The following is a 144,179-nucleotide window of genomic DNA, read 5'->3' on the forward strand; positions in this document are numbered from 1 at the left end:
AAATCACATTACCAAATTTCTGTACACAGATAAAGCTAAAGGACTATTGATATTATGTCACTAATTCTGCCTTTTGTAATAGATGAGGTTAATACAGCTGTTCAGTGTCAAAAAATATTTTCAAAATCCCATAAGTACTGTGTGTGTGTGTGTGTGTGTGTGTGTGTGTGTGTGTGTGTGTGTATATGAGTGTAGTGATGGTGGTTAAACTGAGAGAATTAGTATTCCTGAGCTATATTCTCAATTTTTTTCTTTTTGTTTTTCTTTATTTTGAAACAGGATCTTACAAAGATGCTTTGTTGTGTGCCCACAATTTTTAAGTACATATCAAGATCAAATATGCCTGACACAAAGGCAAAACTTACCTCCTTTAGAAGCCATGATTCATCATTATTTTTAAGTAGTGACATTTTTAAGTAGTGACATTTATTCAAAAAGGGGAGGGGGGTTACACACATATGTGGCTCATGTCAGCAATCTTAATAATTTGGGAGACTTAAGCAGAAGAATCACAATTTCAGATTCAGCCTAAACGATATGAGAGGGCCCTAAGAAACTAAGCAAGACTTTGTGTGAAAACTAAAAATAAAATAAAATACAATTTAAAAAGCCTGATGATATAGGGGTTTAGGAGAACTACCCTGGGTTAAGTATTCATTCCTCTCCCCTTAAAAAAAGAAAAGAAAGAATAAAAAAAAAGAAAAACAAAATTTTTACATCTGATGAACTTTTTATTCAATGGGGATAATATGTTTGAGAAAAAAAACATCTAAAGCTAATAGCAAGGATTTAAAATAAACTTGGGAAATTGCTGAAAATTGAATTGAAAAATCAAGAACAAGCAATATTTTAAAAATTTCTTATCAGGAGAAATTTGAAAACAGCCATATTTCATTTCAGTCATGATGAAAATGCAGGATGCTATGGAAACTGCAACAAAAGGACTGTATCTGTATCACAAAAGTTTTGTAAATGGAGAATATGAAACACTACATTTAAAAAGTGAGGGTGAGACAACATTAAGGCCATATGTGTAATCTAAAATAAATAATATACTAAATCTCCACTATATGAATTTTATCTGAGAGTATGTCTACAAAACAACACAATACTCCATACATAAAGCAAAGGATTTGTGATAGTCTCAAATTAAAAATGATTTCACATCTGTGGCTGTTGTGCAGGGGCTTATATCAAAAAAGCAAGGTTTGGGGCTCAAGCAGTTGAATGAAGATGTGAGGAACTTTTGGGATGGTAGGCATGCTACTTTTGAAGGCAGCAATAGCCCATAACCAAACTCTAGCTTCTATCCCTCAGCCCCCCAAATTATTAAATAGAACGTTTTTTTTTTTTTTTTTTTTTTTTTTTTTTTTATGCAGGTCAGACAAAGAAGGCATATCAACAACATTTTACTGATGTAAGAGCATGCTCACAAACAAATGTTTTTGACCTTGAGTACATAGATTGAATATGAGTGTTTATGACCTTGGTTACTTGCTAAAAATACAGCCCTCTGGAAGCCTGGCCAGGTACTAACATACTTGGTCTTTTTTTGTCCTTAAATGCCTCATGGCATTGAGCATTTTACAACTTCTACTGTAAGGAGCAATGCTAACCTCTCCATTCTTAAGGTGCAACACAGAACGCTGTTTATCTCTAATTCTTACAGACAAAAAATAATAATCTTGCTCTCTTGCCACCTGGGTAAATTATTTTTAAAAGTCCACCAGTTCTGCTTAACAGGTAAAATGGGGTAAACTTGGATACCTGGGCTGGCCATGCCAGTTGTTCACTGGAGCCATTGGCTGCTGTTGTTTCATTTTATGCATCATCCATTGACTGGACTTGAAGGCCTTTATCCTTCTTCTTCTCCCCAGACTCAATCATCACAATGGAGAAGGTTGATGGGTATTTTCAAAATACAGAGATCCTACTCTACTGGATATACTTTGGATTCCTATACTTCTTGATTATTTTGCAATTTCTCATTCTGGTAGTCTCTCCTACACTTGCATCAGTTTTTGCTTTCAGATCTATAGAAACCATTCATCCCATGACCACAGCAGCTGCACATGACTCATTTGACTACTTCTCCAAATCATCTATGCCATTGCTGCCACTTTTTTCTTTGGCCAGGGGCTGGAGCCTGGGCTTCAGCAATTCATTGATAGTTCAACTTCCAAGGTTCATGTTTCCACACAGTGCAGTCCAAATCCTTATTTCTGTTTACAAGGAACTAATCCCATTATGTCACAGCTCTCCACAGGAGTTCACTGTAATTGGAATGAGGCAACAAAGTGTTGTATGCTTCTTCGTGTCCATAGTTGCCACTACTCCCCTAAAAATCTCCATTAATCTATCAGGACTGAGATATCTCTCACCTGCAAATATCCTAAAGACTATGCGAGTTGCTGTGTGGGAGTTGAGACCCAGGATGTAAAATTTTGGTCTCTAGCAATTGAGAGATGTGAGGAAGAGTTGGCAGTGTAGTCATGCTTATGCAGAGGTAACAATAGCTCCCAGGTAGCCCAGAGCATCCAGCCCTCAGAATCCTGCATCATTCCATAGGCCCTTTCATATATAGGCCAGAAAACAAAGGTGCATGATCAATATTTTATATAGTGAAGACATGCTCAGAAAAAAATGTTTATGACAATTAATGTATACACTTAATCAAGGTATTCATTACTTAAATAAATGATAATAATACTTATAATAATCATCATCATAATAATAACAATAACCTTTTGGAAGCATCAACAACAGAGTAGCTATAGCCATGTTTGGCCTTTCCAATGATCCACTCATATAGATTTCATCATCAAAATATCTACACACCTGAAGTCTTCTGCAATGGTCTATTAGCAAGGAGGTAAGAGCTCTGCATCCACAGGCTTCAAAAAATATGCTGTATTGTGATATGACTAGAACACAATCCCCCTGTCTAGGATTACTAAAAGCCATCTCCAGATGGTATCTAAACAAGCTCATCATTCTTGCAACTTATCATTGATCAACTGCTGTGTGGCTGCATCTAAAGATATCATATGTATTGAAGTCATACTGATATTATTATATGGCAGAAACCCATTCCTGTGCTTCTGATAACAAACCAACTGCTATGTGATTTTGCAACACAACTTTTTGTATTTGATATTTTTCTTGATTAACTAGAGTTAGAGCCTGCTTTAAAAGATTTAAGGTTTGGTTGTGTACTCTGTATCTTATTCACCAAGGTTACATAAAAATAAAGAAAATAACTCATCCTCATGAGTTTAAAATTTTATTTATCATATAGTCTTCTCTTTAGCTATAAGCACACCATAATTTTCCATAGGCTGTATGGTTTGAACCTAGTATCCTAATAATGCCAGAAGAAAAACCAGAAGTTCAAACATATTGAGTAACATTTTCAAATTAAATCAAGTTTAGGCAGTAAATAATTGTCTGGATAAAATGGAGATCAACAGACTGTTGACTAATAATAGATAATGTTACCTTCAGTATACATTGAAATATGGGTTTCAATATTTAAACCTTAGGAATTAAGCCAGAATTAATAAAGGGGTGATTATAACAGCTGCTTCTCTGCTTATCATTTCAATTTTGCCTATTCATAAACCAGGAAACAAGAGCCAATATTGTAATGTATGTCTGCAATTTCAGTGACTTAAGAGGCTGAGGAAGAAGGATTTTAAGTTCAAGGCTAGACTCAGCAACTCAGTGGGGCCTTAAGGATCTTAGTAAGAACTTGGCTTGTCTTTAAAAACAAATGGGCTGGACATGTGATTTATGATAAAGTGTTCTGAGTCCAGTCCTTGGTACAAAAAAATATTCTGCTTTATAGTGCCACTATCTAACTTCTAAGATAATAATGAAAGATTGATAATTCATGTAGTCTAGAGGATGTGAGTTGTGGCTTTGGGGTCACAGAGAATTGATCCTGAATTCCAGTAAAGTTGCTTAATATTCAGGAGACCTTTCAAATATTCTTTCACACTGAACAGCTATGTAAACCTCATCCATTACAAAAAACAGAATGATACCGAGTGTCAACATATTAGCAATTCTTTAGCCCTATCTGTATACATAAAGTTGACAATGTGTTTTTACTCCTCTTGTAGCCAAAGTGCAGAGTATATTTCCCAAATTTTGGATCTGAGCTCTTATTTTTTGTGAGTGACTTATGTAAATCTGTGACTATGAAAGTGTATTAGTCAGGAAACACTTTGAATACTTTGTTTTTACTTTCATAACACTGTCACCTCCATGAGAATGAGCCCACCTTAATTTATTTGATTCTGAGAAGAAGGGTGGTTTTTTTGGCAACCATATCTCCCTCTGAAGTTCAGTAACCTTACCAAATATCACCTAATGCAGTAAAAAGATCCCATATGAACCCAGGCTTAATTGATGATAAGCCCACACTTGAGACAATAATTTTTATATGGTTTCTTCTTATTTAGTGATAGATATCTACTTCACTAAACATGGGCTGAATGCCAGGATTCAATCACATGTGGAACAGAAGTTATGTGAAAAACATAATGTGCCTTATAGGTACTGGTTAAATTTTTATTAATTTAAATTTAAACTTTAATCTCTTGACAGGCTTTATTGAATTATATGGAAATATGTATAGACTTCTATTCCTTTAATGTTTGATGATATTCTCAGAGTACCCCATACTAATGAAGAAAATTGAAATAACAACCCTGCATTAGGCTAAAGACAAAACTGCAAAATAATTTTTTTTAAATGTCTAGACTCTAGTTTCTGGGTTACTGATGATCTGATTACCTAGAGTCTTCTCTCCAGGTATATCAACCTCTTTTGGTTAAAGTATGCTATCTAAAATGAAAATGGACCCGTGCCCAGAATCCTGTGAGAAACAGTTTCCACTTTTGTACACTTCTGAGTTGTAGATGGCTTCTCTCTCAAAGTGCAGAGTCTCTCCTATTCTTTGGCCCTGAGAGAATGTTGTTTGGTATGTTTATTCCATAACCTATGACACAGAACTGAGTTGTCCATTTTTTTCACCTTGCTGAGGTCAGGGTATTTATGAATCTCAAACATAGAATATAGCTGTGGTGAACATAGATATCCCTGAGACGTCAAGAGTGAATTTTAGGATGAAGCTTGAAAAATACATTTATTTATTAGTCAATTTATATTTTCAAAAATAATAATATTTTGGATATAGTGGTTTAAATTATTAAATTGATTTAAGCTGTCCTTAATTTTTATTATGAATACTAGAAATTTTTAAATTATACTAATGCATTATATTGTTTTTCCCTCTGGGAAAATATTAATGCCTTAGGACATTGCTTAGAAGTTTAAAATAAAATTTGCTTTCTCATAAGACCAGACAGCACAAAAGTTAAATGAAATTTTAAAGTAATTTTGATAAAATTTTTATTCATAAAAATATATATTTTGGGTGTGTGGGAGATCTTGCCTCTTGGTTTTATCTTCCCCATTGGGTTTCTCCCCACTGAAATTAAGTTTTCATCACATGAGAAGAACATCATATAGTCTTTTACCTTTCCCCCTCTCACTAAGGTGTGTCTGTAGAGTTTAAGAGTGGTGAGGATAATACAAATGATGAGAAGTGATGAGATATCATTCCAAGTCCTCATCAGCCTCCCCAGCTCAAGTGCATTTTTCATTGAGCTGGCTGAACATCTGTTCATTTGCTCTACTCTTTATACTAAATTTTGCAGCTTTTTTACCCTTTTTTCAATCCTTGTTAGTTACCACCAGATTTTTCCATGACATCATTTACTCTAGGGCCAGAAACATCTGGTCTGGTGGTCTGCACCTTGGTCTTCTCACCCTTCCCTCTTATTAGGTGAGGACAACCTGCCAGAGGCCTCACTCTGTTTATGGTGAGGGGAAGTGATTTGTTTATGTCTGAAGGCAATACTTCAGGGCTTCTTTAGGCATGCCTGGTGGGACTGCATGTTTCAAACTGAAGTTTTTAAAATGGAGTTTTTTTTAGGCCAGGCCTAAGGCCATCCTCACAATAGTGTAGTTAATTTGTCCAAAATTAAGGTGTTTTTTATTTGTTTGTTTGTTTCTTTAATGTATTTGTCCTCAAGTGAATTTTTTTTCATTTTTCTTCTTTTTTTTTTGTACCAGGTATTTAACTCAGGGACACTGAGATACATCCCCAGTCCTTTTTTTGTATTTATTTAGAGAGAGGGTCTCAGTTATTTGCTTAGTGCCTTGTTTTTGCTGATGGTTGCTTTGAACTCATGATACTCATGTATAATTCTTCTGTGCCACAGGGGTTATGGCCTGTGCCACCAAGTTTGCTTTCAACTGAGTTTTTAAATATGTAAAACCACTTTATTAAAGTGACATTTAGAAGCATTCCTAATATTCAAGCAAACTCCTTAGACCTGGTATGGCAGGAAATAAAAGTGGAACTGGACTTTAATTTAAATAACAAGAAAGTTGAATTGCAAGGGCTTAATTAGAACACAGATAATTAGAAGGTTACAGGCCATAGCACTCTTGTACTTGTTTAAAATAATTTTTTTCTTAGTTGTGGATGAACAAAATATATTATTATTATTATTATTATTATTATTATTATTATTATTATTATTATTATTATTATTATGGGTCCAGTATCAAACAGACTGCCTCATGCATACTATCCAAGTACTCTACTACTGAGCAACAACCCTAAATCCTTACCTGGTATTTTTTTAAATATTTATTTATATTTAATTTTTTTATATGGGGCACTGAGAATTAAGCTCACGGCCTCATATATGCTAGGCAAGCACTGTACCACTGAGCCACACCTTCAGCTCTTTCCTGGTACTTTTTAAGTACCTGTTTTACATAAATTTTAATTAGTAGCTTTAACCCTTTTCCAATATCTGTTTGGATTAAATCAATAACCTAGAAATCAGTGAAGCAAAGTCTAGTTTTATCTCAAACTCTGATTTTACTTCCTCTTTCTTCCCCAGACCAGACACCTTATCACAGTGTCTGAATTAAGATTCTCCCTTGAATAATTTACTGTATGTTGTCCACATTCCTAACTCCAAAATTTACGTATTCCTTAATTTTGGAAAAGTCTTATAGAATTTTTCCGGAGGTACCAAAATTTCTTGGAGTACTCAGAAAAATCTGTATCTGAGTCTTGCCTTTTAGGGAGCAGTTTGAATTATAAGTATGCAGCCTTTAAGGCAATTAGATGGATGATCTGCAGCTGGAAGAAACCTTTTCATCAATACCTTGCATCTAAAAGGCACTTCATTTGATTCCTTTTATTAGATACTGTGAATAAACCTACAATAAAACATGGAAGTGAAGTAATATCTTTAACAAAAGTGTTCCAATTTCTTTAGATATTTATCCAGAATTATAATTACTGGGTTATAGGGCATTTTTTAAACCAAGAATTGTTATTGTTATTTATTTTTACTTATTTAGGCACTTTACCACTGTGTTATATCCCTATTTTTTTTTTAATAAGACAGGATATCACTGAGTCACTTAAGCCATTGCCAAGTTTCTGAGGCTGGTCTTGCCTTTAAGTTCCTCCTGTTTCATCCTCCCAAGCCACTGAGAGTACAGACATTCACAATGATACCCTGCTTCAAAAAAAATTATTATTAGTGGATTATATGGCATTTTTATTTTGAGCTCTTAAGAACAATTATAGGGGCTGGGAATGTGGCTCAAGCGGTAGTGCACTTGCCTGGCATTCGTGTGGCACTGGGTTTTATCCTCAGCACCACGTACAAATAAAGATGTTGTGTCTGCCGAAAACTAAAATGAATAAATAAATATTAAATTCTCTCTCTCTCTCTCTCTCTCTCTCTCTCTCTCTTTAAAAAAAGAACTGTAAGGGTCCCGCGAAACGTCAGAGAAAGAGACCACCAAGTGACCACTCATGCAATTGGCAGAAGGGGGATTTATTGAACCAGCATGCTGGGGCTCCGTGCCCACTCAAGAAGGGAAAGCAGCCCAGAGCCCCGAGCAGGGGCTGAGCACTGCTTAAGTACACTTTTTGGGGAGGGCGGAGGGCCTTGTATACATCAGAACAAATCATCATGAGGCGCGGGAAAATTGAACAACAACTCCTAAACATGATTAGTTCATTCATTGGTGGGAACAGGTCAGGATGGAGTGATAGGTCATTCCTAAGGAGGGGGTTACATTTTACCTGATTGGTCCAGGCCCTGCAATGCCAACGTGCAACCACACAGAGCCCTTATTAAACAACCAAATAGTCAGGGGAAATATTTACTGGGCAGTTCCAAGCATTGTCTTAACAGCTACAGAAATTTCAGGGTTTGCAGGTAGCATAGAAACCTAACAATACCTAATCCTTTACATTTTAACTCAGACCTTGCAGCTTAGAAACTTTACAACACCCGGTCTTTTACCCTTTAACTTTTACACTTTAACTTCAATTTCTTTTACCCTTACAGAACCATGAAATTTTTTTCAAAAGTATCTTTATTAACTTTATATTGTAACCAAAATTTTTATCTATGCATATAGACCTATACTCTGGAGTCCCTACTATCTTTCAGATATTTGTTTTGTTTGGTGTGGTTTGGTGCTAGGAATTGAACTCCATGGGTGCTTACCACTGAGTTATGTCTCCAGTCCTTTTTTTTTTTTTTTTTTTGAGACAGGTGATATATCACTAATATCTCAATAAGTTGCTTATAGCCTTTCTATGTTGTTAAGGCTGTCCTTCAAATCACAATCCTCCTGACTTGCCTCTCCAGCCTCTAGTATATTTGCCACCACACCTAGCTCTTTTAGATTATTATAATAACCTTTTCAACAACACCACCCAGGCTACAGAAAATCTCTTTGACTGATGCATTTTATCCCTGAGGAAAGTTCATATGAAGTAGCCAATGTAGGACTATTCTGTAAAGATTTGTTGGAATTAACAGGGATCATTGTTTTTTAAGCTCCTTTCTGAACATCTGTTTGGTATCATAGTTCATAAAAGTGGTGGGAAAAGGATGTAAATTCATTTGTTTGAAATCTACAGAGATTTACATTAGCTCAATCACCTTTTGTTCTAGAGTTTGGAACTTCAGGACATAGTAAGGTAAATAAAATATGTTAAAGTTGAGATATTCAGTACACACATTGACACACACATCCACACACACACACACACACACACACACACACACACATACACAAACTTTCTAGGAGCAATTGGTAGTTCTGGCATTATTACTAGTGTATCCAGGACATAGTAACATAAACCAAATATGTTAAATGTGAAACATTCAATACACACATACACACACCCACAAAAAAAAAAAAAGCCTTTTTCTAGGAGGAATTGGTAGTTCTGGCCTTATTACTAGTGTATCAGTGTTGGGCAGGATTCAGAAAGTGCTAAAATCTCACTCAGGCTTAGAATAGTTTACTGGAGTCCTCCCTATTTCACCTATAATACAAGCTAGAGTGAACTTCATCTGTCAGCAACAGCAATTGGGAAAATATGCTGGCAGATTTTTTTTTTTTGAGATAAATTGACAGCTTTGATATTTGGGTATTTTTGTGTCTTGGTCACAGCTGATGAAACACTTGTGAAAACTTTTATGGCTCCTAGATATCACCATTTTTTTTGTATCATTTCTTTCATATTTCCTTCTTTTTTTTTTTTCTTTTTTGTGGTGCTAGAGATTGAACCCAGGGCCTTGTGCATACAAGGCAAGCACTCTAAAAACTGAGCAACATCCTCAGCCCCTCTCTCACATTTCTGTTCACTAGAGGTGATGATGGTAATTGGGAATTTTGTCCCAAATGTTGTACATTACTTAAGACCGGACTAATATCCAGTGTATCTAAATCTCTCTACTCATTCATGATTTTGCCAAAGAGATACTCACAGTAGTTTTTTTTCCTTAAATGTATCTATAGATGGAGGGAGAGTGTCTCATTTAATATTCTGCTTTATTTTCAACATCATTCCCTCTTAATATTTGCTTTTTATAGTGTTGCTAAGTTTGGAACTGACTATCTTGCACATTCTGCACACACACTCTAACAGTGAACTTTGCCTCTATGTCCCAATTCTAACTTTAGGTTGGATAGATTCATTCATTCATATCTAATGTTATTTTTCATATGGTCCATTTTACATATGCCTTTCTATTGCTCTTAACAATACTATTGATCTACATATGGTTTCAGATTTGTTTTATATTATGATATATTGGTCTGTATTATTGCAATATAGTTTCATAATATACATTAAATGTGTCTCATAACAATAACTATATTATTATTTTTTTTTATTAAAGGTTTTGGGGTATTTTACATATATTTTATTTCTAAGATAATTTTTTGGTCCCTTCTTTCCTTTCTTTTATTTGGTACTTGGAATTAAACTCAGGGGAATTGAGCCACAGCCCCAAACATATTTTGTATGACATTTAGACACGGTATCTCACTGAATTGCTTAGGGCCTCACTTTTGATGATGCTGGCTTTGAGCTCACAATACACCTCCCAAGGTACTGGGATTACAATTGTGCACCAACAGGTCCAGCTCTCTCCTTGTATTTAAAGAAAAACACGCTAAAATTTTGATAGGAAAATATTATATATTAAATTGAGTTAAAATAATTGTCTTTGTAATGATTAGTTTTATTTACACACATTCTATTTTATGTGATTTTGTACATTTTTATTTTGTTTGTGATAAGTTCCACATATTTTCCTTGAAATCCATTATACATGTGATGTATTGAACAGACGTAACTTCAGGATAATACTTATGTGGTATTTTGTACTCTAATTAAACCAAAAATCTTTCTGGGCTCCAGAACCATTTTTTCTCAAACTTTATTATTTTTATTTTTCTGAATCACCTCCTGTTTCCTCCTAGGCCGCACATTTCTACTGTATTGACAAGTATAGCTCTAGTCTTATGCTATCACATACTTGTACACTGTCGTTGTACACACATACTATAATTTCTACAGGTCTAAGCAGCTTGGTGAGAAATATATATATATATATATATATATATATATATATATATATATATATATATATAGTTTTCATGATGAAATAACAGCAATTTCTACTCCATTTTTAGTTCATGATAATTTGTTCTGTGTCCTCATCAATACATTGTATTCTTTTTCTTGTTTTTGTTTCTTACTGGAAATTTAAATCAGGGGCACACAGAGACTGGGTCACACATAGTTGCTTAGGGCCTTGCTATGATTCTGAGGCTGGCTTTAAACTCAGGATTATCTTGCCTTAGCCTCACAATCCATTGGGATTAGAGGTGTGTGTCATGGAACCTGGTTCTATTTTATTTTTATATTGAAATATATATTACTTCTGAAAATAATTTATTCTTGATATTAAGAAAGCATAGAATACCATTTTCCCCCACAAATAACTCCCCCTTTTTTTGGAAAAGATGTCAATTTTTTTGGAAAAGATGTCAATAGTGCTAGGTGTATAATTTATTAATGTCTAAATGGCAAGTTTATTATTATTATTAGTATTATTATTATGCTATGTATTAGTTACAAAACTTTATCTCTTCATATTATTATAAGGTATATACTCTTTTCTATAACTTTATAGCATATATCAGTGTGTATCAAAATGACCTTTTGGGGGTTGGGAGGTGAGGGGAGGGATCATGGGCTTAAAAATGATGGTGGAATATGATGTATATTGTTATATAAAGTATATGTATGAAGAAGTGAATTCATGTAAATATAATTTGTATAAAACCAGAGAAATGAAAAATTGTGCTGTATATGTGTAATAAGAATTTTAATGCATTCTGTTATCATATATAATTAAAAATATTTAAAAATTAAAGATAAATGATGGCATTATGTTCTTTGTACTTTATGAAGTACAAAATGTATCCTGAACATTTGGTAATACATAAACCTAGATGTAGGTATTTATAGTGTTGTCAGAAAAATTAAATAAATACTGTAGAGTTCATTTTTTGCAATGTATACTCATAATTATATGAGATGCATTTTGTACATATACATGTATACTACCATTATATATAATTAAAAATGATTACTACATCTCACATTAACTACATTTATTTCAAATTAATTTGTCTTTTGAAGGCACTGATATATGACACTCCTTGATATGTACACTTGTTGTGTCCTCAAATTTGTCAATTTTATGTATTATGTTCTTTCCTTTATTCTCCTTTTTATAGAATTTATTTTTCCAAATTATTGAGATTAATAAATTTTAAACAATTCAGTATAACAGTGCAGTCTGTAGATTTTCTTTTTTAACCTAAGACAAAATACATCCCAATTTTAATAGGCTTATTGTTATGTAAATGACTTTTAAAAAGCTGTATATATAACACCCTTACCTGACCTTACTCTGGACTATTGATATCTGGGTGGAGGGGATCTCAAAATGATCCATGGAAAAGGCAGAACAGGGATGGATCAAGATGTGACCTTGGTGGATACTGAGTATGTAGTAGTGAGTATTCATGAAAAAGTATTGGTGGAATAGGTACGGGTAGAGAAAAAAGTGCTGTGAAGGAAAGAGAGAAAGAATGACCAGCTCAAGAGTTCAGATTTAAAAAGTCTAATGGTGGATCAATGGTAGTATGAGGGTAAAGGGTAGTTTCTTTGGAGGCAGAAATAAGGTAGAAGGGAAAGAAAAAGGTAACTCTGGCACAGTCCCCAAGAGAAAGAGTCAAATGAACACTACTCTCTCTCTCTCTCTCTCTCTCTCTCTCTCTCTCTCTCTATATATATATATATATATATATATATATATATATATATATATATATATATATATATAACTTCTATAACATTAGATTAAAGTCAGCCAGCCTCAGCAATTTAGTGAGGCTCTATGAAAATCAGTGAAACCCTTTTTCTTTATAGAATATTTTATTAAAGGCTGAGAGTGTTTCTTAGTAAAAAAGCATATCTGATTTCAATTTGTCATATGAGAGAGAGAGAGAGAGAGAGAGAGAGAGAGAGAGAGAGAGAGAGAGATCTTGCAAAAATTAAAAAAAGTAATCAGTGACACTGTTAGTTGCCGCAGTCTGGCTGGGCACAAAATCACGAGCCACTCACAGCTTTGTAGATTCAAACAGCAATTCTTTATTCCTGAACTGTCACCAGCACTCTACACGCAGGTTCTGGGGAAAAAGCACTTCCACTGGGCTCTGCATCCCAAAATACTCTCTGAATCCCGCGAGAACTCAAAGGGAACTCAAGGAGTGGGTGGGGCCTGAGGCAGCAGGATACGCCCTAGTCCCAGCAGGGTCCTCCTTAAACCTGGAACTGCCCTAAACCCAAGGAGCAGGCGCCTGAGGCAGCAGGATACTCCCTATTCCCAGCAGGTTACACCCTAAACCTGGACCCACCCTAATCCAGCAGGATTCTCCCTAAACCCGGATCCATCCTTGTCCTTGAGCAGGGTCACCTTACTCAAACATACATGCAATGTTACTGCAAATGACCTGGGTCCAAGGCAAGCCCATTTCCACAATGGAGAGTCCTCTGTCTAAGCAACATGGGGTAAGCTGACAAGGAAATTGCCATGAGTCATTCTTACTTTGCTATGGGTCTCAGCAGTTAGTGTCAAGGATTAAATAATTTAAACGTAATAGTGAGCTAGTTGGAAAACTCATCTAGGTTATTAACTACTGCTTGGGAAGTTAGTCTACTCTCCAAAATATAAAAGTTAGAGAGAAATTCTTTATTAAAGTGTATATAAGAAAAAAGAGGAGTTTTGACACAGCTTTTAGATGACCCAGACTGGGTCAACTTTAGCAGGTGATTAGGGTTCTGCAAAGATGATAAATCCTTGAGTTATTTGGAATAATGTGATTTTATCTAGTCTTCATAAATGAAGATTGAGGTCTAATATAAATCAGGCTTGGTAAAGGAAAAACATTTCAATGAAAAGTAAATGTATGAATAAACACATAAAACAATATTTAACCAAAAGTCAACCTTCAGAATATTTATGCAATTATGTAATGACCAGTAATGTAAAAACAATGACAACTAAAGAAAAAGTGAATTAATAAAAAACAAAAAAATAATGTAATGAATGAATTAATTAATGAATAGCTAACAAGTGCAAAGATGTAATGTGACTGGAATTGTCAAAGTCAGCTTGTAGCCATGAAAAAGTGTAAAGGTACATAGAAATGGTGTTTTACTGCTTACTGAGACATACCCTATGAACTATAAATTCCACTCCTAGGTGGGAAGAGTTGAACACAGAATCCATTCACCTGGCTCTCTCACTTGGGAACTGTGCAAAAAATTACGTTTTTCTTTCCCTCAAATTTTATTGCTGCTTCCAAGAACACTACCCTCTATATTCACGCTATCATTGTAGACTTGTAGCATGTGAACCCCTCTATTGTTCAAGTTTTTCTTCTTTTTTTCATTGCTCTTTTTCTTCCTACCCCCATATCATCCACCAATACTTATTTTATATAGCAAAATCTACATACTCAACAATCACCAGTCTTATATCTTACTATATCCATTTCCTACCTTGTGCATGACTACTTTGAGATCCCCTCCATGAAAACATCAATAGTCGAAAGTGATCAGAATGGGGGTAAAAATTGCAGAATAGTAAATGTCAGTTACACAACAAGAAAGCTATAAAAAGTGGGCTTCATTTAAAGTTGAAAATAAAAAGAAAATCTTTACACTTCACTAGTTAAAATAAAGGATCAAAAATTTATGAGTCTCAATTATTTGAATTATACTTGTGAGTCACGTTTTTGGGGGAAGGGATATAAGAACATTGCTGAAGAGTTTAAAGTTCAAACTGTTTTTTTTTTATGAGACAAAGAATAGAAAAATTAAAAAATATATTAAAGTAATTGTGATATCATTTTCATAAAAATATATATACATATTTATTCACAAATTGCTTTAACCTTATAAACAGTTATAAGTGTCAATACATTTCTCGCTGGGCGAGGTCCTATTATTGGAAGAAAACTTTGCCTTAAAATAACCCCATACAGAGGCATTTAATGCAATTAACAGGCCTTAAATAATAATAATAATAATAATAATAATAATAATAATAATAATAATAATAATAATAAGTGAGGTGGGGAGGATTTCAGGTTGTGAAGCATACCTGTAATATAAGTTACTTGAAAAGACATCACAGGAGAATTTTATACATTTTCTGAAGACATATATGTATATATTATTTATTTATTTATTTATTTTTTTGAGAGAGAGAGAGAGAATTTTTTTAATATTTATTTTTTATTTATCGGCAGACACAACATCTTTGTTTGTATGTGGTGCTGAGGATCGAACCCGGGCCGCATGCATGCCAGGCGAGCGCGCTACTGCTTGAGCCACATCCCCAGCCCCTGTATATATTATTTATAAAAAGTGTTTATGAGTACTGTAGTGAGGGTGCACAAGTCCAACACAAATTTTTTTTTTCTTGAATTTTTTTTTTGTTGTAGATGGACACAGTATCATTAGTAGTTTCTTTGTTGGCTTTTTTAAATATTTAGTTTTAGTTTTTGGTGGACACAACTTCTTTGTTTGTATGTGGTGCTGAGGATCGAACCTGGGCTGCCCGCATGCCAGGGGAGTGTGCTACAGCTTGAGCCACATCCCCCTCTTGGGTGGCTTTTTAATACAGTGGTTCGAGTTCAACCAAGTACCTCATGCATGCTAGGGATGTTCTCTACAACTGATCCATAAACCTAGTCCCCAAAGTCCGTTGCTTAATGTATATTTTTGGTGGGAGTGTATGTGTGTAGTGCAGGGGATTGAATCCATGGCCTTATATAAGCAAAACAAGCACTTTACTGACTAAGCTATATTCTCAGCCCTGATCTGTAGTTGGTTAACAATGACAATGGAGCAGCCTGTCATTGAGACATTGATTCTGTGCCCACTTGGCTCAGATTGGAGGCAGTGCCTGAAGCCTTGACCAATCAGTCACTTAGGTGAGAACTGTCCAATCCTCATGCAGCCAGTGATGAGGGGGAGGGATTCCACAATCTTCTGTTCCCTTGGTGTCTGGAACCTGCCATTTTAAAAATCTTTTTGTAGGCTTCTGTTCTGTATCCGGAGCCCAGGTGTCTGTGCTATGCAGAATCTGAAAACAAACCACAGGGAGAACGCTGAGAACCCTGAGAGCCAGGAAACAGTAAGTGTGCCTTGTTATCTTGAGACTGTGTAGAAAGGGGGCTTAAAGCTGACAGGAGTGGCAATGGTGGAAACTGGCAGTCCTGGATAGCGACTCCTCCTGGTCCTCTCCAGAGTCTTGTGGCCAGAGGGTCTCTCTGTGGTAGCTTAGCCTTCACCTCCCTCTGACTAGTCTAGTGAGGCTTAGATCAGCAGTTGAAAACCTGGGCATTTTATTCCATAATTGTATGGTGTTTTCAGCTTCTTTCTAAAGCCCTTTGTGGGCTTCCATGTGCCATGAGTCCAGCATGTCTCCGGATTTCATAGTGAAGACTGAGATAATTACCAGGAGAGAACTACAAATCCATTTATTGTATTCATGCATGAGAGAGGCTGTTAATTTTAGGGCTTGTTACTCATGAGGGTTTGTTTGCTTGTTTTATTATTATTATTATTATTATTATTATTATCATGTGTATGTTGTTTTCTTTTTGGTACCATAAATTCAACCCATAGGTGTTCATCAACAGATTCACATTCCCACCCCTTTTTAAATATTTTTATTTAGAGACAGGGTCCCTTTGAATTTCTTAGGGCCTCACAAGTTTGATGATGCTGGCTTTTAACTCATTCTCTTCATGAGTCCTGAGATTTTTAAATGTAGCAGAAGCAGTATCTCAAATCCAAAACCAAAATCTGAAATCCAAAACTTCAGTTTAGCTCTCCATAGGTCTTAGAATAAACCCCTAGTTTTCTAGCTCTCTGTTCACATATCCAAAACTAGGGTTCTCTGTTCACAGAAAATAAGTATAAAATAGAATAGATAGTATAATGACCATGTAATGTAGATAATGGGCCTCACTCAAACACACCTGGTGGCTAACCTAAAGATGTTAATGAGCACAATTAAGGCCTATTTCAAATGTAAAAGACCTTGAAGCCCACTTGTGGGAACACCTTCAACAAAGTCCTTTGTCCCAGGGGTGATTCCTGATTGAATTTGAAGAAAAAAAGATGGGTCATAGAAAGAATGAAAGTGAACCCATATAGTAGTCAGGATGCCTTTTCCAAAGCCTATTCTAAATGCATTATGCTTCCTGTTCTGCCCAAAACCATTAGTAAACTTCTAAGATGGCACACAATAATGAGTTGTTTTTTTTTTTTTTTTTTTTTTTTTTCTGGTATCATTCCTCATACTACCTGGTGGGCGTTCTATTTCTTCTTGCTTAAATAGATTTTTTTTTTCTTCAAAATTTATGAGACAAACACCCTTATTCAATTTGCAAACTGAGAAATTTTGGTTAATGTCAAAACTCCACTTTCAGCATTATTAATCATTTTCCCATGTTTTATTTCAAATGTATGCATCATTTATAATGTTTTTCTTCAAGAACTGGAGGGCATTTTTAAAAGATTTTAATTTTTTTTTAAAGAGAGAGAGAGAGAGAGAGAGAGAGAGAGAGAAGAGAAGAGAAGAGAAGAGAAGAGAGAGAATTTTAATATTTATTTTTCAGTTTTTGGTGGACACAACATCATTGTTTGTATGTGGTGCTGAGGATTGAACCTGGGCCACACGCATGCCAGGTGAGTGCACTACCGCTTGAGCCATATCCCCAGCCCTAAAAGATTTTAATTTATCATTCTGAGATTTTCATGTGAGAAGAAAGCAGAATAAAAGTAGGTGACATTAAAAATAATGAATCTCTCCTAAATGAGGTTTATGTGTCCCAATTAAGGATTTTTTTTAAAAAAAATATTTATTTATTTTAGTTTTCGGCGGATACAACGTCTTTGTTTGTATGTGGTGCTGAGGATCGAACCCGGGCCGCACGCATGGCAGGCAAGCGCGCTACCGCTTGAGCCACATCCCCAGCCCCCAATTAAGGATTTTTAAAAACTGTAATGGGTCATCAATTGAGGGTTTATTTATTTATTAATTTGTTTGTTTATTTATTTATGGTCAGGCAATATGGGGTTGTGGCTCAGTGGTAGAGCACTCACCTAGCACGTGCAAGGTCTTGGGTTCGATTCTCAGCACCACATAAAAATAAGTAAATAAAAAATAAATAAATAAATAACCCACACAAACATTCCAAATATTTCAGGAAACTCTTTTATTCTGGTGTGGCAGGAAAAAATAAAAGTGGGACTAACTTGAATTTAAATTACATGAAATTTCAATCTCTCTCTCTCTCTCTCTCTCTCTCTCTCTCTCTCTCTCTCTCTCTACTGCGGATTGACCCCAGGGCCTCATGCTTAGAAGGCAAGCACTCTACAAGCTGAGCTATTTACTCAGCCCCATTTTTTTGGGGGGGGAGACTGGGGATTGAAGTCAGGGGCACTCTACCACTGAGCCACATCCATACCCTTATTTTGTATTTTACTTAGAGACAGGGTTTCACTGAGTTGCTTAGTGCCTCACCATTGATGAGACTGGTTTTGAATTCATGATCCTTATGTCTCAGTCTTGTAAACAGCTGATATTACAGGCATGCACCACCATGCCTGGCCAACTTCAATCTTTTTTTTTAAAGAGAGAGTGTGTGTGTGAGAGAGAGAGAGGGAGAAAGAGTTTTTTTTTAATTTAATATTTATTTTTCAGTTTTGGGCGGACACATCATCTTTGTTTGTATGTGGTGCTGAGGATCGAACCTGGGCTGCACGCATGCCAGGCGAGCCCACAACCGCTTGAGCCACATCCCCAGCCCCAAACAACTTCAATCTTAAGGGCTAAATTACACTCAGTTTAGATCAAAGTCCATATCAATATCTTGGAGATATATATATATATATATATATATATATATATATATATATATATATATATATAATGTTGTTGATAGACCTTATATTCCAGTGCCTCACATGTGCCAGAGAAGTGAGCTCCACTGAGCCCCAGCCCCAGCCCCCTGGTACATTTTTCATGGGGGATATTGGAGATTGAACTCACGAACACTTGACTACTAAGACAAATCCCCAGGATTTTTTTTTCTTTACTTTATTTAGAGACAGGATCTCACTGTGTTTCTTAGCACCTCGCTTCTGCTAAGGCTGGCTTTGAAATTTTGATATTTCTTCCTCAGCGTCTTCAGCAACTCGGATTACAGGCGTGCACTAACACACCCAGCACCTGGTACATTTTTAATACCTGTTTTATGTAGATGTTAACCAGTAGCCTTAACTTTTTTTCTAATATATATTTGATTTGAATCCATAACCCAGAAATCAGTGAAACAGAATCTATTTTTTTTATCTGCAACTCTGCTTTTGGTTATGTCAGTGTCTGAGTTAAGATTCCCCATTAAAGAATTTACTATGTGTTGTGTTCTCATTCTGACTTCCCATATGACCTAGTTCTGAGTTTTAGAATATCTGAAACAAGGTTCCCAGAGATTCCAAATTTTTTGGAGTATTTAGAAAACACCACTCTCTGAGTCTTGTCTTCTAGGGACCAGTTTGGATTTTAAGTGTGTAGCTTCTGAAGGGATGGACTAATTGGATGCTTTGCAAGTGGAAGGCATTTTCTGATATACTTTCTATCTAAAAGGTACTTTATTTGTTTCCTTTTATTAGATACTGTGAATAAAAGTACAATAAAAAATAGATGTGTGGCAATATATTTAGCAAAAGGATTCCAATTTTTTTACATATATACCCAAAGTTATTATGACTGGATTGTATGGCATTTTTTTACCGACAATTATTATTATTATTTTTATTTATTTAAATACTGGAGATTAACCCCAGGGCAATTTACCAGTGTGCTACATACCCAGTCTCCAACACTTTTATTTATTTATTTATTTTTGAGAGGGTGTTTTACTGAGTTTCTTAGGACCTTGCCAAGTTCTTCAAACTGGTCTTTAACTTGAGAATAAAGCCATAGTTTTCTACCTCTTTTTCTCCTAAGCCACTGGGAGTACAGGCATGTACGATTTTGCACTGCTACCCCAAATTATTACTAGTGGATTATGTGGCATTTTTATTTGGGGCTTTTAAAGAACCTTAACACTTTTATAAAAAAATATATTTATTAAATTTATATTGTCACCAAAATTTTACATATTTTTGTACCCTTGAATCCCTATTAATTATGAGATATTGGCTTGGTTTTGTATGGTTTGGATGCTGGGTATTGAACTCAGAGTTGCATACCACTGAGACACATCCACATTCTTTTTTATGTTATATTTTGAGACAGGCTCTCATTAAGTTGATTGTAGCCTTACTATGTTACTGAGGCTGTCTTTGTACTAACAATTCTGTGTCATTTCCCATAGCTTCTAGAATTTCAGGCATATGCCACCACACATGACAATTTTAGATTTTTATACTAGCCATTCCAACAGCACTGCATAGGCTGAATAAAATCTATTTGATTAATGCATTGAATCCCTGAGGCAAGTTTATGTGAAGTCGCCAGTGTAGGAGTGTTGTGTAAAGATTAGCAAGGATTGTGGAATGTGATAGACATTATTATCTAAAGTACATATATGGGGCTGGGGATGTGGCTCAAGTGGTAGTGCACTTGCCTGGCATGCGTGCAGCCGGGGTTCTATCCTCAGCACCACATACAAACAAAAATGTTGTGTCCGCAGAACACTAAAAAATAAAAATAATAAAAATCTCTCTCTCTCTCTGTCTCTCTCTCTCTCTCTAAAAAAATAAAGTACATATATGAAGACAGGAATTGATGTGAACACACTTTATATACAAACAGAGGTATGAAAAATTGTTCTATATGTGTAATAAGAATTGCGATGCAATCCATTGTCATGTATTTAAAAAATAAAACAATAAAAAAATCTTTATATGTATTGCTGAGAATCCAACTCAGTGCTTTGCACATTCTAGCAAAGTAGTCTACAACTAAGACACAACTCCATCCCATGTACCCAGCTTTTTATACTCTCTCTGTAGTAATCAGAAACAACTTTAAAATTAAAATTGCATTTATATCACTTTTCCTAGTACAGTAATGTATTACTAACTAAAATTATTCTTAGTATTTAAAAAAATAATCTAATGGATGACTGTTATTTTTTCCAGGGATTATTTTATCACTTCTTTAGGGCTTGGTGAAGGGTCTTTTTTTTCAGAATATAGATTCCTTCTATTATCAAATGGGTCCATGCTAACTGTGTTGAAAATAGTGATTCTAAAACTTCACACAATGCACACATTTCCAAGAGTATAGGGGAAAGGGAAGGACAATATTCACAACCAAGAAACCATTTCCCATGGAAGCACAGTATCAGTGTCCAACCTGGAGTGTAATCTAGATCTTTCAGTGGTAAGGTTGTTTAAGAACCACAACCATAGGTTTTTGGGATCCTCTAAAGTACACTGAATGGCTTTAAATCACTTATTCTTCTTCAAAATAAAATTTCTGCTACCTACTTAAAAAATAAAGCACTATGAATGAGAAAGGTGAATGAGACTTAAGTTCTTTGGAGTTACTGAGGTTGACGTTTAATTATAGTTTATAAATAGTCAAATAAGAAGTGCCTTTGAGTTGTCTCAACTTTTCCAACACATGATATAGAATACTTAGATGAACTGACATGAAATAATGAAAATGCATTTCAGGGAAGTGATATCACAGAAATTTTCAGGGTAGAATCTTGGAAATGTGGGAAAAATATATTAATATATATATGCTTTTCTATAGAAAAAAATAAGTGATAAGTACATGAGTATGAGGGTAAATTCAGTGTGCCTCATGCATTGTAGGTTGAAGGTAATGATAAAGTAGTAACTGAGGAGATCCAGAACTCTATAATCCTGGGAGACATTAATAGCAATTTAGAAAAAGAATATATAGTCAAATCCCTTTAGATTTGCCTATGTCCTCTGTTCCTCTTACGAATTTGATTCTGTCAAATGAGATTATGTGGGTATGGTTCTCTCTGAATTTATGTTTTGTTTTGTTTTGTTTTGTTTTGTTTTGTTTTTAGGATTATGTCAGCTATGTCATGTAAAGCCCTGTCTTAAACTCACTTTGGGGGCTCTTTTACTTCCTGTTCTGGACTGCAGAGCAGAGACTCACCTCACTCATTCTGTGCAATGAATTGACTTTTGTCAATCTTTGCAAACAATGGTTGGAAGAACAAGCATATTGGAGGGTCTTTCATATCCTATAATATAGTTGTCATATCCTGTGAGTTAAAGGGTAGTTACTTGCTATTTTAGAAACATCTTCCCTATTAGAAGGGCTTATCTATATATTTTTTTGTTTTGGAAGCCCCATAAACATAGAAGAGAAGCATTTATGGTTACAAACAAAGGAATGCCTGAAGCCATTAGATATGAGAAAATACAAAAAAATAAAATCTTCTCTTAGAGCTTTTAGAGGTAAAAAGTTTATTTCTGTTTTGTGTAAAATAACTAAAATTTCTCTTTGGTCTGACAATCTTTTGATGTTTTAAACTTGCTTGTAATTTCTACCTGTGTTTTGAATTCACCTATGCCTGGCTATCCCTTACCAGATAACAACCCTCTCTAAAACCTTACTGGTCTGGTGCCTCATAAATTCTGGCTCCTGCTGACCAAATAACAATTCTCTCTAAATCTCAGTGGCAACTTATAAATTCTAATGTCTGGAGCTGAATTTATTTTCCACCTTGAAATGTTAGCCACGTAGGTCCTTAACCTGCTATTTGCCTTTGTATTATGATTGTCAAAATCTTGTTAGCTGTAAGTACCTTAGACACCCACCTCCTTTGTAACTTTTTGTGCTGTAGAAACGTTTTCCTGATGATCAGGGGGATGATCTCTAGTATGGAATCTTGTAAGAGACAGTCCTGGCCAGCTTTTGTGTACACAATACAATCTTGATTTAATTTGATTTAAAATTTGAGTTGGTGGTCTTTTGTGTTTTGGTTTAACATTAACCTTTTTTTTTAATATTTATTTTTTATTATCGGCAAACACAGCATCTTTGTTTGTATGTGGTGCTGAGGATCGAACCCGGGCCACACGCATGCCAGGCGAGCGCACTACCGCTTGAGCCACATCCCCAGCCCACATTAACCTTTTTTTTAAATGTCATTGTAAATAAAACCAAAGAACACAACAAAACTCCTGTAAATGAGCCAGGTGCATAAAAATAGTCATTCTTTACTGAAAGCACAGTATTCATTATAGAAATGATATAAACTTAAAAATTAATTAAAAGATATCTCAAATATCAAGTGAGTTTAAGAGTTAGAAATTTTTTTTCTTTCATAATATAGGTAGTAAAATAGGACAAAAGAGAAAATGTGAAGCATAAATATATTAAGTAATATGCAAAAAAATCACCAAAATATTTATTACAAAAAAATCATATCTACAGAAATGGTTCAAAAGAAGCAGTCTTTTTGTCAGGAATAAACATTTGGACAGGAATGGAAGTTTTGATTCTCTTTTTAAGTAGTTTTACTCCTAGTGAATAATCTTTACACTATTTCTTCATGTTTCTGGTTGGAATTAATTATAATTCATATATCTGCAAAAAAGGTACTGAATGCAGAAAAATATTATTGCTCATGTTTAAATCACCTCCATTATTTGATCTTTCCCTTTTTAAACCAAAAATCTGCATAAAACCATCTCTTAATAAATATCTCTATCTCTGTATATTAGCAGCAACTGAGTTATAAAAATTGCTATGATAACTTGTCTCTTAATGTACTTCAAGACTATGAATTTGCTACTTAGCACTTAGGTATAAGTCTCTATGATGTTCTCTAGTTATTTATGTCACTCTGCCAAGTTTTATACCAAGCTCTTAGTATGTGCCTTAATTACTCTGTGTAGCAATGTAGGATTTATGTCTTATTTGTGACACTTTGTTCCCAGAACTGTGTCTAAAGGGATATTGTAAAAATGATTATTTAGGAAAAAAATCTATCTAATATTATATTTTATTTTATATTTATTTATATATTTATGTATACATATTTTTATTATTTAGAAACACCCTTTGGTCTGAAACTACAGTGATACTAGTGTATTTTAGCTTGAATTGGTTGTGAGAATCAAACTAACAAGACTTTTATGTGTGTTGGTTGGTGATTTCTGCAACCTCAGGAACCTAGTGAATAATAGCAGAAATAAATAAGTAACTCTTTAGTTTGATGCAAAACCACCAAACCCGATGAAGTTTTGCTTCTGCTTCCTATTTTGATTATCAGAAACATACCTTTAAATTTACATGGAACTCTTTTGGAATTCTGTTCTGTTAGTTCTTCTAAAAACATCAATGAAACTGAAAAATAATGCAGGAAAGATAAATAATTAATTTCAAACAATTCATTTCTTAAAATAAATAATTTTTTTCAAATTACCAAAAATTCTGAAAAGTTAGAAAATTTAAAAGCTTTAGAAATATCCTAATGCAATTTCTCTTTTGCTTAGAACAGTAGACTATATCTCCAACTCATTCTTCTCTAGAATTGGACTGTGCGCAAATATGAAAAAAAATGTGCTAAGAAGCCCCAAATGGCTTATAAGTTTTAAAATCCTGAAAGGAGTTCAAATCTGCCATTTTTCTACTTTACAAAATACAAAATCTTAAATTTGTGTACTTAACAAACATTTGCAGAAGTGTAATTCAAAATGACCTAAAAAAATGAAAAATATCATTGAAGGACTGACCCACTGAACATGAGGGACTTATGATATTGAATCCTTTATATTAAATGTCTTTTTATCATTGTCAAAATTTTCCATGTTTATATTATCAATATATTAATCAAAATTTTTATGCATTTAATAACAAATATCTAATTTCCTATTTTATTCAGTCTTTTAAAAAATTAGTAGTAATTAATATTAATAATTTAATTCTCATACTTGTGAAAGTATGAAACATATACTTTAAAAGCTATGGCTATAGCAAGTGAAAAATCCAGCCTAATTTCCTTTTAAGATTGGGAGCCATCTCATCACAAAGGCATGAAAAGTTAATTTCTGCTTCATTATAAATTACTGTGATTTGCTTGAAATGCCTACCGGTGCCTTGAACTCACCCATGTCTGGTTTTCCCTGATGAGATAACAATCCTCCCTGAAACTTTAGTGATGACTCATAAATTCTGGCTTTCACTGAACAAATAAAAAAAACTCTCTGAAACTTTAGTGGTGGATCATAAATTCTGATGTTTTGATCTAAATTTACTCCCTAAGTGCTAAACCATTTAGACCATTAACCTACTACGTGTCTTTGTATTATGCTTGTGAAAATCCTCTTATTCGTGTAAGTTCTCAAGTCACCCCCCTTTTGTAACTTTTTGTGCTATAAAACTACAGTCCTAGAGACTGTTATGCTCAAATGCGGGACCACCAAAAGACCACTAGAGACCAATATCAATGTAAGCACCAAAGAGGTGTTTATTCCAAGCTAGCTCAGTCCTCCAGGCACACAGAAATTGGTGGCTTAGAGGCCCTGAGCCTGGGGTTTGCAGCAGTTTTATAACTCTTTGGGGAAGGCAGGAACCCCATATACATCATAGCATCTCTTAGCAAATCACCACACACCTTGGGAAAATCATAAACAACTCTAAAACATGATTAGCACATTCACTGGTGGGAACAAGTTGGGTAACCATGATTGGTTAGTACAAGATGGGGATTCATTTGAACAGATTGGTTTAGGCCATGAGGGGATTATATGCTGAACTATATGGTTTCCCAAAATTTTATCAATCACCATAAACTACTGGAAGTTACATTTGGAATCCCAGGAATTTTCCCAGTCTCATGCTGATTGGTGGCTGCTAGGGGGTTGCTATGGATCCCCACTTAGCCTGACTGAGTCTGGGACACCAGGCACAGCAGATCTCTCCTGTTATTTGTAGATAAACAACTCAGCAGGTTGGGTATGAGCCTAGGAGTGCTCTGTGTGTCTTTCCAAGGACAAGAGTCATGCCCCCTTCCTTGGACAGTCTTTGCTCTGAGGTAGAGGCTGGTTTCTCACCTTGTACCTTATGTTTTTTTTTTTTTAATGTATTTTTTTAGATGTAGCTGGACACAATACCTTTATTTCACTTATTTATTTTTATGTGGTACTGAGGATTGAACCCAGGGTCTTGCACATGCGAGGTGAGCACTCTACTGCTGAGCCACAAGCCCAGCCCCTTATGTGTTGTTTTTGTGGGGCATTTTTACTTTAGGGGTTTTCTTCCCAGTTCAAAGTTCAATCTGTAACCTAAAAAGAACAGAGATCAAAAAATAAATAAATAAAATTCGATAATTATTGTCAGTATTTTATATTAATTACTTAATAATATACAAGCATATATAATCCATAAACTGAAATGACTTTGTATGTAAGTTTAAATGAAAATGTTCTGTTGGTTGGGTTAGTTCCCACTAATGGGAAAACAACCTTGCCTCAAAATAATAGCAGCCTTAGACTCTGGGGTACTTTTCTCAGTTTAAAACAAAACAAACAAACAAACAAAAAAAAAAAAAAACAGCACTCAACGACCTGAGATTCTAGCCCTTATTCATGCCTGGATTGGATAATATTCCCTGTCACTCAAAAAAGGGCTCACTTCTCTCAAATTCAATGTTCATGATCTGAAGCCCCTTCCAATCAAAAGCATTTTGTGGGAACTGTCCAATCATGTGTCATCAGGGAGGAGGAGGGTGGACTTTCACTTCTTATCTCCTGAGTCCTCCATTTTTGCCATCTGTAGTCTCATACTTCAGAGTCACAGGTTGTTCTGCTGTGCAGGTACTGAGGATCCCAAGTAGCCCTACTCCTGAGAACCAGGAAATGGTGAGTGTGCATTGGCCTAGCAAGAGAGGCTGGGGGAGGAAGATTATTGGAACCTCAATACTGGCTGTGTTGAAAACAGGAGCTAGCACATTGGGACTCTGGGCAGTCTCTGGAGTCTGTAGGCTTTACTCCTCCACTTGGCCACTATGTCCTCAGTCCTACTGGCCAACCAGGTGGGGAACATGTCAGTGGCAGAGACTCTTTGCTGCCTTCCTTATGCTCAAAGGGCATCCTCAGAATCTGCATAAAATACCATGAGGTAGGAGTGTTCCTGCAGCCCAGTGTCTTACCAGATGCTGGAGATTGACAGGTGGAATAATTATCAAAATCAAATCTCCAAGGTCCATTTTCCTGCAGGAAAGGAGCTGTCATTTTTGGGTACCTAAATTCCTTTTTAGCTAGCTAATTTTCATTTTGACATTCTTTTATTTTTACTTTCTTCATTATTATTATTTTGTTAAAGTTAGGTGAACTCAGGGATACTGTACTACTTAGCCATATCCTTGGTAGTGGAGCCAGATTTACAGATAGGTAGTTAGTGTAGTTAGGTAAATTAGGTCTAATATCCAGTAAAATCAAGAATAAACACCATATTGAGGATGGAGTCCAGGATAGGGGGAACTGAAAATGTCCCCAAGGCCCTGAGCCCATCCCAAGAAAATTTTAATGAAGCAGCTCACCACAAACTTGGAGATGCTAATCCAAAAGCCTTTCCTGCCCAGATTACTCCTTCAGCCCACCTGTCCTCCACACTTTGGGCCTTCCCACCTACATTCCAACACTGCAAGAAAACAGAACAAAGGACAGCAATGTGACAGGAATGCAGGATAGCTGAAGGAAGACCTTAGGTATAAGAAAGCTAAAAAGAACTTAGTTTAAAAAAAAATCCCTTTCATGGATTCTACATCTTGGGTCCCCTTTTTCTTCTGGGGAGAAGTCCTTTCTACTGTCCTTTAAAAAATGTTCTACTTTCCACTCTAAACTTGCCTTGGCACACTTCTCTGATGTTATACTTCAGCATTGGGGAAGCAAGGACTCTTCACCAGTAAACAGCCCTAACAAACAGGTTTAAATTTATTTTGAGGAAGGTCCTAGTAAGTTTCTGAGATTATTTTTGTTATGTTTTGATTTATCTACAATTTGCTATTGCAATAAACCATAGTGTTTTTACATACATATGTATTCATATGGGAATCTTATTTATGATTCTTTATTATTGTAATATTATATTTTCACAATATATATGAATAGTAGGCCATGATAAGTTCTTTTTTTGCTCTTATAATTGAAAAGATTTTTGGCTAAAGTTACATATAACTTTGTAGATGAATTTTAAAAATTTATGCTTTGGTTTCTTACTTCATTTAAAGTAAAGCTTGATGATTTTTTATTACATTTTTTTAAATTTTTTATTGTTGGTTGTACTTTATTACATTATTGTTGTATTTAATAGTCAGGTTTATTTTGACATAACCATAAAACATGAAATATAATTTGCTCCCCTTCAATATCCAGTAGTTCCCCTTTCCCTATTCTCCAAGTTTCTTCTATCGTATATTTATTTATAGTTTTTTAAATTATTGCTTTATAGAATACACATAAAAGTAGACTTCACTGTGATATATTCATATTTGTGCATAGCAGTTTTGGTGAGATATATTGTCGGTAAATTTGGGGGAAATGATAACCTTTGTAATGATGAGTTTTATTATTTACATGGGATGTATAATTCAGTCTTTTATGTGCTTTTTGTGACTTTTATTTTCTCATAAGTTCTACATATTTTGTTTCTAAAAATGTACATATGTGAAATACCACTTGCATAAGGCACCTATGTAAAATTTATACATAGTGTTTTATGCTCTTTTTAACTGGATATATTATGAAATGTGACTGGCCCCAGTGACCATTTTTCCTACAGATTATTATTTATCTCTTCCAAGATGTATATTGTATTGAGCCATGCCCTTGGGCTTCAAGTGTTTGGATGAGTACCATTGCATACTTACATGTTATCATGATCACATATGCTCTAATTTCAGTAAGTCTCTGTGATGCGGAGTATCATGTATATTCAATAGCAACATAGTTTCCACAGATAGATACTAATTTAAACTCATTTTGAGTTAATGATTATTAATTTGTTTTAAATGTTCATCAATATTACTTAATTTTTCCCATGATGGGTTTTTATTTTATGTTTCTTAAATTTCTAAATATTTTGAATTTTTATAGTTAATAAACATATCTCATGTATAAATTTGAAGTTCAGACTTTTGACTTTTATATATTTTTGGCTTAAAAGATGAGAAAAGGATCCAAAAATGCAGCTAGAGATTGATTTAAAAAAAAAAAAAAGGTTTAAATTATTTTTTAAAATTGACTTTTTTCTTTACTCATCATTTATTTTACGTTTCTTGTATGATTGCAAGGGTAGGTTATTTAAAGTGGATTCTAGGGCTTATGTTTGTTAATTACTACAGGAAAAATAAATAAGAAATTTCTCTACACTATGGCTGCAGGAAAATGAATAAATTTCTTTAAAATCATATGTTAATAAAATTGTTAAACGACATACTTACTAAACATCCACTCCTTAAAAAAATTTTTTTCTGTAATATTTTTGGCAGTGAATCATGAATTCTGTTATCTGGATTTTGGGATTTAATATAAAATCATATGGAATAAAATTTGTCCAATCCTAGAAATATTCATACATAATTTGTTGTTTACTTAATGACATGTTGTGGAGATAGCAACTAATGAACATATTTATTTTTAGAAATAGTTACTTTTTTTTTGCTTTTCAGTTCCTAATAAGCCTTTTAGATTTATTTCCTTCCTGAGTCACTCAGGGCCACTGATGTGTTTTTTTTTGTTTGTTTGTTTGTTTGTTTTGTTTTTTTATTTTGTAATCTCCAGGCATTTACGCTTCTAAGAAATCTGTCTTGTGAGCTCTGTTTCTGAAGAGTTTCTTAACATGAAAGAAAAAAAAGTCTTTATGTTGCCCCTGAAATGTATTCTCAATGCACTCTCTTCAAAATGGAGAGGAAATAATATTTCCCCAGACTGCCATCCCTGTGTCAGGAGGTAACAATACATTGATGGTCTTTGAAGAAATTTCATACAGTTCTGTCTCTGGGTAGTTTTCTGTGGGCTTCTGAATTGCCATTTAATATCCAGATACCCATGTTTTTTCATATGTACTATGGGAATAATTTTAGAGGGAACAGATGAATAATGGTCTTCATGAGGCTATGAATACCTGTATGTTCTGTAGTGCACAGCTGACAAAGCCCCTGGAATACACTGTGCAGATTCTATTTGGTTAACCATTATCTGCCACTCACATGAATTTTCTTTCAAAAGCTTGTAATAATCTTTTCACTTTAGGCATCCATGTCATCCACATTCCCAATTATAAAAGTTTGAATCTTTCTTTTCTGAATTCCACGTTCCATTTCTCTTGTGGTTCAATGTGGTACAAATAACTATATTTTTTTTCTTTCTTTTGCACTGTGTTTCTAATAAAAATGTTCTCTGCTCCAAACCTATATTTCCCATGTCCAGCTATGTTTAGAAAATGACATAGATAATTTATTTGATAATTTATAAAGGAGAGTTGAATAATTCTTGCTCATGTTTCCCCTCCTTAGAAACTGAACCAGAACTGTTCTTGGTCCTGAAAAGGGAGGACCATAACCAATCATATATATTAAAAAAATGTTACTTGATTGTATATTCTCTTCTAAGAACTCTCTGTTCAGATCTTTGGCCCATTTCTTGATTGGGTTATTATTATTATTATTATCATCATCATCATCATCATCATCATAAACATCACTATTATTATTATTATTATTTGTTTAGTTTTTTTTTTTTTTTTTGAGTTCTTTATGTACCCTAGAGATTGGTGGTCTATCTGATGTGTGCGGGGTAAAATATTCCTCCTAAAATGTAGGCTCTGTCTTCACCTCACAGATTGTTTCTTTTGCTGAGAATAAACTTTTTAGTTTGATTCTATCCCATTTATTGATTATTTGTTTTAATTCTTGTGCTTTCAGTGTCTTATTAAAGAAATTGGGGCCTAATCCCACATGATGAAGATTAGAGCCTGTATTTTATTCCATTGGACACAGAGTATCTGGTTTAATTCCAAGATCTTGATACACTTGGAGTTGAGTTTTGTGCATGGTGAGAGACAGTGGTTTGTTGAAGAGGTTATCTTTTGTCCAGTGCATGTTTTGACACCTTTGTCTAATATATAATAATTATAATTTTGTAAGTTAGTCTCTGTGACCTCCATTCTGTACCATTCGTCTGCAGTCTGTTTTTTTTTTTTTTTTTTTCAAATGCAATGCTGTTTTTGTTACCATTGTTCTGTAGTATGGTTTAAGGTCTGGTATAGTGATGCCACCTGCTTCACTCTTTCTGCTAAGGATTACTTTAGCTATTCTTGATCTCTTATTATTCCACATAAATTTCATGGTTGTTTTTTCTATTTCTATGAGGAATGCCATTAGGATTTTGATCAGAATTGCAGTAAATCTTTATAGTGTTTTGGGAGCATTTTTATTTTGATAATATTAATTGTGCCTATTGATGAGCACAGTAGATCTTTTCATCTTCTAAGGTGTTTTTTTGATTCTGTTCTTTAGGTTTCTGTAGTTTTCCTTGTATAGACCCTTCATGTCTTTCATTAAGTTGATTCCCAAATATCTTTTATTTGATGTTATTGTAAATGTGGTAGTTTTCTTCATTTCTTTCTCAGAAGAGTTTTCACTGATATACAGAAATGCCTTTGATTTATGGGTGTTGATTTTATATCTTGCTACTTTGCTAAATTTATTTACTAGTTCTATAAGTTTTCTGGTGGAGTTTTTTGAGTCTTCTAGGTATATAATCATATCTGCCATTTGAAGGTAAATGGATAACATTGGAGAAGATAATGCTAAGTGATGTTATCCAATTCCAAAAAAAAAAAAAAAAGCCAAATATAAGGAGGCTGACTCATAATGGGGTAGGGAGGGGGATCATGAGAGAAATAGATGGATTCTCAACAAAGAAGAGGGGTGGGAGGAAAACAAAGGGGGCAGGGGATTAGCAAGAATGGTGGAATGTGATAGAGACCATCATCAAAAGTACATGCACAAATACACAAATCTGTATCACCATACTTTATATACAATGAGAGATATGAAAAATTGTGTTCTATACATGAAATAAGAATTGTAATGCTTCTGTTGTCATTTCTTTAAAAAACTCGATAGAAATATGAAAAAAATTGTTCATAAATTATATACATTAAATATGATATATATATATATATATATATATATATATATATATATACGCATATATGTTTATATATAAATCTAGGGAAAGGCAAGTCTCTTTCCTGAATTTTTAAAAATCAATTAATTTATTAATTTGTTCTAACTTGCTAATAGAGCAGAATGCATTTCACTTTGTAGCACACAAATGGAACACAAGATTTTATTTCTCTTGTTGTTCAGAAAGTATAGTTACAAAACCCATGTAACTCTACTTTGGGTACAACAAGATTTTCATCTCATTCCACCATCTTACCTACCTCTATAACATCTCCCATCACCTCCCTCCCCTTTGTCTTATTCAAAGTTTCTTCATTTCTTCCATGCTACCTTCCACTTCCCTCATTGTGGATCACCATCCACTTAGCAGAGAAAACATTATTGTCTTTGGTTTAGGAGGATTGAATTACTTGCCTTAACATGATATTCTCTAACTCCATGCATTTACTTCCCAATTCCATAATTTTATTTTCTTTTAATGCTCAGTAATATTCCACTGTGTAAATAGACCATATTTTTTTATCCATTCATCTAGGGAAGAACATATAGATTGGTTCTATAGTTTACCTATTGTGAATTGTTTTGCTCTGAACATTGATGTGGATATGCCTCTGTATTATGCTGTTTTTAGCTCTTGTTTTTAGCTTGTTGTTGGTCTGAGGAGTGGGATAGCTGGTTAAATTTTGGTTTCTTTCCAAGTTTTCTACGTAATCTCCTTATTCTTTTCCAGATTGGTGTCACCAATTTAGAGTCCTACCAACAGTGTAACAGTGGGCCTTTTTCCTCATATCCTCACCAACATATATTTTTGCTTGTATTTTTAATAATTGCAATTCTGATTGGAATAAGATTACATTTTGGAGTAGTTTTGATTTGCAATTCTTTAATTACTAGAGATGTTGAACACTTTTTTATTTATTGATTGATTGTTTATATTCTAATAAGTGTGTCTCTTCAGTTCCTTAGCCCATTTCATTTAAGGATTTGGAAATTTGTTTTCTGTTATTAAGTTTTTTAACTTCTTTATATATCCTGGAAATTAGGTTTGTATTTGATGTGCATGAGGTAAAAATTTGCTCCTATTCTCTGGTATCACTTTTTGCCTCACTGAGTGTTTCCTTTGCTGAGAAGAATCTTTTCAGTTTGAATTCATCTCATCTAGTGATTCTTTTTTCTATTTCTTGTGCTTTAGTACTATTCTTAAAGAAGCAAAATTTCAAATCCCCTACTTGGGATTACAGGTGTATGACCTTATGATAGCAACACAATTCATCTTCATTTCAAGCCCACTTTCTTAAGGGGCTTTCATCCTAGGAAGAAAAAGAAAATGTTATAGACAGGCCACTAGGTCAAAGGCCATGACATAAAATAAGGAATATACCATTAATCAATTTAAATAATATACTCAAAACTTTGGATCTGTGGAAATATATATATATATATATATATATATATATATATATATATATATATATATATATATATTGTGTGTAATAATAATAAAAATATATATATATTATTATTATTATTATTACACACATACACACACACACACACACACACACACACCATACACTTTCTGGTTAAATCTCCTTGCCCTCACTCAGGGCAGTTTCTCTCTAGTTTTTTATATGTCAAAAGAAATATTGGTAAAAAAAAATGTATCTTTCACCTGTAGCATAAAAGAAGTGATCATGTCCTTCATCTTCCTGAACTTAGGACAAGCATAACTCTCAAATATGGTTCTGTGAACTGAGATTTTCTGGAATCTTGACATAGTTTTGAGGGTGCTGTTCCAAAAATACATATACTTTATTAGTAATATTTTAAATTCACAATGGTAATTTTCACATAGTGGAAATTATGGGTTATACTATAAAATTCAATTTTTACTATTTTTATATGAATTCTAAAAAATAATTATCTTTCCACCTCATATAATTTTAATGTTCACTCTGTTTCCATACAAGAGAAGTTAACTGAAATTTTACAAGATTTTCACTGTATTATTTCCATCAATAAATAATATATTTACATATATAATCTTCAAATTCAAAAGGCCTCATATGCAAGTTTAAATGCAAATGCTTGTCTGGGTTGGCTGGATTTTAATTCTCCAAGGATACCTTGCCTTAATTTCACTGCAGCCTGAGGATCTGGATTTCAATTCCCAGAGCCTCAAAAGAAAAATAAATAAACAAATAAATGTACAGACAAGACCCTACAATTGGACATCATTTATTTCTGGATTTGAGGTTATCTCCTGACTCTCAAAAAAACTCACTAGGCTCAGATTGAGCACATGAAGACATAAGTTGTGTCTAATCGGGACCCCTTATATAAGCATTGTCAAATGTACACATATTCAGTAAAGAGAAGCAAGTTGTGACCATCTGGTGTGAAGTCTGCCAGAGTGGGTATCCATTTCTAGGCTTCCTCACTTATGTTCAGTGAACCTTATTTTTTCTCCTGTATATGTACTTTGTGATTTATAGAGAGGACATGTGGTTCCTAAAAATACAGTAAATGATGAGTGTGCAGTGAAATCCTGAGACTGGATGGTGAGTCTGGTTGAAACTGGCTGCACTCACTATGGTGGGAACTGGCTATGGTTGGCTAGAATCCCTGGTGTAATCTTTAGTTTCTGCAATCCTGTGTCTTCTCCTGAGAAAGGTCAGCCATGAATTTCCACTGGCCAGTCAACTGGACCATATATTAACAGTAGACACTGGAAGTTCTATAGTATCCTATAGAATATCTTCAGCCCCTACCTTAAATTCTATGTGAGAACATTTGTGGCAATATTTCCGAATCTTCTCAGATTGTGTTGTGGATTCTGGAGTGAGGAGATCATCCCAATCACAACTCCATGTATTTTTTCTTCTAGGAGTGGGGTGAGATACTCTATAGATATCTCAGTTTTTCTTTCTTCCTGAATTCATTCTCCTTTTTTTTGGAGATTGTGGTATTGTGGATTGAGCCAGAGGTACTGTACCACTTAGCTACATACCTGGTAATTTTAATTTTTTTTTTATCTTCAAACAGTTGCTGAGTGTGATTTTAAATTTATGCTCCAGTATTTTGAGTTGTATTTATACATAAAATTTTAGCTTCCTGTTCAATGACAACTTCTCACTTTCCCAGTATTATCAGTTACTTTTTTGCAGTATTATCAGTTACTTTACCCATATTACATTTCAAATGAACATGGTATTTTCAATTGTTATACCAAAAACTGGATGAGATTTTAAAGTATTTTTTTCTCTCTGGATGCAATGATTCATGCATATTAATTCCAGAGACTCAAGTGGCTAAGTCAGTAAGATTGCAATTTCCAGGTAAACATCAGGAACTTAGGTATACTAATTAGACAATTAGAAAAACCTGTCTCAAAATTTGAAAACATGGCTGGGTATGTAGCCCAGAATTAACATGCTGCTGTTTCAAATCCCCAGTACCATAGAAAAATATCAAAAGCAAAATTTTTTGTTGTTGTTTATGAGCATTTTACATGATTGAAAAGTAAAGAAGAATCACTTTATCTTGGAAAAATCATGTGTTTCTATTCTTCCTTTGTGTCTCCAAAGGCAGACAACCTGTCAGAGTGTCTTTATGCTCAGATTTCCTTTTGTGGAATGTATATGAGAGCATTCTCATTCCCTACTCTGGTATTCTCCTGGAACTGTGTTTCAGAACTATGTAATATGAGGATCCCTCAGCTGGCACATCTAATGCCTCTCATAAGTCCAGACCAGTACTTGGGGCTTTTCTTGTTCAAGAGCAATATAAATGTAGAGAGCTTAGTTTCTCAAATAAATAACTGAGAGAACTCTCAACTTCCATTTTTAAAAAATGTCTTCACTAATTTTATAGTCTAACACAGTGTGTCTTTCTTCCATATTCATATAATTGAAGTACTACTTACTATTCCACATTTTGAGAGTAGCCATTCTAACAGCTGTGCTCATACAGAAGATCATATAGTTGGATGGTGCACTAAAATTCTGATGCAAGCTTTTAAGATTCCAGGGTGCCTTATGCTCACTGGAAAAAAAAAAATGATGTGCACCTATTTTAGAAATAAAGAGGGATCTGTGATTGTAACCATTTTTTCTTCACTAATATTCGAGATTTTATACCATTACAATGCTTTCACACCAATGTGAGAACACTCCTTTTTGATCTAGGTACATTTGCACCTGCACAGTTACTTACCAGTGCTTTCAATGTTTGAGGTTTCAGATGTAGTCCATTGAATGGAAAAAGTTATTATCGGGACAAATTACTTACAGAAAGAATTGGTTAGGTCTGGTGTTATTGTAAAGTGAGCTGGGTGAGAGAGATCAGGAAGTGCTAAACTGCCACTTTGGCTTTCAGTGGTGGTCTGTATTTCCCTGTTAATTTTTTGGTGCTGTCTAGATAAAAGTTCAACTGTCAGCAACAGCTATTTGCATTTTTAGAGAATGTTGGCAAATCCCCTCTAAGGAATTAAGGGATTACCTTAAGATTTAGCATCTCTTCCACTCTGGCCTAATGGAATAAAGCCCATAGATCTTGCATGGCCATAGAAAACCACTTATTTTTCCCCCCTGGAGTAAATACTCATGTATATCTTATTCCTTCCTTTGTGTGTACAGATAAATTAGCATTTAAACTACAGGCAATTTAGAGTTAAATAATATATTTCAAACACAAATCAATCTTCGTTTATTTATATTAACACTGGATTTGGGCATTTTGTTCCAGAAATTTTGCATATTGCTCAAATCAGAAAAATCTTCAAGTGCATTCTACTTATCTCCTCTTGGTCGATATTTTTTTTTTTCAGTTTTCCAATTTGTGTGCCTCTAATTCCTTTACAGTTTTTAGAAGGACTCAAAACAGGAGTATATATTTATTTGGTGTAATCCATAAATGGAGGTAGGCTTATATTCTGCTTTTATTTATTTTTATTTTATTTTTTAAAATTATCTCTCTTTATATCTGCTCTTTGGTGGATGCTTGTGTATAATTCCAGTGTCACACACAAGCTGCACACAAGTCGCTTTTGTAATCTATGCCTTTTTTTCTAACATATACCTTGAGGTTGGATTGTAGCATTCATTAACATTAAATATTTTATTGATATGTTTTGATTTATATACTTATAATAATTAACAATAAAAAGATATTTGCATACATATGAACTGCTCTATGTAGTTTTCTGTATTGTGATTTTTTTATCTTAAAATTACTACACTGTTGTAATATTATAACATGCATTAGTGTCAGGTAATGATCACTAGTACATTTGTTCTTACATGTTAGAGAGTACTTGTCTAATTTTATATACATTCATCTTTCCAGGAAAATTTTAGAAGTTTTTGCTTTGATTTCTTCTTTCACAAAAAGCAAAGAATGGTAAAATTATGACCAGTTATTATTAAAGGGTACCTTGGGAAAAATGATCATTTTTATTATAGTTCTATCCTTTGTAAATATGTTGAATATTTGAGTCTTTTATGTTCTTTTCTGTATTTTTATTTTCTCATACTGCATACTCCTTTCATAAACATACTTGCATATGAAATGTAACATTCATTTGACATCAGCATAAAGCATACATGGTATTTTATAGTATTTGTCAAACTGGATATAATACATCAACGAAAATTCTAGCTCATAGAATTTACATTTTAAAAAATTTAATAATTATTTCTTCCTCTTTAGCCATGCCCCTTGGTTTCAACTCTGGAAGAATGTGGATATATTCTCATGAACAGTTGCTGTAATTTTAGTCTCTGTTTCCTCTGTGGGTGTATCATACACATATGATTACAAAACAGTTTCTACAAATGGATAATAAAAGCTTAAATTATTATTTTCTTTTTTGTGAATGCATTTATTCCACATATTCATCAATACTATTTAATTCATTTATATGATGTGATTTTATTCAATGTTACCTAACTTCTAAAGGTTTTGAGTTTTTATGATTATTGAAAAGTTAGATATATCCTTTTTAAAGTGACTCTTCAAGAATTTTATTTTATGCATTCTGTTGTATTTCTTCTTCTTATAAGTGTTTGATTATATGTGAGGAAATTAGGGTTTATTTTTAACTTGTCAGTTTTGCAGCTTTTAATGTAATCATTTGATGAATAGATTTTTTTGTATTAATATTTTGTAATTCATAAGTTTAAGTCTATTATATTGTATAATTTTGAAAAAAAAAAACTATTTTTTTTTCTTTTGTGAAATTAGGGATTCAACCAAAGGGTCTTAATGCTGAGCATATTCTCAGCTCTGTTTTAAATTTTATTTCCAGATGGGGTTTGCTCAATTTCTTCAGTTGGCCTTAAATTTTGAACTTCATGCCTTAGACTCCAGAATAGTAGATATATCAGGTGTGCACCACCATATGAACCCTACATTTTGTATGTAAACTTTTGAGCTTTGTACTTTCTTGTATATTTCAGTATTATTTATTAATAACTTATATTCAGCATTTAATGTGTCAAAATATGTTGTTATGTTTTATGAGTGAAGGGATAAAATAGCATTTTATTATTGCACTCTTTTCCCAATATCCTGGCATGTTTTAAGAGTTTTGTTGTTGATGTTTTCTGTAGTTCCACCATTTATTTTATTATGAGGTTTACCCTGATTGATTTTACTTCATAACATCAATCATGTGGCATCATGGTATTTTGGTCAGCAGTAGACTTTATGTACAACCATGGATCTAGCAAATATCTTAGCCATGTACTAGTCTGTACCATCTAGATTCTGTCATTACACTCAGAGTATGGGAAAATTGCAGAAGATTCTTAGGATAAATTTTCCAGAGTGTATTTCCATAAAGTGAGAAATCATTATATATGCCTATATTTGCAATTATATACTGTATTATTGATATAATTTTTATTCATTGAATTTTCAAATTTGCTAGTGCTTTTTTAATTGTATCTGCTTTAAAAAAAATTGTACTGAAGATTGAACCCAGGGGTGCTTAACAATAAAGCCACATCCTCAGTCCTTTTTTTATATTTTATTTAGAGACAGAGTATTACTGAGTTGCTAAGTGCCTCACTAAGTTGCTCAATACAATATATATAAGACAATATTATATATAATATTGTCTTAGAATTTATGATCTTTTTTTCTTATCCTCCTCAGTCACTGGAACTACAGTTGTCCATCACTAGACTGGGCTCATTTGCTTTTTAAAAGCACCAACATTGATACTGGTATCTCTGTGTTATGTTTATCTTTAATAGCTTCTAATTTTGCTCTTTTGCTTAAGACTTTCTTTACTTTTAGTTTTTGAATTTTACTTTTTATTGGGATGTATGATTTGATAATAAATTCTAGTCATTTTATGGCTTAATAATTTTTTGTGTATGTTTTATTTTCACCTCAGGTACAGATGAATTCCAATTTTTCCAGCTGTATGGAGGTCTAAGTGAAACATAATAAACTGTATGGACATTGTTAAAGAAATGGAACCACAATTTTACCCAGTTTTTTACGGCACTGTATATGCCCAAAGGACATAAAATCAGCATACTACATTGACACAGCCACATTAATATTTATAGCAGCACAATTCACAATAGCTAAGCTATAAAACCAACCATTCAATGATGAATGGGTCCATTCAATGATGACAGGATAAAAAATGTTGCTTATGTACACAATAAACTATGAATCGGCCATAAAGAAGAATGACTTTATGACATTTGCCAGGAAATGGATGAATCTGGAGATTTTATGCTAAGTAAAACAAACCATTCCTTTAAAACCAAATATTAAAAGTTATTGCTGATATGTGAAATCTAAATCTTATAAAGTGGGGAAGGGTAAGAAAATAAGATCAGTAGATTGCACAATGGTAAACAAAAATAAATAAGTAAATAAGTAAGTAAATAAATAAATAAATAAAAGGGACAAGGATAGAAATATAAAATATATATATCTGTAAGTGAATCCTACCATTGTAGCCACCAACAAGAACAGGATTTTAATTAGGATAAGATATATCCCATGCTTGCATAATACCATAAAAATCAATTTACTGTCAGGTAGAACTAGAAAGAACCAATAAAATAAAAAAAAAAAAAAACAAATTATATTTGTTTGAAGAGCTATATGTATATTCTATTATAAATATCATACAATATACACATCGATCAAAGTTTATAATTTTGTATGTTAAAAATGTTAAATTTATAAAAAGAAAATTCAAACAGGATTGTCGTTGCTATTTTTTATATTAATAACATACATAAAAACCATAAAATGTTTGAACTTAAATAAACTATTAAATATTTCCATTAAGTGCTCTGCCTACCTTGTTGCATTACAAAATTTCTCTTACTAGAGATCTCACTACACATTCAGAATAGCCAGCACTATCAGAGAAATAACATATAAGATTCTACACATTAGTAAATTTCTGATTAGTGGTTGTACAATTAAAATTTGAAAATTCCCTTTCTTAATTACCATGATTTTCTCATCTGAAAAATATGTATAATTTAGATCAAGAAATAAAAAATTACAAAATATATATTTTTGTGATAATGCCTGAGTTTTATATTGTGTTTCATAAATGTGGAGTATGTACACTTTTTTGAACTTAAATCACTTTTTCTGCAGAAGTAGATAATAGTATAATTGTGTTCCAAAACACTACCTACATGATAGTCTACTAACTCTAATTTCAACTGCATTTACATTACAGACTGTGCAAATATTCCTGTAGTCAATGTGTTATTTATTTACCTATTCTTATTTTAGGAACTGTTAACATTTATGGATATAGCCATTGATTTTACTGAAGAGGAGTGGGAATGTCTTCAGCCTGCTCAGAAAAATTTATATAGAGATGTGATGCTAGAAAACTATAGAAACTTGGCTTTCCTGGGTAAGTTTAACTTCCCTTTAAAATTATTAATTACTAATTATTATTTAATTTACTTCTCTTGCAGAGTATCTTCTGGGAACTTCTCTATAAAAATGAGTTTCAGATTTGTGTTTAAAAAAAGGGCAATTTTAGTACAGATATTTTACTCTCTCTCTCTCTCTCTCTCTCTCTCTCTCTCTCTCTCCATATATATATATATATATATATATATATATATATATATATATATATATATATATCTTTATATAATTTTACTCTTTAATCTGTCTCTTTATTTGTGTGTTACACATCCTTCACTTTAGATAAGTAGTACCTAGTATAATAACTATTGTAGACTACACATAGCAGCGGACACAGTTGAGTCATTCAAATGTCAAGAAGAAAACCAAACTAATAAATGTTGAAAGAGTAGTTACCCAGCAGAAGAAATTTTCAGAAGCTTAGGTTTATTTATTTTGATTGTAATCATTGAACACATACTGCCCTATATTTATCACATTTTCAAATTCCTTGTTGTTCTCTGTTTTCTTCTTTAGTGATGTCCCAGTTTATTCAGATTAACCATCAAAACTTAACTTTTGTTGTGAGGGCCAGCATGATCTGTTTCAAATCTTCTTGTGAGGAAACCTTTAAAGGAGCAAACAGAAGAGAGAAACACACACACACAGTGAAAAGGAAAAAAAGAAAAAAAAATCTGGCCACCCGTCTTAACAGCTGCACATATAATCCCCCAGAATTACATAGCTTCTGATACCATGACTACATTCTAACCCAGTGTTTCTTTAACCCCATGTGCTAGCTAACCAAGATTAGGGACAATTAATACAAATATAGAACCCCTTCTCCCTAAGGACATTACCACAGAAACTAGATAGTGCACCTGTAGAGTTGTCTTAATATCTTCAGGGAGAAACTGCTGGGCATTACAATTGTGGGACTCAGGGTGCCAGTTACAATTTCCCCCACACTTTCCTGTCTATTCCAAGATCAGAATACCTAATACTTCCCCTATTTTTAAGGCCTTTTGAATAAATAATATTACTTATCTCCTTAATGCTGGTGGGGGCAAAAAAATAGGACATGCATAGACAACAGCAAGTTCTAACATCAGTAAACATCCACCTATGAATATTTTTGACCCAGATGAAATTGAGTAAACATGAAGTTAACCATTTCAACAAGTCCAAAATCCATCATCTTGTTGAACCCTATTAATGATATCTTTAAGGTAATCTAAGTTTTTTGAAATAAAATTACTATTATAACTTAAATTGAAGGAACACGTGGTATTAAACTTCTGATATCCTTTATGATGTAACAATAACAGACAATCAATTGCAGCATAATTTTCAAGTATGGCTTGACAATGTTGTTTTTGTTCTTCATTAAGCCTATTTACATCCATGGAGGCATGACTAGTACTGTTTATGATAGCATAGGCGAGTTTCATAGTAGTTTTATAAGCCCATAGAGCTAGTCCAGGTAAACTCAGCAAGGAGAATGTCAAAACGTTAAATTCTGCCTTAGAGAGAAGCTTCACTGAATCATCACAGTTTTTATCAAGAGGAATAGATCTTTTATGAATAAATTGCACAGGATTTTGACCTATTAAATACTATGTGGATGGTAAAGACACATTATTCTGCTAAGACAACAATGAATACCATAAGATATTTTTCCAGGTGTATAACAATTTTATGCAAGTGAGTCAAGATATTGTAATGGGTTCTTGAAGTCCAGGATCTGGCAGTACTGAATTTCCCAGAGCTGGGGTACAAGACCAAAGCATTTACAGAGTTTTCTGTGAGTTTCGCAATCAAAGCAGTAACAAAGTTATCTAGAGTACATTCTACCCCATTTTAGCCAACACCTGTTGAGCTGAGGCTGTTAATGGTTTTATATCTCAACAAGTAACTAGAATTTAAGTAACTTGGGGTCCTCTTTTAATGTTTCTCTTCTTTTGAGGATGAACTCTTATCTTCCAGGGTTAAATGAAACTTAGAAATCAGCTTGTGAAGACACCGATGTACATTTGTAATTGCTATTTTTCAAGCATGAAGCTAGATTCCAAACAGGACATGTTAGCATTAGTATAGCAGTCTATGCTTTTCCCCCACGTGAGCAAAGCCATAGGAGCTTCTCATGCTGGTCAGGTGGAACCTCATATATTACATAATTTTATTGGTAATGGCTGTTTGAGAATAAAATATCTATTCAATGCAGATGACCAATTTTGAGTATTAACTTTATGTTGTATATTGAGTACATTAACTGTAAATAAAACAATATTTAATGCATATTAATATAATAGAGGCTAGATCTTTGTTTCTGTTTTAAAAGGCAAGTATTAAGATACAATTTGTGCACTCAACAAAAGCTCATCCAAACAATTATGAGAAATTTCATGATTTAAAACTATATCTCACTGATTAAAAATTGTGCAAAAGGATGAGATGTAAAGGCTGGAGCATTATCCATATTTAAACAAATAGGGACTCTAGGAGCAGATCATGCTTGGTTTCTTTCCATGCTCTCTGATGGAACTTACTTCACGTTTTCTATTGTAGATTCAATTCTGTTATTAAATTTTTTCTTTTGTTTTGTGTTTTGCAATAATGCATTAGTAATCATAAATATTTTGAAGTGAATAAATCATTATACTTCTACTTTGTAATTTTTAAATATTTTTTTTTAATTTTGATTAGTGATTTAATTTCTGGATCATTGTTTTTTATTGTGGCATGCTTGGATTCTTTTCACACTTCATTATATATATATATATATATATATATATATATATATATATATATATATATATATATATCCCACTTCTCTTTATATATCCTATAGATTTTTAATTTTTACAGAATTTTACAAGTTGTTTAGACTTGTCTTAAACTTGGTACTGCTTGATAAGCCTCTACCATATTTGTTGAATTTTGGATTTGCACACTAGGAATGCTCCTCTAATTTTTTCTTAAAAAAATATTCACTTAAACATTGTGCCCATTGATGTTAATATTTTTCAATTTCATTATCTAAACTTTTTTAAATAGTTATTTAGTGTTCTTTGAGTAATTCAAAACTGTCAGTATCCTAATGTTAAATTCTTAATGTTTTATTTTTGTTTTTTTGTCACTTGGATTTAGCCATGCTTCTCTTTGTTTATATTTGCTGTGCTATTTTTTATTTGTTCATTAAAAGAGCCATCAGTAGATTATATACTCCATTGTTGGGAAAAAAGTATAAAAACTTTTAAATAAATAAAAATAGGCAACAACAGTGCTGCAACCTTGTAATATTTGCTAATTAGGAGGGCATGCAAAAGTACGTCTTGTTTGAGAGAAGTCACAGATATTTAGAAACAGCATGGCTCAAACAATTTTAAAAAGACTTGTGTTGTAGTTCGTGATATAGAATTTTTGGGGTAATCTCAAGCATTACACATGAAACATTAAAAGTTGGATGACGTAAAGATCCAGAATTGCCAGTACTAAATATGTATCCATGAACAATTAAATCAGAAAATTGAAGAGATACCTCTGCTTTTGTGTTTAGTGCCAAAATTTTTCTCAGTACTAAAGCTAGGGACTCAATGTGTGTGCCCATCAATGTCAAATGTTTAAAAATATGTACTTATATACTATTATTATTTAGTTATAAAATATTTTGTCTCTTAAAGTGTTATAAGAAATATATGCAGGACTTTGAATTAAGTGAAAGTTGGCATGCAGATATTAAGTTGTAGGAACATTTGATTCACATGTGGAAGTCAGAAATTTAGTGAGCAAAATTTTGTCACCAGGCACTGTGTTTTGTGTAGGGTTGATATTATAGTAAAAGTCTCCATATTTTTATCTTATTGAGCATAATAGGGTCAAGGGTTTTATTTTACCACATAGTGAGTGTATTATGTTCTTCATAAATACTAGTAGAAGGAATACAATACGTTGTAAGAACAAAATTGATAATTATATGAAATAATGATTGTTAATTCATTCTATTTAGTCATTTTACCTTGTATATATAGTATAAATTGCCATGATATATTTATAAATAAACAAAGTTGTATTTGTCAATAAAGGAAATTCTCATATCACACGAATGTAAAAATATAAAAATCAATTTATTATACTTGATTGTCATGTGTTGAATTCATCCAAATATTATGGCTACAGGCTATGCAAGGTTTTTATAGTCTTTTAAAATGTTTTTACAAAAAATTTTATAGACATATGTGTATATTTCTTAGTAATTTTTTTGCTCATATTTCTTTTTAAGAGTCCATTGCCTCTTTACACTTGTTGCATATTTATGGTATTATCACTCAAAATCTACTAGTTATTTTCATGTCTCTATGTCATGGTAGACAAAAATCATTTTTTGGACACACTTTGAAAAACCCAGAAATGTTTGTATATGTTTTACATTTCTCTTATTCTACTGACAGTGAAGGTAGCTGGTAGGTATATCCTAAAAACCCAATACTATCTTGTGAAGGACAAAAGGGTGTTAAAGATACTTTTCTACACTTTATTATATTACTCTTCTTAATGATGTACTCCTCTTGGGTACTGTGGTCTCTACAAGAATTTGAATAATATTCTCAAGGTAATTTTTTCTGTACATTTTTATTGAACTAATATATTTTTTGGATTTATGGTGACTTTGGACTTACTAATCTGCTATACCCCTGATGTACTTATTTTACCTTAATTTCATGTCATGTATGCAAAATATATTTATCCCAGTCTAATAGGTATTATTATTTATTAATTTTTGTTTATTTCAGCCATGACTCCTAATCATATCCAAGAATATTCACCAGAAAAGGGCCTAAAACATATATTACATGAAGCGATAAGTGCAAAATATGAAAGTTGTGATCTTGACTATTTACCACACAAGAAAATATGGAAAACTACAAGTGAGAGTGAACAACAGAAATCATATAAAAAATCAGGCCTTTTTCATCACCAGAGAATTTATACTGGAGAGAAGCCCTATGAATATAAAGAATGTTGCAAAGATTTTAGTAAAAAAAATGGTCTTATTTGCTACAGAAGAACTCACACTGGAGAGAAGCCCTACAAATGCAAAGAATGTGGCAAAGCTTTTGGTAAAAAATCAAACCTTATTCGCCACATCAGAACTCACACTGGAGAGAAACCCTACAAATGTAAAGACTGTGGCAAAGCTTTTGGTCAAAAATCACACCTTATTTGCCACATCAGAACTCACACTGGAGAGAAGCCCTACAAATGTAAAGATTGTGGCAAAGCTTATGGTCGAAAATCAAACCTTATTTACCACATCAGAACTCACACTGGAGAGAAGCCCTACAAATGTAAAGATTGTGGCAAAACTTTTGTTCAAAAATCACACCTTATATACCACAGCAGAACTCACACTGGAGAGAAGCCCTACAAATGTAAAGATTGTGGCAAAGCTTTTGTTCAAAAATCAGACCTTATTTACCACAGCAGAACTCACACTGGAGAGAAGCCCTACAAATGTAAAGATTGTGGCAAAGCTTTTGGTAAAAAATCAGACCTTATTTACCACAGCAGAACTCACACTGGAGAGAAGCCCTACAAATGTAAAGATTGTGGCAAAGCTTTTGGTAAAAAATCATACCTTATTCGCCACAGCAGAACTCACACTGGAGAGAAGCCCTACAAATGTAAAGATTGTGGCAAAGCTTTTGTTCAAAAATCAGACCTTATTTACCACAGCAGAACTCACACTGGAGAGAAGCCCTACAAATGTAAAGAATGTGGAAAAGCTTTTGGTAAAAAATCACACCTTATTCGCCACAGCACAACTCACACTGGAGAGAAGCCCTACAAATGTAAAGATTGTGGCAAAGCTTTTGGTCAAAAATCAGACCTTATTCGCCACAGCACAACTCACACTGGAGAGAAACCCTACAAATGTAAAGACTGTGGCAAAGCTTTTGGTCAAAAATCGCACCTTATTTGCCACATCAGAACTCACACTGGAGAGAAGCCCTACAAATGTAAAGATTGTGGCAAAGCTTATGGTCGAAAATCAAACCTTATTTACCACATCAGAACTCACACTGGAGAGAAGCCCTACAAATGTAAAGATTGTGGCAAAACTTTTGTTCAAAAATCACACCTTATATACCACAGCAGAACTCACACTGGAGAGAAGCCCTACAAATGTAAAGAATGTGGCAAAGCTTTTGGTGAAAAATCAAAACTTATTTGCCACAGAAAAACTCACACTGGAGAGAAGCTCTACAAATGTACAGAATGTTGCAAAGATTTTGGTCACAAATCACACCTTATTTGCCCCAGCAGAACTCACACTGGAGATAAGCTCTACAAATGTAAAGAATGTGGCAAAGCTTTTGGTCAAAAATCACAGGTTATTTACCACAGAAGTACTCACATTGGAGAGAAGCCCTACAAATGTACAGAATGTGGCAAGGCTTTTGGTGACACATCAAACCTTATTCGCCACAGAAGAAATCACAGTAGCGAGATGCCCTACAAATGTAAACAATGTTGCAAAGCTTTTGGTCAAAAAATAGACCTTCTTCACCACAGCAGAACTCACTGGAGAGAAGCCCTACAAATGTAAAGAATGTGGCAACGCTTTTACTCAAAAACCAGGCTTTATTTGCCACAGTAGAACTCACACTAGAGAGAAGCCTTACAAATGTAAAGAATGTGGGAAAGCGTTCAGTCAAAAATCACACGTTATTTTCCACAACAGAACTCACACTTGGGAGAAGCCTCACAAATGCAAAGTATGTGACAAAGTTTTTACTCAAATATTACACCTTATGTGCCACAGAAGAATTTACACTGGAGAGAATCCTTACAAATATAAGGAATGTGGCAAAGCTTTTATCAATAAAACAGGCCTTATTCACCACAACAGAACTCACACTGGAGAATAGCCATACAAAAGTGAATAATGTGGAAAAGCATTTAATAAAAAATAAAACTTTATTCACCACAGCAGAAGACATCCTGGTGAATATGAAATGTGAATAAAGAAATAATACTTTTAAAGAAAGACTATACCTTGGGGCTGGGTTTGTGGTTCCATGGTAGAGTGCTAGCCTTAAATGTTTGAGATCCTGGGTTCGATCCTCAGCACCACATAAAAATAAATAAGTGAAATAAAGGTATTGTGTCCAACTACAACTTAAAAATAAACACTTAAAAAAAAGAAAGACTAAACCTTATTAACAACAGAATTTATACAGAAAAGAACCCCTACAAATTGAAACAATGCAGCAAAGCTTTTAAAAGAAATCAATTATTTTCACCATTAGGCTACTTATTCTGGAAAGAATACATCTAAATGTAGACAATGTAGAAACATTTTAAATTATATATCATATATTACTAGACATCAGAGAAAACACACTGGAGAGAAGCTCTACAAATGAGACCGTTGTACCATTACTCTAAGAAAGGGACAACATTTAATCCTCACCACAATAACCATAGCGTAGAGAAAAGTTTGTAATGTGAAAATTGACAATGTGACAATGCCTATAAAATTTATTCAGCAATACTCAGCACCTTTGGATATATACTGGTTAGAGAAAATACAAATGGAAAAAAAAATGTAGCTACATGTTTCTTAAACACTGCTTACTTTTGGAGAATTCATTGTGCCCAGAAACTCTTAAAAAGATAAATAATATTTCCAAAATGTATTTAAATTTTAAATTCATTGAACATCTGAAAACTCATACTAGTAGTGAACACTGAACAGATTTTATACAAAATGTATGCCTTATATAACAATGAAACATAATAACTTTACTATACTCTCACATTTATTATCTATATATTACACCTTGATGTATATGAGGATCAGTAAAATACAGAACTCATTTAAGTTTAGAAAACAAGTAGTTGTCTTTAAATTTTGCTTAAATTTATTAAGCATTATCAAGTTATTTTGTAGAAATATCAGTCATAAATGTCATATGCATAGTGAAGAAACCTCATCTTTGAAAGAATATAATTGTTTTTCTAAATCAAAATTACTATTTTCACTTTTGAATAGTGAGAAAAGAATTATATGAAATCTATTTTTTGATGTTTAACACTCAAGTGTAATATTTTAAACTTTATTTTTTTTTTGTATTTCAGTTTAAGTTTAGGTATTTTTATACACTGAGCCACATTCCTAAGCCCTCTCTCCACTTTTTCAAATTTTGAGACTGTCTTGCTAAGTTTCTTGAAACCACACTAAGTTGTTGAGGCTGAATTTAAATTTCTGAAAATACTCAGCTTCCCAATTTGCTTGGATTACAAGCATGGACCATCATGCCAGGTTTACAGTGCATTTTTTAACCTATATTTAACTTATGTATGCAATATGTCTTTAAATCTGAATATTTGTTTATGTGTTAACTCTCATGTATTGCATCCTGTTGTTAAATGACAGACATCATAGTGTTCCACTTGACTAAATGTTCTATGTAACAGTAAAACATACTGTTGAGTGAACAATACTCTAGCATCTGTTAATACTTTTACACATTTTAATCAAACAATGTGGAATACAATTTGCATAAGTTAGATCATTATCTTTTTTCTGTTTGTATTTATGGTGAAATTAAGAGTTATAAGAAGGATGTAGATATAGGAAAGTAAGCCCCAGATTTTCATATCTTGATTTATAAATTTTAAAATTTTAACTTTTTAACATTTCCTAGTGATTTTAATAGACTGAATTTCCACAAACTTAAAGGTAGCTCTTACATGAAAGAAGAGCTTTGTCTTTCTTGTGTGCATAATGGCCTTCTAGACTTCATCCTCATTGGAGACATTTCATTTTTCATGGAATGAGGTCAATGATCAGTGTTTTCATGTACATTAGTAAATTCTGACATCCTTGTTATTCTATAGGTAGTGTTATTTCAAGGCAGGAATTAGAGAAATGGATGTGGAGTCAAGGTTGAGTGAGGCCTTATACTTATGACAAAATAATCAATGAGCTATGTTTTATAGTCTCATTTTCTGAGGACCAAGTAGTAAGAGGTAAACTGAGAATGTTGTATGTAAAGATTAAGTTTCTTATCATAAAATGTTGGCTTTTCAAGTACAATAGTGTAAAAACTTATTATACACAGAATCCATACAAAAATCATATTGAATATCATTCACAATTTTATTAACATTACATATAATTCATGAAGAACTGAGTTTACAGCAACATATGCCTAAGAACAAGATCTGGGGACATTGTGCACTCTCCAATATAGACATATTTATACTAATTTAATTATACATTAAACTTCATTAAATGAGAAGTAAAATCAATTGGATCAACACACAACAATATATAAATAAAAACTTGTAAAGACTTAAGCAAGAGACCAATAGTGGATGAAGTGTGGTTTCCAAATGCGAGGGCAAAAATGGACATATAATCAGTTAAAGGTAATTGAAGAATGATAAGTTACCCACTTTGAGCTACAACAGCATTTGAATGAAAAAGAGTCACAAAGTAAGCAAAGATAATTCACTTCCATTTGTATGCTTTGTAATATTTTCTAAAAGTATTCTGCATATTTTATTGCAGTAAAATTGGGAAACAATCCAGAAAGTTAAAAAAGACAAGTATTCCTCCTCTGATTTTAAAAGCAAGAAAAGGAATAGAGAGAAATTTATTGAGTTAGAAAAATTTACTAGTTAGAGTTAAAAAAAAAAGAACTGAGATTACCAGAGTCTAAGTATAATGTATTTCAGCCATCCCTGGCTGCACAGGGCATTTTTGCTTAACAAAGAATCTGTTCACGTATGTACGCTTAAAGAACATTGCTGTTTTCAGTCAGTCTTTTTCATTAATAACAATGATGTACCTTTCAACAGTTTCCATCCACAAAAATACACAATTTCAGAAATTTTCTCTTTCATCCTCTGTATATTCTGCCACAGTATTCACCAGGAGAAGATAATATAAACCTTTTGGCAGTCCCATCAAGGCATTTACTTCTATTAATTTTAAGGCCAAACATATACTGCATAGAAAAGTATGATACATGGAACAACATAATTTTACTTAGTAAAAATAATTTTTTTCATGAAAAATATATCCCAACTCCTTTGTCTTGGGATTACATTAGAAAAATATGAGGTAATTATACTGGGTATTATGACCTTAGGCTATGAGCCTTATTAAAATTACCTTAAAATACAAAATAATATTAATGTTTACTTTTGAATATAGTTTTTATATTTCAAATATTCAAAATCCACAGCAATCAATGACACAAAAACATGAGAAAAACAACTGCAGTTTGATGTCTCATCATGAAATTTCAATACCTGCTGTAGATTGCCTGTGGCTTCCACTTTTAATTTAAACAAATAATCTTTCCATACAACTTGGGTGAAGTGGAGGACAAAATTTCCTGCATTGTTTTCCTGGGCAAGCCATCATACTTGAAACAACTGAACCCCAAATCAAAATATGTTTACTCTATATTCCAATTATATCAGTTCTTAACTCATCTAGCATAAAACAAATCCACTTTCTTCTGGTTGAATATCTTGAGCTCAAATATATGGAACCTGGGAGGTAAAAGAAGTATGGCATAAATAATGAGGTCTTTTTTTTGCATAAGGCAAATTGCACTTTTTGTATTTGATTTTTCTGCCTGTGAAGATCTACATTTCTCTTCCTACAATGGTATTATAATTGATGGTGACTTGTGTGATTACAGGAGGCGTAAAATGCAGCTACATGTGTTTGAGTCCTTTCACTGGTAAGAAAAAAAATACTATAATTTGTACTCTAGTAGGAGACTCAAAATGGTGCTGGACAAACCTATTTTTTAATCTGCCTCTTTATTCATGGTTTTCTAATGGTTTTGATCTAGTCAGTTCAGACTATTTCTGAATAATGGGTGTCATCAAGATGTAAATTCCCTCTATAATCATTAGCAATGAGACAATTCTTCCCATTAAAAATAAAAACATTCTCAAATAGTCTTTGCTATATTCTAAGTTACCACTCTTGCTTTTGCTTTACTAAACAAAACAAATTCCACATTTTTAAGTCCAAAAGTAAATGGCAATACATTAACCTAAGCACCAAGAGGCATATAAGAAATACAAGATATCACCTTTGAAATATAAAAACAAATAAGAATCAGAAATGCTAAGCCATTACCATCTAAACTACACCAGAGCTTTTAAAATGTAATCTTAGATGTTCTACTCACTCTCATAGTAAGATGCCTTAGACACAAAGATATTGAATCACTCACTAAAGGTCACTCAGTGGATGAATAATAGTTTTTATTCTAAAGCTTTTACCGAATTTTTTGATAATACATTGCAAAGTCTCACCTGTCTTCTTTAGAAATAAGACACAGAGGTTGTTTTAGTCTGTTTTATAATGTTATAGAAAAATACCAGAAGCAGGTCAATGTATAAAAAGAGATATAAATGCATAAAAATATTTTCTGAGAGGCTGGAGTTGTGGCTCAGTGGTAGAGTGCTCACCTGTCACATGAAAGAAGCTGGGTTCAATTCTCAGCACCACATAAAAATGAATAAATAAATAAAAGAAAGGTATTGTGTCCAACTACAACTTATAAATAAATAAAAATATAGTTTTGAGTACATAGTTCTGAAGATTTAAGTGCACTGTATTAGAATCTTCTCAGCTCCTCTGACAGCTCCTTCACCTGCATTACACATGAGGTGGCACTATGGTGAGGGCTCATTTGAGAGGTAGAGAGAACATAATGAGACAGGAAGTCAGAGAAATTCAGAAAAAAGACTTGCTCTTTTATAACAACTGGCTTTAATAAGAACTATGTTATGCCCCATGAAAGTTACATTAACCCTCTCCAAGAACATCTCCCCCAATGATCTAACCACAATTTACTAGATCTCACTTCTTAAACATTCCACTGTTTTCCAACTCTCTCCCTTTGAAACTAAGTTCCAAACACATGAGCTTTTGGGGGACATACTCAAATTACAATGAAAGTAATATGAGAGAGACAATGGTAAAAATGAGACATAGAATCCCATTTCTTAGTAGTTATAAAGATTCTAGATACAACAATAAAATGCTTTACAGTATAGAAATTATTTTAGGTTGATTTTTTATTTTAAAGACAATAGGAAATTTAATTAAATTACTTTTTGAAGAATGAATGAATTTGAATGTGACAAGACTAATGGGCTAGTTATATTAAAATAAGGGAAAAGTCTGTGCAAAAACTCAATGAATGTTTAGTAAACCATGCTTTGGTATAAAAACAGAATGCTGGGCTTTCTGATTATGCTATATCAAGCCAAAAGTTTACTGGCTAAAATCTGGTGGCCCTCAAAACCAGATAAAAGATGCAGTGGACATCAATCTCAAGAGCTTCCTACTTAAAATATCTGCTTCCAAATACTACATGATTCATAGTAATTCTCAGGAATATTATATTTCTTTCAATTTCAATTTTTAGCTTTCTATATAGTTACCGCACCATCTCATGGCCATATCAATATTTTCTTGAACTTCTTCATAGATTAATCTATACACTATCTCAGATATGTTTGTTTCTAGATTGTCAGGGATCCCTTCTAGTGAATTCTGAGATGTGTGAGAGGTTGAACAAGCATAGAAATATGCTTATGAAAAATAAGCCATGTTGTAGGTGGGAAGTAAAAGGAGAAAAGAAGCAAAAGTCCTCATCTAAACTTGTATGTGATGATAGTACACAAGGTTATTCCAATGATGTCTGGTTTGAGGTAGGGAAGCAACTTTTCTTATACATTATGACACAAAGTTCATCAAATATGATTGTTTCAGACTTTTAGAGAACACCTAAATTTTTCTTAGTAATTTCTACATTGAAAAACTACTGTTACCTTTAAACAAAATTATCCATTGCAATAAATCTGAAATAGTTCTTTAATATTGTGAAACAGAAAATTGATGGCATTATTCACTGAATGCTAATATTTTCCAATAACACCTCACACCACAATTTATGTACCTTATATAGATTAACACCTATAGGGGTTCTTAACACAATGGATAGATAATTAATGTAAAGAGTGAAATGAGACTCGGAAACAACTAATTATAGTAAAAATTATTATTACCTTATTTCAAATACTAGTGCACCCTTTTGCTTTTGTTTTCCCAAAAGTTAATTTTTTTAACCTTTGATATGATATTTCACTTTATTTAAATAACATAATAAATAGTACTGTTTTTTATATGTACTCTCTGATGCATCTCAAATATATTTGCATACCCCAAGACCTTAGCAGATTTCTATACACATTATTCACTAGAGAAGCAGTAGTTACTTCTGAAATCTATATTGCTTTTTTCAAATGAGGTCTTGCAGTTTTTTAAAAAAATATATCTGAAATAATTATAATGAACTTATTTCTAATTAGCGTATAGTAAGTGCCTGATAAATATTTGTGAAAAAGAATGAAGAAATAATAAGAGCATTTATATAATCTGTACAATATGGTATGTGGTATTTCATGATTTTAGCTACAACTTATTGAATATTATAACAATCTTACTATGTAAGTAAGATGTGGGTATAATGAACCAATAATAAATAAAAATTTCATGCTGCATTGTTAGTAATTCACCAAAATTTTTTTTCAAAAACAGACACTCTGATGTGTGTTTTTTGTCAACTATTATATTATGAATGAATGAAGCTCAATAAATGAATAATTCGAACTACATACTTGCTTAGGGTGCCTGTCATTCATTGTTAAAAAAAAAAAAAAAAAAAAAAAAAAAAAAAAAAAAAACCTTTAGCTATATAAAATTTTAATACTGTATATACCATTGTGATATAATGGAATTTTGATAAAATGTACATTAATAATGCTGAAGTCTTTCATTGAGTCTTATATCAGTTTATGAAATAAACTTACTATGTGTGATTTCCTCAATTCTAAGTGTCTTATGTTTTAAGAAACTGTATGGACAATGCAAATTAAAGTTAACATACTAATATCAAGAGCAGAAGCACCACAGGAAAGATGAAAACAAAGAATTGGGAGATTTCACCATTATAGATGTAATTTTCTCAACATCTTTTCAATGTACCTAACCCACTATTGATACCAAAATTAATGAGCAAACTCTTCTCATGATGATTGTGCATGATGCTATTATATAAAATGAAAAGAAGCAAGTGTGTCAGAGATGCATTTTACAACATTAGTTGAAAATACAATTGATTGATCAGTATCTCACTGTGTTTTACCCCAGAAGAAACCTTCTCAGTGTTCAAGATAAATGGGTAAAAATAAAAAAAAATCAAGTAAAATTTATGTTAAAGAATAACAACTATTTTTTTTCATGAGGAAAATGTTAATGTCTTTTTGAAACAACATGTCAAGAAACTGTGCCCTATCACTTAAAGGAAAGCAACAATTCTGGTAAATTTCTTCATTTTATTCTTTGAATATGCCAAGTAATCTTTAGCAAACTTCCACATATATTGTTTAATTTCACAGGTGTAAATTATATCTGGTTTTCTTGAAATTGCTACTTATTTAATATAAATTTGTTGAGAAATTATCTCTGCATGTGCTGATAGTGAAATATAGTGAGGAATGGAAGTCATTTAAAGCTCTATAAATTGAAATCCCAGAATGGTGGGAGGAAACTGTATATAATCATGAGAAACATATTGAGTACTATGAATTTCTTTCAGATATTTATTTCCCGTAGTATCCACTTTTCACATAAACAAGTGCTTTTAAATGAAGCTGACTATTAAATATCATAGAAAAGGCCATCAGAGAAATCAGAAGAAGAAATTTAAAAGAGAAACAATCAAATCATAAACATCTGGTTGAAACAAGAACTGGCCAAATGTTGGATCTTAGCTTTTGACTTTACTAAATTTTCTCCTATCTTTTTTTTTGATGATGACTAAGAGGAAGGTACTTCTATTAAAACATTTACCAGAACAATTTATAGCAATTTGTTTTTTCTAAAACACGGATAAAATTGACTTGCTAACTCAGGATAGAATCTAATGAGTAAATCTTGTTATGGTAAAAAAAAAAAAGTATAACTACTCAACATGAATATTTGCCTTTTCAAAAAAATATTAGGGTCAAAACCAATTTAGTAAGATAGTATTGAATATTTTATATCAAAGAAAAGGCAAAAATATTTAAAATAATTTTGATTATTAGATGCATGTAAAAAAAAAAAGTAGTGTACAGGCCTGATGTGGTGGTACACACCTGTAATCCCAAATATCATAGAGGCTGAGGCAGAAGGATCACAACTTCAAGACCAGCCTTGGTAACTAAGTGAGACCAGGTCTCAAAATAAAATATCAAATAATTTTTTATATATATGAGTGATAAAGCACCCCAAGTTCAATCCCCAGTGCCATATAAAACAGTAGTTTCCAAAATTTACACCCAAATCAGCAGCCTACACTCTATCTGCAACTATGTAAAGTTTTAAAAGGAAACTAAATTTAGCCATACCTACTACTAGTTGTCTGATTATATTGATCATAATATTGAAACATAAATAGAAGACCCTACACAATGTTTTAGGTGTTCCCATTATTTTTTCTAATTGCAATGAGAGAGGGAGGAAAACCAATTTAACTTATGGGGCCACTTCTTTTTCTTCAGGCCTAATTAATCAAATATTAAAAGGATTTAGCGTTTAACTGATTATCATTTATGGTATGTATTCTGGGATTTCTTGCTTAATTTACATTGGACACTTTATTATTTCTGAGTATCAGCATCTGTACAGGCCACCACACCCCACTCTATTTTTTAATACTTTCAAGTCCCTGTGTTCATGCTTCCTCATTTAGTTATTCTCTTTAAAAAATAATTATGTGTTGCATTCTTTGTTTACAGAAAATTTATGAAGGTTAAAACCCCATAAGCATTTTCACAAGATACTTTTCATCACAAAACACACACCAAAAGTAAGAATGATTTCTTTCTCGAATTTATTAGTCTTTCTGACATCCAATATCAGGGCATGAATGCTGCTCATGGAGGGATGTCCTTACCATCAAGAACAATCAGTACTACTTTCTTCTTTCCCATTAAATTTTACAAAAAGTGCACATTTTACTGTGTTTCATATACAGAACTTGGCTTTCCATTATTTGTGTTTAGTGCGTTTTTACTTTCTTTTTTCATCACTTTGTTTTTCCTGTATTTTCTAATATTCATTTTTTTATGGTGAGAAAAATAGACCACTAGAATCTTCTAACTTTTGCTACATTCAATCACTTGACTACTTACTAGCTAATATTTCTATTAAAGCATCATTTTAAAGGTAGGACTGAGGTATGCTAAAAAACTATTTTCAAGGTCTACTGCAGAATAAGCATAACTTTCTTGAGCTCTGCAGTTGGAGCCACTGTTTCTGTCCACATACTCTGCTCTCTTTTTTAAAATTTTTTCTTCTATATTGAGTAACTTTCTTTGAAATGAGGCATGGAAAATAGCTTTTTGGATTTTTATTATTTATGAAAATCTATTTTTATTTATCATTGATGGACAATCTGCTTCATTTTAGAATACCAGATTGAATACTATTTTTCCTTTAACTCTTGTGCTTATTCTGTATTTATCATCTATAATCCATCATTAAGGATAAATTCTTGGGTTTTATTCTTGCTTTCTTGAAGCTGACCATGGTTTTTCATTTCAGGATATTTTCTTTGTTTTAAGCATAGCTACTTGAGAAAATCTGGAGATATATTTAGCATATTTAAAATTTATTTACTTGATTATTGTATTCAATCAAAACGGAATATTTCCAGACCTAATTTTCTTTTCAGTATGTACATGTAGGAAAATGGATAAAATACGGAAAATAATATATCTGTTTTTCAGACCAAAAACAGGCATAGCAGGTGAGTGAAACCATAAGCAATAAGTGCAGACTGGTTAGGCGAACTATAACTTTATTTTAAAAATGAATCTTAATAAGCGCAGTTTGATAAAATGCTGTTAAAACTTATGGGTAAAGGGAAGTAAAAATAATCAATGTATACCACTGTAAGAAATAATTGAGGTCTGGCACCTAAGAACAGACTGTGGGGGAAACTTCATGTTATAATAGGAAAGAATCCCCCACTTTCCCTTCACCCTCTCACCCACGTAACCTCACCAGAAACCACCAAGATGTCCAGAACAAAATGTTTCAAGTTCAATAGTCACAATCTTTCCAAATACAAAAAGCAGTTACAATTCAACTGAACAAAGAAGCTAATGTGCAAAGTTAAGGGGATCTGAGACATCATATAAAAAGTTAGGTTAAAGATAATTCTGTTTCTGTTTTTTTTGTTTGTTTGTTTGTTTTTTTTTGGTGTGTGTGTGTTTTGTTTTGTTCCAAGGGTGTGACTATTCCTTAGTCACCTGAACTCAGAAAAGAAACTGTTATTTTGATGAAGTGTTAGTGGGTGACCCACATTAAAATCAGACAAATATTAAAAAAAATTTTAAAACCCTATTAATCTGCTTGAATCAAATGTATGAAATATGATATGTCAAGAGCTTTGTAATGTTTTGAACAACTAATAATAAAAAAATAAAAATAAAAAAATAAATAAAAAAGCCTAATTACCTAAAAAAAAATGTTGCTACTTTCTCCCTCTACATTTTACTTTTTAAAGTATCTTTTTTAAAAAAAATTCATTTTAGTTTTAGGTGGACACAATATCTTTATTTATTTTTACATGGTGCTGAGAATCAAACCCTGTGTGTCATGCATACTAGGCAAGCATGCTACTACTTGAGCCATATCCCCAGCCCTAAAGTATCTTTTTTTTAAGTTTTGATTTTTATTTTTTGTCCTGAAAAATAGACAGTAAAATAGCTTCTGGAAAAATTTACAACCAACTGTATGAGGGTCTGGGAAGCTGAGAGGCTGAAGCAGGGCTGGGAAGAGCAGACTTGAAGTCTGACTAAGGAGCAGACTTCCCTTAGTCACTGGAGGCCAATTATAACAAAAAAGAGACAAAAATCAATAAGTGTTTGTAAACCAGGAAATGACACAGATTATCAAGTTAGTGTCAGTTATAAAAATTTATATAATCATGAAAATAGAGAAATCATGAACAAGATTAGAAAAATAATAGATGTAAATTTTATTTTTAGAATTTTATTGGTGATACATAAAAATAAAGATTTTAAATGGAAGGCAGAGAGGTACGCAAGTCATGTAGTACTTCACAAATCTTACTTCAGTTACAAAAGCATAATCAATTGATAACTTCTACTTATTTTACTCTCTATCTTCCTTGGCATTTCACCTGAGGTCACACTTGTAGAGTGTGACCAATAACTAAGCAAATAACTAACCAAGAAGATAGTCCCTGAAGTTACACTCTTTCTCAGAAAACCCCAATCAATTTCAGAGCAAAGGTGTGATACAACACCTATTCATTTCCTTCTTTGGGAAAAGGTCCCTTTTGTGAATCAGATAGAAGAGGAAATTGGCCAACCTCTATCAAAATATTACTAGAAATAAATATGAGTTATCTTCATTTAGAAGTAAAGTGAAATAAAATAACACCATTGTACAGTATCTTTCAGGATTACCCTTGAAAAATTAAAAAAAAAATGAAAAAAAAAACTCTTTTTAAAGAGCATAATACTTGGCAGCACACTTCATCCTTAATTTCACGTGGAAAAAGAAGTTACCTCAGGTAAGAAGGTACATAAAATAATAAGAAGAAATAAAGACTTGGTCAAGGGTTTAGAAGGAACTTTGAAAACTATAAAATTTGGGGGGTACAGTAATAAGTATGGATCTCTGAGAGAGACAATGCAGTGTAAATATCATGGGATTTCATGCTATCACATACCAAAGCACATACATCATGGACATTGTACAAGACAACCAAGTTGACAACTGGACTTGGCTAGTTGTTTTTATCCAGTCTCTGATGCTGCACAAGATGAATGAGGACTGAGTAAAATAGTGGTTTCCAGTCACTGTATTTTATCTATCAAATGCTTCTTCCAAATATCTAGCCATCTAGGAGGAGAGATCTATCTCTAGATTCCTGTTAAAGCATCACTCTTTTCATCATTTTCTCATAATAAATTAACAAGTGGACGTCTTTTAACCCAGAAATAATTTTAACCAGGAAAACCCAAACATTTTTTTTTTAATTTTGCTTTTTCAGACAATAAATGCTAAGCAAGTACCACTAATAAAGTGTCAATACATCATGCCTAAAATCGAATCAGATCACACTTAACAAAAATAAAGATATTACTATTGGTCTATGACCATGGTATCCATTGTATTATCATCTAAAAATAGAAACAGAAAGCTGCTGGCCTGGTAGAATTCTGGAACAGGTGATGATGTTGCTAACACTTCTTAAATTTCACATCATTATATCAGGTTGTGCTACCAAGAGACACAATATATAGATCCAGGAACCAGAGTGTCAAAGTTTAAGAGTCTTAACTCACCATCACTCCTATTAATGCACTTGGCAATCATATTTTCTTACATCATGCCTCTGCATCCTCCACTTTTAGAAATCCTAATTATTAAGAGGACCCTTTACCAACAGGATGTTTAACAATATTCCAACTAAAATTTAAACTGCACCTGAGGACTCTAAATTCTATGTACTAAGAAAACAGAAAGCAAGAGGAGAAATTACAATCCTAGCTAGGTCAATTCACTCTCCTCACCAGAAGGACATTGATTCCATGTTGCAATGCTAAGCAAGTACCACTAATAAAGTGCCAATACATCATGCCTAAAATTGAATCAGACCACACTTAACAAAAATAAAAATATTACTATTGGTCTATGACCATGGTATCCACTCTATCCAAATATAAAAATCTATTGTATATTTGAAGATAAAAATCAGATGATTCAATTTGAAAACAGATGATCCAATTCTCTACTTTTTAGTATTAACTTTCCATACATGAATTGTAAAAGGATCAGTGAAGTAGTTGTGTCTTGAGAAAATTATAGTGAGGAGCCTCAAATGATTTGGGGATGAGTATAGAGACCAAAAGAAGTATGTTTAGTGGATCTAAATTGAACAGAGGAAGAGACATAAGATGACTATTAATTTGACATTCAGTCTACACAGCTGTCAAATCTGTAATTAATTGCACTGTTTTCCATTCTTATAAGTTTTCTTCAGGAATAGAGTCTCACCAGTACCATAAACTAAGTACAGAACTTAGACTGAAAATTGAGTTTTTGTGGTGTCACTACAGGGAACTATGCTTTATGGCACCATTAGGACTGAGGGATTCATTTCCCAGACAATTGCTGAAAGTGGTCTTTTCAAAATATTTTCATTAGTAGAAGATCGTTTTTCTGCCTATTACCATTTAAGGTTTCCTAAACTCAAGACCGTTTGAGACTCATGTAAATCACACTCCATGTCTCAAGTATGAAAATATGAGCATGCAAGACAGATCCATAATTTCACTTTGAGTAAGCAGAAGCCTCCTTTGAGATTAGACTGCAACCCCAGATTCTGTGTGCCCAAATGTGCTCCCTTCCCTTTATTTCCATTGTGCTGATCTGAAGCACACTAACTTATGGACTTCCAAGGTGCCTAGTCATGGTCTAAATCCACCTCCTGGGAAGCCCTAATTAGAACTCAAATGCATCCTTCATCTACTTCCAGACTTTCTGTTTTCCAGAATGTCTTTAAAGTCTTTTTGTCACTGAAGATTACCTCCTCTTTTCATTGTGGATGTTTATCTCATTTTATGCTTCTCTTTTACTGTTACTTTAATTCATTGTCAGTAAAATAGACTTGTACATTTGAAGATCCAGATCTCTAAGTAAAATAGTTAGTTTATGGGCTTATAAAACACAATCAAAAATGTTCAATACATTTTAATATGAATTTAGATCCATGATTAAAATTGGAGGAAATAAAATAAGCTTTATTAGGATGTAATTCTGCACTACAAAATTATCTTTTTTTCACAAAGGATAAGAATTTTGGAAGATAACATGACACCAAAAAAAAAAAAAAAAGAATCACTATTTTTTATATATAGTTGTGCTTGAAAAAGAATAAAAACATCACCATAAATTGATGATATAATATAAAACAAAAAGCTTTATAACCAAGTTCTGTTTATTTTTGACAAAACATATTTGAAGCAAAAATACCAAATCCATGAATCTCCTCAAAATACTATACAGTGAATAGCATTTCTACACAAAACATATAATTTTTATGATATTATGTAAATTTTCTAGACATAGATGTAGAGGTTAAATACACTAATATTATTTCTAAAGGCACATTTATTTTGAAGCACAGTTCCATAAATCTGCAAATAAAATTAAATTTTACTTATTAAACACAGATCAGTACCGCAAAAATGACCAAATACCTGGATATATTTCCTTTGACAGATTTCTCTTTCCTAAACAATAAGGTCAGATTTAATATAATATATCTCCTATATTTTCAGTGACACAGAATTTTTAAATTTTAAGCAAACTTCTCCAATAGGCTCAAAATTTACCATATAACTATGGTACTAATACAATTAGTGATGGATGATGTTACAAGAAAAATTCTTAGTTCTTTTAAGAGAGTTTTTTGAAATGAAACACTATATCCACACATGATCCTTCAAACAAATTATGATAATGCAAGCACAGCAATAAATTTGGAATAAAAAAAGTATAGGCATTTATTTGCTACAGGACTTTGAAAACACATGATTTGGACCTAAAAGACAGTTATTTTGCTTTGTAATTGCAGCACTATTTATAGCTTTGTGAGGAGTTTTAGTTCTATGTTTTTGTTTTGTGATGTCACGTGCTTCATTTATTCAGATGTATTAATGTAATATATGCTTATATGAGTTATATGCCTCTTTCTAATTATAGAATTTTTTAAAAAGTTCTTGGTAATCATACAGTTTCTAAATTAGAGAGCAATTACCATGCAAGCTAGAAAATGCACAGTGGCGTAAAGAACTCCTCATTCCAGAGTCTAGCCTTAGAGTTTTCTCATAGTTGAAGATCAATAAATTTATATGGATCATAAAGTTAAGATCTGTTTAAACTTAAAGTAAACAAATAGGAAGCCAGATAGGTGCTTCTTCACAGATGTCAAGCTGTCATTATTGGGAAACCCAAGGAGTCCTAGAGTGCAGTCTGTCTCTCTGATTGATGTAGTTATGTAAAATTCAAGTCCTGCTTTTCTTCCCCACAACTTTGGCTTTCCTTTGTCATCTTGTTCTTTGTGTTTCAGTGACCAGAGAAAGAGATAGGTTTACACTTATTTGTTCATGCTAAAGACAAAAAACAAGCAAACAAACAAGCAAAAAAAGAACTTACAAACAACCGAGTTTGTGAAAAAATCAGAAATTTAATTACAGTGATCAGGGTAGACTGGGATTCCACTGACCTAAATGTTCCTTTAAGAGAAATTAGATTCAGACATTTCCATTGTGACAGAAATGGGAAAGGGCATATATGTATGTATATAGTCACATATGTATACACACATGAAACTAATACATAAAGAACGAATGAACACAAATATTCCTCCTCTAACCTTGGAAATTATATTCCTGTTTATTTTTAATTGGGAATCGGAAATTACTAGTACATTCATTTGATTTTCAAAAATATTTAGTGTGCTTCCAAACCCTTTTATCATGATTCTCTCATTTGTCATTTCCTAACTGAAAGAGTACAGGATCAGGAAATTTTTAATATTTTGAGTTAAATTGGATCCAAAGACTTTATGAGAAATATAAGTAGTTTATGGCATTGTGATATTGCCCTCTATGAAATGAAGTTTTGAACATAGAATATCATTTCATTCTTAAAATTTAAAAAATTATAATTACTCAAATTATAGAATTCACATCAATAGTAGTTCTATTTTATTTTTTAATATTACAGAAGCAAGTTTATAAATAAAAAAATGCTAAATTACAGATGGAGATATGGCTCAGTGGTGGAGCATATGTGAGGTCCTGGGTTTTATACTCAGCACCAGATGAAAATAAAATAAAATAAAAATTTATAAAATATCAAGTTAAAACTCATGTCTTCTTTTATAATATGTATACAAATAAGTAATTTTTAAAATCTGTAGATGACATTCCATATGTAAGTTGTATCACTAGAACTCATTAAACTTAGAACAAATGGAAAACTAAAATTAATCATTACCTATTAAAAAATGACTCATTTTAGGAGGATATAAAATTAAAGAAGCAAACATTGTTAGAAGAAAATATCCTCAATGTACCATACAGAACACAGTCCTCTGGATTGAGTAAAATTATTGGAGCTGAAGTCTCTCTCCTGCATCTACAATTAACCTCACTAGTATGCTAAAATTTCCTCCTTCCACAGCCTTTCCATGACCCAACTGCACACTACTTCTGAATCTAAGAATGCAGAGGCACTTATCCAGATGGATGAGGCAAAGGATGATGTTTTGCACGTAATAGCCTAAAAGTTGCACGTTTTAAGGAAAGACATCTTTAAGTTCTGTCTCTGCAGGCCTATAATATTATTCTCTAGAGAAATATGACAAAAATCTCCCTGGAAAACACAGAACTGTGGCTTTCCCAGTGTAACACGTAAGCTGTCTCTTAATTTTACTTCTTCTTTGGTGGATAACAGCAATCCTGGGAGAGCTGGTCTCCAAATTTTTTTCTGGACATATTTGGAAAGGCATCTCAACTGGAATCATGTCCAAACAAAATTGTTATTACTCTGATCATAAGATCAAATTAGTCCAGTCAAATTAAACAATTTACAATGCCTCCAATTTGGGGTGAGGGATTTCTGGCACCTCCCATGGTTACACCATGGCTCTGAGGGTCCTCTCTCTATCATGTGTTATTGGCTCCTCTTCCCGAGCTTTTTCTCACATGAAGCACCTGGTTTCTGGGTAGTGTTGTTTCTGCATGCCACCATTTCTAAAATGGATTTTTTGTGATTCAGGCTCTGTGTAAAATATTAAAATTAATAATTAATGATTAATAATTAATTAATTAAAATTAATAATTAATTAATGAAATTAATCTGAAATTTCAAAAGAAGAAGATGAAGAAGAAGAAGAAGAACAACAACAACAACAACTGAAGGCTACACGCTGAGGAGATCACAGGAAGATTGAACATGGAGCTGTGTCAGAGCCCATGCTGAAAGGCAACCCTAAGGAACCTGTGATGCGCCATCATATTCACTAATGGAGGTAGAGGGGAGGCCTGCCCTTTCTCTGAGACAAACCATGTAAAATTAGCTTAGTCTTTTCTGTACTATATATAAAGTTATATAAAGCATAAAAAATAAAATGGAGACTTGTGATGTAGAATCAAAAGAAAGTACAATCATTTCAAGCAGGTCACTGAAATTCCAGTGTTGGAGTCAGAAGATACTGCTTTATCACAACCATTGTCAATGTGTGAAGAGTTAATACAAGTATCATAAAAATGAAAAAAAAAAAGGTATTTTGAGAGAGATTTGGAAACTTGAATTAAATGATAATAAAATCAATTAAAACCTGTAAGGCCTACAGGTAATTTTCCACATGGTTTAATTTGGAGTAGTTTGAAAGCTTCAGAAAAAAATTTATAAGAAATGTCAAATCATGAGACCTTCAAAGCCATGTGCAAAAGAAATATAAAATAGGAGAAGGGCATAAATAGTTGAACAAGCATATATGTGATAAGGCAAGGCTCATTTGTGGAGGAGGAAGTCCTGGGCTTCATGTGCCTTGGAAAAGTTTATCCTCTAGGCCAGCCCCCATCCTGGCCCAGCCACTCCTCTGCCTTTGCTGGATTGGGTTATTCCCTATTTCTTGCGTGGCATTGTCCATTGATCACCAAGTTACCACCTGGAATTCTCTCCTCTATGTACACTTATTCCCTGGGAGTATTGTGGGGTGTGTTGTGGCAGAGGGCTTGGCTTGTGTCCCCTCAGCTTTGTGGAGTCTTCTTTTGTTTGGAGCCACAGAGAGCTCTTTGGAGAGCTACAGAAGTACAGACACACACCCTGGTTTTCCTGTGGACTTGATGCACAACATTGAGCAGGTGAATCCAATCATTTTGTCTAAGTTTCCCTGATTTTTAATATAAAAGTGATTGCATCTCTAATTGTGAGCAGTAGAGTCAATCACCCTGATACCTGGACTTTAGCTCCAGTCAGTGAAACAAAAATATATGGGGAGTACTCTCAAGCATTGGATTTATTAAGCTTGCAGGGAGGTTCCTAGATGTTATGACTAGTATAAGATAAATGTAAATGGACCAAGGTCCTGAGTACATATCATACATTTGTATTCTGGCTTTTATATATTTATAGAGGCTTGAATAGTTTCTTTTTCCTTTGGTAATTGGGATTGAACTCAGGGGCACATAACCATTGAGTCATATCCCCAGTCCTACTTTGTATTTTTATTTATAGACAGTGTCTCACTGAGTTGTTTAGCACCTCAATTTTGCTGAGGTTGGCTTTGAACTCACAATCTTTCTGCCTTAGGCTCCTAATCTGCTGGGATGGCAGACATGTGCCACCTCACTTAGCTTGAATAGATCTTTAATTTCTCTCCTATTTATTTATCTTTAAGATGGGGATAATGCCACTTGCTTCCAAAGACTATAGTGAGAATTAAATGAAGTCATAGATAGTTAGCACTTAGTGCCTAGTGAGTGCTCCATAAGCCAGGGGGATTATAGTCCTTTGTATTTTTGCTTTGTGGGTACCCAGCTTTAGGTCTTTGGGCAAAGCCTTGAAAAACTTAGCAAAACCCTGTTTAAAAAATACAAAAATAGGACTGGTGATGGGGATATTGCTCAATGGTGAAGCTTGCTGAATTTCAGTCACTGGTACCAAAAATGTCATTTAATTTAGGACATTGTAATTATTTTATTAGTATGTTCAATTGTGACCTATACATATATGGGCATAACATCATTGACCAGTCTCGTTTCTCAGTGCCTGAATCATCTCTCTTATCCTCTCTTCCATCAGTCTAAACTCAACTATTCTTTCTCCAATTTTTTGAGATCCACTTCTTTTTTCAACTCCATTTTTCTTTTACCTTTCACATATGAGAGAAGAGACTTGACAATTGAATTTCTGCATCTGATTTATTTCATTTAATTTTATATTCTCCAGATTCATTCATTTCCCACAAATGATATAATTCCATTCTTGTTTATGGCTGAGTAGAATAAGTAAACTTGTGAAAATATATGTAGATGCTATTTTCTGGGAATATCACCTGCCAGCACACAGGACCTTCAGGGTCCAAGCTCAGCCTGCCATTGTGTGAACCAGGGAACGAAGACGGAGGAAGCAAAAGGTCTCATGTGAACCATTTGAGGTCTTCCGATCTGTGGCTCTTACTGCTTGTACATGCACCAAACAGCCTGGTAACTTCCAGAGTGTCCTTTATTGTCTGCATTGATGACTAACCTGTTTCAGGGGTCTGTTTTCAGTACAGTTTTGTTCTCAAGAGAAGGGAATCAATGTGAAGGTAAAATCTCCTGATTCTCCAGGTGTCAGATATAGGATTTGGTTCCTTCCCACAATTCTTTCCCTTTTGTCCATTCATGAAACTGCCTTTACCAGCTTTACATTAGTCCTCTATTCATGTGGCACCTTTGTATTCATCCTGGCCCTGAGCTCTGGTTGGGGCAGAGAATCTAGAGTCAGAGCAGGCCTGGTCCCACTGGCCAGGTGAACTTAATTATTATTATTATTTTTTTACTTTTCAGGGATTCATGTTCCCAAGTTGTGAAATGAGATTGACAGCTAGTAGTGGTAACATTTAATGGCATCAGGAGCCATTGATGACCATGTACTGGACTATTGTTTTTGAGACTTTTATCCCTGCCCTCTTCACTGGCAATAAGAACTCCATGAGCAGAAGCCATGTTTACACTCATGTTGCAGGAAAAAGATGCTCAGTTGTGTCGAGTTAACTTGATTTAGGTCACACAGCAAGCAAATGGCAGCTTCATTGTAGCTGTGGGAACAGAGGGGAAGAAATGCACAAATGAGCATGGTAAAGCATTGGCATATAATGATCAGGTTATAGAGCAGTAAAAGGAGGTACAGGTGCAATGGAAGGCCTGGCTCTATCCAGGGTATAGGCAAGGACTGAGGAGGAGAGAGCAGAGTCCAGAGTACAGGGGAGAAGCAGGCTTCACTCCTACCATAAAGAGGTAGCTCAGAGAGTAACACCACAGGAGGCCTGGGCCTGCCTTGCAGGGATGGGGCCAAGTGGGTGGTTCCCAAATTTGACATGTAGAAATGCAGAATATGAGGATTGGGCTTGGCAGAAAGCCCCAAGCTCCTTTCTGTTGTATGTGCATGTACATAGGCACATACAGAGAGAGATGCCCAGAGAGTTGATAACCTGTGTAAAAATCAGAGAAGTGTTCCTAATGGAGGAACAATTGAAAAGACAGTATTATCATTTGAAATATACTTTAGTCTGATTGGACTGCTCTAAGGGAGTTCTAGAAACTACATACTTTACAAGCAAAAACAAATTTTATTTGTGGACTTCTGAAAGCTCAGATTTCTAAGATCAACTTTCCAACAGATTTATTGACTATTGAGATCCTGCTTTTTCATAGAAAGCTGTAATATGAAGGTTTGTGTCCCTTTGAGTATCTTGGTTGAACTCCTCTCCAATAAGGTGATGGTATTAGAAGGTGAGTCTTTGGAGAAGTGTTGAGTTTCTGAGGCTGAAGACTTCATCAGTGGAATTAATGCTCTAATGAACAGGTGCTACAGGCTCGCTGGCTTCTTCCACCACATTATGACACAGCCAGAAGCTTCTACCCATTATAAATGTCCTCACCGAGCATTGAATAGCCTTGTGCCTTGATCTTATACAAGATCAAGAATCAAAGAGATCTTTGCAGCTCTCTTTTAATAAAGGACAATAATCCCATTCCATAGCTCTACCCACATGACTGAATAACCTTCAAGACCGAACCTTTTTCTGCCTAGGCTTATGATAAACTACCACAATATTACAATACATATTCACACAGGGTCTAGGACTGGTCATTTTGCCCCAAGTGTGTATAGCCAAGCTTCTGAAATCTGGACCTGGAAATAACTGTCAAGTCCTCTATGTGTTCCTGGCATTAAACTTTCAAAGAATTCTTCAGTGCATATTAATAGTCATATCTGTGTATTCACGAGGCTGCTCACTCAAGATAAGAAGTGGCCCCTTCCATTGTAAACTCCAGTCTAATGGAGAAAGCATAAAACCCATGTTGTCCCTTGCTGCACTGACACTAAACATTGCATGTGAATCCTGGGATCCTTTATGGCTAATTACTGATCAGTAAATATTACATTGCGACAAGCATGTGGTAAAAAATGTAGGTAAAATATTGTTCACATTGGAGAAAAAGATCCTGGAAATCATGCAAGCTTAAGAAACTAATTAGGGGCTGGGGATCTGGCTCAAGTGGTATCATGCTCACCTGGCAAGCGCCGGACAATGGGTTCTATACTCAGCACCACATAAAAATAAAATAAAGATGTCGTGTCCACTGAAAACTATATATATATATATATATATATATATATATATATATATATATATATATATTATATATATATATATATATTTTTTCAAAGTTCTCTCTCTCTTTCTCTCTCTCTCTCTCAAAAAAAAAAAAAAAAAGAAAAAAAAAGAAAAACAAAAAGAAATTAGTCACCGAATAGTGTGGTTCATGTTTGGGTTGTCAGACTCTTACCTGTTGGGCTTGATTTTTGTTCTTTGATTTAATTCTATGTTTTGAACATGGTTGTTGTTTATGTGGCTCAAATATAAACCCATGTTAAAGACTCACCTCTATTCCATCCCCACTAATCTTTTCCCATTGCCCTTCATGAACATCTGTTTTAATTGTTTTTAGTATATATTCTTACTGTTTCTTGTTCTGGTAGGAATCAATAACAATAATAAGTTATTAGGTAAATTTCTTTCTTCCCCAAAAGGGAGTGCTCCTGTATATCCTGTCTGCCCCTTATTTATTACTCAATGAAACAACCTGGAAAACACACCACATATGCAAAAATCTTACCTTTCCATGGTGTAGGTAGACCAAAGTTGGAACTAAACAAATGATGGACATTTGGGCTATTCCTGAACTTTATGTATTAACAATATTTCTGTATTTAATAGCTCTGGGAATCTATTTTATATTCTTGCCAATGTACATTGAATGTTCAGTCCTGCAAGAAATATTGCTTTACCAATGGCTACTTTTTATAATTTCAAATAATAAAGCTCAATTCTTTGGAAGGTTAGAACATTTTTTCTTTCTCCCAGTAGGTATACAAGTTCATGCTTTCTGTAGATGCCCCAGTAGACAGAGGCCACATTTTGGATATTCTTTGCACTATTACAGAATGCTGGTAATGCCTTCTTTTTCTGAGGGAACCATTTTCTCTTTCTGTATTTTTTTTCTTTTTACATATGATTGATACCATGTCATGGTTACAGAAGAAAACATCAGTGTCCTACCCTTAATAAATCCATGGCTTGGTGAGAGTCCAATGCTGAAACCAATAATTTCTTCCCAGTACAATGATCACCAAGGACACAATGCATTTTGGTAGTTTGTGTCTCCCAAAAAATTGATCTTTGTAATCTAAATCCTTATACCTATGGGATAAGAGATTTAAATATTGTTTGTTTATATTAATGTTCACGTTTTAATAGTGATAATATCATTTATTTTTTAGTTAGAGGTTTATCTATTTATTGAATTTTAGAAAGACCTGAGGACATGAACCCTATAAAAAAGAATTCCTGGAACATCCCAAATATTTAAAATAAATGCCTTAGAAAGTAATGCATCTGTATAATTATTCAGCATACAGTAATAAATATAAGATCATATCAGGTCACATACATGCAGAATACCCACAAGAAACAAGGAACCACAGGCTCTGATGTGAGAATATATGGTTGAACTTTGCCAAGCAAGAGCTTCTGGGGCTGAGGTGTATGTCATAGAGAACACTCAGCAGGCAGATGGTAAAAATGGAGAAGCCCCCTCTCCAAACCTGTGAAAGTAGATTATTAATTTATATTTGATGTCATCTCCAAAATTCTGAGACAAAAACATCTGTAACTATAAACCCCATAATTATCAGCATCCCTAGATATATTAGGGCCAAGATACCAATGGTAAAGTTCTTGGGTTAGATCTTGTGCTAGAAAAGGCATGTGAAGTTGCAGAAGAAAATTATGGTGTTAGCTGAGATCTCAAGATGAACTTCAGAGGAAATGTTTCTTATACTAATAAAATAATATATTTTGTTGATCTTTATTTTTATATTCCATATTAATAGTATATATCTAGGAGAAAATGAAGCAGAAGACTTTATTTCAAATAGTGTCATCTTTATCAATCTCAGCCTATCCTATTACTAGGGATATATGTGGATTCACCCAACACACATTTTTCCCACATCAATTATCAACTCCCTCTAATATTCTCCAGGTGCCATTCGAATATTATTACCAAATCATGTCTGGATTGTGTAATAGTAGCTGTGCTCCCACTGTACATAGCCTTTCTTATAGATTCAGAATTACCGTATATTCTCAAAATATTTCTTGATATTATCTTCTTTTGAGATTTTCTGAGGTAGTGTGTTAAGTTGATTTCATCTTTCTCTTCTTGATTAAGCAGTAGGAATATATTGAAAACTCTACAATTTTCAATGAATTGAAATGGAATGATTGTACAAAAGTAAAGAATTGCAACCTTCTCAAAAAATGAATTTCAATGTAGTAGGTGTGCACATAGATGTATTTTTTAGATCTATCTTTTGACCATTTTTTATCAGACTTAATGCCTTTAATATATCATCTAAGATGACACTGAGAAGCATATCCTCTAAGATGATTTTTTTAATTTTATCGAGTTCAAGTGTTATGTTGGTGCTAAATCTGATCATCTTGTATTACATATAAGGAGTCTTATTACATATATTCTAGAGCTATTGTGTATGAAAGAAGAACAAGGATCAAATATGGATGTGTTTCTGAAATAAAAAGTACTCAGTAGAAATGCTGGCCATTATCTTTTAATTATGTACTTCATCATCTATGTGATTTAATAGATTTAAAACTTTTCTTTTCATAATGGCTACATATGTTGTTGATTCAAATTATTTTCATGATATTAAAATTTTCTAGCAATATGTGTAGAAAGCTCTTTGACAGTATTTAAGGCCTGTCTTTGAATCCCCAATGTAGCTATCCACCTTGCATATATGTTATTATCATGACCAGAAAAACTGTCTTAAGTGACCAAAGTCCAGCTATTGAATATCATTAGAAATATATTATTATTGTTTTCTCCTTAGTCATCTGGAATAAAGGTGTAATTAAAGTCACAGTTCAGATAGACTCAAAGTCATTCCATTGTAAGGTTTTTAAATTAAAGGACAAGAATTTGACCCAAGCCTAAAAGATAAACTTCCATAAGAGTCCCAATATTCATCTGCTTGAAGTAAGCAATGCATTTCTCCAGTAAAGAAACCATGCATAAAATTGACACAGAAAATTTGATGTTAATCTGATGGAATATTTTTTTTATACAAGGCATGTTGGATTTTAAGTCAAGTGCCTGAAATAGTAGGTATGTATTTTAGTTTTTTTCCAGCCACATATTAAAAAAATACCAGTCATCAGGGCTAAGATTGTGGTTCAGTGGTAGAATGCTTGCCTAGCACATGTGAGGAACTGTGTTCAATCCTCAACACCACATAAAAATAAAATAATAAAATAAAGTGTAAACAAGTTTTGAAAATAAATAACAGTCATGAGAAATCCATGTGAATAAGTCTAAATCATTCCATGACTCTTTAGAACTTGCAGATCTAAAAGACATGACAGTAAGGGAAACCAAAACAGTGAAACATTCATGAACATAGGATACCATTTAAAAATCTGAAGTAATGTAGATATTTGGCTAAAACATCAAAGAATTTATTTCTATTTATTTTAATTTTTACCTGGAATCTACTCTTTGTACTTGGATATGAGACCCATTACTATAACTCGGCATGTGTACGTAGTGTGTAATTATCAGATCAGGGTAATTTTCATCTCATTAAAATTATTATTCTGTGTTTGAAACCTTCTAAGTTCTGGCTATTTTGATTTATTTAAGTAGTTATTATACAATGTAATCACCTTATTGTGCTCTAAAACCTAAGAGTTACTTTCTGGTCTGAATTGTTTTTTGCACTCCTTACACACAATCAGTCACTTTCTCATTCTTATCATAAATCCCGGAAGTGTTTCTGTTCTCAGTTTCTGTGTGATTAACTTTTCAGCTTCAACACATAAATGCCACATGCAGTATTTGTGGGAAAATAAATGCCACTACTAGGAAAAATAAAATATTATTCTCAATTAATAATTAGGGAAATTGGCATAATTCTCTGCATTCACTCATTCAGTGTTTTGAACTTGTCTACAATAATAAATATGGAAAAAGAATAAAATATATAAACCAAATGTCCATATGTGTTTAACATTTTATGGGTCATATTTTGTCACTGGGAACAAGTGTTGTGACATCTATTTTTATAAAAATGACATATTCTAATTCTTATAACTTTATTTATAATAAGTGAATATACTATAAGTATGTTTTTATATTGTAATTTTAAATAGATCCATATTACCATGGAATAAATAACTTTAAAAACTGTATAAGAGTTGGCTCAGTGGTGCAGGCCTGACATCCCAGTGGAAAAAAATATTTTAAGAAAAAAAAATATTTTAAAAAATGGGGATGTATCTCAGTGGGTAACCACCCAAATGCACTCACCCTCTACCCCTTCTCCACCTGAGATGCCCATCACAACACATGAAAGAACAATATCTCAGCCTGCCACCTATCCAGCAGTTCTCCTTTCACAGCCAATCCGAACCCATTCCTCACTTGATGTCCATCTTTTCATGCCACCCTGTGAGTATGCATTGGGTCTGCACTAAGCCACCCCAGCACAACTGGTTGCTAAGGTCCAGGTGGCAGGTATCCCTCATTCATTCCACTGGGACCTTATATTTTTTTTTTTTAAAATGGGTTGCTAATAATTCAAAATGACAAGTTTATGGCTGAAAGTACAGCTCAGTAGTAAACAAGTTTCACATGTGCCTGGCTCTGTGTTCCAACTCCAGCACCTAAAAAAACACAGGCAGGCCTAATGGCACATGCCTATAATCCCAGTGACTATAGAGGCTGAGGCAAGAGGCTCACAAGTCTAAGGACAGTTTCAGCAACTTAGTAAAGCCCTAAAAATCTGTCTCTAAAATATAAAAAGGGTTGGGGATGGTTTTTCAGTGCTTAAGCAATCATAGATTCAGTCCCCACAACCAAATACAAAAACAAACCCAAAGTAAAAGTGAAAAACAACTGTATTCCCCAATATCCTTTGCAGGTAGGGGTCTCTGTGATTTTGTGTTGGCCAGTGAGATAACATTGGAAGCAACTGGGCCTCTAGCTCTTTGTTTTTTCCTTTTTCTTTTCCCCCTGATTGCTGTATTAAATGGATGGCACAATGAAAAACAGGAAGGGCCCTGGGGCATGATGGAATAGCTGGATAGCCATAGCAGCCCAGACTACCAATCACTGGGCTTTTTGATTTTCAAGTAAAAGGAAATATTTTTTCAGTATTTGATGGGTTTATTTTTCTAGTATTGGAAAGACAGATGCATTGATTTTCCTCCTTGTTCTGCTTTCTGTTCATTTTCTTCAGGTTCAGGAACAATGTAGGTCAAGAAAAGCAGCCATCTTTGTCACCAATTGTTTTTCAGGTCTCTGGGGATGGAAGGAAAGTACAACACAAAACCTCTATAGTACCTAATCTGAGCCATTGGGACAGAGTTAGGCCTGAGTCATCTCCAGGGTCCCTCATCTGCCCCAGAATGTTCATAGAGAGTGAGTATCTTTCCTCTTGATGCCAACACTCAAGTCCAAAATCTCAGGGCTCCCATGGCTCTCCTGAGAACTATTCCACAACAGGCTGACACTGGTCCCAATCTCCATTCCTGCACTGATGGGCCATTGGGAAAGTGAGTTTAAGCAAGCTTTACTGTCCCCAATTTTCAAGTGTGTCTTCTCCAAAAAAAGACTTGAAACTAAATGAGCACTGAAGGAAGAAGCCAGGTTCCAAGGACTGAAGAAGAACCCTGCCTCCAGAGAAACCTAGGATTTGAAAGAAAATTCCAATTTAAGTGAGGTGGCAGGTAAATTATAGACCTTGACATAAAGCAATAGCCTGACAGCAAAATGTCAGGTGTGGGCATGGAAGTATGTATGAAAGACTGACTTTTCACAGTCTCCACAACAGGTAAACATGAATGCTAAATTTGTAACACATAACATAAGAAAAAGGAACCACATTTTTTCTTACTTGCCTATTTTTCTTTCTTTTCTTTTTCTTTTTCTTTCTTTTCTTTTTTTTTTTTTTTTTTTTGTACAAGGGTTTGAAACTAGGGGAACATAACCACTGAGCCTCATCCTCAGATTTTTTTAATGTTATTTTTTAACTTTTGAGAAACATTGTTAATCACAATATTGAGGTATTCTTATATCAAACAAGACATACTACAAAGGTTCCAGAGCTAGAGAGAAAATCCTGCAATCCCAGAGTGTTAAATATGTCTGTGGAAGATGAGCCACATGGACAGAATGTAGAAGATCAAATGGGTGGAGTGGGCATGGCTCTGCAGAACAGTGCAGGTAAGAGGCCAGATGCTGGGTGGAGCCTATGAAAAAAAGTGGAGAGGACATAGTGGGGCTTAGTTGTTTGGCAGAGCTGGTGAGGCAGAGTCAGGCTGAGTGAGTGGAGCCCAACCCATAAGAACAGTGGGTGGGGAGAAGACAGGGGAAGCACGTTGGAAGCAGCATCCCACCCGGGACCCCTTAGGTGAGCACAGCCTAGGAACCAGGAGGTGCAGTGATGCAGGAGCAGAGGGCATGGTGGGTGCATCCACAGGAAGCAAAGGGAGTCAGGAGAGGCATCCAGTAATTCTGTCAGAAGTCACTGTTGACCCAGTGGGGAAGAAGGGTCTTTGGGCTCTGAGATAGAAATGTGACCTCAGGGTCTGCTCCACAAGGGGCCTCAGTTTACCCTCTTATGCACTGAAGCAATGGAGGGAGGCTGAAGATGCCACAGCACAGGCTTTTTTGTTCCTCCCTCTCATGGGATGAAGTGCACTTTCCATTATTTTTTTCTGTTCTTCCAGGTCCAGGGCACTAGCTAGATCTGTCCTCTAGAGACAGATATTTGTAATAAACTCTTCAAAATCTTTTGGCAAGAATATCCAGGGAGAGCACTGTTTGGCTCACAGGAGCAAATAGCTAATGGCAGAATTTGAGCCACCAGGACCAGACACTGATTTATAGAGAAAGATACTTTCCAAGAAACTCTCATGTTATCCTGACTCGGTGCCAAAAAGTTATCCCCAGGTCCTACCCTGAAATCCTGAACCGAGGTCCCAAACTGGTAACCAGAGAAGCGCACCTAGCTCCAGGTTTTTGTTGGTTGGTTGTTCAGGTTTAAAATTTGCTTGGGGTCTGGGTCTGTGGCTCCGCGGTAGAGCGATCGCCTAGCACGTGCAAGGCCCTGGGATTGATCTTCAGCAACACATAAAAATAAATAAATAAACAAACAAATAAATAAGATAAAGGTCTTGTGTCCAACTACCACTAAAAAATAAATATTTAAAAAATTTGCTTGGAATTAGAACGTAATTCTTTTTTCATATTTATTTTTTAGTTTTAGGTGGACACAATATCTTTATTTTATATTTATGTGGTGCTGAGGATCGAACCCAGTGCCTCACTCATACTAGGTGAGCCCTCTACCACTCAGCCACAACCCCAGCCCTAGAATGTAATTCTTAAGATTCAGGAAAGTTTTCACAAAAATTCAGGTTTCTAACTGTCCTTCAAAGTCACCAGGAGATCTGGCAGCCCCAGACTGAGTTCTCACACAGTAAGGATCACTGGCACTGTTCTGCCAGTTTCCACGACTCCAGAGTGCAGCCAAGTTCTCTTTGCCCCTTTTGTGTCTGGCCCTGGAGGACTTGAGTGTTGCTAACACACTAAGGGTTAGATGAGCTGGGGCAGCAGGCAGGAGTCAGCATGGAACTTCTGGTCCAGCCCTGCTTCCTGCTTGCTGTGTGACTTTGCTCCAGTCACACCACCTCTCTGTTCTTCAGTTTCCCTATCTGTCTGGAGGCCAGTAGACTAGATCAGTGGTTTCCCACTTTAAGCCAGGGCAAGGCTGAGAGGTGGGCTGCCTTGTCTCCCTTCTCTCCTTTATGAATTAGGCCTGAGCATCAGATTTTGCTTAGGTGACTCCCTGTTTATCCAGGGTTGGAAAACTCCTGGGTAACTACTTGTGTTAACCCCATAGCCAGGGGCTTGAGGTGTATTAGAACAGGAAAGGGACAATACCTTTTTTATTTTTATTTCTTTTGCGGTAGTGGGGATTGAACCCAGGGTGCTTTACTGCTGAATTCTATCCACAGCCTCCACCTCCTTTATTTTCGAGACAAGGTCTTCTAAGTTGCTGAGGCTGGCCTCAAACTGGTGATCTTCCTGCCTCAGTTTCCTGAGCTGCTGGGATTACAGGCATGCACCAAGGCTTCTGGAACCATAATGTGTTTATAGATAAGAATGATGGGATTTGATGAGCAGCATTATTCTCCTACAAAGAGAGGCTCTCCTCCCCTGTTTTACAGATGAAGAAAGTGAAGTTTTGAGAGGCTGAGTAACTTGCCAGAGCTCACACAGCTACAAGTGGCCAAGAGCCCATGTTTGTGTCATTGCAGACAGTGAGGCCCTAACTACTGTTTCTGTCCCTTAGGTGGCTTGGGAGGAGGTGGGTGTAGAGAGGTGCCCTGCAGCAAAGGGGAGGCCAGTGCCCTGGGAGACCCTGCCACCTCTTGCACTAGCGCTCCTTGCAGGCCATCGGCACACACAGGGAAGTCCCCCTCTGGCTGTGTGCTCAGGACCAGGCTTCCCTCCCCCAGGGCTGACCCGGGCTGGGCTCCCAGGCTCCAGGTGATCAGGAGATCTGGCAGCCCTGGATTGAGTTCTTGCACAGCAAGGGTCAGTGGTGCTGTGCGCTGCCCTTGGATGGGATAGGGAGATGCACGCGAGGCCCATTGAGCCAAAAGACCCTTGTGGTTCTTTGCAGGTGTAATAATTTCTCACCGAGCACCACAAGCCACATTTTGCAGCCCGGACAACTGCTGTGGTTGTTAGGAGGAACCTGGAGAATGGGGGTTCTTGTAGTTCTCAGGACCCAGCGTGTTCTGTCTGAGCCTTGGTTCTCCCATCTGAGAAAGGAGAACCCCTGTCCATTCCCACTCCCAGCCTGTGTCCCTTTGATGGAAAGGGCAAGTGTAACCTCCTCTGCCAGGCTCCCCCTGCAGCTCACCCCCTCTGCAGCTCCTCTCAGGAAAGGGGCTGAATCCTCCCATTTACAGGTGATGTCTGTAAAGGTTAATGTTATAGGCTCTGGCCAATGTCCTCAGCTGCTGAGGGCTGGGCTTGTGACTGTTTCCAAGGCCTCGTCCATCCCAGGCCTGGGTTCCCAATGGCTGGGGGAGCCTGGACCCAGCTGGGGACTCCTGGCAGCCTCTAGCCAGTCCCTGGGCACAGGCTGCCCTTCCTGCGCTGGCTGCTTCCTGAGCGCTCTGGGCCCCAGGGAAGGAAGTGGGAGCTCAGTGAGCCCGCCGCCCTCCAGGAAGGAAGAGCTTGCTTTCTTCCTCCAGGTGGGGCCTGGGCCTGACTCTCCAGGGCGGAGTGGAGGGCTGTGGGCTCTCAGGCCTGCTGAGATCACCCTTCCCAGGTGGCTCCTGGGTGGGATGAGGGTGGAGACATGCTTGGTCTCAGCTGCTGTCCTAGCAACAGGGCTGCTCTCCTGTCCATCAGGGTTCAGGGTTCGCACATGACAGAGGTGACAACTTAGGCCCAAGAGGGATTTCCTGGTCAGGGGAGAGCTGCTGGGATGGATGGGAGGAGGACTAGGGCTTTGGTGGCTCCAGACCCTAGGGGTCCAAGGAATGGACCACCCTCCAGGGAACCCCACCATGGGGAGAGCCCCTCATCCTGGTGTCGCCGCGTCCCTGGGCTGTGGAACCAGGGCCTGGGGAAGCATATGCACTGTCCTGGGTTAGCAGGGAGATTCCCTCAAGGTCCGCACAGGGTGAGGGGGATCTTAGGGCACAGTCAGGGTGCCGGTAGCAGAGGCAGGGCAGAGGCTGCCTGGTGGCAGGAACACCTGCCCAAGCACTGCTGCTGTTTGGGTGTGCAGTCCCGCCATCTTGGGAGGCTTGAGCGGCCCAGGTCAAGGTTGTAGGGTGGGCTGGGTGGAGAGGTTTGTCACCCATCAGGCCAGCTTTGGGCCCTGGATTGGGTTTACCAAGTCACAGCACATGGGACATTGGATGGGAGGGGTCTTGGGGGAAACCTGGTCCAGTCTTACCTTGTACCACAGGAAAATGGGAGTCCAGAGAGGCCAAGAATGTCTCCAGGGCCCCACCACCCAGCAGGGACAGGTTGGAGTGAGGAGGTCGAGATGGAGCACCACAATACCCTGTCCCCAAGGGAACATGGGCACCCTGGGGTTGGGGCAGAGGGTTGTAAGGAGGACACACACACACTTTTAAAAAATACTGGCTGATCATGAATGCATACGGGATAAAATAAAAAAACAGCCCTCAGCCACCCACCTTCCTTTCCCAGAGGCCACCGTCATTCTAATTTCTGCTGCCTGGTTCTAGGCAATTGTGTGTTCGCCCACACGCATGACAGACGCAGACATCTTCCTCCTGTCACCACACCCTGCCGCAGTCTGTGTTGGAAACGATTCCAAACCCGTTCATTCAGCACCACTTCAGGACTTTCTCTTTCCCTCCTTTCCTCTCTGCCTCCTTCCTTCCTTCCTCTCTCTTCCCTCTTTCTTTTTTGGTACTAGATGTGGACCCAGGGCCACACCTGCTAGAAAAGCACTGGACCACATAGCCACACCCTCAGCCCATTCTGTTTTATTGGGAGAGGATTGAACTCAGGGGCACTCCACCACTGAGCCACCTCCCCAGCCCTATTTTGTATTTTATTTAGAGACAGTTACTCACTGACTTGCTTAGGACCTCCCCGAGTCTGAGGCTGGTTTTGAACTTGCAATCCTCCCATCTCAGCCTCCCACATGTGTGTGGCTACTTCTGTTTTTGAGACAGGGCCTCACTGAGTTGTCCAGGCCAGCGTGGAACTTGCAATCCCCCAGTTTCAGCCTTCCAAGTCACTGGGATTGCGGGCGTGCGACACCGCATCTGGGACTTTAGTACTTTGTAAGTCAACTTGTTTTTGTTGACACGTGACACACAGACAAGTCCACTGGCCACCAGTGTGTTCCAATGAGGAACAACAGGTCAAGCTTCCCAGGGGCTGACTCTGCTCCACCCTCTGCCTGAAGACAGTGGCTGCCCTCACCTGGAGGTTTTAATTGCTATGTGTTTGTTTTAGTTGCTTTGTGTTTGAAAAACCAAACCAAACCAAAACCCAAACCAAAATAACAAAAAACCCAGCCAGCACACTCCACTGGAGATTTCCCAGGGAGGATTGCTTGGGATGGCAAGTGTGGTGCTGGGCCTGGGGCTCTGATTCTGTGACACAGGATGGCTTAGGCTGCCCAAACCCAGTAATGACAGTGGGAAAACTGAGGTTCCCTCTGGGGGCCACAGGGACCTTATTTCCTCCTGCTCACCCTCATTCTAGTCCCACCCCCTTGACTGTCCACACACAGTCCACCATGCCTGCAAGACATGGCTCATCTGTCATGCTGTAAGACACAGACTCCCCAGGACAAGTGGGGAAACTGAGGAAAGTGGCAGAGCCTCTGCAAGTGTATGTGTCCAAGCCTCTACCAATAACATGGCTTGGCTCTCTGTCCCCTCGCACAGTCAGGGCCTTGAGTGGAATGGGAGGGGGTTGTGGGTAGAGCACCCACAGCATTTGCTACAGCAAGTTACCCAGCCCCAGCCTCCATGGCTTCATCTGTAAAATTGGGACATCAGAACAATCTTGCTTGTTTGTCTGTTTTTTAAATCATGTTGTTGTATTTTTTTAACCTTTATTTTATTCATTTTTATGTGGTGCTGAGGATCAAACCCAGTGCCTCACACAAGCTAGGCAAGCAGCTCTACCACGGAGCCCCAGCCCCAGCTCTGGAACAGCCTGGTTTAAAAAATAAGAAGCCAGTCATGGTGGCATGACCTTGTAGTCCCCGCTGTCCCAGCTCTACAGGAGGCTGAGACAACAAGAATCACTGGATCCCAGGAGTTGGAAGCCAACCTGGTAAACATAAGCAAGACCTCGCCTCAAACATAAGATAAAGCCAGGCACGGTGATGCCCACCTGAAATCCCAGCGGCTCGGGAGGCTGAGGCAGGAGGATTGTGAGTTCAAAACTGGCTTCTGCAAAAGTGAGGCTCTAAGGGTTGGGGTTGTGGCTCAAGTGACAGAGCACTCACCTAGCACGTGTGAGGAACAGGGTTCCATCCTCATCACCATAAAAAAAATAAAGATATTATGTCCACCTAAAACTAAAGGATAAAAAAAAAAAAAAACAAGGTGCTAAGCAACTCGGTGAGACCTTGTCTTTAAATAAAATACAAAATAGGGCTGCAGATATGGCTCAGTGGTCAAGTGGCCCTGAGTTCAATCCGTGGTAGCCCCCCAAACAATATAAAATTAAAACAATTATTCAGAAGCTCTATGTCATAGGGTGATTGTAATTTGTTAAGAGAACGGTCCTCAAGCCTGTGGCTCGGGGTCAGGCAACAGCATGTGCTGTGAGTTTATTTGATGGGTAGTTACTGAGTGCCTCATGGCCTCAGGCCCCAGGTTAGTGGTGGTGACACAGCAGTGATTGTGACTGACTTGGCCTTGGCCTTGTCACTGTGGAGCTGAGACTCATGGGGGACCATCCATCTGGTCAGTGATGACAAATGAGACAGGGTCACCGAAGAGCAAGAGAGAGTATGGGGGCATGGACACCCAGAAGGGGGCATCTGTTATGTCTCAGGTAGGTGCTATGTTGGAGACCCCTTCCCTACCTGCCCTGGGTGTCTCCCAACAAACCAACATGGCCAGTGTCTTTAAATTAGGACTGGGTGATGTTTATATTTTGCATTGAGGGATCAAGTGAAGGAAGAATATACATCTTGAAACTCTACCAGTGTCCTCAATGCCAGGACGCAGTCTCAGGTGGCCCGTGGCCAAAGAAGGTAGGAGGGGCAGGGCTTACTCCTGGAGAGCATGGTGGGCAGAGCAGCCTGTGTTGGAATGATATTTTCCTCTCTCCCCCCACCATACATCAGGAAGAACTTGTTGCAATATAAAACATTACCAGGATGGAACCCTACTTTTTTATTTTTATTTTTTGTACCTGGGTTTCAGCCCAGGGGGGCTTAACCATGGAGCCACATCCTCAACCCTTTTCAGATTTTCATTTTGAGACAGGGTCTCATTAAGTTGCTGAGGCTGGCTTTGAACTCACCATCCTCCTGCCCCAGCCTCCTGCGCTTCTGGGTTTCAAGTGTACACCTGGCCTGGAGCTGCACTATTGTCACGGACACAGTCTGCACCTGTCATAGGCCCCACACTCACCATGGTGGGCGTGCCCATCTTGTGGCCTCAGGCTGCCAACCCTTGACTTCTGAGGGGTTTTCTCTTTCCCCTTGATGTTGTTCACGAGTTGGTCCAGAAGTGGGGATGAGCTGTGCTTCCTGAGCAGCCTTCAACCAGCCGCATTACCCCCCAGTGGGATGACCAGCACCTGCTCTGCCCCATCCACCCCAGCAGAGCAGAGCACCGCTGTCCCCAGGGCAGGAGAGCATGTCCTCTGCCGTGTCTTTCCTCCCTCTTCACCTTGGCAAATTCTTGGATCTGCTTCCTGAGTCTGCCTGACCCTTCGTCCAGCCATCTACCTGTCCTTTCTCTAAGTTCTCCTGCCAGTTCCTCAAACATCCTTGGTTACAGGGCACTGCCAGGTGTACATTACTTGGTATTTTTATTTAGATCAATGTTTTCATTTGCTCACACTTTTTTTATACTGTAGTAAGAAAGACATGACATAAAGTTTACCACATTAAGCATGCGTGTGTGCATATGAGTGCGTGTGTGTGCACGTGCCTCTATGTGTGCATGTGTATGTGTGTGCATGTGTGTGTGTGTGTGTGTGTGTGTGTGTTTCTAGGGATTGAACGCAGGGCCTCGTGCAGGCTGGACAAGCATTCTACCACTGAGCAGCCTCCTCAGCCCCTAACCATCATTCACTCTGGGTTCTGGTGGCAATGTTACACAACCATCCCTCTACACATCTCCAGAACTTTCCATCATCCCAAACAGAAGCTCTTTCCTCATTAAATAATAACTCCATTCCCTTCTCCCCACAGCCTCCAGTAATATCTATTCTACTTCATCTGCATGAATATTCCCACTTGAGATACCTAAGGCAAGTGGAATATTACCATGATTTTGTTTTCTGAGCCTGGCTTATTTCACCTAGCATAACATTTTCAAGGTGAATCTACGTTAGAGCATGTGTCAGAATTTTATTTTTTTATGGCTAATAATTACCCGGGTTTGGTGTTAACCACATTTTTTTTTATCCATTCACCCATGAGTAACCTTTTGGATTGGTTCACCTTCTAAACTCAGTCAGATCCTAAGCAATAATATCCATGAAAACCAAGGACTGGGGATGTAGCACAGTGGCAAATTACTTACCTAGCAGGTTTGAGGCCCTGGGTAGGAACTTTTTTTTTTTTTTTTTGTACTGGCAATTGAGCCTAAGAGTGCTTTACCACTTAATTATATCTCCAGCCTTTTAAATATTTTATCTTGATATGGGGTCTCACTAAGTTGCTGAGGCTAAACTTAACTTGCAATCTTCTTGCCTCAACCTCCTGAGTCACTTGGATTATAAGCGTGGGCCACCATGCCCAGCTCTGGGTTTGATCTTTAGTGCTGCAGAAAAGGAAAACCAAACTAGAGTTAAATGGTAAAATATGTTTTGGATACTCATTAAAATAAATATATAACTAACAAAGTAAAAATTAAAAGTGTTCTTGCAACCCCCTAGAGTAACCCTGTCTGCCACTAGAGGTTCACATGCCACCTCTAGGCAACAGTCTGCACACTGTATGCATGTACAGGACAAAAATAAAGACTCATAACTGAGTCTCCAGACCTAACCAGTATCTACCTAGTGCCTTATAAATGCTCAAAATTATTTGCTGGATGGTTTAGCTCTGAAGATTCAGAATCTCTCCTGGCCCAGGAAAATTCAGAGCTGCATTGAACATTGGCACAATCCAGGAACTAACAAGCTTATGCTGGGGCTGGAAGTTGTGTGAGGGGCACTTGGATGTGTGCTATATCATCCTGGTGATGTCTGTGCCCACCCCCTTTCCCCCACTCTGACCCCTTCAGCATGCACCAGCCCAACTTCTCCTGCCTGCTCCTGCCTGCCTTTGTCTGTGGCTTTATCTGGGAACTGGGGCCAATGTTGCCACCATGCAGTGGACTGCCAGGAATTAATGGCCCCTGGAAATAGCTCTTAACCAATGATTGACAGATCCTCCCCTCTCTGGTGATAATTTTGATGTGGGACATGTCCTGTACTGGGTCCCAGAGTTCCCAGCAGGATGGGCAGTAGGATCCATAATACATCTTTTACTGATGGCTCCTCTTCCCCTTAATTTCCCTCTCCCCTTGGGGACATCCTGTCTCCAAGTAAACAACATACACTGGGACCCTTAGCTCATTCTCTTCTTCTGGAGCAAGCCACACGAAGACACTGGAGAACATGAGATTTCAGCTCATTTTTTGTACCTAAGAAATTTAATATTTTTTCCTTTTGGATTTCTTTCAATACAGCGATTTGGGGTAGGAGGAGGAAAGACCAGAAACTGTCTCTCTTTACAGCAATCTCTTTTCCACAGTGGTTACCCCCAACTTGATGGAGCATTGTAATTAACATATGAAATCCTTACTTCTGATATTATTAAATTTGTTATGCTTATAGAGTGCAGAACGTATTGAAAAGGCAAATTAAAATGTTATGTGTTAATAAGCTTGGATTAAATTGGGCTTGGGAACCCAGGAAAGGCAAGTTGGTCCCACGTGGATGCTGCGTGGAGTTTTGAAGGAGCCTGCCCTCCCCTTGAAGTTGCCACCACTGAAATTACTCAAGAAGAGGCCAGATCTTAAGAGGAACCCCCGCCTCCAACTTGGATCCGTAAGTGCTTTTCTGTGGAGTGTATGTTTAGAGGTGGGTTTCTCTAAACTTCATTCCCCAGACAGGAGCATGGAAAGAGGAAGAGGAAATTAAGAAAGCTCTTGAAAGGTACAAGGAAAAAAAATGAAAAAAAATCAAACAAACCCACTCCAAACAGAGTAAGCACAAGGAACAGGGGCCACATATGTGAGGAGCCCCTCTCCCCACAAGCTCTAGGTGATCCGTTTCCCAGGGTTGGAGAATTTGCCTGAACATTCTTGGTCCAGGGTGAGGGTGGGTTGTCCTTTGATCTGTGGGAGGACGGACAGTCAGCCCCACCTTCAGGTTCCTTATCCACCAATTGGACCATGGAAAGAAAAGATTTTTTTAAAATAGAAATGCAACAATAAAACATGATTTAAATAAAATTGCAGTACAACAGTGATTTCCATAGCATGTTTATTGAAATAGCACTGTAAGTCCTCTAGAGGTGGTTGAAAGTACACAGGAAGTAGGCACAGGTGACACACAAATACTGTGTCATTTTGTTTAAGGGACTTGAGCACCCAGGGATTTTGGTATCTGTGTGGGGACAGGGAGGGTATCCAGGATACTGAGGAGTGACTTCACTGAGGAAAGCCCTCAACTAGAAGAACTTAGAAGACAGAAAACTTGGAGCTACTCTCTCAGCAAGGCCATCATGGTGCCCCTGGGGACTTCACAGTCCCCTCTCAGTCCATGGCTTTCCAAAGCTCTCCCTCTCTCAAACACTACTCTGTTCCCTAGTCTCTTTCTGCCTCTCTGATGGCTTCTCCTTGCCCCCTCCACTGTGGTCTTCTCTGGGGCCCTTCCTCAGCCCTGTACTCTCACTGCTCCATGAACTCTTCCCTAAGTTTCTTTTCCCACCTCTCCCTCTCCTGATCTTTCTCTTTTAACCTTCAAACTTTTATACCCATTGTCCATGGGCCACCTTCACCCAAGACCCCCAAGCTCAACGTCCCCCAAACGGAGACTACCCTCTTCCCCATGACAGTTCCCCGTCTTGAATCTCATCTAACCTAACATTCAAACTGGAATTTGGGGATCCATTTCTAATGCTCTATTAGTGACGTTTCTCTGTTACAAATGACCCTAGAACTTAAAAGTGGCATTAAAACAATACATTGAATCCTCTTCCACATAGGCTGTGGGTCAGAAATCAGAGTGGCTCAGCTGGGTGCTTCTAGATCAGTCTCTCATGAGGCTGCAGGACTGCGTTTGTCTGAGTGTTGGACTGGGGCTGGAGGATTTGCTGCGACATGGCTCGCTCTCTGGGCTGTGGGCAGGAGGCCTCAGTTCCTCATTATGCTGACTTCTCAATGGGGCTGCTTGAGTGTCATCATGACAGGGCCTCTGGCTTCCTCCAGAGCCAGTGATCCAAGAGAGAGGGGAGTGGGAGAAAGAGGCATGACGACTTTTTGTAGTTATTTGTTTTGGGTGGTGCTGAGGATGGAACCCAGGGCCTTGCACATGCTAGGCAAACACTACCACTGAGCCACACTCCCAGCCCCAGAATGCTATTTTGTTAAGTTATGAAAGTTATACAAGTTCATTGCAAAAAATTTAGAAAAGTTGAATTTACAGAAAAATTCCTCTAATCCTACCACCAGAATAAATGCAAAATACCGGGCTGCCATTGTGGCTCAGCAAAGAGCACTGACCTAGCACGTGTCAGGTCCTGAGTTCGATCCTCAGCACCACATAAAATAAATAAATAAAATAAAGGTATTGGGTCCAACTAAAAATAAATAAATAACTGCTATTTACAATTTGAAGTGTTTCCATCTAGACCTGTGTATGTGTGTGCATGTGTATGTGTGTGTGTGTGTGTGTGTAGTTGTATCATTTGGGGGGTGAGGAGGGGTGTTTCCAGAATGCAGTGAGTGCTGGAGCTGTGGCAGAAGGGTCACCAGGAGTTGTGGCCTTACCTAGAGAGACTCAGAACACCCAAGAGAGAGGAGCCCGGTTGAGGGGATCTTCAGTATTAGGAATGCCAGAGGACAGAGAGGCGAAGAGAATAGGTAGAGGCCGGAGGAGAGTAAACTGCACAGGAGGTAAGTACATTTTAAACAAACCAAAGACTGTGGATGTATCTCAGTGCAGTAGGCCCTGGGTTCAATCCCCAGCACCACAAAAACAAAAATAAAAAATAAATAAATAAAGATCAAGGTGCTGGACGTGGTGTTGCAAACCTGTAATCCCAGCAAGCACCAAATAACAGCAAGTTCAAGGCCAGCCTCAGAAACTTAGTTTGAACCTTTCTCAAAATTTAAAAAATGAAAAGGGCTGGGAGTGCAGCTTGTTGGTAAAGCACCCCTGGGTTCAATTCCCAGGACCAAAATAAATAAATAAAATAAAATAAATTGAGATTAGAAGAGGGATGTCGATCAGTGAGTGGTAGAGCACTCACTCAGTACACATAAGGCTCTTCCCGAGACCACCAAAGTAAAGAAATAGATAATAAGGAAATAAATTGGAGTACAGTTTGAGCTTTCTATTTTAAGCTGGGCTTAAAATACGTTGTAAGAATTTTTATATCCCATATTTTATATATTATAATACATGTTATTATAAGAGCATAATAATATAAATTATAATTTAACTTGTTATAATTTATAATTAATATAAATTAGGGGCTGAGGGTGTGGCTCAGTGGAGGAGCACACATTTAGCATGAGCAAGTCCCTGGGTTCCATTCCATCACCAAAAATTATATATATATATATATATATATATATATATATATATATATATATATATATATATATAACTTTTATAATACAAATACACACAAATACATAAATACATATATATTATTTATATTATGTATTTATACATTATTTATGCATTGATATTATGTTCCATATTTATGTTATTTATATATTTACATTACGTATTTATGTATTGTTACATAATATATAAACATTTTATTTATTATACTTCACATATGTTTTAAAATGGTAAATGTATTGTACTATTTAGAATTTTTAAAATATATATATATAAAAAGAATGTTTTTCCAGCCAGGCATAGTGGCACATGCCTATAATCCCAGCAACTCAGGAGTTTGGAGCAAGAGGATCACAAGTTCAAGGCAGGCGTCGGCATCTTGGTGAGATCCTCAGCAACTTAGAGACAGCCTGTCTTAAAATAAGAAACGTCTTATTTTAGGGGGTTGCTGGGGATGTGGCTCAGTGGTCGAGCACCCTTGAGTTCAATCTCTAGCATCAAAAGAAAGAATGTCATTCAAACGCAAGATATTTAACTACTCCAGACCGTTCAAAGGACAGCGCTTACTGACCTCCTCATCGAGCCCGTCCTGTCTTCCCCACATCAAGGTCTTCCCTGAGCCCTTGCAACAACTGCTAATTTGCCCGCCATCTCTGGCTCTGGCTCCTTGAGTTCCTGCTCTGCCCATCCCTGCAGGGCTCATCCTGAGACACAGATCTGGTCACACTGTTTTCCTGTAGAAGTCCGCTCCACGGCTCCCTACTGTTCTTGGCCTGAAGTCCAGGCTCTTCCATGTGTCTGGCAGGGGTCTTCAGGCCCTGGACCCCTGCCCCCCCCTACAGATGCAGCTCCAGCCCTCCCACTGGAGCCACATGGTCCAGCCATGCTGGTCTCTGCTGATAGGAGGCAATGTGGTATAATGGCTGGTGCCTGGACATTGGAGCCAGCTGCCTGGGTACAAATCTCAGCTTTCCTGCTTGCCCACTTTCTGACTTTGTAGAAGTTCCCCATGCCTCAGGATGATGGGGGTACTCCATGAGTTCCTGCATAAAGAGCGCTCAGAATGGTGTTGGCATGTGTATGTAAGTGCTCCATGGATACATCAGATGTTTTCATCATCAGCGACACTCCCTGAACACAGTGGAGCAGTTCCCCAATCAGAGCCCCTGGAATCTGGGTGGGCTTAGGATGCTTCAGCCAATAAAATGCAGGGGGAGTCCTGCCTGTGACTTCCAAGGCTGTCACACAACACAACACAGTGCAGAGCCTCTTCTCCAGTGCAATACTTCCTCTCCTAGGCACCCTGATGGGAAAGAGCCCATGCCACACCTGTGGGAGAGGGGCTGGCAGTCCCAGTCTCTGGGTCACCCTGGCCAGACACAGGAGATATCAGATAATTTCAGCCTCCAGTTTTTAAGTTGCTCCAGTCTCTAGTGTTCCTACTGAGACCTCAGACTCTAAGGAGCAGAGACAAGCTCCCTCCACTCTGCCCTGCCCACATTCCTGACTTACTGACTGTTGTTTTGTTTTAGTTGTAGATGGACACAATACCTTTATTTCATATATTTATTTTTATTTGGTGCTGAGGATGAAATCAAGGTCCTCACATGTGCAAGGCAAGCACTCTACCACTGAGCCTCAGGCCCAGCCCCTGACCTGTAGTCTCTTAAGAACATAATAAGATGGTTCATTGAAGTTGTAAGTGGTGGGTAATTCGTTACATAGCAATAGATAACTCTTTTTCTCATGGCAAACTCCTACACATTCTTCAAGACCCAAAAAAATGTTGCCTCCTCCTCTCTGAAGCCTTCCCTGATTCCTCCTTGCCTTGGTGGCTTCCTGTGTGTGGGTCTTCAGGGACCCATTCCTCACCATGTGGACCTGTTTCCTCATCCATTTCTCCCCTTAGACCAGGCACCCAGCAGGTCCATCTTCATGTCCTAGCAGTGGGGCTGCTTAATGGAGGTTACATTTGATGAATGAATGAATGAACAACTGTGGCCAGTGCTGGCCTACCTGACTGAAGTATCGGGAAGATATTCACACAATTACATTGTGGGACTTGATGGATGTTGGTATAGTGGAATTCACTTTTAAACAGCTTTAATGAGGGTTAAACAATGTGCAATCAACAATACGTATTTTAAAATGTTATTTTTAGTTGTAGTTGGACATGATACCTTAACTTTTATTTGTTTTCTTATTTTTATGTAGTGCTGAGGATCCAGCCCAGCACCTCACATGTGCTAGGCGAGTGCTCTACTGCTGAGACACAACCTCAGCCCCAACAACACATATTTTTGACAGATAGTCAACTACATATTTTAAAGTGAACAATTTATTATATACATCCACAAAATCATCTACACAATCAAGATAGTGAACTTCTCCATCATCTCATCATCCTCAAATTTTCTTTCTTTCTTTTTCTTTTTTGACACCGGGGATTGAACTCAGGGGTACTTTACCATTGCATTACATTCCCAGCCCCTTTATTTTTTTTTTTACTTTTTGTTTTGAGATAGGGTCTTTGCTGAGGGTCTCACTAAATTGTCCAGGCTGGCCTCAAACTTGGGATCTTCCTGCCTCAGACTCCTAAGTGTCTGGGATAACAGGCATGCACCAGTGTACTCTGACCAAAAGTTTATTTATGCTCCCTATAATTTCACCCTCTGAGCACAAGTAACCACCAATCTGCTGACACTATAAAATAGTTTACATTTTCTAGAATTATATATAAGCAAAATTCTGTGATATGTGCTTTGAACAAAAAGCTGGCTTCATTCACTCACCTGCTGTGATATAGTCATAATCTATTCCTTTTTACTGCTGAGTAGTATTCCATTGTATAGATGTATCACATTATCCTCAATTTTAAAAATGAGGAGACTGAGGTTTGGAGAAGCGAAGCAACTTGCCCAAGGTCACTTTGCTGGTGAACTTGAACCCAAGTGAGTGCCTCCAGGGCCAACTATCTTAACTGCCACCTGTGCCTTCTAACTGGGGCATGATGACTTTTTTTTTTCACTCTCTTTTCTTTTTTTCAGTTTTTCCAGTGCTGGGAGGCATGGTGCCTTTTGCTGTGGTAGACAGAATAATGACCCCCCAGAGACATCTATGTCCTAATTCCTGGAGTCTGTAAATACATTATATAATGTGACAAGGGGGAATTAACGTTGCAGTTAAAATCAAGGTTGCTCTAAGATGGCCTCAAGATAAAAAGATGCCCTTGGTTTCTTACACTGGGGGGCCAGGGTCAGTGTAATCACAAGGGTTCTTTGAAGTAGCAAAAGCAGGCAGAAGAGGAGTGATAGACCCAACCTGATCTTTTATTAAAATTGGGAGCCATCTTGCCACAAAGCCATGAAAAGATAATTTTGGCTTTACTATAAATTACTGCAAATTCTGAACCTGCTTTGATGTCTGCCCATGCCTTGAGCTCACCCATGCCTGGCTCTCTGACCAGATAGCAGCCCTCTCTGAAACTTTAGTGACACCTCATAAATATTGGCCTTCCCTGGCCAGACAAAGACCCTCTCTGAGGCTCTAATGGTCCTCATAAATTCTGATGTTGGGGCCAGCCCCCCCCCAAAAAAATGTAAACTATGATTAGTGTGATGCTTGTCAGAGTTCTGTTATCTGTAACCCCCCTTTGTGTAACTTTCTGGGCTATAAAGCTGGGCTTTAGGAAAGGTGGAGTTGCTGTCTTGTTCCCGCCGTTTTGGGAGGGAGAGGCAACCCAGGCAGTCGAAATAATAAGCTTGCTTTAATTTGATTTTAATTGGGGTTAGTGGTCTTTTCTTGAGTCCTGGTCTAAGAGTTTTGGAGTTCCCCAGTGAGATGACCCTGCCTGACCAGATCACAAGACCAGACTGCTGTAAATTCTGAAGCCGGCCTTCACTCCAGGGCTCCGGGCTGGAGAGCCACTCTAGGGGGTGCACAACTTGAGACATTCCAAGGCCTTGGAGTGAGGGAAGCACCTGGAGGAGGAGGCCGCCGTAGGTAAGTGGCACCTTTATAACATCTGATATCCGGTTAAGGGAGATCTCTTCTGATGACAGAGAGGTGGCCTGGCGAGGCTCACATATACTCCTGTCTGGGACATGAACGACAAATCATTCTGTCCTCGGTTCTATTCTGTAGGGAAATCTTCTGGAAGGGTATAGAGGTGCCGACGGGCACGCACGCGCTCCTACCCCAGAGCTTTAGCAAGATGTTGTATTGCTCCTCTGTTTTTCTGTTTCAGCGCCTGTGTTTTGTTCTGTGTTCTATATGATTTTTGTTTGTTTGTTTTTGTGTGTTTTGTTGTGTGATTTCTGTGGTAAAAACATAAGGATATTGGACGTGAAAATGGGTAATAAAGCAAGTAAGCCTGACACCCCTTTGGACTGTGTTTTAAGGAACTGCGATGAACTTTACCCCCCTTTGTTAAGGAGGATGAGAGAAGCCCCTAGCTGGCTGCTGGAGCACACCCACTGCAGAGGGCAATGCCTGCTGGGGACCTAAGAACTCAGTATCTCCCAGGTTAGCAAGTGAATCTCCTTTAAAGCCCCTTGTCCCTCCAGATCAAGAGAGTCACACCATTGGGCAGAGTCCCCTGTGTTTCTCCTTTTTTAGCAAAGCAATAAACCTCCTTTTTTCTTTTTCTCAAAACCCTGTCCTCATTATTAAATTGGCATTAATTGGCTTCAAGGTCAGGAACTGAACTTTAAGTTACAAATTTTGATACCCTCCTGCCCCGGAACTTTTTGAGAGCTGACTACTGAAATGTTAGGAGATGGAGCATGCCTGGGGTGGAACCAAACCAGAGGAGCTAACCCTGTAAGTAAAAGGAGGGACTGAGGGACTCCCAGCCGCTGCTGAAGCCCTGTTGCTTCAGGGAATTCCCTCCTTCCTTCCCTGCACTGTAAGGATTATGCCACCTCTGTCTCCTTAAAAAAGAGAAAAAGAAAAAGGGGACACTAAATGCAGTAAAGTCACCATGGAGACCCTTGATTTTACATTTCAGGTTGCCCCTCTGTGAAAACATCTGTTCCCATTGTGGGGACATCTATGGTGCCACTGGTGTAGGAGATTTTTCTCTTATCTGCTCTGTTTTAAAGGCTTCTGTCTGTCAGCCATAGTCTGGAGCTCCTTTCTGTCTGTCTTGTGTCTTTGTTTCTGGCCCTTTAAGACATGTGCAATAATGTGTTGATATTATAAATTGTTTCTTGGGAATGATCTTAGCTGAATGTGTGTCTAAATGATGATGTTTTATTGTAACAATCTGTTATCTAAATAAGTTTTTGAAGCATTGCACAATCTTGCAGTTAAAAGTTGGTTTTAGGTAATTGTTTAGTTTATGATTTCAGATAATTCATGCCAGAGAACTTAAATACTTAGGATGGAAAACTAAAGAACTGTACTTCCAAGTTGGCAAGTAACTTCCCAATCATTCAGTCTTTTTTTTTTCACCAATTTTGAATTGGGTAGCCTGGGAAAATGTCACTGTGTGTACCAGTGCATTAATTTGGACAAGGATAGTAAATCATAGTATGGTATCTGTTGACTAAACAAGATGTAAAGATATAAAATTTTGTGAATTTTATCTTAAACTTGTTTCATAATTTTCAACATCCGAACCTGAAAATTATGACTTATGGTTAAAATGCCTTAGGCCTGAGGTGTCTGCTCAGAATAGCAGTTTTCCCTGCTCCTTCCAGAACTTAGCCATGACTTATGTTGAAATACAAATGAAAGAAGCCTGCAAGCTCAGTAGGAGACTGATCTAAGGCCTAAGGGGAAAAAAAAGGTAAATTGTATGGTATTTACTAATTACTGGCCAGTCATTTTTTTCTAGGACTCTTTATTTTTTTCCTTAGATTCTTTATTTTTATTTTTATTTTTTTTGAGCTCATGATTTTGATCCTAAAGACCTAGGTTAATGTTTTTTGATCAGTTCTATCTTTGACCAACTGTGGAGTTTTTGAAACATTTCAATGGAGATTTCAACTGTGAAAAGCTACAAGGCTTTTACTATTGTTACGTGTGCACACTTTTGTTATGTGTTGTATGTCTATATATACATATGTCCGTATATCATATATATGATATACAAATTAACATATATAAGGAGCGCTCATAAAAACAAATTTTAAAAAGTGGATCCAAAGATCTTTAATTCATGTGATTTAAATGGTTCAATTTAAATTGGATAAACAGATAAAAATAAATATCTTTAAATTTAAGCTTACAAGTTTTTCTAGGTATTCAAAAATCTAATAAAATATTAATGTCTATAAAATGTCTAATATGCCTTTGTTCTAGGACTTTTCCTTTAACAAAAAATGGTTTACACTGTTCAATACATTTGTCTAATATTTTGATAAATAAGTAAAGTAAATTTGATATGGGATTACTCATTCATGAGTACTTTTGTTAGATATCTGATTGATTTATTAAGGTCTGTATAAGTTTGTACTACTAAAAAAAGTTTGTACTAAAGTCTGTATAAGATTTTAAAAATCAGTTATGTGTTAAAGAGACAAAAAATTTCTTAAAGTATAAGTTTACCCATAACATTGTGTTTATTAAGTTTTATTTTTTTCTAGAGCAAGCAACCATAAAAATTAAACAACTGGTTAAATAAGAACTGTTATTTTAGAGCACTGTACTGCCATTTATTTAAAAGCTAAACTTGGTTAATGTAGAAACATCAATGTAATTGTGATACTATTAATGTGCTCATATCTTCCAGGTATACAAGTCTGTAAGGTAGAAACATTAAAAGAGCATTATATCAAGCTGGTGTTCTGAAGTTGTATGGTAAAAAATATATTGGGGATTTATTTACCTGTTATCAATAAGATATGTAAAGTTTTATGTTACTTTTTACATTGGGAAATAATTTAAATGTATTTTTAAATTAATGAGAGCCTAAACTATGTATAGGTTAAAAACTTTCAGCCTTTCTTTAATTCATGTTTTAAATGTGATATCATATGGTGTTAGCTAATGTTCATGTGACCTCAAACAATTTATGTAAACTTTGTAAAATGATATTTAAAAAACAAAGATCAGCTTTAGAACTAAAACACTTAAGATTTATAAAGAGCCCTGCCTTACCTGAGATAAGGCTCTGTGTCCCATCTTACTACATGTGAGAATGACTATGAAAGCAGTAGGACAGATTTTAGTTCATTTAAAGTTATGTTCAAAAGTTTTTTTTTTTTTTTTTTTTTTTTTTTTTTTTTTTTCCGTCAAGATTACTAGGATCTCAAACAGGGGATATAATGTATAACTCAGCCAAAAAATTCAGGGTAGATATTACACAAACTAAGGATTTTTACTCTTGTTAATTTTATTTTGTAATTTCCTTATAAGTGATCTAAAGATTCCCTGTTAGTGTTTTACAGAAGTGTTGCTTTAAGAACACAACATGGGTTAATTTAAGATAATAAGTCATCACCTACAAGACAAATAGAATAATACAGATCCCAATTAATAAAAAGTTAAATAATTATAAAATTATGGACATTAAAGCCTAGTACTCTTAATATAAGGCTGTTAAAATTCATTTGCTGGATGTTTAAGATTAGGATTTAAAATTAAAGTTAAATAAAAAGGGCCAAGAAAACCAATATTTGGATCTTGCCCTCTGAGTCAGTCTGAATCCAGGGAACAGGGGACTTCTCTAAATAGCTTTGCAACTTTGGGCCACCTATCCTCCTGATCAGGGAGATTAATGAGATCACTGGAGAACAGAAAGCCAATCAGTGCATTGGCTATGAAGAGGAGAGTCATCAGAGAAGAGAAACATCCCTGATGCTTCCAAGGGAAGCCACATGGTCAAGCAAGTCCTGGACCCATCCTAGTGCAAATGGCACTAGCAGAACTGAGAAGCTGCTCTCAAGTTTCCCCAGGAATGACTTTCATAAAAGCTCAGCTGACTGTTAGCAATAGATAGAAACAAAAGTCAGTTTGACTGCTTCATCTTAAACACTTGACAAAGACAGTTAAAACCAAAATACAGCCATTCCTGGGCATTTTAAATAATAATAATAATAATAATAATAATAATAATAATAATAATAATAATAAAATAAAAATAATTTAAGGTATACACTTTATGTTAGCCTCCCAAAATAAGTAAGACTGGAGGCGACAAAGAAGGATTCTCAGACAGAAATGCCTGATAACTATAAAAAGAGACTATCAAGAGGAGCTGCCAGAGGCAGAAGTTTTTAGTTTAAGGCCTACAGATATTCCTAACCTACACAGGTAGGCTTGGTGTTTGCTAGTACGATTATCCAGCCCTGAGTAACAGAATTAAAGGTTTCTCTATTAGACACAGAGGTCATACTAGTAAAAGGATTTTGCAAGATCAGATGACATTAAATTATTAAACTGTTTCTTATGGGGAGGGACAACTGTAACACTAAAAGTTAAATGTTAAGTTTACAGTCCTGATAACTGGGGATGTTAAAGCCTGGTGAGGGAACTTCTATGCAGTGACATGTTCCAGCTGCTGCAACATTTATTCAGTACTCATGGTTTTTCTTTCTCTCATAGAAGCACCCATCCCCAGATGACTTTACAACCTGTGCTTCCCCAACCAGACTTCAAGCCAAACTGACTTCTAAAAGGCAACTCATGTCCCTCACGCCGTGCCCCCTCATGTCACCCTCTCTCAGCTCAGAAGAAGCCAAAATGAGTGACGCCTCTCTTCTTACAACAATGGAGCCAAAAATAAATAGACTATCCATATAAGTAATTATTTAAGTCAGGTAAAATCAGGGAGACAGGTTTTGGGTGAGTTTTAAAAATTTGGAGACTGTTACCTGAGGGATTAAAATTCCCTCAGTGCTCTTCCCCTACCCTATCAAAGATTTGAAAGGGACACATAAGAAAAGGGGGGAATGATAGACCCAACATGATCTTTTATTAAAATTGGGAGCCATCTTGCCACAAAGCCATGAAAAGATGATTTCGGCTTTACTATAAATTACTGCAAATTCTGAACCTGCTTGGAATGCCTGCCCGTGCCTTGAACTCATCCATGCCTGGCTCACTGACCAGATAGCAGCCCTCTCTGAAACTTTAGTGACACCTCATAAATATTGGCCTTCCCTGGCCACACAACCACCCTCTCTGAGGCTCTAATGGTCCTCATAAATTCTGATGTTGGGGCCAGCAAAAAAAAAAAAAAAAAATGTAAACTACCATTAGTGTGATGCTTGTCAGAGTTCTGTTATTTGTAACCCCCCTTTTGTGTAACTTTCTGGGCTATAAAGCTGGGCTGTAGGAAAGGTGGGGTTGCTGTCTTGTTCCTGCCATTTTGGGAGGGAGAGGCAGCCCGGCCGGTCAAAATAATAAGCTTGCTTTAATTTGATTTTAATTGAAATCAGTGGTCTTTTCTTGCGTCCTGGTCTAACAAGGAGAGGAAGGAAGAGATCTGCAGATTCTGGCTTTGAAAATGGAGGAAGGGGCCACAAGGCAAGGAATGCAAGAGTCCTTTAGGACTTGGAAAGGACCGGGAATGCTTCAGAAAGAATTTAGCCCCATCAACACTGGAGGGCAGGGGAGGAGCTTGGGGCCCACTTCTGACTTCTGGCCTTCAGGAATGTAAGATATGTTTGTGTTGCTTTAAATCCCTCATTTGTGCAAATTCGTTACAGCAGCAATAGGAAACTAATACAATGACTTTGACCATTCCTTCTAGAAAGCATGAGCCCTGGGAGGAGTACTAGGGGCTACTTTTGTGTCCAGGGAGAGTTGGGGAAACTGGGTCTATCAGAGGGTGTAGGTCTCTGAGCAGAGTGGTCACACCCCTATTCCCTGCCATAGGCTCAGTCCCAAGTTCTGGCTAAAATATTCCCAAGTAGCGAGCGTGGCTCGATGGTGGGAGACTTTGAAGCTCAGACCTGTCTAGGCTGAGCAAATCATTCCCTGGTTCTTGGAAATCCTGGTGTGAACACAAGAGATAGGTTTTCTCCACCAACTGAGCCCAACAGACCTAGGCCCCAGCTGCAGAGGATGCTGGGAATGTGGGCATGCTGGCCCAAGGTCAGCCTTGCCATGGATGCTCAGAAAATAGAGATGATCAAAGCCCTTGGAGAAGGAGGGCTCGTGGGAGTCTGTAGGAGCTGTCAGCAAGTGAGAGCACACTTAGTGCTTATATAACAGAAAAACCAAACTGTTTTTTTCTTCCTGCACTCTCAACGGCCAGCACAGAGGACTTCTGTGGCCAGGTGTTTGGGTGGCTTTCTTGCATCACACATTTCTCCAATGGACATCTGCTGGGTGACCTGCCATTCAGCTCAATTCTGACACCATTGAGAGGTAAGTTAGATTTCACAGGTGAAGGGCTCAGCCCCACAAGCCTGCCCCCACCCCAGTCCAGTTGCCACTTGTAAGTCACAGGTTGTCACCTATATGTCACACCAACTGGCTATAATAAATTGGGGTTCACACAGTGCCTACCTCAGGTTTGATAACTAAACAAGAGGGCTCACAGAACTCAGGGGAACTTGCCTCCTGGTTCATTAAAGGATATGATAAAAGACATCAATGAACAGCCAGAAAGAAAAAAAAAGGTGAGAGAAGAAAGAACAAAAGTGCAGTCCTGGGGCTGGGGCTGGGGCTGGAGCTCGGTGGTAGAGCTCTGAACCAGTCCCCAGGGCAGGAGCTGCCATTCAAATGGAGTTGGGATGCATCACCCTCTTGGCACGTGGATGTATTCACCAATCTGGAAATACCCTGAGTCCCCAGAGTTCAGAATGTTTAGGAGTGTTTTATCCTGGAGGTATGACCGACTGACTGATTGAGCAGAGTTGGGATTTGAACACTGGGCAATCGCTTCATCACTGAGCTACACCCCAGCCCTAGGCCTGCTTTATTTTCAACCTAATCTCCAGCCCCTCTACCCTCCCTAGAGGATGAGGACTGTCATGGAAAGATCCAAACTTCTAATTATGTCTTTATCATGCTGGTTACCAGTCCCCATCCAGAAAACTACCAAGAAAGTCACCTCATTAAAGCAAAAGACACCACTATCACCTAGGAAATAGCAAGCATTTAGGAACTCTGTGCCAGGAACTGGGAATGAAGACCAAAATGTGTGCTTGTGTGTGTGTGTGTGTGTGTGTGTGTGTGTGTGTGTGTTCACTGAGCTATACCCCTAGTACTTTTTATTATTTTGAGACAGGATCTTGCTAAGTTACTGAAGCTGGCCTTGAACTTGGGATCCTCCTGACTCAGCCTCCCGAGGCACTAGGATTACAGGCATGCACCACCATGCATGGCTCCAAAATATTTTCTTTATTTATAAATCACAATGTCAGCTGGGAGAGGTGGCGCTTGTCTATAATCCCAGGACTCAGGGAGACTGAAGTAGGAGTATCCCAAGTTGGAGGCCAATCATGGTAACTTAGTGAGACCCTGCCTCATAAAAATAAAATATAAAGAGCCACAAATGTAACTCAGTGACAGAGCACCCCTGAGTTCAACTCCAAGTACTACACAAGTCAATCAATCAATCAATCAACCACAAAATCATAGTCGGTGGACTTCAAACACAAATCCCTCACTGCAAGGTGTTGTACAACTCAGAAGACATGGGTAATACTATAAGTCCGTTCAATCATTAATAGTTAGTCTATTCCACTCTTCAGACATATGGAAATGTTTCCCAGAACTAGTTCACCAGGTTTGCAGGCTTCCCTTTGATCTTGTCAGTTTCCAAAAACAGAAGTGGTCTTGTCAAATGGCTTTTTCTTTTCAGGAATCTGCTCTGATTGACCTAAGAGAGACTGTTCTCTCTTGCTCTGAGCCTCTTCAGGTATCCGTGTTCCCTGAATTTCCCTCCTTCCAATCATTTCTTGAGCCTCAGTGATTATTTCTCCTTCTGTCCATTTATGCCCAAACTTTTCTACCTTTGGAAAGACACGAGGTTGGCCACCATCCTGGTCTGGACTTCAGGAAATAATACCACCTTAGCGAGTGTCTGCCCATCAACTGGCCCCCGTTCTGGGGTAAGGTTACACAGAAGCACAACTAGCCTGAGGCTGTTCTTACCACAGGCCATGCAGCTGCACTTATTGCTGTTTTTTCTTTTAATTGTTTAAAAATCTGTTCTTTTTAGATAGACACTGGTGCACTCACTGTTAATCCCTGCTTTGCCAAAGAAATGACCCACCCTCCAGGCCCTTAGGTACTCTGACCAAGTCCCCAGTGGAGAGGGAAGAAAGAACAAAGTGTAGTCCTGGTGCTGGGGCTGGGGCCTGGTGGTAGGGCACTTGCCTGGCACCCCTGAGGCCCTGGTTTTCATCCCGAGTGCCCAAAAAGTTGAACCAGCCTCCTCCTGCCCTGGTCTGCATGCTTCTAGCAGAGCAAAATGGTCAGGTGTATGTTGAAAAGGTCCCGCTGGCTGTTTGGTGGCTGATCCACAGGAGACGACTGGAGACCATCCAGGAGGAGAGAGCAGGGGCGGCCAGCCCTAGGGAGGTGGGGGCTAGTTGGAAGGAAGGAGATATCTTTGGGAGAAAAAGGGACATGTGACCCCAGGATGAGCCCAGACCTGGCTATGCTGGCTTCAGGAATTGCCTTCCAGAAGAAGTCTCCAGGGCCAACACTGTGGCTGGTGGGACACTAGGGCGGTGTGTCAGCCACCACTCCCAGGCTGGCCAAACCCATATTGGGTGTGAGATGGGAAAAAACCAAGATTGAAGAGCCCAGGGTTCCTGAGGGGGTTGGAAAAACCTTTTTATTGTCTTCGTTTCCTTCTGGGGGCAGAGTTTTTCTTTTTTTTATGCTGGGGAAGGATCCAAGGGCCTCACACCTGATAGTCCAGATCTCTACCATGAGCCGCCCTCTCCCCAGAAAGGATTAAGAAAGAACTTCCTGTGGAAGAACAGGAGCCAGAGGAGGCTTCCTGGCCCATGAGACATGCTCTTGGTCCACCTGTGAGGGAGAAAGCATGACTGTCAGGGTGGAGCCCGGGTACCCTGTCTGACCCAGGGGACAGGAAAGGACTGGGAAAACTGTCCCCAAAGTACTGGGAATGAATTTCCATCCCAGGCCCAGATGTGTGAAGGCCTCTACCCCACAGGCTTCTTCCTCATGGAGGCGGCCCTGATATGGTGTCCAGCCTTCCTTGGCTCTGCAGAGTTGACCATCGGGCCTGCAGGACCAAGGGGGCATCTGGGCAGCTGCTGTCTGTCCTCCACCCTGTTCCCTCTCTGTCCCTGCCATGGTAACAGGAAACCACATTTCCCACCACTATGGACCAAATGGTGCCCATTCTGAATTTCATTTTTTGGAGTCCTAACCCCCAGTACCTCAGCATGTGACTGTATTTGGTGACAGAGTTTTAAAGTTGAGTAAAAAAGAGGCCAACACAGCTCAGAGGGTGGGTATTTTGGGAGTGTACAAGAGGACAGCTGCCTTCAACTTCCCCCCTGGGCATCTACACACCCTCTAATTCTCCTGGGACTGGCTGCACTTCTTCTGCCACAGGTACACAAAACAAGAGCCACTCCCCCCACGCTATTGAGTTGATGTTCCTTGGACACTTCTGCCTCTACTACTGTGTCCTGGCGACTGCTGAGCATGTGACTCTCCATACATTCTAGGGGATAGCCAAACCCACTCCCATGGCTGAATCACTGCAGGGCTGAATAGCTCCCTTTTTTTCTTGGTACTAGGGATTGAATTCAGGGTCACTCAGTCTTATTTTGTATTTTGTTTAGAGACAAGGCCTCACTGAGTTGTTTAGGTCTGCACTAAGTTTCTCAGGCTGGCTTTGAACTCACAATCCTCCTGCCTCAGCCTCCCAAGCCACTGAGATTACAGGTGCACCCGCCCTTCCCCTCCCTTTCCACTTACCCACCACCACTCAGGGCAGAATTTATCACTCCAAAGTCTACTTCCTCCTTCTTTCCACACCTGCCTTGGGTCCCTCCTGATCCTCTGCACAGTTTTAAACTCACAGGGAACTTTGTGTTCCAGGTGTCCTGTTAGATTCCAAGGTCCAGAAATTATATTGATTACAAAGCAAGTTTAATTCTGGGAAAAACAACAACAAAAAGTCATGAGGATGGGCCATAGTTTGATTGGACAGGTATCTTCATAAGAAGAGGACACAGACACATACAGAAAGAAGAGCAGGTGAAGACACAGGGAGGAGACAGCCAAGGAGGGAGGACGCAGCAGAAACTAACTCTGCCAACACTTGATTCCAGACTTTTGATTGTTTAAGTCAACCAATTAGAAGGAAAGAAAGAGAAAGAAAAAAATCAGTGATCCTCATTACAGCAGCTCTAGCAAACTAATACAGCCACCATCACTATAATAACAACAGCAACCACATACTGTGACCTCCGTGTGACAAGCTGATCCTCACTAACTCTGGAAGGTGGGAGTAAGGAACCTTGTTGGGATCATCTGCCACCTATCAGCTATGTGGTCTGGTTAAATTACTTTGCTTCTCTGGGCCTTGATTTCCTCTTCTATCCTCTGGGACTAAAATAACACCTATACACCAGTGTGGTATTATAGAATGATATAAAGCATTTAAAGGGTTTAGAGCAATTTCTAGAACTTAATGTTGGCTTTTATTATTGATTTATTTGAAATGAGATCTGGGCCCAAACTCTTAGGGTCAAGCAGTCCTCCTCTTTCAGCCTCCAATGTAGCTGGGACTATCAGAGAGGCACTTAGCTTTAATATTGGCTATAGTTATTCATCTCATTTTATAGATGTGAAAATAAAGGATCTGAGAGGCTAAATAACTTGCCAAAGGTCACACAGCAAGTGGCTGGGTCAGGATTTGAACCCATACAAGTCGGACTCCAAACTCAAAGATGCTGCCTCCCTTCCCACCCCTCAGCTGTCCAGACGCAGAGGCCACCTCAGTGGCTGTTTTTTAATTAATTAATTTATTATTAGTTCTAATCAGTTACACATGATAGCAGAAAGCTTTTCAATTCCTTGTTCACAAATGGAGTAGAATTTTTCACTCTCTGGTTGTACATGATGTAGAGTCGCAATCATTCATGTACCTAGGGTAATGATGTCCTTCTCATTCCACCCTTCATGTCAGCCTCCCCTGTCCCTGGAAGCCCATCCTTGGTCCAGCCCAACTGTGAACACTGGACTCTGGACATTGGCTTGAAACAGAGCACTGGTCGTGTGGCCTCAGGCGCTCCTCCTCAATTCATTTCCTCTTCCAGGTCTCACTGATGCCCCAGGCATTGGGCAAGGCTGGGATGTGCCTTGCCCCAGGACACACAGCTGGCGAGGCAGAGTAGTGAGGGGCCCTGCCCTTCCTGTAGCCCCAGGTCCATCCTCTGGCTCACCCCAGCAGGCAGCCTCAGAAGGGAGATGGGACCATGCCTGGGGTCCTGAGCAGAGGCCAGAGCCTCTTGATCCTGGGTGGTCTAGTCTCCTGGGCAGAGATTCTCCTTCAGTTGCTGCCCTGATAGCGGCCAGGTGTATCTGCAAACTGCTCCATGAGCTCAGAGGCCTGTGAACTGAGGACATATGATAAGAAGGACCCTCAGGGACATCTTGGGAGATCTGTGGCCTTTGCTGGACAGACTTCATTTTGAAACGCACAAGGTGTTCTTGATATACCTCTTCCCTGCCTCGAAAGTGGCCATTTAGCCCACACTTCTGGCATCTTCGGCAGCCCTTGTCCTATGGCCACGTTGTTTATGGTTGAAGTGAGAAAATCTAGCCAATGTGGTCAGCTTGGAAGACCACCGTCAGACCCCCACCCACTAAGACCTGAGAGGGGGTGTATGGCTCCTCAAATCACAGGCTAAATCAGTAACAGCACAGGACCAGTCCTCCTGTGGGTGCCTCGTGCCTCATGGCCCTGTTGACCTTGAACATATGAGCTGCTGGGGTGGGGGTTGGCACCTGGAATTGAACCCAGCAGTGCATAAACCACATCCCCATCCCTTTTTAAAATATTTTATTTAGAGACAGGGTCTTACTGTGTTGCTTAGGGCCTCATTAAGTTGCTGAGATTGGCTTTGAATTCACATCCTCCTTCCCAAGTCACTGGGATTACAGGCATGGGCCAGCTGGTTTGCTGGTTTTTTAAGGAGTTGGAGACCAAGAGAAGGTTCCCAGCTCCCAAGCTGACTTGTGGAAACAGCTGGGAGTGTATCTCCTTAGCTGGCAGTGACTTGATCCCAGCTTACCACTTGGGCACAGGTCCCTGTAATCTGGCCTGTGCTCTATGTGTGTGTGTGGGGGGAGGGGGGATAGGGGTGTCTCTGGATCTCCACACCCATCTGGTCACCCTGTCCTGCACTGTGTCTTGTTTGTCAATTTCCAGAGGGACACAATACCTTTATTTTATTTATTTATATCTATGCCTAACCCATTGCCTCGCATGTGATAGGCCAGCGCTCTACCACTGAGTCGCCACCCAGCCACCAGCACTGCGTCTATCTGGCAGCTCTAATAGTCCTGGTTCTGGCTCTGCTCCTACTCTGCAGCCTGCAGAGTTCTCTGGCCTTAGTTGGTCCTTAATACGTTAAACCCTTGTCAGCATTTTCCCATCTCTCCTATGATGAATCAAAGCTTAATGGCCTCATGGCCTGTCCAATCTGGCCCCCACCTCCTGCCCATGCCATGCTGACCCTCGCCCTTCCAATCTTGGCCTTGCTTCCTGCAGTACCCACCTAAGAAGCTCTTTGCCCCCCATGCCAGATGTCATGTGAGATGAAGCCCATCTGCCACCTCCACCCCAGTTCAGTTCCCAAGGTTTCTCCCAGGGCTCACCTTCACCTAAGTCTGTTCTAACCTCAGTTGGCCATTCTGCAGTGTGTGGAAGAAGGGACCTCAGCCCCCTCTTTCATTCCAAGGGGCTGAGAATGTGAATCAGTCCAACTGCCTTCACTTGGGGATCTGATTCCTAGAGATCTGCCTGGCTCCCACCTCAAGAATGCTCCTTCTCTGCTGGATTCCACCTAGCCCCTGACAGTGCCCCAGCTAGCCTACATGCCCACCTGTGAGTACTGGGCTGTTGAAAGCATCTATGGGGGCTCACTCACTTGCTGGAGCCTCCTGGGTCTCCCGCAAGACTGTGGAGCAGGAAAGAGCACAGGACTGTAGAAGCCAAGGGGTTGGCTTCGGATAGGTCTTGTCACTGGAGGGAGTCTGATGAGGTCCCAGAGAGGAGGACCTCAATTTGGGACAATGGGGTTCTTAATGTATGTGAAAGTAAAGAATTCTTGCCTGTGTCAGACATTGAGGTACACAGATTTATTTAGGAAAACAAGGAGTACACATTCAAGAGAGAATCCAAACCAGGTGTCATGGTGCCCACCCATAATGCCAGCAACTAGGGAGACTCAGACAGGAGGATCACGAGTTCAAGGCCAGCCTCTGAAATTTAGCAAGAAGTTGTCTCAAAATAAAAAATAAAAATAGGGGCTGGGGATGTAGTGAGTGATTCAGTGCTCCTTGGGTTTAATCCCTGGTACAAAAAAAGGGGGTGGAGTGGGCAGGAACACAGGCTATCTCAAGAGTGAGAGCACTTCTGTGGTTTGGGCTCTTCTTTTAAAGGAAACTTGGTGAGTGTGAGCCTGGGCAGGTATGTGGAGATGACATCAGTCTGGTGATCACAGATGGCTAATGGAGGTCTGGGAGTTCCAGGGATCCTTAGATTGACATCTTCTCCTTTATCTGATCAATAGACAATATTTGGAAAGTACCCTATATTATAGGTTTTTTATCACCTTTTCTCAACTAATTTTAAAAATGCATGTATTAGTGGGCTAATTAACAGTGCACAGGGCAGTTTTCTTAAGTGGTGTGTTTCCTGTGACTTGAAGATTGTGGGTGATGATTTGGGAGTGCCAGGTCTGGGAGAAAAACTGGCTTGGGGAGTGAAAGTATGAGGAACTTTATGACAATGCTTTCAGATGAAAGGAAAAAGTGTCTTTTTTCCTTTCTTTTGTCTCATTTTTAGCTGTTTTTTTGGTATCTCTTCTATCCTACCTCAAGCTGACATGCCAAGGTACCACTCCTGCTTGCCTGAAAAGCTCCATCTTAAAATGATTCTGTGCAGTTGTCTGGGGTCAGGTCAGAAAGCTAGGAGTCCTGGTTTCCCACAAGCACCTGTTCTGTCCCTTAACCTGAGCTGTGGGTGTCTGAACAAAACCTTGCCCTTCTCTGCTGTCGGTCATTTTATCCATGCAAGGAAAGGAAAAGAGTCAGGAATTGGTTTTGTCTGATTCTCTGTTGAAAAAGTTAGAAATTCAGATTTTGATATAAAATTTAGATTTTTATTGCTAGTAATGAATTCAAAATTGTACACAGTACCTCTGCAGATCAAAGGGGACACTACAGGGAGCAGACTGGGCCCAGAGACCCCAGCTTGCAAACTTGGGACTGGAAAGTCTCTGTCTGACATTTAGTGCTGTGGTTTTCATCAGCAAAACTCATTGGAAATTCCTGGAGATTTAAAAAAAAAAAAAAACATTGACTCCCTTGTACCCCCAAAGTTCTGGTTTAATGGCTAGAAGCAGGACACGAACATGAGGTACCACATGCAGGGCTGAATCGTGGCTGCTCTGTGGACCTGAGAGGTAAGTTCTATTATATCACTGAGCCTTGTCTTCCCAATGTGACCAGAAGGTTGTGGGCAATGCAGGAAGGACTCTCAGGTAAAGCTTTGGCACAGAAATGGTGTTCAGTGAATGAAGGGGAAAAGCTATCAGCAGCTACTTTTGACTTAGTAACTTGAATCTGGCAGGGGGCACCTGAACCATCGTGCCAACCATTGTCCTCCAGGCCCTCAGAGGAGCCTCCTGGGAGAGTATCTTGGCTCCTCGCTCTGGGAACTCCCCTGGGCCACAGTTCCCACCTCCTGCCCGCCAGGTTGCACCCTGACCTCTCCCTTCCCTGGCCAGGTCCCTCCCCGCACTCAGCCCTCTCCCGCCCCCTATGGGGTGCTCCAGTCCCTGGTGGTCCCACTTGGCTCCCTGGCTCCAGGACAATCCTCCCCTACTCTGCCCATGGGGTTTCTCCTCAGTGGGGTGCCAGGAACTCGACTCCCAAGGCCCTGCCCCTGGCCCTCCTAGCCCCTCTCTCTGGAATTCCTGCTGGAACCTACACCACCCTGCTGCTCTGCCTTCTCAGGGTGTGCAAGCAAGAGTGTGCACTCCACTACTGAACACGAGTTTCGTGGAGTTGCAGCCCCACTAGGTCCCTCTTGCGGAGTGTGAACCTGCACATGTTTGTATTTGTGCATCCCACTGTGTGCCTACGCCAGTGTGTAATTGTTTGTGCACACACACTCAGTGACGCTTGGGGAAACTTTTCTGAAAATCCTGGGCTGGCAGTTTAAATATAAAGAGGCTTTGTTAATGCCAGAAGAATTTCCCCCATGTTCCCAGAGTGGGAACCTTCACCTGCTTGCCCCTCCCTTAGAGATCAGGAGGCCAAGGCTTGCTGGGGGTGGGGGGCAGAGTGAGTGGGGACAGATGCCTGGTTAAGAGATTTTTTTTCCAAAGTTCGTCCCCACCCCCAGACTTCAAACCTCCCCAGGTCTCTGTCTCTCCAGGCACTGTTTAACTTTGAATCTTTCCTTTTCGAATATCTGGAAGTGTTAAAATGATGCCTACATCATTCTGGCAGTGGAATTCAAGTTGAAAAGTGGCCAGAATGTGGAATGCTTAGGAGCTAGGGGATGTTACTGGATGCCATAGGGAAAGTTGACTGGGGCAAAGCAAGGAAATTGAGAGCAAGGGGAGTAGGGTGACCCTATCAGCGGGTGTCCTCACCTACCATTAACTGCTTTACACTGAGGGTGAGGACACCTGTCTGATAAGGTTGTTTGGAGTTTCCTTCCTGTACTATAGATCTGATGCCTAGTACTGTCTGCTCAACAAATGTGCTAACAAATTGATCACTTCATTGGGTTTTTATGAGCAGGATAGAATAAGGTATAAAAGCATACACATTGGGGTTCTGGGTCAGCATCCTGGCCTCACAGTTTTCTGGTAGTATCACTCCATGTAAATTTCTGCATTCCCTCTTTCCTTCTCAGTAAAGTAGAGCCAATGATGGTAACACCTCTCCCAGAGTTATTCTAAGGATTAAATGAGTTAATTTACATAAGCATTAGAACAATACCTGGCACATCTAAGTGTTGTGTATGTTTCCCTTTTTTATTATTGGCATCACCTGTATTTATTTCACCCTCCCTCACACTAAGAATGTTTTTTACATCTGCACATTTTTAAATGGTTGGGCAGGGGGAGAACACTTTTATTTCAGAATGCATGAAATGGAATTCAGAGGTCAGTGTCCATAAATAAAGTTTTATTGGCACACAGCCACACTCATTTGTGGATGCTTTCCTACTGGGAAGGCAGTTAAATTCTTTCAGTGGAGACCTTATGGCATCCAAAGCCAAACATATTTACTAATTGGTTGTTAGAGGAAAATTTTACTGAACCTTCTGGACAATAGCACCTCCATTAGTGCAGGGAGCTTTGCCTGTGTGATAGTTAGCATATCCCCCTGCACCTGGAACATAATGCATGCCCAGTAAGTATTTGTTGCATGAATGAGTTTGGCCCTAGGCAGTGGTGGAGCTGTGGCTCTCACATGCCTGAGCTTGGCATGGGTGTTTATAGTGATTCCAGCAGGTGCTCCTTTGGAGATCCAGAAGAGGGAATCTGTCTCCTACCCCTACCTTCTCAGGGTTGACTAAGGAATCAGATGGCTGCAGGTAAGCAGCAGCTTCCCACTTTAGCCTTGCTTTAGGTTAGGAACTTACCTGGCTGAGGTAGGCGCCTTTCTATAAGCCCAACTGCATGAGCAGATTCTAAAGGAGAGTCAGCTGGTCACCAGCAGTAGGTGTTTGTTCTCATGCCTTCCCTTCCACTGTGACAGTCTGGGAGCAGGAAGGAGTTGGGAAATGATGTCCCTGACCTTCCTAGGTGGGACACTCTCTAGAGCGGAGGTTTGGGGAATAGCCCTTCCTTTCCTGGAGCCCAAGGATCCCTGAGACCATTAGCCATGATGAGATTCCTCTGGGCCCTGTCAAGAAGCTTTACAAGGATCCTAGTGAAAGGTTCTTGTGAACATGGCTAGGGGACAAACAGTTACTCCCCACGTGAGAATAAGCTGGTATGCAGCTCAGTGGTAGGCCTGAGTTCGATCCCCAGTATTGCAAAACAAAACCCTCTCCTCAAACCCCAAATAAACATGAGATCAAGCAGACAATGCCTGGCATTTAGGAAGTGGTAGGTGCCCCACGTTGGCTGGCCCACTCATGCTGGTTGCTCGTCAATATAAAGATTTGGGGAAGGAGGTAGCCCTTTCTCACTGACCTTGAGACTTCCAGGACTGTCACACCTGCTGGAAGCCATACTGTCATTGTGTGGACTCCAAATGAAGTCACCATTAGGGAATGAGGGGTGGCAGGCCAAGTGATGGAGAGACAGCTTGTGTCCCTCATCATATTACTTGAATACCTGGATCCTCCAGATTCTGAAGCTGAAACTACAATTCTTTTTGTTGAAGCCAGATTTTGAAAAATCACTTACAATAGAAAAATTCCGATTTGTGGTCACTGTCATCCCCGCGTGTCCACTCCGAGGCATTCAGAATGTTCAGAGTTGGAAATCTCTGGGGTGCAACTCATGGATATAGCACTTGCTTAGCAAGCGATGGAGTTGGGAGAGTGAGCCACAAACCTGCCTGACATGTCTAGTGTCTTTTGTTCCTGATGACACCTCTGAGCATACCCTTCTTAACTCTCAGATGTCCTGAAGGGGGCCAACAGAACCCCAGCACCCCTGAGTATCAGACAGAGCTGCAGATCAGCAGGGCCTGTAGCCTTCTATATTGAAGGCTCAGCATAGTAGCCTCCTGGCCCTTTCAATCCTGCCAGAAGCATTGACCTCCTTCCTACTAAGGTGCCCCTTCCTTCTGGCAACCACTATTCCAAGGAAAGCAGTGCATAAAAGGAAGGCAGAACCAGGTGCAGATCTGTAATCTCAGAGGCTGAGGATGGAGGATTGCAAGTTCGAGGCCAGGCTCAGAAATTTAGTGAGGCCCTAAGTAACTTAGTGAGAACTTGTCTCAAAATAAAAGAAAAAAATAAAAATGGCTGGTGATTTAGCTCAATGTTTAAGTACTCCTGGGTTTAATCCCCAGTATCAAAAACAAAACACAAAACAACACCCCCCCAAGACAAAAACAAACAAACAAACAAAAAAAAAAACCAGGGAGACAGGACTGGGTAAGATAAACAAATAACCGAGTCTCTGTCCTAGGGCAAGTGACTTCTTGAGCCTCAGTTTCACTCCTGTAAAATGGGACCCTCTTAGCCTCCCTGCCTGTTCACCATATGACATTTCTTTTGAGGAGCCAGAACTTCTCTCCTGAGGTGTAAATACCTAAATACTGGGGACTTTTCCAGCCCTGCTGGATACCAGGGCAGGCCTGTAACCCTATAGGAACTTTCTTAATTAGGAGGGGCTTAGGTCTAGTTGGAGGGGATAGAAGGTACCTAGGACATTTGATTTGAAGCTCTGTCTCTGCAAGATTGAGACAACATCAGTTCCACAAAAAAGAAAGTCCCCCAAACAAATGTAAAATTTTGTCTTCTATTAGGAGCATATGAAAATCTGTGTATTATTTTCTGTATGTTACAAATCTTTCAACTAGCTGGACACAGTGGTGCATACCTGTAATCCCAGCAGCTCCGGAGGCTGGGGCAGGAGGATCACGAGTTCAAATCCAGCCTCAGCAATGGTGAGGCACTAAGCAACTCAGTGAGATCCGGTCTCTAAATGAAATGCAATATAGGGCTGGGTATGTTGCCACTCACAGCCTTGTAGATTCAAACAGCAATTCTTTATTCCCAAACTCTCACCGGCACTCTACACGCACATTCTGGGAAAAATCCACACACTCCACCGGGCTCTGCATACCAAATACTCTCTGAATCCTGCGAGAACTCAACGGGAACTCAAGGAGAGGGCGCCTGAGGCAGCAGGATACGCCCTATTCCCAGCAGGATCCACCCTAAACCTGGAACCGCCTTATTCCCAGCAGGATCCACCCTAAACTCGGATCCACCCTAAACCCGGATCCACCCTGGTCCTTGAGCAGGGTCACCTTTCTCAAATATTCATGCAATGTCACTGCAAATGACCTGGGTCCAAGGCAAGCCCATTTCCACAATGGAGAGTCCTCCCTCTAAGCAACATTGGGTAGGCTGACAAGGAAATTGCCATGCGTCATTCCTACTTGGCAGTGGCTCTCAGCAGTTTGTGGCTCAGTGGTCGAGTGTGCCTAAGTTCAATTCTTGGTACACCCTCTCAAAATCTTTCCACTAGGGGCTGCGGGTGTAGCTCAGTGGTAAAGCGCTTGCCTAGCACATGTGAAGCACTGGGTTTCAATCCTCAGCACCACATAAAATTAAATAAATTAAATAAAGGTATTGTGTCTATCTACATCTATTTTTTTTTTAATTTTTTGACTTAAACAAAAGGTTTTGGAGATTGATGGAGATTTGGGAAAAGGGTATTTGCCCCCATCCCATTGAAACCTGATACAATTGTCTGTGGTTCTAAGATACCATCTTTATCTCCATCTCTAGCTTAACCTCCACATCTATCTAGCAGTTTATATATCCATCTGTTTTGCTCAAATTCGGGACCCCAAAAAGACAACCAGAGACCCAAGATTGATGTAAGCAGCAAAGAGGTGTTTATTGCGAGCTAGCTCGGTGCTCCACACACACACAGCAACTGGTGATGCTGAGAGGCCCAGAGCCCAGGGTTTGCAGCAATTTTATACATTTTTTGGAGAAGGCAGGGACCCTCACATACATCATAGCATCTCTTAGCAAATCATCACACACAGCGGGAAAATCAAATAACAACTCTAAAACATGATTAGCACATTCACTGGCAGGAACAAGTTGGGTAGGGGTGATTGGTTACTACAAGAGGGGGATTCATTTGAACTGATTGGTTTAAGCCAAGAGGGGTGTTCATGCTGAATTACATGGTTTTGCAACATGTTATCAACCACCATAAACTACTGGGAGGGTCATCTGGCATCCCAGGCATTTCCCTGTCTCATGCTGATTGGTGGCTGCTAGGGGGTTGCTATGGATCCCCACCTAGCCTGACTGAGTCAGGGACACCTGACACAGCAGATCTCTCCTGTTATTTGTAGATAAACAACTTAGCAGGGTGGGAATGTGCCTAGGAGCACTCTGTAGGTCTTTTCAAGGACAAAGGTCATGCCCCTTCCTTGGACAGGCTTTGCTCTGAGATAGAGGCTGGTTTTTCATTCCCCCCTTTTTATGGAAACTTGGGAAAGAATCATGGTTCCCTAAGTTGGGGGGGCCTATTTGGCCAGGCTCTACATCTTGGTAAACAGTAATCTAGGGAGATCGTCTTCAACTTCCCAGACTCACTAAGAATGGGACTCCTATATCCATACAACCTAACTCGATTTGCCTATCTACATTGTCTATCCATTTCTGGCTTCATTCCCCCCTAATTTTAGGAACTCTTTATTGCTGTAAGGAGAAGGGGCAATGGCTCATTCTGGCTGCTTCAGAGCTGAAAAGGGGTGTCGATAATGAGGGGGCTTAAAGACATGTGGGGCGACGTGCGGGATGTGAGTTCCCTTATAGAAGTCAGTTCCATTTGAGGTCTGATTGGGGAAAAACAGGTTGTCATCTGGGAATGGGTGCTTCTGTGAGAGAAACAAAAACCATGAGTACTGAATAAATGTTGCAGCAGCTGGACCATGTCACTGTATAGAAGTTCCTTCACCAGGCTTTAACATCCCCAGTTATTAGAATTGTAAACATAACATTTATCTTTTAGGGTTACAGATGTCCTTCCCCTTAAGATACAGTTTAATAATTTAAAGTCATCTGATCTTGCAAAATCCTTTTACTAGTATGACCTCTGTGTCTAATAGAGAAACCTTTAATTCTGTTACTTAGGGCTGGATAATCATATTAGCAAACACCAAGCCTACCTGTGTAGGTTAGGAGTATCTGTAAGCCTTAAACTAAAAACTACTCTGGCAGTTCCTTTGATAGTTATCAGGCATTCCTGCCTAAGAATCTCTTTTGTAGCCTCCAGTTTACTTATTCTTGGAAGTTACATTTAACTATTATTATTTAAAATGCCCAGGAATAGCTGTGTTTTGGTTTTAACTGTCTTTGCTAAGTGTTTAAGATGAAGCAGTCAAACTGACTTTTATTTCTATCTATTGTTTACAGCTGAGTTTCCATGGGAGTCTTGGGGGAACTTTACAGCAGCTTCTCAGTTCCGCTAGTGCCATTTGTGCTAGGATGGTTCCAGGACTTGCTTGACCATGTGGCTTCCCTTGGAAGCATCAGGGATGTCGCCCTTCTCTGATGAACTTCTTTTTCATAGCAAATGCACTGATTGGCTTTCATTCACCATATGATCTATTCGTGCATCATCTCTATATGCAAAGAAATGGGGTACACCTCTTTGTATCCCCAAACACTAAGTGACAGGGTTTCCAAACATGCTCCCAGAAATGGTGGAAGAAATACGCATGTCACATCTTCGCATTCATATTAGACTCATTTTCCTTTTTGCCACTTGAAATATTGAAACTCTGACACTAACCCATATCCTACTAGACTCTGATTACTTATCCTAATATGGATAAAAATAATCCTAAAAGAATAGAAGTGCAGGCATTTCATAAGAGGCATGGTGTATACTTGGACATGCCTTTTGCTGTATCAGGGATACATATCATAAAACCTGTCACATATTTTGTCATATTATTTCTCCATGAATTTTCAAAGGTAACAAATATGTAACTTCCTGACTCCCTGTCTCTGTCACCTGAGTCAATTTGTGAACTTGTGGAGGAAATGATATATTTTATGATGTATATATACTGAAGAAATAATATAACAATGTTGAATGAAAATTAACTTCAAAATACACATCACATCCCATATAAATATACTTTCATTGATGTTAAATTGGGAGACTTACTGTAGAAATATTAGGGTTAGTTATCAATATTCACTGAAGATCATTTTGAGTATTCAGAAATGAATATGTATGTCAGGAAAATGAATATTTCTGAGAAATATCTTGTGAAAAGTTGATTATAAAGCCACACAGAAGGACACGAAAGAATCAAGGTAGTATATATATATATATGACACATGTATTTCATGTTTGCAAATCCGTACACTATATATACATTAAAATGTAACAGTACATATACCAATCGAAATTCATAAGGGGATATATATCCTTCACATATCCATGCAAAATATTCATTTTCTTCCACATGGTTTTATTTATAAACTTCTTGAAGTATAAATCTCACCATAGTTTGAATTTTCAGTTCCTTCAGTATATGGGGAGGTGATCTCTTCACGGAATTTGTATTTTCCAAATCTATTTCTACATAACAGCAGGTCTCGAGTTGATCTCGCCATACAGGTATGTAGGGAATCCTACAGCTGCTGAGAAGCTCAAAGGTAGATTCAGAAATGATCCCTGGAGTAAATGTAGGCAGCTAGGTAGGACCTGTGAGGCCCAAAGTCATCTTCCATGGCCAACAACCCGGTCAGGATGAAGGGATGTGGCTGAATCAGCCTCTCTCTTCTCATTGCAGGGAAGATGGACACAATCAGGCCTGGGTGGATAATGATGATTTTGGGCTCCTGTGGTATATATAGATTTATACCTTGTGAAAATGTTACAGGAAGGTGGGGCAGCCTCCATCTCATGGGACCCATGGAAACAACTGTTAGGACAAAGTGGTTGCCAAGGCAGTGACCTCATTCACTTGCCTGAGTGAAGTGACCTCACCTCACTTCCTTGGTGATGGAACTCTCTGAACTTGGGATCCAGGAGGTGAGGCACGCAGAGACAGTTCCAGTCCCATTGGGCTCACTTTTTTGTCTGTACCTAGGCCAGAGTCATTTTTTCTTGGCACCTAGTGATGTGTGGATAGCCCAATACCTGGAAAGGTCTGAAAAGGGGCCTTTCTTTAGAAAGAAGTACTGGCTCATTGCCTGTTCCTGACAACTACTCAGAGATGGCCAATAGACCAGAGCTGTGACAGGACCAGCCACTGCTGGGGAACATAGTTTCACCCACCAGTCAGAGGACACAGTGGATAGATGCAGACCAAATACAGAGGGGGTTTGTGTGTCTTAGTGGGTGTGTGTTTGAATTTGTCATTTTGTCTCATGTTCTGAGAAAATGAAGGCAAAACATTTTCTTCGGTTTGAAATGGACTGTTAAAAAGTGAGTCCTTTTGCTAATGGTGAGTGTTTGTATGTCAATGGATCCCACTGGGTTTGTGGTTAAAGAGAGTAGAGAGAAGAATGCAGCAGTGAATGTGTCTTTTCTAGTGGAAACCTTTCCAGCACTCCTCATTGCCAATTTATGAATGGACTGCTGCTTGCCTTGCAGATGGGCAACACTACCATGATCCTAAGTTTTTATATTCTTCCTGAATTATGGCCAATATCTGAAGTGGTTCATAGTTTTGTTTCCAAGATGTGTACCCCCCTCAATTTCTGTGACATGGCCATGGACTGGATTGCTGAAGGGAATACCCAGCATCTCAGAAAACTCAAAAATTAGAGTGACCTGTAAGGATCTCTCTGGAGAATCCCTGCTTGAAGAGAGCAACCCAAGTAGCATGATTAGGAGCTGTCAGTGCCACAGTGTTCATCTTGAGGAAAAGTCTTTCCCCAGGCTTTTCTCTTATATATTGTTCTGTTCCCCTGAATGTCAGGGAGGTCTTTGCCTTAAGCCACCCCTTTGTTCAAGAAAACTGTTTCAAATGGAAATGAAGAAGCCTATTTTGTGCCTTTTAGGTGAAGTGCTTTGTAAAAGATTTGTCTGAATCTGACCCTTGGTCCTGTGTGTGGCTGTGGATTAAATTCTCAGCACCCCAGGAAACTAAAGAAAAATCCCATGTGTCCATCCATAACTAAAAGGATAAAAAAAGAGTAATTTTGGATGAAGTCTCTTGCCTTCCTCTGGTCAGGCTCCTGACCCCTATGAAGTAAAAACATGGATCCTCTGGGTCAAATGAGTTGTTGCAAGCCCTACAGTAACTAGCACACAGGTGGTTGGGTTTATTCATGACTCCAGTACACATAAGGAATGTACCCCTGGCAGGCTGGAGTCCTCTAATTTGAGAAGCAGAGCAGTATTAACTACAGGCCCATTTTATCTATCCTGTATCTCAGGAAAGGTGTCGAGGCCACCATGACTTTTGGAAAATGATGGGTATGAGATCTTACTTTGGACACCATCTTAGACTGTTCCCCCTATGGAAACCCCCAGCCAGAATGTTATGATGAGTGTCTATATGGAAGAAGATGAGGGCCATGTGAGAGTGTTTTTGTTAGAATAGTGGTCTTGATAGACCCAACCTGATCTTTTCTTAAAATTGGGCATCTCACCAGAAAAGCATGAAAAGATAATTTCAGCTTTACTATAAATTACTGCAAATTCTGAACCTGCTTGGAATGCCTGCCCCTGCCTTGAACTCACCCATGCCTGGCTCTCTGACCAGATAGCAGCCCTCTCTGAATCTTAGTTGCACCTCATATATATTTGCCTTCCCTGGCCAGACTACATCCCTCTCTCAGGCTCTAATGGTCCTCATAAATTCTGATGTTGGGGCCAGCAATAAATGTAAACTACCGTTAGTGTGATGCTTGTCAGAGTTCTGTTATCTGTAACCTCCCTTTGTGTAAGATTCTGGGCTATAAAGCTGGGCTGCAGGAAAGCTGGGGTGCTGTCTTGTTCCCGCTGTTTTGGGATGGAGAGGCAGCCTGGCCAGTTGAAATAATAAGCTTGGTTTAATTTGAATTAATTGGATTCAGTGGTTTTTTCTTGCATCCTGGTCTATCATTTTGGAGATCCCCAGCGAGATGACCCTGCCCGACCAGATCACAAGACCAGACTGCCTGAAATTCTGAAGCTGGCCTTTGCTCCAGGGCTCCAGGCTAGAGAGCCACTCCAGGGGATGCACAACTTGTGATGTTCCAAGTCCTTGGAGTGAGCCTTAGGTCCCCGGAGCACTGCAGTGAACTGCTGCACTAAAACTATCAGCAAGCACCTGGTGGAGGAGGCCTCCATAAGTAAGTGGTGCCTTTATAACATCTGATATCAGGTTAAGGGAGATCTCTTCTGATGACAGAGAGGTGGCCTGGTGAGGCTCACATATACTCCTGTCGTGGACAGTAAAGAGAAATCGTTCTGTCCTCTGTTCTGTTCTGTAGGGAATTCCTCTGGAAGGGTAGAGAGGTGCCGATGGGCACACAAGCCCTCCTACCCCGGAGCTTTAGAAGATGATGCATTGCTCCTCTGTTTTCTGTTTCATTGCTGGGTTTCTGTTTTCTTGTGTTTTGTTCTGTGTTCTATATGATTTTTGTTTGTTTGTTTTTGTGTGTTTTGTTGTGTAATTTCTGTGGTAAACTTAAGGATATTGGACGTGAAAATGGGTAATAAAGCAAGTAAGCCTGACACCCCTTTGGACTGTGTTTTAAGGAACTGTGATGAACTTTACCCCCCCTTTGTTAAGCAGGATGAGAGAAGCCCCTAGCTGGCTGCTGGAGCACACCCACTGCAGAGGGCAATGCCTGATGGAGATCTAAGAACTGAGTATCTCCCAGGTTAACAAGTGAGACTCCTTTAAAACCCCTTGTCCCTCCAGATCAAGAGAGTCACAACCTTTGGGCAGAGTCTCCTGTGTTTCTCCTTTGTTAGCAAGCAATAAACCTCCATTTTTTCTTTTTCTCAAAACCCTGTCCTCATTATTAAATTGGCATTAATTAGCTTCAAGGTCAGGAACTGAACTTTCAGTTACAAATTTTGATACAACCTCCCCCCCAGAACTTTTTGAGAACTGACTACTGAAATGTTAGGAGATGGAGTGTGCCTGGGGTGGAACCGAACCAGAGGAGCTAATCCTGTAAGTAAAAGGAGGGATTGAGGGACTCCCAGCAGATGCCAAAGCCCTGTTGCTTCGGGGAATTCCTGCCTTCCTTGCACTGTAAGGATTATGCCACCTCTGTCTTCTTAAAAAAAAAGAGAAAAAGAAAAGGGGACACTTAATGCAGTAAAGTCATCATGGAGACCCTTGATTTTACATTTCAGGTTGCCCCTCTGTGAAAATATCTGTTCCCCTTGTGGGGACATCTATGGTGCCACTGGTGTAGGAGATTTTTCTCTTATCTGCTCTGTTTTTTTTTTAATATTTTATTTACATTTTAGTTTTCGGCAGACACAACATCTTTGTTTTTATGTGGTGCTGAGGATTGAACCCAGGCTGCACCCATGCCAGGCAAGCACGCTACCACTTGAGCCACATCCCCAGCCCCATCTGCTCTGTTTTAAAGGTTTCTGTCTGTCAGCCATGTTCTGGAGCTCATTTCTGTCTGTCCTGTGTCTTTGTTTCTGGCCCTTTAAGACATGTGCAATAGTGTGTTGATATTATAAATTGTTTCTTGGGAATGATCTTGGCTGAATGTGTGTCTAAAAGATGATGTTTTATTGTAACAATCTGGTATCTGAATGGGTTTTGAAGCATTGCACAATCTTGCAGTTAAAAGTTGGGTTTAGGTAATTGTTTAGTTTATGATTTCAGATAATTCATGCCAGAGAACTTAAATACTTAAGATGGAAAACTAAAGAACTGTACTTCCAAGTTGGCAAGTAACTTTCCAATCATTCAGTCTTTTTTTTTTTTTTTTTCACCAATTTTGAATTGGGTAGCCTGGGAAAATGTCACTGTGTGTACCAGTGCATTAATTTGGACAAGGATAGTAAATCAGAGAATGGTATCTGTTGACTAAACAAAATGTTAAGATATAAAATTTTGTGAATTATATCTTAAACTTGTATCATAATTTTCAACATTCGAACCTGAGAATTATGACTTATGGTTAAAATGCCTTAGGCCTGAGGTGTCTGCTCAGAATAGCAGTTTTTCCCTGCTTCTTCAGACCTCAGCCAGGAATTATGTTGAAATGCAAATGAAAGAAGCCTGCAAGCTCAGTAGGAGACTGATCTGAGGCCTAAAAAAAAAGTAAATTGTATTGTATTTACTAATTACTGGCCAGTCATTTTTTCTAGGACTCTTGTTTTTTCCTTAGATTCTGTATTTTTTGAGCTCATGATTTTGATCCTACAGACCTAGATTAATATTTTTCTGAACAGTTCTATCTTTGACCAACTGTGGAGTTTTTGAAACATTGCAATGGAGATTTCACATGGGAAAAGCTACAAGGCCTTTATTATTGTTATGTGTGCACACTTGTGTTATGTGTTTGTATGTCTATAAATACATATGTCCTGTCAGTATATCATATATATGATATAAAAATTAACATATATAAGGAGCGCTCATAAAAACAAATTAAAAAATGGATCCAAAGATCTTTAATTCATGTGATTTAAATGGTTCAATTTAAATTGGATAAACAGATAAAAATAAATGTCTTTAAATTTAAGCTTACAAGTTTTCCTAGGTGTTCAAGAAAGAAAAAGCTCATAAAATATTAATGTCTATACAACATCTAATATGCCTTTGTACTAGGATTTTTCCTTCAACAACAAAAAAATGGCTAGCACTGTTCAATACACTTGTCTAATATTTTGATAAAATAAGTAAAGTAAATTTGATATGGGATTACTCATTCATGAGTACTTTTTTTAGATATCTGATTGATTTACTAAGGTCTGTATAAGTTTCTTTTTACAATCAGTCATGTGTTAAAGAGACAAAAAATTCTTAAAACATAAGTTTACCCATAACATTTTGTTTATTAAGTTTTATTTTTTTTTTTCTAGAGCAAGCAACCATAAAAATTAAACAACTGGTTAAATAAGAACTGTTATTTTAGAGCATTATACTGTTATTTTTTAAAAGCTAAACTTGGTTAATATAAAAACATCAATGTAATTGTGATACTATTAGTGTGCTCATATCTTCCATGTATACAAGTCTGTAAGGTAGAAACTTTAAAAGAACATTATATCAAGCTGGTGTTCTGAAGTTGTATGGTAAAAAATATATTGGGGATTTATTTACCTGTTATCAATAAGATATGTAAAGTTTTATGTTACTTTTTACATTGGGGAACAATTTAAATGTATTTTTTAAGTTAATGAGAGCCTAATGAATGTAAAGGTTAAAAACCTTCAGCCTTTCTTTAATTCATGTTTTAAATGTGATATCATATAGTGTTAGCTAATGTTCATGTGACCTCAAACAATTTATGTTAACTTTGTAAAATGATATTTTAAAAGCAAAAATCAGCTTTAGAACTAAAACATTTAAGATTTATAAGGAGCACTGCTTTACCTGAGTCAAGGCTCTGTGTCCCATCTTACTACATGTGAGAATGACTACAAAAAATCAGACCAGATTTTAGTTCATTTAAAGTTATGTTCAAAAGTTGTTTTTTTTTTTTTTTTTTTTCTGTCAAGATTACTAGGATCTCAAACAGGGGATATAATGTACAACTCAACCAAAAATTCAGGGTAGCTATTACATGAGCCAAATGTTTTTACTCTTGTTAATTTTATTTTGTAATTTCCTTATAAGTGATCTAAAGATTCCCTGTTAGTGTTTTACAGAAGTGTTGCTTTAAAAACACAACATGGGTTAATTTAAGATAATAAGCCATCACCTACAAGACAGATAGAATAATATAGATCTCAATTAATAAAAAGATAAAAACTGATAAAGTAATAGACATTAAAGCCCAGTACTCTTTATATAAGGCTATTAAAATGTATTTGCTGGATGTTTAAGATTAAGTTTTAAAATTAAAGTTAAATTAAAAGGGCCAGAAAAACCAATATTTGGCTCTTGCCCTCTGAGTCAGTCTGAATCCAGGGAACAGGGGACTTCTCTAAAGAGCTTGGCAACTTTGGGCCACATAACCTCCCGATCAGGGAGATTAATGAGACCACTGGAGAACAGAAAGCCAATCAGTGCATTGGCTATGAAGAGGAGAGTCATCAGAGAAGAGAAACATCCCTGATGCTTCCGAGGGAAGCCACATGGTCAAGCAAGGCATGGACCCATCCTAGTGCAAATGGCACTAGCAAAACTGATAAGCTACTCTCATATTTCCCCAGGAATGACTCCCATAAAAGCTCAGCTGACTGTTAACAATAGATAGAAACAAAAGTCAGTTTGACTGCTTCAACTTAAACACTTAGCAAAGACAGTTGAAACCAAAATACAGCCATTCTGGGCATTTTAAATAATAATAATAATAATAATAATAATAATAATAATAATTATTTAAGGTATACACTTTATGTTAGCCTCCCAAAATAAGTAAGACTGGAGGCGACAAAGAAGGATTCTCAGACAGAAATGCCTGATAACTATAAAAAGAGACTATCAAGAGGAGCTGCCAGAGGCAGAAGTTTTTAGTTTAAGGCCTACAGATATTCCTAACCTACAGAGGTAGGTTGGTGTTTGCTAATATGATTATACAGCCCTGAGTAACAGAATTAAAGGTTTCTCTATTAGACACAGTAGTACAACTAGGAAAAAGATTTTGCAAGATCAGATGACATTAAATTATTAAACTGTATCTTATGGGGAGGGACAACTGTAACACTAAAAGTTAAATTTTAAGTTTATAGTCCTGATAACTAGGGATGTTAAAGCCTGGTGAGGGAACTTCTATACAGTGACAAGTTCCAGCTGCAGCAACATTTATTCAGTACTCATGTTTTTTGTTTCTCTCATAGAAGCACCCATCCCCAGATGACTTTACAACCTGTGCTTCCCCAACCAGACTTCAAACCGAACTAAAAGGAAACTCATGTCCCACATGCCGTGCCCCCTCACATCACCCTCTCTCAGCTCAGAAGAAGCCAAAATGAGTGACGCCACTCTTCTTACAACAATGGAGCCAAATATATATATACTATCAATATAAGTAATTAATTAAGTCAGGTAAAATCAGGGAGACCGGTTTTGGGTGAGTTCTAAAAATTTGGAGACTGTTTCCTGAGGAATTAAAATTCCCTCAGTGCTCTTCCCCTACCCTATCAAAGATTTGAAAGGGATACATAAGGAAAGAAGGGAATGATAGACCCAACCTGATCTTTTATTAAAATTGGGAGCCATCTTGCCACAAAGCCATGAAAAGATAATTTCGGCTTTACTATAAATTACTGCAAATTCTGAACCTGCTTGGAATGCCTGCCCGTGCCTTGAACTCATCCATGCCTGGCTCTCTGACCAGATAGCAGCCCTCTCTGAAACTTTAGTGACACCTCATAAATATTGGCCTTCCCTGGCCACACAACCACCCTCTCTGAGGCTCTAATGGTCCTCATAAATTCTGATGTTGGGGCCAGCAAAAAATGTAAACTACCATTAGTGTGATGCTTGTCAGAGTTCTGTTATCTGTAACCCCCCTTTGTGTAAGATTCTGGGCTATAAAGCTGGGCTGCAGGAAAGCTGGGGTGCTGTCTTTTTCCCGCTGTTTTGAGAGGGAGAGGCAGCCCGGCTGGTCAAAATAATAAGCATGCTTTAATTTGATTTTAATTGGAGTCAGTGGTCTTTTCTTGCGTCTTGGTCTAACAGTCTTTTGTGCGGTGGTTGTAAAATATGACTCGGTCCACCTCAGCTTGAACTCTGGTGTGATGCCCATTAGAGTCTGAGTTTTGGAACTGACCTCAGAGAACTATTGCCATAAATTGTGTTGGGAATTTAGGAGGCCAAGCATTAAATCAGCCTTTGGAAACTGAGATTGAGGCCCAGGGTGGCTTTCTGCACAGCACTGGGAATCTCAGCGAGGATTTCACATGATTTTCCTGTTAAAGCCTTTTCAGCTATAGTTGAGAGCCAAAACACACATGAACCTAATATTTTAGACCCCAATGGGCCTGGATTCCTGTGACCTTTTGCAACTCCTTGGGAAGCCTTGCCTGCATGAGATCTCCAATGCTTTCCCTGAAAGGAGATTCCTGAACACTTAATGGCTCCTGAATGAATCAAAACCCACAGTGCCTACTTCCTCATTCTTGAAATATGGCTAGGCCAATACCATGAACTTTTTGAGAATCCCATGACCAGAAATCCCTGGAAACCTTCAGATCTCCTGTTGCTCATCATGACTTAACCAGAGAGTGCCGTTTTTGATGAGTGGAATTCATGACCATGGTGAAGAACAGAGATACCAGTGAGTAGGAGCCAGCTGGGAAGTGGGCCTGGAGCAATGGTGTTCAGATGTGTGATCAAACATCTCTGGTGGGCCCCTGTGGTTCTGTCATTGGCTTCCAAATGACATGTGACTGACATGGTGCAGCCAGAAGACCCTAAAATATAAAGGCAGGTTGTTGTGGTGAGAGGATTCGGTACAATGCTCAGAATCAAGTTGCTACGCTCAAGTGGGAAAGATATATGGGATAGGAGCCCAGTTTGTGTTTTTTCCTTCAGACCCTGACTCAACCCAAGTGACAGAGCTCCCTCCAGCACTGTTTCCTGGTTGACCTTCTTGCATTTCATAAACAAACACTAATTTCCCAGGGAAGCTGCAAGAAATGCCATTAAACCTGGAGGGTGAGGCAGTGGCTTCACAATCCACCCAGGGAGACATTCATACCCCAATGGCCACAGTTACCTACAAAGAGAGGATTCAACTCTGCTGTCTCCTGTTCTTATTGGAAAATATGAAACTATGTCCTCCTGTTCACATAGATGCAGACCAAGCTTTGATGGTCTCACTACAAAGGAATCTAATGCTCCTAACACAAAGCTATACTTCTACTGCCCAAAAGTCAGAGGCAAGTTGTTAAGAAGTCATTAGGCCAGCACAGCTCCATGTTTGTGGAATGATTACTTTGTCCCCTACTTTTGGGATCTCTTCTGCCACACCCAAGGTTGTGAGATCCTCAGAATTTTCCATTCCAGATATGTATTGACAGATTTTCTTCCTCTTCTTGTCTCATTGTGTCTTATTTGGGGTGATAGTAATGTCAAGATATTGTTGTGGATGACAGTGGAAGATTTTTATGTGGCACATCTTCACATACATATTAGACTCATTTTATTTTTTTGCCATTCGAAATATTGAATCTCTGAAACTAATCCATAAACTACTAGACTCTGACAACTTATCCTAACATGGATAAAAATAATCCTAAAAGAATAGAAGTACAGGCATTTCATAGGAGGCATGGTTTATACTTGGACTTTTATTTTGCTTTATCACTGATACATATTATAAAACCTGTCACATATTTTGTCGTATTATTTCTCCATGAATTTTCAAAGTTAACAAATATGTAACTTCCTGACTCCCTGTCTCTGTCACCTGGGTCACAATATATATTTTTATATACATATATATATAATCCTACTGCCATCACAGGTATATTCTTGACAGTACTCTGACTTTGGAAAATACGAATTCTGTGAAGAGATCACCTCCCCATATACTGAAGGAACTGAAAATTCAAACTATGGTGAGATTTATACTTCAAGAAGTTTATAAATAAAACCATGTGGAAGAAAATGAATATTTTGCATGGATATGTGAAGGATATATATCCCCTTATGAATTTCGATTGGTATATGTACTGTTACATTTTAATGTATATATAGTGTACGGATTTGCAAACATGAAATACATGTGTCATATATATATATACTACCTTGATTCTTTCATGTCCTTCTGTGTGGCTTTATAATCAACTTTTCACAAGATATTTCTCAGAAATATTCATTTTCCTGACATACATATTCATTTCTGAATACTCAAAATGATCTTCAGTGAATATTGATAACTAACCCTAATATTTCTACAGTAAGTCTCCCAATTTAACATCAATGAAAGTATATTTATATGGGATGTGATGTGTATTTTGAAGTTAATTTTCATTCAACATTGTTATATTATTTCTTCAGTATATATACATCATAAAATATATCATTTCCTCCACAAGTTCACAAATTGATATGCATATGATTCATATTCAATCACTCCCTGTATCAGAATACGTGTATTTCTCTGTTTCTTTACTTGCTTTTTCATGAGATTTCTTTCATAACAAATTACTTTTGATTTCCATCATCATTTTCGAAGCAAAACTCAAACAAAATTTCTTATAATTAGTAACCCTAATATTAGCACTAGATGTATAACAGGTTGGATTGAATGTTTGTACATGAATACCAGATTTCATGTATATTTTAAAATATCAATTCAATCCATTTTTTAAAATAGTCATCTGTTATATTTTTATTCACCATATGATCTATTCATGCATCATCTCTATATGGAGACACAGGGTACAACTATTTGTATCCCCAAACACTAAATGATAGGGTTTCAAAACATGCTCCCAGAAATGGTGGAAGAAATATGCATGTCACCTGCTCTATGTATTCCTTCCATCACATAATTTTATGGACACAAAATGCAAAACTCCCACATACCTTATGATTCTACCAAAGCCTAATTTTAATGAGAGCATGGATTACTAAAATCATCTATGTCTACATTGCCTATTGTTTTCAAATTTCAATCTTATTGGTGAGTATACATTTCTTTCTTCCTCAGATAATATTTTCAACCACCCCCCTGTTGAAAATATCCCTGATATTATTACTCATTTTGTACTTTGCCTGATCTCCTAACATCTGTATTGATATCTATTTCCCTAAGTGCCTTGTTGTGACTGACTCTTCATGTGTTCTGACATTCACATTAACACTCTAATAGAAATTCTATTGCAAAAAGGGCCTTTTGTCCAAATCCTAAACTCACTCTTCTTCCTTACCCTACACTGCAATCCTGCCTACTGACTCTATTTCACTGGATGTTCTCTTTTACATTCAGTAGTCCCAGGTACAAGATCTTATGCCATTGTCTATGGATTTAAAGGATTCATCACTGCAGAACATAATTCAAAACTATGTATCCAAAACAAGGGCCCAACACCCTTGTGTGCTTCAGATCTTACCTAGTTTTCTATTTTCATACTTACATTTCACCTTACATTCATATAAATATCCCAGTTGCCAATTCCCTTATCCATCTAGCAGAATGACTCCTAACCCAAATCGAACATGATATGCAGGGAAGATGGACACAATCAGACCTGTGTTGATAGCTTATCGTGGGATCCTATGGTATATATACCTTTATAACTTGTGAAAATGTCTCAGGAAGATGTGGCAGCCTCCATCTCATGGGATCCTTGGATACAACTGTTAGGACAAAATGGTTGCCAAGTCAGTGACCTCATTCACTTCCCTGAAGGAAGTGATCTCACCTCAATTCCTTGATGATGAAACTCTCTGAAGTTGGGATCCAGGAATTGAGTCACCCAGTGCCAGTCCCAGTTCCAGTGGGTTCACGTGTTTGTCTGTTCCAAGAAAACAGTCATTCTTTCTTGGCACCTGGTGATGTGTGGATCGCCAAATTCCTGGAATGGTCTGAAGATGGGCCTTTTCTTATAAAGAATGTACTACCTCATTGCTAGCTTCTGACAACTACAGAAAGATGGCCAAGGAGACCAGAACTGAGACAGGACAGTCCACTGCTGGGGAAAATAATTTCACCCACCAATCAGAGGACACTGTAGATAGACGCAGACCAAGTCCAGAGGGGATTTGTGTGTCTTAGTGGGTGTGTGTTTGAATTTGTCATTTTGTCTCATGTTCTGAGAACATGGAGGAAAACCTTTTTTGTGTTTGAAATGGACTGTTAACTAGTGAGTCCTTTTGCTAATGGTGAGTGTTTCTATGTCAATGGATCCCACTGGGTTTGTGGTTAAAGACAGTAGAGAGAAGAATGGAGTAGTGAATGTATCCTGTCTAGTGGAAAGCTTTCTGTGGCCATTTGATGAATGGACTGCTGCTTGCCTTGCAGATGGGCAACACCTACCTTGATCCTAAGTTCCTGTAATCTTCCTGAATTTTGGCCACTCTCTGAAGGGGCTTGTGTTTTTGTGTCCAAGATGTGTACCACCTTCAAGCTCTGTGACATGGCCATGGACTGTATTGCTGAAGGGAATGCCAAGAATCTCAGAAAACTCAAAAATTAGTGTGTCCCGTCAGGCTTGCTCTGGAGAATCCCTGCTTGGATAGATAGCAACCCAAGTAGCATGATCAGGAGCAGTCCATGCCACAGTGTTCATCTTGTGGAGAAGTCTGTTCCTGGGCTTTTTTCTTTCTTATTGTTCTGTTCCCCTGAGTGTCAGGGAGGTCTTTGCCTTAGGACACCCCTTTGTGAATCCTCAAGGAAACAGTTTCAAATGGAAATGAAAAGGCCTAATCTGTGCCTTTTAGGTAAAGTGCTTTGTAAAGATGTGTCTGAATCAGACTCTTGGCTCTGTGTGAGGTTATGGATTAGATTCTCAGCACCCCAGGAAACTAAATAAAGATCCCATATGTCCATCCAATTCTAAAAGTATAAAAAGAAGAATAATTTTGGATGAAGTATCTTGCCTTCCTCTGGTCAGGATCCTGAAGCCTATGAACTAAGAACAGGGATCCTCTGGGTGAAATGAGTTGTTGCAAGCCCTACAGTAACTGGCACACAGGTGTTTGGGTCTTTTTGTGACTCCAGTACACATAAAGAATCTACCTGTGGCAGACAGGAGGCCTCTAATTTGAGAAGCAGAGCAGTATTAACTGCAGGCCCATTTTATCTATCCTGTTTCTCAGGAAGGGTGTTCAGGCCACCATGACTTTTTGCAAATGATGGGCATGAGAGCTTACTTTGGACACCATCTTAGACTGCTCCCCCTATGGAAACCCCCCAGTTATAATGTTATGATGAGTGTCTATATGGAAGAAGATGACGGCCATGTGGGAGTGTTTTGGTTTGAATAGTGTTCTTTGATAGATCCAACCTGATTTTCTCCCAAAATTGTGAGTATCTTGCCAGAAAGCCATGAAAATATAATTTCGGCTTTACTATAATTACTGCAAATTCTGATCCTGCTTGGCATGCCTGCCTGTGCCTTGAACTCACCCATGCCTGGCTCTCTGACCAGATAGCAGCCCTCTCTGAAACTTCAGTGACACCTCATAAATATTGGCCTTCCCTGTCCAGATAATGAACCTCTCTAATGATTCTCATAAATTCTGATGTTGGGGCCAGCAAAAATTTCAACTACCATTAGTGTTATGTTCGTCAGAGTTCTGTATCTGTAACGCCCCTTTGTTTAACTTTCTGGGCTATAAAGCTGGGCTTCAGGAAAGCTGCTGGTGCTGTCTTGTTCCTGTGGTTTTTGATGTGAGAGACAGCCTGGTCAGTTGAAATAATAAGCTTGCTTTAATTTGATTTTAATTGGAGTCAGTGGTCTTTTCTTGCATCCTGGTCTAACGTTTTGGAGTTCCCCAGTGAGATGACCCTGCCAGACCAGACCACAAGAGGAGACTGCTGGAAATTCTAAAGCTTGCCTTTGCTTCAGGGCTCCAGGCTGCAGAGCCCTCTAGGGGGTGTGCACCTTGAGACATTCCAAGGCCTCGGAATGAGCCTCAGTCCCTGGAGAACTGCAGTGTACAGCCACACTAAAACTATTAGCAAGCACCTGATGGAGGAGTCCTCCATAGTAAGTGGTGTCTTTATAACATCTGGTATCTGGTTAAGGGAGATCTCTTCTTAAGACAGAAAGGTGGCCTGGGGAGGCTCACATATACTCCTGTCCCGGACAGTAAAGAGAAATCGTTCTGTCCTCTGTTATGTTCTGTAGGGAATTCCTCTGGAAGGGTAGAGAAGTGCCAACGGGCACGCACACGCTCCTATCCCGGGAGCTTTAGCAAGACGTTGCATTTCTCCTCTGTTTTTCTGTTTTGGCTCTGGGTTTCTGTTTTCTTGTGTTTTGTTCTGTGTTCTATATATTTTTGTTTGTTTGTTTGTTTGTTTGATTTTGTGCCTTTTGTTGTGTGACTTCTGTGGTAAAAACTTAATGATATTGGATATGAAAATGGATAATAAAGCAAGTAAACCTGACACCCCTTTGTACTTTGTTTTAAAGAACTGTGATGAACTTTACCCATCTTTGTTAAGCAGGATGAGAGAAGCCCCTAGCTGGCTGCCAGGAGCACGCCCACTGCAGAGGGCAATGCCTGCTGGTGATCAAAGAACTGAGTATCTCCCAGATTAACAAGAGAAACTCCTTTAAATCCCCTTGTCCCTCCAGGTCAAGAAAGTCACAACCTTTTGGGAAGAGTCCCCTGTGTTTCTTCTTTGTTAGCAAAGTAATAAACCTCGCCTTTTCTTTTTCTCAAACCCTGTCCTCATTACTAAATTGGCATTTATTGGCTTCAAGGTCAGGAATGTAACTTTCAGTTACAAATTTTGACACCTCAGAGGGTACTCTAAAGGAACCCCAGGGAACTTTTTGAGAGCTGACTACCGAAATGTTAGGAGATGGAGGGTGCCTGGGGTGGAATCAAACCAGAGGACCTAATCCTGTAAGTAAAAGGAGGGATTGAGGTACTCCCAGCAGACCCCGAAGCCATTTTTTTTTTTTTTTGCTTCGGAGAACACCTACCTTCCTTTCCTGCACTGTAAGAATTAGGCATGGGGGAGGGGGCGGCTCTGCCCCTCAGCAGGCCTCTGGGCCTGTCCTGCCTGTGGATCGCAGGTCCGCCTACCTTGCAGGCATGGTTGGCAGCTCTGCCCCTCCACAGGCCACTGGGCCTGTTCTGGCGGTGGTCACAGTTCCGCCTACCTTGCAGGCCTGGGGCCAATGTCATTTTTTCAAAAAAATGTCCTTTCCTTTTGAAATTAGTGGAAATGGGGGTTAAGAAAATTTCCTATGGTGTATAATCTCCTGTTATCAAGTATTACTAAAAGTGTGGAGTATTCCAGGTATGGTGGCACACACCTGTGATCCCAGTAGCTCAGAAGGCTGAGACAGGAGAATCATGAGTTCAAAGCCAGGCTCAGCAAAAGTGAGGCTCTAAGCAACTCAGTGAGACCCTGTCTCTAAACAAAATATAAAATCAGCCTGAGGATTTGGTCGAGTGCCCCTGAGTTCATTCCCCAGTACCCCCTCACCAAAAATATTAAATAAATTAAAAATGAAAACTATAAAGAAGTTTAATCATGAGGATAGTATGAAACAGTAATATAAAGTGAAAACTGTTATAAACAATTCTGTAAAATCATCCATTAACATGCATGAAAATATATCAGGAAATGCACCCAAATTTCAGTAGTGACGATTCTGAATGATGAGCTTATTAGTGAATTCTTTTTCTTTATGTTTTTCTCCAGTAAAAAGTCCCATTCTTTCCTACAATGAATAGTTGCTTCTATTTAATAATCAGAAAATGCAGAATTTTAATGAAAATACAAATTCTGACAAAGCTTCCCATCTCCTACCTGTTTAATTACAAAAGCGAGTTCATAGGTTGTAAGTAAACAGTGAAAAAAAGAAAGGTTATTTCCATCAAATAACCCCTGGGGCAGAGCTGGGGCAGGCAGTGGCCATGCCTGTGATCCCAGCTGCATGAGGCTGAGGCAGGAGGGTGGCAAGTTCAAGGCCAGCCTGGGTGACTCAGGGAGATCCTGTCTCAAAGTAAAATAAAAAGGGCTGGGGGTGTAGCTGTGAGGTAGACCAGTTGCCCAGCACATTCAAAGCCCAGGGGCCAACCCCCAAGACCCCAAAAAAGAGTTGAGAGGGTCTGTATAAGTCTATAACCAGCAACCAATGAACAATGAATGGAACCTTTCTGTACCTAGAGTTTACCATCAGTTTCATGAATTTCCTGTAAAATCACAACATAAAAGTATCCCCCAAAATCTAAATTGGCCACAAATGTTCAATTCAGAGAATTAAGCCTTCTCAGATGGTTGGAGCATGTGCCAAGCAGCTCGCCCACCCCCCATACACTGCAAGCACTCAGGTATCAGTACATTCTCCATAATGATAAAGAAAGCCCAAATCCTTTCTTAAAGGCAATGTTATTCCAAGTATAAATTCCATGATGTACAAATGATGGTCTGCCTCACACAGAGTGGACGAGAATGGACCACTCAGCCAGTCACCAACAACCAAGTTGCTCTTTCCTGGTAGGTTTAGGTTCAGCCCCAGTCCCTCAAAGTGAGGCTCTGGGATCAGCAGCATCAGGGTCACAAGGGAGCTCAGAGACAGGCAGGATCCACGCCCCAGCCTAGGCCTCCTGAATCCAGGTCTTTTAACATGGCCTGGGAGCTATAGGACCTGATGGGCAAGGTCCCAGGCTGGTGCACTTGGGGGGCTGTCAGGTGGACGGTGACGTGCCAACGCTGGACCTGAGCACCAGGCACACACTTCTTGGTCACTCCCTCAGGGATGCCAGATACAGCTCAATGCACCTCATTAATTCTTAGCCTGACCACTGCTTCTTTGGACAGGGAGAAGCATCCACTTTCTGTCATGCCTGGTCTCTCTCATACATGATGCAAACAAATCCTCACCTAGTCCTGGCCTAGATGCCTCGGGCCATGCCTCAAACACCTCCTAGCTGGTCTTGACAGCCACCTGGCCACATCCAACTCTGGTGCTCCCTGCTCCCATGGGGACAAAGGTCAGCCCCATGTCACAGGCTGGGGTGCAGTGGCCACAGGGAGAAGGTCAGGATGCAAGGTCCAAGGGCCTGTATTTTGTGTCACAGATTTAGGAATACACAGGTGTGGCCACACACACTCGGGAAGGGTGTGACTAAATAAACCACAGAAAGCACGCTCTCAGGGAGGAAGGCCCAGATCCTTCAGAACATGTGCCCAACAACCCATGGGCATCTGTCCACACCCAACAAGCAGCAGTGCAGCCTGCTGGGGCCTGGCCGGGCTGAGAACATGAAGATGAATGCTGACAGGACAGGCCCCCCAGGGATGCTGCCTGGGAGGGAGAGGAGGAAGTAAACAATGATGAGGTGGTGCTGGCCCAGGGGACTGAGGGACACAGATTACAAAAACTGGTCCAGGCAGGGGAGAAGTTGGCACGGCACGGGTGCAGACTGAGCATCCTCAGCCAAGCCAAGAGTCGCCCTGTGGGAGCAGGGAGGAGGGGCTCTGTTGCAAGTGCAGAGAAGGCTGTGAATAGCCAGAGATTAGTGGATGGGCATCCCAGGTCAGCATGAGGCAGGAGGGCCAAGGGGCTGGAATGTGCTCAGAGCTGGAGGAGGAACATCACGGTGCTATCAGCGTGTGTCAGGACCAGAATTTTCCCTCTAGAAAGCTAGTACTCAGTGGGGGGCAAAATGGGAGGACAGAGCCTGGCCATTTTCTGCTATTTTCCAAATATTCTTTAAATACATGCCTCCCCTCACTTTTTATTTTTTAACTGAGTTGCCAACTCATTTGTGATTGAAGATGTATCTGAAACTGACATCTGTCAATCAGAATGGACTTCCTGAGCTCCCAGGGCTGTTCTGCAGGTGTTCATTAGGATCTTCTCGCTTAACTTTTTAATGTGAAAAATGTAAATCACAACCTTTTCCAAATGCGAAGGTGCTGATATCATTAGTTATCAGGGAGATGCAAATTTAACCCATAATGAGATACCACCACACACCCACCAGAGTGGCTAAAATTAAAGAATGACAATACCAAATGCTGGCAACAGTGTGGGATGGGATGCGTGTTCCCAGGGGTTGGGGATATAAAATGGGACAACACACTGGAAAACTGACAGTTTCTATTAAAGTTCAGCACGTGCCTCACTTATGACCCAGCAGCTCCACTCAGGAGAAGAGACTATCTCCACATAAAGACATGTACAAAAATGTTTAGGGCGGCTATATTCAGAAAAGCCAAAAACAGCAAAAAGCTCAAATATTCATCATCAAGAGACTGAATGAGTAAACTCGGCTGTACCCAAACTCAGGAAAACTGCTCAGCAACAAAGAAAAAGTCCTGGTTGATACACAAGAACACTGACAGACCTCAAACACTACACTGAACACCACAGCCAAATACACACACACACACACACACACACACACACACACGCACTTACACACACACACTTGTTTTTATATTCATCTAATGAAATCCAAGAATAAGCAAGATTAAAAATTAATACACAGTGATGGGAAGAAGGTGGGGATTAATGGAAAGTGGCATAGAAAACTTCTGTGTGACAGAATCATCCTGTCTCAATATGGGTGATATTTACATGTGCATATATAAATTTGTCCAATGCATTAAGTTTTACTTTTATGAAGTATGTATTTCCCAATATGCAAATATGTCAATAAAGTAATGATAGCATGAAAAAGCAACACAAGCAAGGAGAAGACACAAGTGGCCAAAGGCACCTGAAAAGATGCTCGACAACATTAGTCATCAGGGAAGTGCCAACCAAACCAAATGAGATGCCACTCACACTTCCTAAGATGGCTGTAACTTGACACAGAGATAAACCAACAAGTGCTGTCCAGGATCTGGAGAAATCGGAACCTTTCTGCATTGCTGGTCATAATCTCAGATGTGCAGCCACTGTGGTCCTCAAACAGCTGGACACCAGAGTTACCATAGGATCCTTTTCAATTTCACTCCTAGGTTAAAAGGAGGATACAAACAGACATTTATACACCCATGTTCCCAGCAGAATTGCTCACAATAGCTAAAACATGAAGGCACCCAAGTGCCCGTCAATACATGAATGGATAAGCAAACTGGTATATCCATATAATAGAATATTATCCAGTCTTAAAAAGGAATGAAATTTACACTACGACATAAAGGAAGCTTGAAAACATGTTAAGTGATATAAGCCAGACACAAAAGGACAAATACACAATTCTGTTTATGTGAAATAAGTCGAATAGGGAAGAATGTAGATTAGAGGTTACAGGGGCTGGAGGAAAAGTTATTGCTTAATTGGTTACAGGGTTCTGTTTGGGGTGATGGAAAAAAAATGAAAATAGTGGTGATATTGCACAACATTGCAAACAGAATCAATGCCAGTAAATAATACACTTACTATAATGATTAAAATGACCAATTTTATATTATCTATATTTTAGCACAATTTTAAAAATTCAAAATGAAATATGCAAAAAAATACATTGAGTTGTAGACTTTAAATGGGTAAACTGTATGCTATGTAAATCATATCTCAATGAAGCAATTTAAAATGAGAAGTTTAAAGAAGCAACTCAGTGGTACACACAAGATAGGTACATCTCAAACCCAGTGTGTTGAGAGACAGAAACCAGGCACCACAGCCTGTCACATGCAAGTCCTCTGAAGTTCAACCCAGCTTCACTGTGTGAATGGCGGTTGGCTTTCATGGGTGCAGACTAACTAAAAGGAGCAGGAGGAAACTAACTGGGGACAACAGGGCTTGTATTTTAGGTGGGAGGACGATCACCAGGCACAAGTACAGCAATGTGCCACATAAGACATTTCAGTCAGTGACATCCCATGTACAGCCGTGGTCCTGTAAGATCCCAATATATCACTTGGGAGGCTGAGGCAGGGGGAATCACAGGTGCAGATCAGCCTGGACAACGCAGCTCATGGTAAAGCACCTGCTTCTCATGGCCAAGGCTCAGGGTTCAATCCTTGGTACAATGTTTACATGAAGCTGAAAGACTTCTGTCACCAACGGCTTCAAGGCCATCATAAATTCATGTCTAGAGTGAGCTGACATAAATTAATTTACTGCACAAATTCATACAAAGTGTAGCGCATACTGTCATGTGTAGTACATGACATTTGAGGACAATAAGTGACCATATTAAAGGGTGATATGTTTACTGTTAACTGAAGTTTTTATCATTATTTCAGAGTGGACTCCTACTTACACTGTGCTTCCATTAAACTCGTGTCTCCAGTTAATTACTTTTTTTTTTTTTGGGGGGGGGCATACCCAGGATTGAACCAGAGCAAGCACTTGACCATGAGCTACCTCCCCAGCCCTTTTTGTTTTACCTTGAGACAGGATCTGGCTAAGTTGCCAAGGCTGGCCTCAAACTCCCAATCCTCTGCTGGCCTCAGCCTCCGGAGGAGCTGGGATTATAAGTATGCACCTCTACACAGGGCACTGTGTTGCTTGACAGTACAAGAGGCCACCCAGTGATGGGCCTGCACCACCTGGGCGGTGCGTCATCACACTGCATGATGTCCCCACAATAAAGTCACCTGACAACTCGTTTCTCCAAACACTTTCCTGTTGCTAAGCGATACCTGGCCATATCTGTTGAAAACCACCTGCTGGCCATTCAGAAGGTGTGCATGTCACCAGTATAAATTACACCTCCATCAAGTGCCACGAACGTAAAGCAGGGCTTGAAGATGACAAGGCACTGCCAGCACTGGGACAGGTGGGGACAGAATTAGGAGGCCCACCAGAAGTCACCTGCATAATATGACACAGTGAGTGAAATGGCATCTCCCGGTGCCCCAGGACAGGCTCAGAAGTGACTGAGGTGGGGGATTAGACACCTGATGGGCATGGGGAAAGTAGGGGGCTGGCTTCTGACCTGGGCCCCATGAAAAATAAAAGAGCCAGAAAACCCAGGCCTCTGGGTAAATGTAGCAAAGTCCAGAAACTCAAAAAGAATTTTTTAAAAATCCCACATGCATCTGAGATATATCCAACTTGCATTAGAGGTTCATATTAGAAAGAATAATTAATTTCCAAGGGTGCTGGCAAATAATTAAGTCATTTTGTTATTTTGGTTTGATTTTTTTCTAGCCTAGAACAATCTGTTCTACTCATGCCAAGAATAATAGACTCCCCCGCGCCCCCAGGCACAGACAAGACGGGATCTTCTCAGTTAGTTGATCCCCCATACAGGGTATGTGGCCAGGAGTCTCACCAGATCCCACCAGCCACCACACCCTGTACCTATGTCCAATGCCCAGCCACAGAGAACACACGATCCACTTGGTGATGGTGAGGAGACTCCCCACAGCCCATCCAGTCCCCTTCCCAAGCAAGCTCAGGCCCAGACACCTTCCATCAGCAGATGCTCCAGGCCAGGCTGCTTAGCTCAGGAGCTCTGGTTAATGCAGGCAGACCTTCTGCTGGCCTGGGAACCTCCATGCCATGCCCTCCCTCCCTGTCTGCAGCCTTACATCCAGAACAACTCCTTCACCACCACCGCACAGCCCTTCCCATCCTCCACCACCAAGAAAACCCCAGTTCTGCTCCTGGACCTTGCAGCCATCCACCTCCCTGTCCCCACCCATCTGTGGTCAGGTCCTGCCTGTTCCACATCCTCCCTGTGGGTACCTCAAGCCCAACCCCACCCAGGCCCCCAGGCCTGGCAGTTTGGGCTCCAGGCAACATAATGTCAGAGAACCCCTCTCCTGTTACCTCCTGCTCTCCCAGTAACCCTTCCTCCAGGTCTCTGTCTTAGCCACCTCAAACCCTCTATGGCCCGGAAGGTCTTCCAGATCATACAGGGATGAGCACAGCTGCACAGAGGAAGAGGAAGGCAAAAAGGATCATGGGAATAACATGTGTTCTGAAGATCCCCATATGTCACAAGCCATCCCCTCTCAACCTCTTCTTAATCAGGAAATGAGAAACAACACTGAATAGGGAATATCCTCACCACAAGGAAGACAATGGCGGCCCCTGGTCAGCCAGAAGAAACCCTCGCCCGTTCCTCACTACCGCCACAGGTGGCCCCTCGACATTTGGTCTCTCCAGCTTTGCTCACTATAGAGACATTGACTGGATCTGATTCTGACTCCTCACCACCCCAGCACATGATATGACACCACAGGTAGGTCCAGAGACAGCCCAAAAACCAGCCTGATGGATACAGCAGTCTTGTGGCAGAGAGGAGCTGTTCTCAGTGGGAGGAGGCATGGGAGAGTGTGTGAACAGGGACACAGGCAAGGCCACCTGGAATAGGGTCCAGGGTCAGGGGTGTTGAACTCTGAGCTGGGGTGGGGGAATCTCAAAGGTGGGTGAGGGAGATGGGGTTTGAGTAAGGGTCAGGCCTGAGCCAGGTGCCTGGGGGAGGGAGCTGGGGATGGAATCAGGGGTCTGGAGGGGAGTAGGGTTGGGGGAGCTCAGCTAGAGCACAAGGTGAATGAGAGGCCGGGCCCAGGAGGAGCCATGGTGAGCCGGGGCTGGTATGGGCTGGATAAGCTACAGTTCACAGGAAGTTTAGGCCTAAAATGCAACCAAATATTAGCAAGGTTTTAGCTTGTCTCCAGCAGGCCAGTGGCTTGTCCCTCCAAATGCTCCTCTGTTATCTTCTCCAGTGCTTTTCCAGTGCAGCCCCATCTCCGTGGCCTTGCATGCACACAATCCTGGCCAATGCACTGATTTATCTCCAGGAACACTGATGTCCAGGCTGGGAAACCCACACAGGAGGGCAGGTACTGGGTACCCGGGGTGAAAACACCAGATGCCACAAGCCAGGGCCCCACAACTCTGGGGCAGGATGATGCTGAGGGTCCTTGCAAGAATAATGGCACCTGCTGGGCTGAGGGCCGGGAAGAGCTGCACCAGCTCTCTCAGGAACCTGAGACACAAAGAAGGTGGGAACCCAGTTCTGGAGGAAGAGCTGTGGGATGGTCAGTGACCCCTGAACATGCCTGCAGCAGTAATGGGGCCCCCTCAGCAAAAGACACAATGAAACAGGACTGCAGCAAGTGTCCTCACTGGGCCCTGGGATTGCAACCCCCACACACACACCCAGGTGACTGATGGGTGCTAGGTGGTCCATCTGCATGGTTATAGCTGGTCCTCTGGGAACCCAGGCAGATCAGAAGGAGGGACTAGAGGAAGGGAAGCCATCCTGCTGGCTAGCTGCACTCCTCAATGTTGGCCACAGCTTGTCCTTCCTGACTCTGCTCTGGGCCAGATGCCACTCTCCTTGTCTCCTGGGACATGGGGGGTCTTCTGGTCCTTGCAGTGACTCACCTCAAGCATAGGATGGCCCTCATGACCTCCCACTGCCCTTCCCACACTTCTGCAAAGAGATCTTCACTAAAGTCCCCTGCACCTGCCCACCAGAGCAGACCATCTCTTCCCTGCTAGGAGCCGAGAACTGCAGGTCTCCCTCTCACCATGTCAGGCCTCCTGCTCCCTGGTGCTCTCAGTGTTCAGCTAAGGCTGGCGACCCCTACTGCTGAGGCACCTGCCCCACCTTTAGACAGACAGGTGGGACCCTCAGAGAAGAAGCAAGGGGTCCTGTGCCATCTTCCATGCAAGATTCAGGCTGGTGGGAGGCCCTGGCCTCTTGTGGCCTGGTCTCGTTAGCAGGTCACAGATTGCTAGGGACAGGGCTGGCAGTGCTCTCCTCCTGACCCCAGACTGGAAACCTCAACACAGCTGTCAACATAGGAATCTGTGCTGGCAAGTACAGTGCACTGCTGGGCTACAGCCCCATCCAGGGTCCCGTGTCGTTCCCAAGAAAGTCCAAATGAGAACACAGCACAATGGACAGAGAGGTGAGCCCTTCATACAGCTCCACGTGTTCAACTTCCAGAACAGTCTTTTTCCCTCAGAAGCTGCTCTTCCTCCTTTTTCTGATGTTCAATTTCCCTTTTTATTCTTGGTCCCTATCAAGTACCATGGAGGGGCCAGTTATACGTGCCCCTCCATCATTCTGAACTCAGAAGCATGTCAGCTGATCCAATGTGGATCTAATGTCTTCAGTAGAAAAACCAGCATCCCTTTGTTAGTTCAAGAGTTAACTATTTCAGTGTACCTGGCACCATGCTCAGAAAGGCCCTTTCAGGACCAACTCTGTTCCTGGCCTCAGTGGCATCCTGTCAGTGGCAGCTGCTTTGAGAGCAGGTATTCGCTTTGCACATTTGCAAAAATAAAAACTGACTGTGCTGTGCAATCAAGTATTCAAAATACCTAGCAATTTGCTTAGTTTACACTCATTCAGTCACCAGGAACCTCGACTTTTACTGTGAGGGAAATCATGGCTGGCAAGGGATATGAATGGAACACACATTTGCAAATCAAGCCCAGTAACATACATGCTGTTCCTTCAAATGACTAAATGCAAACACAAAAGAAACAAATCACTCAGCAACCAACATCATCAAAGAGATCCCACGTCAGTGCCAGGGAGAAGCCAGAGTTCACCTGCTCACAGTTTTCTGAAACACGCTCCAAGCAGGGCCCATTGACTTCTGGCCCACGTCTCAACCCCCAGTTCCCAAATCCCTCTTTAAGAGAGCTGTACATTCACTAGGATCACTCCCTCCCAAGCCGATGGCACCATGGGACTCATTATGCCTATGTTACTGACAGTTAGCTGTCACAAGCCATTGCTGCCACTGATTTACCCTGGCTTCAGCTCTATTATTTGAAGTTACACCTGCCCCTCCATCTTTTTGAAATCAGAAGCATGCCAGCTGATCAAATTCTCCCAATATCCACCTGCAAATTTTCTAATACCTGAACCAATGTCCTAAGTGAAATAAAGCCTATGCTGTATCCAAATTGCAAAAGTGAGGCTATGAAAGTCAGACCAATTCTGTTTTCTTTTCCTTAAAGAGGCACAATGAATTAACAGCTATAGCTTTACCCCAAAAAAAAGAAAATTAAAAAAAGAAAAGAAAAAAACACCAAGTAAAATGTATGCTATAGCAATTTAAAATGCATTATTGGTCAGAAAAGGAGAGGCAATCCTAGACTGACTCACCAGCTGACTCTTCAACCAAGGATAGAGTCGTTTGTTTTTTGAACTTGAATGTTAATTTCAGCTTTATTCATAAAGGCCTCAAACTGAACACAACAAAATGTCCGTTAAAAGATTGATAGAGCCAGGTGCACTAGTGAATGCCTGTAATCCCAGCAAATGGGGAGACTAAGGCAGGAGGATGGCAAGTTCAAGGTCAGCTTTTGCAACTTAGCTAGGCCCTTAGCAACTTGGTCAAAATAAAAAACAGAAAGGGCTGGGGATGCAGCTCAGTGGTAAAACCTGGGTTCAATCCCAGGTCCCCAGTAGCAAACCAACCAACCAATAAATAAATAAATAAACAAGGTGAGATATCTCCACACAATGGATTTTGTTAAACAATAAAAAGCAATGAACTACTTGCTGAAATGACAGGGATGGGATTTTACAAATATTAGGCTCAATGAAGAAACCAGACTTGCTGTACAACCTACCAAACAATTCCATTTACATAAAAATAACAACAGAGAGCTCTAACCACATAAACGTTATTTGTTTTCAACCTGTAAGATCAAATTCTAAAACTGAGATAATAAACACCATGACAAAGTTAAGGAAATGTCGTTAAGCTCATCACTGGAAAAGGAGTAAAGACAAGGACAGTGGATGTGGAGAGGAGAAGGGAACAGGTTAGGAAGGTCCTTACCAGTCAAAAAATGCTGGCTACAATTGATGGAAAGGAGTTGATGTTGAAATAAAATATATTATACAAGGAACTAAAACATACACAGGCAGAATTATGGGTGGGTGTGTCTGACTGGAGCCAGGGAAAAGTAAGGTAGTAGCAAAAAACTCCATCTGTCACAGCAAGGAACCCTAAGTATTGTCCTGAAGGGATAAACCAAGACAGGTCACTAGAGCAGGCTGCATACCGGCAGCCAGGGACCACAGACAGGGAAAGGAGAAGTGATCACAAGCGATGGCCCTAAACAGCAGACAGGTGGGCTGAGGTCAGAAAGAGTAACGGCCGCTTTCACTCCCAGCCCCTACGGACTCTCTGTTCTATCACATGCACATACCATCTTAACAAAAATGAGGAAGAGAAAAAGTAGAATACTAAAAAGAATAAAAACACAAACAAATGGGGGGGGGGGAAACAGAGCAGGTGGTCCAGAATAAGACCCTTCCTTTAAAGCCACATATGTGTTCTAGGAATAATCTGGACAACAGATGAAATATTTCACCAACATTGCTGGAAAAGTGAATGATTGAGCAAGACACATACCATGAATCAAAATATTTAAAAAAAAGGACTAAAACGTTAAAGGCAAAAATTAATGTTAGCATACATCAATATCCTAAGGCATCTGCTGATCATGAGATGAGGAAGGATCTCAAAAGCATAAAAACAATGAATGAAATGCCAATAAATACACAAATGTATTTAACTGCATAAAAGCACAATATTCACTTATATCAAAAAAATCATAAGCAGCTGGGTGCAGTGACACATGCCTGTAATTCCAGCAATTTGGGAGGCTGAGGCAGGAAGATTCCAAGTTCAAAGCCAGTCTCAGCAACTTAGCAAGGCCCTAAGTAACTTTGCGAGACTCTGTTTCAAAGTAAAAAATAAAAAGGGCTGGGGATGTGGCTCAGTGGTTAAGCACCTCTGGGTTCAATCCCTGGTAGAAAAAAAAATCATGAGCAAAACCAGGTATGGTAGGTACACCTGTAATCCCAGCTACTCGGACAGCCAAGACAGGAGGATTCCAAGACTGAGGACACCCTGAAAAACTTAGCTAGACCCTGCCCCAAAATAAAAAGTCAAAAAGGCTGGACACTTGCTTAGCACACATGAGGTGCTTAGTTCAATCCCTAACACTGTGAAAAAATCATAAGCCAAACTAAAAGGCAATCAAAAATCAGCGATCAAAATTAATAACATAAAGTTTATTTAAATATCAACAAAATATATTGAATATTAACATGAAAACACCAAGAATACAGTTTTTCAAATGAGTAAAGAACAGAAAACTCCCAAATTAGCTAAGAGCTAATAAATATGTGAACTATGTAGAACCTCACTGATAAGCAAAGTCATGTAAATTACACTATTAACAGGAAACCAGATACTAAACAGTAAGAATCATACTTTAGAACTTCACAGAAAACTGATCACTCAATCAGCAGTGCTGGACTAACACCTGGCCATATGGGCAAGGGTGAGGTTGGATCTCCACCTCATCTCTTATGCCAAAATGAATCATTGAATACACAACAACACTGGAAGAAAATGTAGATGATGACTTGTATAAACTTGGCTTAGCAAAAGCAACTGAAGCATGATAACACAGCCAGAGACCACAAAGAATAAGACAGATAAATCTGACTCTACAAAAATTCAAACCTTCTCAGCAAAACACTGGAAAACAGACCAGGGACTTTCTCTTTCAGCCATAAGACACTAGCTTCAATCAGACCCTCTGCCACTGAGATCAAGTAACAGCACTGACTCCACTTGTTAAATATCCATTCAGAGGCATCGCATTTCCAACACAACCAGGTCTCACAGCCCCCTGCCCAGGAATAAGGTCACAGCCTGAAGATGGGCTGCCATTCTGGTCACTATCCCCAGGTGGCATTTGTGAATTCACATGGCTGTGAGGCTCAGAAACCACACAGAGAGCAGCAGGGAAGCATCAGAGCTTGGCTGAGCCTCCAGAGAGACAGTCTGAAGATCAGGGAGTTCATGGCTGCATGTGCAATACATGGCATACATTATTTTGTGCTAGGTTTTTATCCTATTATTTTAAAACACATTTCAATTTCAAATAATAATTATAGCAACTATTTTAAAACTGAACAATATGTTATAGAAGAAATGTGTTTATTATAGATGCAATGTCTTTAAATAACTCCATATAAGCATATAAACTATATAAATTAAAAATGAAAATTTATTTTCTCTTATTCCCTAGTCTCACAGATTTATACATTCTTAACTTTATTTGTTTTGAATACTAAAATTTAAGAGATAATTTCATCTGTCTTTTGATTCATTACCATTAGAAATCATTGATGCTCCATTAAAAATGATAATTTACATAGTTCATTTGAGCTCCATTTTTCTTTCTCCTGCTCCTTCAATTTTCCCTGGCTACACAATTTTTAATAATATTGTTTTAAAATCTTTTAATAGACACCAATTTTTTAGGTGATCTAATTAATATCTGGTTCTTGACATGTCTTATTTAGGTGGTATCTAGTGATCCTTGATCATGAAAGCTTTATACACAAGTGCCAATTTTTATTTATGAACATTTACTTTATATGATGGGGCTACATTGCTATACAATTACAGTAAGTTTTGTATTTTCTTTCTATAAATTGATTACTTATAAAATGGATAAAATGTGATAATTTTGGTATGTATGTATTATTTAAGTAATAAAGCATGTAGTGCAGGGCTGGGGATGTGGCTCAAGTGGTAGTGCGCTCGCCTTGCATGCGTGCGGCCTGGGTTCGATCCTCAGCACCACATGCAAACAAAGATGTTGTGTCCGCCGATAACTAAAAAATAAATATTAAAAATAATTCTCTCTCTCTCTCTCTCTCTCTCTCTCTCTCTCTCTCTCTCTTAAAAAAAAGCATGTAGTGCAATTGGTCTCAAGAAGGAAATGCAATTCAATTAATAAATAATTTCTGAATAAAAAGAAAATCTTAAGATTCGAGGTTTAGTAGACATTCTTTTTAATCTCATTTCCCATTCCCTTGCATGTGAATTTTCAATGCAGTTTTCTGATATAACGTTATTTAAATCTTGAGGATATCAGGCTAACTTTTAAATCACATTGAACATTTTCATACATATCTCCATTTCTTATTTTGAAATCCTCCTTAGGACAAATTGAGGGAGTAGAATGAATCAAATACTGTTTGCAAATACCTTTCATACTCAGTCTACATATTACTGAATCATATTAAAAACAGTTTAAGCAAAGATGCTTCTAGAAATAAATACATGTAACAGTTTATCACCTTGCTCCCAGCATTTGATTTCTGTTGAAAAATATTGGCTATATTAGAGAATATGTTATTTCAAGTTTATATTGTATTTACATACCAAGTATGAGTGACTATTGGAGATGACAAGGGGAGTGACTTTTGGTAAATGTATTTACTGTAACTTTCCCTTTGGTATTTCCCTTCACAATTGTAATATTCATTTTGAGAATATTATATAAATCCTAGTGATGTCAGAG

This window comes from Marmota flaviventris, unplaced genomic scaffold (genome assembly GCF_047511675.1).
Source record: "Marmota flaviventris isolate mMarFla1 unplaced genomic scaffold, mMarFla1.hap1 Scaffold_43, whole genome shotgun sequence".
In the NCBI taxonomy this organism is placed as follows: domain Eukaryota; kingdom Metazoa; phylum Chordata; class Mammalia; order Rodentia; family Sciuridae; genus Marmota; species Marmota flaviventris.